General features: G+C 36.9%; 3 protein-coding genes across 5 annotated transcripts in view; 2 read left to right on the plus strand and 1 right to left on the minus strand.

Moving 5' to 3' along the window:
- Nucleotides 1-45,624: 45,624 nt before the first annotated feature.
- Nucleotides 45,625-85,616, plus strand: LOC105061568 (uncharacterized). The gene is made up of 20 exons (XM_010945661.4): nucleotides 45,625-46,093; nucleotides 54,118-54,174; nucleotides 66,666-66,693; nucleotides 66,782-66,904; nucleotides 68,550-68,661; nucleotides 68,828-68,865; nucleotides 68,981-69,034; nucleotides 72,980-73,048; nucleotides 73,140-73,256; nucleotides 73,394-73,462; nucleotides 77,852-77,931; nucleotides 78,041-78,250; nucleotides 78,356-78,602; nucleotides 78,685-78,777; nucleotides 78,880-79,047; nucleotides 79,157-79,284; nucleotides 79,399-79,537; nucleotides 84,984-85,108; nucleotides 85,207-85,368; nucleotides 85,461-85,616. Exons 1-20 carry the CDS (start codon nucleotides 45,996-45,998, stop codon nucleotides 85,498-85,500), a joined length of 2,157 nt encoding a protein of 718 aa, XP_010943963.1. The 5' UTR covers nucleotides 45,625-45,995; the 3' UTR covers nucleotides 85,501-85,616.
- A 3,608-nt stretch (nucleotides 85,617-89,224) lies between these two features.
- On the minus strand, nucleotides 89,225-113,588 carry LOC105061567 (uncharacterized). Of its 3 annotated transcripts, XM_010945658.4 has the most exons (7): nucleotides 113,239-113,588; nucleotides 112,131-112,214; nucleotides 111,072-111,212; nucleotides 109,302-109,367; nucleotides 95,908-96,075; nucleotides 90,153-90,482; nucleotides 89,225-89,620 (listed from the first exon to the last, which is right to left on the minus strand). In XM_010945658.4, exons 1-7 carry the CDS (start codon nucleotides 113,551-113,553, stop codon nucleotides 89,519-89,521), a joined length of 1,206 nt encoding a protein of 401 aa, XP_010943960.1. In that variant the 5' UTR covers nucleotides 113,554-113,588; the 3' UTR covers nucleotides 89,225-89,518. The 3 variants fall into 3 exon arrangements, with proteins under 3 accessions (XP_010943960.1, XP_073115596.1, XP_073115597.1); XM_073259495.1 differs by lacking the exon at nucleotides 111,072-111,212; XM_073259496.1 differs by lacking the exon at nucleotides 95,908-96,075.
- A 25,423-nt stretch (nucleotides 113,589-139,011) lies between these two features.
- The window catches only part of LOC105061566 (protein TPX2), a gene marked incomplete at its 3' end in the record, with an annotated part of 6,433 nt that continues 1,265 nt past the window's right edge, over nucleotides 139,012-144,179 (plus strand). The window contains 19 exon segments of the mRNA XM_019846120.3: nucleotides 139,012-139,391; nucleotides 139,715-139,797; nucleotides 139,913-139,980; nucleotides 140,109-140,196; nucleotides 140,291-140,343; nucleotides 140,442-140,560; nucleotides 140,664-140,925; nucleotides 141,032-141,134; nucleotides 141,228-141,344; nucleotides 141,457-141,552; nucleotides 142,632-142,808; nucleotides 142,891-142,953; nucleotides 143,037-143,120; nucleotides 143,211-143,287; nucleotides 143,406-143,484; nucleotides 143,567-143,698; nucleotides 143,779-143,862; nucleotides 143,954-144,073; nucleotides 144,172-144,179. The exon segment at nucleotides 144,172-144,179 is cut by the window's right edge and continues 159 nt beyond it. Of these exon segments, the coding sequence (XP_019701679.1) occupies nucleotides 139,220-139,391; nucleotides 139,715-139,797; nucleotides 139,913-139,980; nucleotides 140,109-140,196; nucleotides 140,291-140,343; nucleotides 140,442-140,560; nucleotides 140,664-140,925; nucleotides 141,032-141,134; nucleotides 141,228-141,344; nucleotides 141,457-141,552; nucleotides 142,632-142,808; nucleotides 142,891-142,953; nucleotides 143,037-143,120; nucleotides 143,211-143,287; nucleotides 143,406-143,484; nucleotides 143,567-143,698; nucleotides 143,779-143,862; nucleotides 143,954-144,073; nucleotides 144,172-144,179 (1,985 nt within the window). The 5' untranslated portion in view covers nucleotides 139,012-139,219.

A 144,179-nucleotide genomic window follows, 5' to 3' on the forward strand; every position in this document is an offset into this window, starting at 1 on the left:
ACAGGATCTCCAGACTCCTCCAGTGGACGAACCTCCCCAATGCCATCCGAAGTCCACCACCGACCGACCCTCTGCCAGATTCTTCATGAAACCGAACTTCTCTAACAGAAAGTCTCCGTCCGAGCTTCTACAGTAGATGGTTCCCACTTGCAGCATCAGTGCTCTAGGCACCCAACAACAGTAGACCCGTCACAACCTCGAAAACATCCGAGCTTCTCCTAGATCGATGAGATAAAGAGCCATTCTGCTCCATCAGACATCCCAGCCAAGCACCAACCGACAGATCCGAACTCTTTGGCATGTCACGACAATGGCCACTACCCTACTCCACTCTCTGCAATGGATTCCGCATGGCTCCACCACTCTCTGGAAAGTCACGACAACAGACACCACTCCACTCTCCGGACTCCACCACTCTCTGGCAAGTCGCGACAACGGACACCACTCCACTCTCCGTAACAAACTCCACGTGGTCCTGAACGGCCCCTGACGCCACTACTCTCCGTAACAAACTCCGTGTGGCTCTGAGCGGCCCACTACCAGGCAGTTACAGATGTCGCTGTCAATCAGTTGCGCTCTCCGTCTATAAAAAGAGACCCCCAGATATGTTCTTCTCTAAGCTCTAAACTCTATCTTGAAACTCTGCTAAAATTCTCACTCGAGCACTCCATTTCTGTTGAAGCAGAGTACTGACTTGAGCATCGGAGGGTCTTGCCGGAGCACCCCCAACTCCGATTTAGACTTTCCTTGCAGGTCCCGACGACGGCCGTGGTCATCTCAGCTCCAGCTTCTCCGACTTCGACAAAATTCTGCACCAACAAAAAGAAAAAAAAAAGAGACTCTCTCTCTCTTCCATCTTCTACTCATTCGATCGGATCGGTCTAGATCTTAAAGAAAAAAAATATATTTTTGAAACCAGTCCAAACCTTAAGGCAAAATGAAGAAAAAATATATAGTTTTATCAGATCAAACCGAATCTTAAAGCAAAAGAGAAAAAAAAAGATATTTTTGAAACCAGTCTAAATCTTAAAGCAGAACAAAAAAAATAGTTTTGAAACCTCCCATATGCTACATGTGTAGCCATATATTCTTTACCACAATGCCCAGTTTTGGTGCCATGGTGCAACCATAATTCTAGATATAGATAATTATAGTACAGGTGGGTCTCTCTTCCTTTCTCTCGAAAAATTTTAATATTCTATATCCTTGCAGATTGATTGGTTCTGAAACCTTAATTGTAGATCGACTGGTATTATAATTGCACTATTTTGTTATTTTTTCAATGTTGTTGGTTCTTAATAATACCATTATGTGTGTAGTATACTTATTTTATTATTTATTCAATGTTATTGGTTGTTGATTAGATGGAATGTCACTATTTCATATTGACACTATTAATTTTTTTAATAAAAAAATTAGTATTAATTTTCTTGCACATTATCAAAAACAACGGATATAGATTTATTTCGATGTGCAAGACTTAGAAGATGGCTAATATTGTTATAGAAAAAGAGTAAAAATCTTAATAATGTTGAGACATAATCGAAAACTTTTGATTTTATTTGTGATGCTAACTATACTTCGAGGTCGGAGCTATTTGCATCTTTCTCTGATATAGATAATACTTTATTGAGATATATTTTCTAAAATATCTGAGACTGACTAATTTTTCTAAACACTATCAAAAATATCTAACTTGATTTTTGGTGGTGGAAAAATTTTTTAATTATGAGTTTAGAAATTGTAAGTTCGATAATTTGGAGATGATAAGTACTTTTACTATTCCCATGGCAGCTATGGATTTATCTTGGTATGCAAGACTTAGAAAATACTTAATATTGTCAAAGAAAAGGAATATAGATCTTAATATTGTTAGAACACAATCAGAGATTGTTAGAGGTTAGTATTTATTTTCTCATATTATTTTCTATCATTATATTTGATCAACAAATATGGTTATTTTTTTAAGTCAAATCTCATATATATTATTTTTAGAAAGATTTACTCAATCTTGGGATTTTGATAAGCCTGACTATGTATATGAACAATGTGGTGCTATTATGTGGTATGAAGAGAGGACAATAAAATCTAGAAAATCTTCAAATATTAAATTCTCTCTATGTTGTTCAGATGGTAGAATGAAGTTATTACTTTTCAAAAATGTACGTCAGGTACTTGATGAACTACTTGCTTATGATGGTGGTTAGAGATCAGTAAAATTCTAAAAAAATATAAAAATATATAATTTAATTTTTTTTTACTTCAATGGGAGAAAATATTAATAACTCTATTGATTATGGTTCTGACTCTTATATCTTTCATTTGAATAGCCAAAACCATCATATGATTGAGTCATTATTATCTATTGAGAGTAACGAGCCTAAATTTGTTTAGTTATATATTTATGATGCTGATAATGAAGTTTTTAATAGAGTTAGTTGTTTGGAAATGAATTGTGGGTCAAATTCTCTAGATCCTAATATCGTGAGAGATTTAGTACAGATGTTAGACAATTACAATCTTTTGATCCGAGCTTTCCAAATGGCACGTGATAGATTTCAAGAATCTAATATCACTAAGGTCAGACTTCGACTTTTGAGTGATAAAAATATGAATACTAGATAGTATAATAGCCCTTCATGTTCTGAGGTTACTGCTTTAATAGTTGGTGATTTTGATATGCATTCTTCTGGCCATGATTTTATTATTGAATACCAAGCTAATGGTTTATATTATATTAGTGAACTACATCTCAGATTTATGGCAATGTGGTATTCATTACTTTTTTCATATGGTGAAGATGGTTTCCATATTGATATTATAAGAAGAAGTGTCACTGGAAAACAATAGCAAAAACATCAAAGTATAAGTATAAAAGAATTTTATGTTTATCGATTATAATATCGAGCATTTGAAGATCATATATTATTACGGAGAGATAGACTATTTTAGCAATATATTGTTGATTGCTATGTTGATATTAAAGAGAACCGTCTTTGTTAGTTTAGAAAGAACTAACCACAACTACTATTAGAATTATATTTGTTGGAATTTCTATATTGGGGTATGCATGTATGTTTTAATTTTTTTTTTCTAAATATGGTAGCGAAATAGAAGATTAAATTTTTTTTTAATTTATATCATGCATGTATAAAATATAAACCATAAGGATCTACTTTATATGCTGAAATTGAACATATGCTGAAATTGAATATGTGATCGAATCACATACCTGTTTTGCAAGTTCATTCTTCAAATTTAGATCTAAAAGATAAGAAGCTCTCTCTTAGCTGCGCAAGTACCCGACCTCTACGGATATCCACTCAAGATCAGCCTAAAACATCCCTCTTAAAATTGATTTTTCTTCTCCAAGAAAAATCAACCTACAAATTTGAATAAAACCTGGATCGCGATCAACTCTTTGATCTTCTTCTTCTTTTCTTCTCTTGCTTTTTCTTTTCTAGATTATGAAGCAACCAGGGAGAAGAAACTAGCAATCAAGTAGAATGCCCAAACCCCTTTTAGGTATGAAGATGGAGGACGTCCAAGGTGTGGGACATTGGACCTCCAAGGGAAAAGAGAGGGTAGAAGAAAAAAGGGGCGTGGGGCACTCCAAAGGGGGAATGAGGTGCTGGTTGAAGTGCCTAAGGACCTTAGGAGAGGCTCCTTTAAATAGGCATAAGATTTGAATTCTATTCAAAATCAAACAAGCACTTAATACAAGTCCTACTTGCATTATGTTTTCTTAGTCATTTAGTTATTTGAATGGATACACCCAACTTGATCAAATCAAGTGGCACCCAATCAAAACTATTAAAAAAATTAATTAAGGACTTGCACCCTTAATTCATTTGATCCAAAACCTTAGGCACCCAACAATTAAAGCCCAACGAATCTAATTTATTTAGGTTATTAGTAGATAATTAAGTTTAAATTAATCTTATCAAATAAGAAACTCCAACGTAAAGAGAAAATTGGGTCCAACCATGTGCTAGCAAGGTTACCCCGAACCTAATAGAGTTTCTCTAAACCCAATTGAGACTTCATAAGTCTAATTATTTATTTCAGATCTAATCTCTTTGTTGTGTGATCCCATAGGTTCAATCCTATCTGGTAGTGAGATATACAATGATCTTTATCATAGTATCATTGAAATTCTTTTCAATAGATCGAAATAATTTCACTCTAACTCATTAAGGATTATCGATCCTGAGCAATCCTAGAGAGTTTCCACAATCCATCAGTGACATCTAGCTGTAGTGGCAATCCAGTAGAATAGAAAAAAACCTTAAGGTGTAGTTCACGTGTAATTCATTTTCTCTATCGTGAGTCCCGACTAGATAGCAGGTCATGGATAAATCATCAAACCTCATCATCAGTCATATGATAGATTCGATCAGTTCAAGTTCAATTGTGATCATTATGAAAACTTTTTTCTATCAATCATACTGCTGTAGCCACAGACTCTCAGACTTAGTCTCTCAAATCACATAGGATTACTCCTTTCTATCAAGATCGATAGATTCTATCTTGATGTGCATCCTACTTTTATGGTGGATCAATTGTCACGAACATCCACTACAAGGACTCAGTGAGACCATGTTTATGTGTTAGTCAAGCTTCAACAGTCTCATTACGAGTAATCGTACCATCGCAGATCAAAGGATCATTCACACAACTATAGCATCGAGATAATCACTGATGATCGAGTAAAAATCTAAGTGATCTCTCGTATGATCATGCTCAGTACTAGTTATTTTCTAACAACTATCCACACTCATCGTTCAATGTCTCTACACTGTAAATCAGAGACTCATCTACTTCAAAAAAAATGATCTGTGCATCGATTCATCCGGATCTATCACCGTTCTCATGATGATACCATGATTGGAAGTATTTAGGAATTAAATATATATCTCTAATTCTCAACACTTTGAGAATATGTATCGAAATATTAATTTCATGGATGATTCAAGGACATATCACACTTGAATGAAAAATAAACTTACTCTTTTATTGATCAAATCAAGATATTAAGTATAAAATTATATCCTAGCTATATCTCAATGTGTCAGCCATATTGGCTTCTAGGACATACATCTAACAATCTTCCACTTAGACTAAAGCCAATTGGCCACTAATCTAAGTCTCATCTTCTCAAGATGGATTTTCATTTTTGGCTGGCTCAATTACTTTATTAGCGGATCTGCCACGTTGTCTGAGAAGTCTACTCTTTGCATCTCGACATATTTTTTTTAAGATAGTCGCGTATGATATGAACTGCCACTCAATGTGCTTTGATTTCTGATGAGACCTCGACTCCTTAGTAAGTACTATAGCTCCATTGTTGTCGCAATAAAGTGGTATGACATCTGATATCATAACCCCAAGTTTCACAATAAATTTCTTGAACCAGAAGTCTTCCTTTGCAGTATCTGAAGCAGTGACATATTCAATTTTTGTGGTCGAATCTGCTATAATGGGTTGCTTGAAACTTTTTCAGCTGACTGCGCCACCATTACATATGAACACATATCCTGACGTAGACTTTCTATCATCAGGATTAGACATAAAGTTTGAATCAATATACCGCTCGACTCGTAATTCAGAACCTTCTCCAAAGATCAAGAATAAATCCTTAGTTCTTCTCAAGTACTTAAGGATATTCTTTACAACTTTTCAGTACTCCTTATCCGAATTTGACTGATATCTGTTCGTGACACTCACAGCGAGGATAATATCAAGTCGAGTACATAGTATGGCATACATGAGGCTCTCTATGGCTGAGGCATAAGGAATCTTACTCATGCACTGAACTTTCTCAGATGTGATCGGACACATCATCTTGGAAAGATTAATACCATGCCTCAGAGGTAAAAGTTCTCTTTTAGAATTTTTTATGCTGAACCTTTTCAGAACTTTCTCTATGTACAACTTTTGTGACAGGCCTAGTATCCTTTTAGATCTATCTCTATAGACTTTTATTCCAAGAATATAGGATGCTTTCCCTAAGACTTTCATGAAGAATTCCTTGGACAACCATCTTTTGATCGTGGTCAACATAAAAATATTATTCTCAATGAGGAGAATATCATCCACGTACAATACGAGGAATGTTATTATGCTCCCACTGATCCTTTTGTATGTATAAGATTCTTTTTCATTCTTGATGAAATCAAATGATTTGATTGCATCATCAAAATGATGATTCCAACTCTGAGAAGCTTGCTTTAATTCATATGTAGACCTTTGCAGCTTGCAGGCTCTGTGATCACTATCACCAGATGTGAAACCCAAAGACTGCTCCATATAGATATCTTTCTCAAGATATCCATTCAGAAAGATAGTTTTTATATCCATCTATCAGATTTCGTAATCATAATAAGCTATAATAGCAAGCAGAGTATAGATGGATTTTAGTATGGCTACGGACGAAAAAATTTTTTGATAGTCAATGTCCTCGCACTGGCTATAATTTTTTACCACAAGCCTAGCTTTATAGGTCTCTACTTTACCATCAGCATCTATTTTTCTTTTGTAGATCCATTTACACCCAATGGATACTATACCCTCAGATGGATCCACTAAGATCCATACTTAGTTTGAAAGCATTGAATTAATTTCTGACTTCATTATATCTAACTATTTCTTGAAATCGATATCAGACATCATCTCTCAAAGGTATTAGAATCATCACCATGACTCTTATCTCCCATAAAGAATATTTTTTTTACTTTCTTCGTAAGCATACCCATATACCTTTCAGGAGATCGGGAGATCCTGTTAGATCTATAAGGTGGTAGAAGAATGTCAACTACTGACTCATGAATAATGGGTTCCTGAGGATCTATAGCTCTTTGCTTTTCAATGACCTTCTTTTCGAGCTCAACTAACCTCCTACTACCACCATCTTGGATAAACTATTTTTTTAGGAATATGACGTTTTGACTCAATCACATTGTGATTTTGTAGAAAGTAGAAGTAGGATCCCATTGATTTTTTTGGATACTCTATAAAACAAGCTATTACAGATCTATCCTCTAATTTATCAGCCATCTGTCTCTTGACATAGACAGAACATCCCTAAGTCTTAAGATAATCTAGACTCGACTTCTTACTATACTATATCTCATACGATGTGGTAGGAATAAATTTTGATGAAATCCTATTCAACAAGTGAATGGCAGTTAATAAGGCATGTCCCCAAAGATATAAGGATAGATCAGTGAAGCCTATCATGGACCTAACCATATCTAACAGGATCCTATTTCTCCTTTCGGATACCCCGTTGAGCTGAGATGTTCTGAAAGAAGTTCATTGAGAGACTATGTCATTGTCTTTTATATATTTTGAAAATTTTTGACTAAAGTATTCTCCTCGATCAGATCAAAGAATCTTAATGGGTTTGTTTGTTTATTTTTTTACTTCATTTCTGAATTTTTTGAACTTCTCAAAGACTTCAGATTTGTGTTTCATCAAATACACATACCCATACCTAGACTTATCATCTAATAAAGGTAATAAAGTAGCTATAACTACCCCTGATCTGCACATCAAATGGTCCACACACATCGGTATGTACCAGGATAAGTAAATCAGTGGCCTTTTCTCCATGTCCTACAAAGGATAATTTGATCATTTTTTCTCGAAGACAAGATTCACAAGTTAGATACGACTCTAGATGAAAAGAGCCAAGGATCCCATCTTTTTTTAGTTTGTTTATCCTGTCCTCTCCAATATGGCCTAGTCTATGATGCCATAAGTACCTCTGGTTAATTTAATCTCTGGATCTCTTTTGACCTACGGTACTCACTATTTACTCATTCAAATTTACATTCGCATCAACATGCAAGTGATATAGACTGTCAATTAAAAGATCTCATGCAATCAATTTATTTCATAAATAAATAGAATAAAAATTTTTATTGAAATTAAATTCAAAAGCTTTCTGTGCTAGCACAGAGACAGAAATCAAATTCCGACTAGCTACAAGAACAAAATAACAGTCTTTTAAATCTAATATAAATTCTGACGGTAATCGAAGAGAATAAGTGCCAATGACTTCTGCAGTAATTTTTGTTCTATTGCTAATCTGAAGGATAATATCACCTTCCCTCAACCTCCTACTTTCATTAGATCTTGCATTGAGGTATATATATGAGCACTTGAACCAGAGTCTAACATCCAACTAGAAGTAGAAGAAATCGTAAGGTTAGATTCAATTACAAGCATACCTGCTGAAGGTTTATCACCTTATTTGGTCTTTAGGATCTCCAAGTAGAGTGGACAGTTTCTTCTCTAGTGGCTTTCAACATCACAATGGAAATATTTTTCCTTTGCTTCAACCTTCTTTGGAATGTCCTTCTTTAGCTTGCTCTTTTTCTTCTGCTTCTTAGTGGATTTAGTCTTCTTCTTCCAACTAAACTTTTTCTTGGAAGAAGTCCGCTCCATAGCGAGAATAGTACCCCTTAAACTCTTCAAGGTTCCTTCCATAGAGATCAACATGTTGACCAGTTTGGATATAGTACAATCAAGTTTGTTCATATAAAAATTTATAATAAATTGACTATATAAACTCGTAAGAGATTGAAAGATCAAATCCATCTACAATTTCTTTTGCATATCAAGCCCGAGCTTCTCAAGCTCCTCAATATCCTTGATCACTATCATACAGTGCTCATGGACTGACTGTCCTTCATGTATTTTCAAATTGAAGAGTCTTTTGGATACTTCGAAGCACGCTGTATGGCTCCGCTCACCATACAACTCTTGTAGGTGAGTAATCATAGCTCTAACAGTGGACATATGCTCATGCTGGCTCTGCAATTCATTTGATATGGATGCTAGCACATAGCACTTGACACGACTGTCTTCATCCGTTCACTTTTTATAAGCAATTTTTTGCCCGACAGTAGGATAGTTTGGTAACACTAGGAGTTTCTGATCGAGTACATGACTTAATTTTTCAGAAGTCAGGATAATCCTAAGATTTCTTAGCCAGTCTTTATAGTCTATTCCGATCAAATTATTAGATTCAAGGATGCAGACTAGAGGATTAAAGACTGACATTGTTTAACTGCGAGAGTAGATATTTAAGTTAGACTTTTATATTTTAAAATTATATTTATCTCTAGAGACTTTAAGATGCAAACAATGATTCCCACTAATTTTTCAGATCCCTCCACTCTTCGAGTGAAAAATGAAAATCCTAACGTGACAATTAGATTCCTAGTGGGTGCTGCGATCCCACCGATGTCATGTACCTCACCTAACAGTTATTGATAATATGCATACCGATGCATGGACAACTCTTTATCCAAATGCTTCTCTAAGCATGTTGCAGCGACTTGATCTTTAAGTCATATAGACTCACCTAACAGTTATTGACCACACTCCTTAATTAAGTCCGACCCACCGTTCACAAGCAGATGCAAGGCCGTCATTGGATCCCTCATCTAATAGTTATTAAGCCCAATCCCATCCTCATCCTGGAGCAACTCTTTGCTAATAAAGTGGTTGCGTATTTCTGATGCAACTGAACTACTGTAACTAGCTAAGAACAATCAACACCAGTAGCACGTCCGCACATCTACAACGGTGAAAGACCTATGGACTTAATATTTGTGGAGAGGTTTAGGTTTAGGTCTCATCTAATCAGTCATCATAAGACTGATCTAATTAGCATGGGCTAAACCAAAACACCAAGCAAACTTATTCAGGACTCAATTTTTCAAATTAGCCAGGTAAGTCAAAATCGATAGGGATCCCCCCATTGCTTTTCTTAGACACCAATAAATTAGTTAGATCAGCAAATAAAAATAATTAAATAATCACATCTCAATTACTTAATTTAGATATCAATAGGTCAATTAGTCCAAATAGGTTAACTCAAGCGAATCAGGCTCAAGCTATTGAGCCGAATTAGGTCCCTATGTTAATCGATTCTACATATAGGATTCAATCGATTTGATCAATAACAATTGCATGATCATATAACTTAATTGATCTAACTGTAATCAATACTTGACTTGATTTAATTAATTATTTAATTAAATTAAATCTATAACATTGAAATCAAAAATCCTAGATGCAATCTAATTACATGATCTAATTTTTAATTTTTTATAACCAAAATTCTCATGCATAAATATAAATTTTAGATTTCAAAACTAAATTTCAGATCTAAATTCTTTGCATGAAAGATAAGTTTTAAATTATAAAAATAATTTTCAGATTTAACGTACAAATATATATCTCATATATGTATCTGAAATTCAGATCTAAGCAAAAATTTAGATCAATATATGATATCATATATCTCATATATAAATCATGAATTATATTGAAAATAAAATTTTGATCTAAATATGTAATCATATATCACAAATATGAATTAGATCAAATAAAATTTTAGATTTATGCATGCATCTACATATCACATAATTATGAACTAAAAATCGTTCTAGAACAAAATTCAGATCTATGCATGCTTTCATATATTAATTATATATTTTATAATTAAATTTAAAATTTAAAATATTTATCTAAATATATCTCATATATCAAGAAAAAATCAGATTTTAAATTTTTTTTCAAAACATGCATGTCAAATTCATGCATATGAAACCCGTGGCTTTGATACCACTGTTGAAATTTCTATGTTGGGGTATGTATGTATGTTTCAATTTTTTTTTCTAAATATCATAGTAGAATAGAAGATTAAAACTCTTTTTAATCTATATCATATATGTATAAAATATAAACCATAAGGATCTACTTCATATGCTGAAATTGAACATATGCTGAAATTGAATATGTGATCGAATCACATACCTGTTTCGTAATTTCTTTCTTCAAATCTAGATCTGAAAGAGAAGAGGCTCTCTCTTAGCCCTGCAAGTATCCGATCTCTATGGGGATCCACAGGATCAGTCTAGAACAGTCCTCTTAAAATTAATTTTTCTTCTTCAAGAAAAATCAGCCTGCGAATCTGAATGAAGTCTTGATCACGATCAACTCTTTGATCCTTTTCTTGATCTTCTTCTTCTCTTCTTCTCTTGCTTTTTCTTCTTTAGATTATAAAGCAACCAGGGAGAAGAAACCAGCAATCAAGTAGAATGCCCAAACCCCTTTTGGGCGTGAAGATGGAGGACGTCTAAGGTGTGGGACTTTGGACCTCCAAGAGAGAAGAGAGGGGAGAAGAAAAGAGGGGCATGGGGCTCTCCAAAGAGGGCGTGGGGCTACTGGTTGAAGTGTCTAGGGACCTTAAGGGAGGCTTCTTTAAATAGGCATAAGGTTTGAATCCTATTCAAAACCAAACAAGCACTTAATACAAGTCCTACTTGCATGATGTTTCTTTATTCATTTAGTTATTTGACTTCTTTTAGGAAACCAATTAGGCGCCAACTATTGGAGCTCTTGCACTCACAAAATTACACCCCACTTTGCACCTATGGGATGCCCCATAAAGGATCCACACATCCTCTAATGAATGGACATGCCCAACTTGATCAAATCAAGTGGCGCCCAATCAAAACTATCAAAGAAATTAATTAAGGACTTGCACCCTTAATTCATTTGACCCAAAATCTTAGGCATCCAACAATTGAAGCCCAATGAATCTAATTTATTTAGGTTATTAGCAGATAATTAAGTTTGAATTAATCTTATCAAATAAAAAATTTAAACATAAAAAAAAATTAGATCCAACTATGTACTAGCAAGGTTACCCTGAACCTAATAGGATTTCTGTAAATCCAATTGAGACTTCATAAGCCCAATTGCTTATTTCAGGTCTAATCTCTTTGTTGTGTAACCCCATAGGTTTAATTTTATATGGTAGTGAGATATACAATGATCTTTATCATAGTATTATTAAAACTCTTTTCAATGGATTGAAATAATTTCACTCTAACTTATAAAGGATTGTCGATCCTGAGCAATCCTAATGAGCTCTCACAATTCATCAGTGACACCTAGCAGTATGTAGCGACAATCTAGTAGAATCAAAAAAAATCTTAAGGTATAGTTCATGTGTGATTCAGTCCCTCTATCGTGAGTCCTGACTAGATGGCAAGTCATGGATAAATCATCAAACCTCATCATCAGTCATATGATAGATTTGATCAGCTCAAGTCCAATTATGATCGTTATAAAAATTTTTTTTATTAATCACACTGCTGTGGCCACAGACTCTTGGACTTAGCCTCTCAAATCTCATAGGACTACTTTTTTCTATCAAAATCGATAGATTCTATCTTGATGCGCACCCTACTCCTACAGTGGACCAACTATCACGAACATCTACTACAAAGGCTCAATGAGATCATGTTTATATATCAGTCAAACTTCAACAGTCTCACTGCGAGTCGTACCATCACAGATCAAAGAATCATTCACAAAACTACAGCATCGAGACAATCACTGACGATCGAGTAGAAATTCAAGTGATCTCTCGTATGGTCATGCTCAGTACTAGTTATTCTTTAACAACTATCCACACTCATCGCTCAGTGTCTCTACACTGTAGACTAGAGACTCATCTATCCTGAAAGAAGTGATCTGTATGTCGATCCATCCGAATCAATCACCGTCCTCATGATGATACTATGATCGAAAGTATTTAGAAATTAAAAATATGTCTCTAATTATCATCACTTTGAGAATATATATCAAAATATTAATTTTATCGATGATTCAAGGATACATCATACTTGAATAAAAAATAAACTTATCTTTTTATTGATCAAATCAATATATTAAGTATAAAATTATGTCTTAACTATATCTCAATATGTCAACCATATTGACTTCTAGGACATACATCTAACAATATATTATGGGTTAAAAGATGCTATTCTTAGAGGTGATACTAAAGCTTCATCAGTTGGTAAACATATTATGTTACCCTCTTTATTTATTGGTAGTCCTATATATTTTATACAGAATTATCAAGATGTTATGGTGATTTAACGATGAACAGGTTATCCTGATTTGTTTATCACATTTACGTATGGCCAAAAATTAGTTATTTTTAGAAAAGATGCCAAGTCAACAGCCTTTTAAATATCCTGATATCATTTCATAAGTCTTAAAAACAAAATTAGATGAGCTTTTTCATAATTTAAAATATGAAAAAATATTTAGGAGAGTTGTAGAGGGTTTGTATTATTCTCATTTTTTTATCAAATTTTTATTATTGATTTTCTAATTCTTCATATAGTTATATATTCTATTGAGTTTCAAAAGAGGAGACTTCTACATACTCATATTCATTTGTCCCTTTGTGATAATGATAAATATTTTTTTGCTATAGATATAGATCGTATTATCTGTACAGAAATTTTGATTATAAAATTGATCCAGTTACTTTTGAAGCTATCCAACAATTTATGACTCATGGATCTGATGGGGTTATCAATCCTTCTTCTCCTTACATAATCAATAATAAATGTACAAAATACTTTCTAAAAAAGCTTAATGAAACAACTATGATGGATAATGATGATTTTTTAGTATATCGATGAGGTAACAATGGTAGAGTAGTTGAGAAAAATAAATAGTACTTGATAATCATTATATAATTCCTTATAATATTGAATTAAAGTATCAAATTTATACTAATATTGAATGGTATAATCATTCTTGATCAATTAAATATCTATTCAAGTACATCAATAAGGCTCAGATTAAGAAATTATAATCTTAGAAAAAATTGGAGATGATTCTAATATGAACAATGTGGGCCATAGACCAGTTGTGTATGAGATGAAGCAAGTTTTAGATTGTTACTATATTTTAGCTTTAGAAGCATATTGTAGGACATTTGATTTTGATATTAATTATCAAGAGCTTGATGTTGAGAGACTTAGTTTCCATCTTCCTGATCAACAATCTATTATCTTTCATGACTCTGCTAACTTGCTTAACATACTAAATCAACTTTAATTGATGATACCATGTCTACAAAGTGGATGAAGATGAATCAAAGATATGAGGATACATGAGCATTAATTTATGTTAAATTTTTAATTTATTGAATATGACATAGTAATATAAAGTAATGAAAATAAAAATTATCTAGAAGATGTATTAGAAGAATATATTATGCACATCCTGCAAGTGGTGAGAGATTTTATATCATGCACTTGGTTTGTTAGATTCTGATAAAAAATTGAATGAACATTTGAGAGAAGCTGGTTATTGGGCAACAGGTCCATAAATGAGAGTGAAGCGAAAATTCAGTGCAGGGGCAAAATGGTAATTTTAAATTTTTTTCAAAATTACTATTTTACAGTGAAATTATTAATTAATCTCATTAATTAATACTAATTAACCCTACACTAAGATCTAAATATGATCCAACAGTATGCATTTAAATTTGAAATTCAAATTTGAAACAGTAAACTTTTTACTGTACTGTGTTCAGAACACATCACCTTTTGCGGATAGTCGATCAACGCAATCTGATCACCATCGGGAGACTTTGATCATCACGTCGTAGCCACACTAGTGTCTGGTCTCTACGGATCATCCACACGAAGCTTCCATCTGATCGGCTCCTCACGAATGCTAGTTCGTGATTTCACCCTTTTGATGGCTGATGTTGATCGAACTCCTTCGATCGATGTGTGCCGACTTCTCGGATGCTCTAGATCGTCTGCATGGTTGGTTGAGAGGCTGATGGATCTCTCCCTGAAATTTGGTAGACTCACGACACTCGTGGCACACCAAACTCACTTTTCGAACCCTAGGTAGAAACCCTAGGGTACACACCAAAAACCCTGCACCCACTTCTCTCTCCTTTTTCTCTCTTCTTGGTAAATTTTGAACACTTCACAATTTTTTCAGAACCTCCCCACGCCCCTTATCTCTTCTTTCTTTCATTGCCTATGCCCCCTCCATTTCTAATTTTATAAAATATCGCAAGAGATGTTGAAAGCATGTGAGTGGATAAGAAGAGGTGGTTGCTCACTTAAATTCAAATCAAATTTGAATTCAAGTGTCAACCAATCTTATCCTCATCCATTTGTGTGAGAAAGAAGAGATGGTGTGGCCTTTTTTTTTCTTTTTTGTGCATGGAGACTTTCATGAGAAACCATTTTTCGTGTGGAATATGGAGCGCACAAAAGAGGATAAGCTGGCGCATGGTTATTTGGTTATCCATTCAAATTCAAAACCCCTTTAAATTTGGATGGGTAACAAATTAAGTTAATCGAAATAATTGGCACACATAAATATGGGCATGAGAGAGCTTTGTGTGGGAGAAAATTTATGAAAATTTTTTTTCTCGTGAATTCAAATGGGCGCAAGGAAGTTGGGTGGCGCAGGGAATTTAAAACAAAGTGGTTTGATTCAAATTGAGCCAACCTAATAAAATAGGTTAAGCACAATTAGATCAGATTAAACCCAACATAATTAAGCTTAATTAGGCTCAATAAAATCTTAATCAAATCAGAAATTAACTAAGCCTAACCCCTGATCAAATCAGGGACTAAACTACCTTAGCGATTAGATCAACACTTAACCTAATCAGGTCAATCCAAACTGAATCCAATTCAATTGGACTTGATCTAAAACTAATTACTCAATCAAATTGAGTTAATTAGTGATCAAATCACTAATTAAACCTCTCATAAATATTGAGTCCAAATTCGATGAGCAATTAGGCATCAGAGACCATCGATATGAAACCCTGATCAAAGAGTTCAAATTTCAAATTCAAAATATGAAATTCAAAATTTTGACACTGGTACCCAAAATGTGTGGAACTCATGATCAGAGAATCCTAATTCTCAATCATAGAGTCCCAGATACATAAGACTCATAATCAACCATCAGATCAGAAAGGAACCTCTAATGTATGTGACCCCGCAGGTTCGAACCTAAGCCGGTAGCACAGGAACCAATTCCTGTACTAATCGAAGTGACCATCTAGCAATGGTACCCGATGACTGGATAGGTCGAATAGTCATAATCGCAACATTCAGAACCTACGTGAATATGGTTACCGTATAATTCATCCCTTTTGATCTCTGTGTTTAGGACGACTCAGAGTAAAACTGTCAACCCTGATGAGATCATCCGAATCGTGCTCAACTCAATTAGTCCTGTGACTCCTCACTAGGACTACCCTGGCCAAGGTTTTGTTAAATTAAAATACGACTGTACACAGCTCCTAAACTGGAGTGGCCAATCCCATCTTGACACACGCACCGACAAGTCAAGTACTTGACTATACCTAGCATCCTTCCATCACTGAATTAGAAATTCAGGTAATCCAGTGCCTAAGTGCAGTGAGTTGCTTGCAAGTCACCGTGGCGGTCTCAGGTCGGAGGGACATTTATACCCATATCCTATCGGAGCAAATCTTGACAACAGAAATAGCTCCGAAGTCGGTCACGTTCAGTGCAGATATACCATTACATCTCACCTGTATGCCAGACCAGTGTCTCCACACTCCTTGGTTATGAGGACAACCAACCCATATGGTACACAATGACCTATGCTCGATAAACATTGTCGTCCTTGATAACAACGTATCATTTGATCGCAAACAGGTTTAAGGACTAAGCGACAAATCCTTCTTTATCAAGTCTAAATAGTCCTAAAGACTTCACCACAACACAGGAGTTCATTAGAAGATGAGATATTTGTGATAAAAAAATACCAAAATAATTTTTATTTATTTATAATTCATGTACTAATACAAAAAGAGCACAACCATCAACAAGCTGACGATTGGCTTTGGGACAATATTTCCAACAATCTCCCACTTGGCCTAAAGCCAATCGGTGCAGTATCTAATACCCATCTTCGACTTGTAGTCGTTGAACTCCTTCACCGCAATGGCTTTAATGAATGGGTCGGTCAGATTCTAGTTTTCGTCGATCTTCTGAAGGTCGACGTCACCTCAATCCACGATCTCACGGATGAGATGGTAGCGGCACAGAATATGCTTCGTCCGCTGGTGTGCCTTTGGTTCCTTCGCCTGAGCAATGGCTCCAAAGCTGTCACAGTAGAGCAAAACTGGATCAACAAGGGAGGGTGCTACTCTGAGCTCGGTGATGAATTTCCTCAGCCACACCGCTTTTTTGGCAACATCTGATGCAGCAATATACTCCGCCTCGCATACTGAATCAGTCACAGTGTGCTGCTTGAAACTCTTCCAGCAGACAGCCCCACCATTAAGAGTAAAAATAAATCCTGACACACTCTTGCTGTCATCGCGATCAGACTGAAAATTAGAGTCTGTAAACCCTATAAGTCTCAAGTCCGATTCACCATATACAAGCCACTGGTCCTTAGTATTTCTTAAATACTTCAGGATGGTTTTAACAACCTTCCAGTGATTCTTTCCTGGATCAGATTGGTATCTACTCACTACCCCTAGTGAGTATGCCACATCTGGTCGTGTACATGTCATGACGTACATGATAGATCCCACTGTCGAAGCATATGAAATCCTACCCATATGCTCTCTCTCTTGAGGTGTTGTCAGACAATCCCTTTTCGAGAGAGAAATTCCATGGCCTATCGGTAGATAGCCTTTCTTGGAATTCTCCATGCTGAATCTTTTCAGCATAGTATCAATGTACGTGGACTGAGATAAGCCAAGCAACCTTTTGGATCTATCCCTATAGATCCTCATCCCTAGGATGTAGAAAGCTTCTCCCAGATCCTTCATGGAGAACTGTGACGATAGCCAAATCTTTATTCCCTGTAATGCAGGGACATCATTCTCGATTAAGAGAATGTCATCCACATACAATACAAGAAATACTACTACTGGACTATTAGCCCACTTATAAATGCAAGGCTCTTCTCCATTCTTAATGAAGCCATACGTTTTGATCATCCTATCAAAACGTATGTTCCAACTCCGAGATGCCTGCTTAAGTCCATAAATGGATCTTTGTAGCTTGCATACCTTAGACTCATTTGTGGATGTGAACCCTTCAGGTTGTATCATATACACCTCTTCGTCCAGCTCTCCGTTTAGGAAAGCTGTCTTCACATTCATCTGCCAGATTTCATAGTCTAGATGGGCAGCTATCGCAAGCATAATCCGAATGGATTTGAGCATTGTCACAGGGGAAAATGTCTCGTCATGGTCTATACCATAACGTTGACGATATCCTTTGACAACCAGACGGGCTTTATAGGTCTCCACCTTTCCGTCTGCGCCCCTCTTCCTCTTGAAGACCCACTTACACCCTATGGGTTTCACTCCTTCGGGTGAGTCAACCAATGTCCACACATCGTTGACCTTCATGGACTTCATTTCGGATTTCATGGTCTCTAGCCATTTCTCAGAGTCAGGTCTCTGCATTGCATCCATGTAGGTGATCGGATCCTCATTGTTTTCATCAAGTTCGACAGGATCGCCATCTCAGATCAAGAAATCATAGTATCTGTCCGGTTGATGTGGTACTCTACCAGACCGCCTTAAGGGTGCATAATCAATGGGCTCTGGATCTGATCTAATCAAATCCGGTTTAGGTTCAGTAACATGTGTCGGTTTTTCCACCTATCAAACTTCGTCAAGTTCGACCTTAGAGACAACAGTTCCTTCACTAAGAAACTCCTTTTCTGAAAAGATTGCCTTAAGGCTGACAAACACCTTTTGCTCATCAGCAAGGTAGAAATAATACCCTTTGGTCTCTTTTGGGTACCCTATAAAATTACACTTGTCAGATCTAGGTCCAAGCTTGTCTATAATTAAACGTTTAACATAAGCCGGACACCCCCAAACCCTAAGGTGCGAGAGTACTGACTTACGTCCTATCCATATCTCATATGGCGTTTTGGCTACAGACTTACTTGAAACTCTATTTAGAAGGTAACAAGTCGATTCGAGCGCATATCCCTAGAGAAAGATTGGCAGACTAGCAAACCCCATCATGGATCGAACCATGTCCAATAAGGTCCGATTCCTCCTTTCAGATACATCATTATGCTGTGGTGTTCCAGGAGGAGTCCACTGAGAGAGAATCCCATTCTCTCCTAGATACGTCAGAAACTCATTGAAAAGGTATTCACCTCCTTGATCAGATCGAAGAATTTTAATACACTTCCCAATTTATTTTTCTACCTCATTTCGGAATAGTTTGAACATTTCAAATGACTCCGACTTATGCTTCATTAAGCAGACATATCCATACCTCGATAGGTCGTCTGTGAAGGTTATGAAGTAGAAATATCCATTTCTTGCATTTGAGCTCATAGGTCTACATACATCAGAATGTACCAGACCCAAGAGTTCACTAGGTCGCTCACCTTTTTCAGTAAAAGGTGACTTGGTCATCTTTCCAAGAAGATAAGACTCACAGGTTGGAAGTGATTCACAATCACCAAGTTCAAGAATTCCTTCTTGAGCCAACCTATTTATCCTATTCTTATTGATATGACCTAGCCTACAGTGCCAAAAGTAGACTTCTGACACATTATCTATTCTAGGATGTTTACCGAAGTTTTGAACCACATTAACAGGCTGTGATAGTAAGTAAATTTCATTATTTAATTGTCCAACAAACATTGTAACACCATTCAAAATGATATTGTAAATATTTTTTTTTATTAAAAAATCATAACCGTACATGGCCAAAAGGCCTACAGAAATAATATTTAATAAAAAGCTTGGACAATAGTGACATTCACTCAGAATTATATTACGAGAATTGGTTACAAGACTCATGATTCCTAAAGCTAGAACTGGAACTCTGCTTCCATCTCCAACATTCAGGAACCTCTCGCCTTCATCAAATCTCCTACTGACCTGCAGACCCTGCATCGAATTATAAATATGATAAGGACTTCTGGTATCCAATACCCAGGCAGTAGTATCACAAATGAAAAAGTTGCAATGAGTTATCATATAATTACCTTGCTTCTTCTTCGGCCTGTTCGGATCCAGGGAGGCAATGTATTGAGGACAGTTCCTCTTTCAATGCCCCTGCTTCTTGCAAAAGAAGCACTCCACCTGGCTCTGGTCGAGCTTGCACTTCTTGATCTGATCATGTGCAACCGTCCCAGCATGAGGCTGCACCTTCTTGTTCTTCTTCTTCTTGTTCTTCTTCCCCTTCCCAAAGGGTCGACGATGAGAAGAAGACCCTCCCACTACATTCACCGACTCCTTATGGAGCTGGTGATCCTTCTCAAAGTTCTACAGCAACCCCAACAACCCGTGATAGTTTACTGCAGGCTTTGTCATTTGAAAATGAGTAAGAAATGGGAGGAAGGACTTGGGCAAGGAATTAAGGTTCGCATCCTTATCGAGCTGCTCGTGCAGAAGAAAACCCAATTTGCTTAGGCGCTCAATCATCTCGATCATGTACAGTACATGATCAGTGACTGAGGCCTCATCCCTCATCCGAGCATTGAAAATGGCACAACTAGTTTTGTGCCTTTCAACATCGTCAGGCGTGCCAAAGGAGTCGTTCAATATTTGAAGCATCTCCTGTGGTTGGGCATTCTCAAACCTGCAGCTGAACTCGTCATTCATTGCTGCCAGCATAATACATCAGACAGTGGTGCGGTCATTGAGCCACTTCTGGTAAGTGTCTCGGATCGCCTTACTAGCGTTCGGAGCTGGCTCCTCAAGTGCTGGATCCGTTACTACATAAAGGATCTGCTCATGCTCAAAGACGATTTTCAATTTTTGATATCAGCTATCGAAATTAGGTCCCATGAGCTTGTCATTATCTAATAATGATCGGAGCGACAGGGTAGTGGCCATAGCTGTATAAAGAAAAACCAGACCTCTATTAGTACATAAATTAATACTAAAGATTTGGACTTTAGTCTAAAGTTTTTTTCAATATTTTTACGAACTGGTAGCCTCAACCTCCAATTCGAGAAATTACTTTAATTCCTTAATGGGTATTAGAATCCACACAGACTGCACACGAGCCCAACTTTGGTTGGTCAACCCATGTGCATCTATGGGTAGGTTCTTAATCAGTTGTGTCTCTAAACAACTTTTAGTAATTGATTTTGCCCCAGAACCTAATCAGTAGGCTTTGGCTTCCATTGAAAAGATCTGGTTAGGTCCAACCATTAACATGACTTAATTTGGTGAATCAGACCAATAAATGATCAGGCCTGACTTTGGCCGGCCAACCTAACCACAATTAGAAAGACTCAACCAAATTATCATATTATGAATGATAATTCCATTAGCCAATGAGCACCAGGCCTTTGGGCCTCCAATGATCATTAAACTAATGGACTCATTATCACTCACTTAATGGGAGGCATTGACTTAGTTATCATTATAACTTAATCATTTTAGGGACCTAATAATTTTTGAGGATTTTATTAAAGGATAGTAGAGAAGAAATCATCCAGCCAATTTCAATCCTCCTACTAACATCACCAAGTCAGATTAAAAAGGATTTAATTAAAGCTGGCATTAGGAGCACCTAAATCAGTCACACTGATTTACCTAATGACATGGGTGAGCTCTAATCACCAAGTGATCTAATCAAAATCTAACTTACCAGATTGGCCAGGTAAGTGAGATCAGTGGTGGGGATTTGTCATTAACTCATCAATGATCGAATCAATGCGAGTAGCTTCCACTTAAGAACCACTGGTCAAAACTGTCGAACTTACTTTAGACACCAATCGGTTCATTAGTTTTAATTTTGATCAACTTAGTAAATAGGGCTCCACCGTGTAGCCATGAATTAAGTCCATCTTGGTCTAGTTAAAGACATGGACCCATTCAACTACAACTATTGAAGTTGAGTCTAGAGTATCCTTGACCTAATCTAATTCAACTTTTGATTAGATTTGATCAATTACTCTATTTAGTCTATTTTTAAGCTAACCTTAGGTCTAACCCAATTATGGATCTAATTCATCTAACCCATTGACCCATAAGTTTATGCAATTGTCTTAGGTCTTAATTCATAATTCTAGACCTACTAGACAATACTTAATTCTTTTAATTAAGTACTTGAGCTGATGGGTCAGGGTTTGGCATTTCGAAAATAATTTTTAAATTTTGAAAAATTTTATTTTCTGTTCACCAAATATGTTGACTCATTTCACAAACGGGTCAGCACATTTCATAAACAGCAATCCTATTGCTCATTTCATAACAGAAAATAATTCAAAATAAATCATGAATTTTTTTTAGATCTAATCTAACACATTCATGATAAATTTTATAATTAAGTCCTTTCGCTACTTCATCGGCATGGGATATAATTGCATCGGCACCCCTACCCCCATCGAATGGGAAGAGAGGGCCTTTAAACCCTACTTTTCTCCTATGATCGGACGGCTATGGCAACCAACCCAATTAGATTACTTGCTACTTGGATCAAGTATATCTAAATATATCAATTTCAAAATTTAAATTTTGAATTTCAAATTTTAAATTTCAAATTTCAAATTTGAGATTTCAACCAAATTTTAAATTTTGAATTTTCAATCTTTGAATTTTAAATTTTTAAATTTTGAATTTCAAATTTTAAATTTTGAATTTCAAATTTCAAATTTCAAATTTCAAAATTCAAAATTCAAATTTTAAATTTTAAATTTCAAATTTAAAACTTCTAACAAATTTCAAATTTTAAATTTTAAATTTTGAATTTTAAATTTGAAATTTTGAATTTCAAATTTAAACTTATAGATTTCACCTTAATCTATGCATGCATATGTATATCATATTCTAGAACCTTGCTCTGATACCATTTGAAGCAAAAATTCAGTGCAGGGACAAAATGATAATTTTAAAACTTTTTCAAAATTACTATTTTACAGCAAAATTATTAATTAATCTCATTAATTAATACTAATTAATCCTATACTAGGATCTAAATATGATACAATAGCATACATTTAAATTTAAAATTCAAATTTGAAACAGTAAACTTTTTACTGTACTGTGTTCAAAACACATCACCTTTTGCGGGTAGTCGATCACCGCAATCTGATCACCGTCAGGGGGCTCTGATCGTCACATCATAGCCACACTAGTGTCTGACCTCTGCGGATCATCCACACGAAGCTCCCATCTGATCGGCTCCTCACGAATGCTAGTTCGTGATTTCACCCTTTTGATGGCTGATGTTGATCGAACTCCTTCGATCGATGTGTACCGACTTCTTGGAGGCTCCGAATCGTCTGCACGGTTGGTTGAGAGGCTGATGGATCTCTCTCTAAAATTTGATGGACTCATTATACTCGTGGCACACCAAACTCACTTCTCGAACCCTAGGTAGAAACCCTAGGGTACACACCAAAAACCCTGCACCCACTTCTCTCTCCTTTTTCTCTCTTCTCAGTAAATTTTGAACACTTCAAAATTTTTTTAGAACCTCCCCACGCCCCTTATCTCTTCTTTCTTTCATTGCCCATGCCCCCTCCCTTTCTCATTTTATAAAACATCGCAAGAGATGTTGAAAGCGTGTGAGTGGATAAGAAGAGGTGGTTGCTCACTTAAATTCAAATCAAATTTGAATTCAAGTGTCAACCAATCTTATCCTCATCCATTTATGCGAGAAAGAAGAGATGGCGTGGCCTTTTTTTTTTTGTGCATGGAGACTTTCACGAGAAACCATTTCTCATGTGGAATATGGGGCGCACAAAAGAGGATAAGCTGGCGCATGATTATTTGGTTATCCATTCAAATTCAAAACCCCTTTGAATTTGGATGGGTAACAAACCAAGTTAAGTCCAAATAATTGGCGCACAAAAATATGGGCATGAGAGAGCTTTGCATAGGAGAAAATTCATGAGAAAATTTTTTCTCGTGAATTCAAATAGGCACAAGGAAGTTGGATGGCGCAGGGAATTTAAAATAAGGTGGTTTGATTCAAATTGAGCCAACCTAATAAAATAGGTTAAGCATAATTAGATCAGATTAAACCCAACATAATTAGGCTTAATTAGGCTCAATAAAATCTTAATCAAATCAGGAATTAACTAAGCCTAACCCCTAATCAAATCAGGGACTAAACCACCTTAGCGATTAGATCAACACTTAACCTAATCGGGTCAATCCAAACTGAATCCAATTCAATTGGACTTGATCTAAAAATAATTACTCAATCAAATTGAGTTAATTAGTGATCAAATCACTAATTAAACCTCTCATAAATATTGAGTCCAAATTCGATGGGCAATTAGGCATCAGAGACCATCGATATGAAACCCTGATCAAAGAGTTCAAATTTCAAATTCAAAATTTGAAATTCAAAATTTTGACTCCGGTACCCAAAATATGTGGAACTCATAATCAGAGAATCCTAATTCTCAATCATAGAGTCCCAGACACATAAGATTCATAATCAGCCATCAGATCAGAAAGGAACCTCTAATGTGTGTGACCCCGCAGGTTCGAACCTAAGCCGGTAGCACAGGAACCAATTTCTGTACTAATCGAAGTGACCATCTAGCAATGGTACCTGATGATCAGATAGGTCGAATAGTCGCAATCATAACATTCAGAACCTACGTGAATATGATTACCGTATAATTCATCCCTTTTGACCCCTATGTTTAGGACGACTCGGGGTTAAACTGTCAACCCTGATGAGATCATCCAAATCGTGCTCAACTCAATTAGTCCTGTGACTCCTCACTAGGACTACCCTGGCCAAGATTTTGCTAAATTGAAATACGACTGTACACAGCTCCTAAACTGGAGTGGTCAATCCCATCTTGACACACGCACCGACAAGTCAAGTACTTGACTACACCCAGCAGCCTTCCGTCACTGAATTAGAAATTCAGGTAGTCCAGTGCCTAAGTGCAGTGAGTTGCTTGCAAGTCACCATGGCAGTCTCAGGTCGGAGGGACATTTATACCCATATCTCATCGGAGCAAATCTTGACAGCAAAAATAGCTCCGGAGTCAGTCACGTTCAGTGCAGATGTACCATTACATCTCACCTGTATGCTATACCAGTGTCTCTACACTCCTTGATTATGAGGACAACCAATCCATATGGCACACAACGACCTATGCTCGATAAACATTGTCGTCCTTGGTAACAACGTATCATTTGATCACGAACAGGTTTAAGGACTAAGCGACAAATCCTCCTTTGTCGAGTCTAAATAGTCCTAAGGACTTCACCACAATACAGGAGTTCATTAGAAGATGAAACATTTGTGATAAAAAAATATCAAAATAACTTTTATTTATTTATAATTCACGTACTAATACAAAAGGAGCACAACCGTCAATAGGCTGACGATTGGCTTTGAGACACTATTCCCAACAGAGAGCTCTATTTGTTATAATACTTTTATTTTGTTAGGTATCGGATTCACTCCAACTTTAGGAGAATAATTGAAAATTAGTTTCTACAGATATTGTATATAAATAGAGATAAATTCTCTAATTTAACCAGTTGCAATTATCAAAATCATAATTAAAAAATTATGCTCTTTATAAAATTGAATAACTATTGATTAAAGGTGATAAATTTTTGAAAGATTTTTCCAAATTATCTTTGCCAGATGCAAGTTTTTTTGATAAAAAATAAAAGTACTTGATCTAAGAAGAATTATCTTATAATATCAAAGAAGTTATAAAGAAATGTTAGAAATTATTTGTTGGTCTTAATATTGAGCAATTGGTTATCTACGAAACTATTATGGGGGAAATTTCAGCTAATAAGAGTGGTTTGTTTTTTTATTTATAGATATGGTGGTACTTAAAAGACTTATGTTTATCAACTATTCTAGGTGCAGTTAAAGCTGAAGAAAAATTATATTAGTTGTTGCATCTTCTAGCATTACTGCTTTACTTTTATCTAGTGGGAGAACTACACCTTTAAAATTTTATATTTCGATATCTATCAATGAGAATACAATGTGTGAGATTAAACTTGATAGTCATATTACAGAGTTGATGGTAAGTATAAATATTATTATTTAGGATGAAGTTCCAACGGCTCATAGATATTATTTTGAAGCTGTGGATAAAAGTTTAAGAGATATTTTACACCACGTAAATTTTAAAAATATATATAAATATTTTGGAGGAAAGGTGATATTTTTTAGTGGAGATTTTAGGTAGATTTTATCTTTTATTTCTAAAGATCGAAAAGAAGATATTATTCAAGCTTCCATTAATGGATCATATTTATGGATCTATTATCATGTATTTAAGCTACAAACTAATATAAAATTAATGAATGATGAAGCTTCTACCATGAATACTCTAGATATTTCTCAATTCAGTAATTGGATACTAAAAATTGACAATGACGATATTGGTGAGGAGGATGGAGACTATCTGATTGAATTTTCATCTGATTTAGTTATCATACCATAGAATGATACCCATAATAATATAATCCAAAGTATTTATTCTAATTCAAGTTCAAAATTATTTGATTGAGAATATTTAAATAAGAAAGCTGTTCAGACATCTACAAATGAAATTATTGATATAATAAATGAGAGAATATTTTTTTTAATATCTATAAAGAAAGTTGTTTACTTAAGTATATATTCAATTTATAAAATATCATATAACTATGTAGAAGAAGATCTTTTATATCTTATTGAGTTTCTTAATTCTTTAAAATTTTTTAGATTTTCAAATCATGAGTTAAAACTAAAGGTAGGAATACTAGTGATATTACTAAGAAATTTGAATCAAAATATTAGTCTTTGTAATGGTACTAGATTGATGGTTACAAAATTATTTCTAAAATTATAGAAGTTAAAATTATCCACGAAAATAACATTGATGATCATATGTTTATTTTTTAAGAGTAGTCTTATCTCCAACTGAATCTAAATGATCTTTCATATTAAAACAAAGATACTTCCCTCTTTTTGTGTATTTTGCTATAACTATTAATAAGAGTCAAGATTAATCACCAAAGCAAATTAGAATATATTCATCAAGACCTATATTTTATCATGGATAGCTATATGTTGCACTATCTAGAATGATTAGCAAAAATGGTTTAAAAGTGTTGATAAATAATGATGTGTATTCTAAAGATTATTATTCGACAAAGAATATTGTTTATAAGGAGATTTTTTCAAATCTACCTACTACCCTTAATATATAAGATTTGTAATTACATACCAATATTTTTATCTCAATTTTATAGTTATTTTAATTTTTTCTATACATATTAATGCATATTTATTATAGATTCTTAATCAACTAAAAAATACAGTGCAATTTATTGAATGAGTTAACAAATGAGAGAAATAATTGAAAGATAAAGGTTAGAATTGATAGATTATAGGATTTAGTTAATATAAAGAACAACAATGAACTTATAAATTTAGACATACTCATTATTGATGAATAGGTACCTTTCTTTATATTTTTTGAATATTTTTTATTCTTATATTTGCTAAATTTTTTTTGCAATAATTGTTATTACTATATTTTTTGATTTATTGGCTTGTTAGGGTAACTATATGCATGCTATAATTAGAAAAAATATTATACAAAAATTTCATATGCTTATTAAAAAAAGCATATATATCTTATTACTAATTTGAAAGTTGTACATAGTGATGGAATGTATCATTCAATAAAAAATGATAAGAAAATATTGGAACATGAGAAATGTCTACATCTGTATAAATTCTATTTCATAAATTATGATGAAATAGTGAATCTAGTTAATAATCATATCAATTATATAGATAAAACTGAAATTTTATAAAGTTCTACTTATCCAATTCTAATTGTGACATCAATAATTGTTAAAGTATTTTGAGATTTTCAAAAATTATTTTTAATTTTTTTCTTGATATTAGAATTTTTATTCTTAAAAAAATTATATTATAGGTGAGTATTATCTTTTTTCTATGAGTGCAATAGAAATTTATGTTAATTTGGATACATGAGAAGTGGAGAGTTTTAATCATAGGTATAGCTTACTTATTCATTATCTCATTATGAAATTACATAAGAAACCTACTAACTAAATTTTGTAACTTTTTTCAATAAAGATTTATCATGTGTGAATGATGTTCAAAAGATTATATATCAAAGCCAATTACAAACTACTTCTACTAATCCATTATCTATTAGAAGGATGATAATTCAAGAGATAAAATCAATTGAGTGAGATGGTCATGGACAAGTGATTAATCTTATATAATACTAAAATTTTATTCATATATCATGTAAATTTTTTAAACTTGATATTTATATTTGAAGATATATAATTATAATTAATATTAAATTATTTAATTTATAAAAAACTATCTTTAATTATGAGGCTTTAATTAGTAATATCGAAATAAAATTTAAATGGTGCTACACAGTTTGTCAAGTTTGTCAGAAAAAAATGAGATACAATATTGATATTGGATTCTGATTTGATCGATGCAATATAGAGCTTAAACATCCGATGTCAAGATTTATTTCATATTTAATATCGCATCTCTTACTCATGTTCATTATAATTTTTTATTTGTTAGTTATAATAAATTTTGATTTGATTATGTTCTTTTCTTTTTTTTAGACACTGATTACAATTTCATGTTGAAGATTATATCGAATTTGCATCATTTATTCTTTTCAATAAAGTTGCTCAATGATTAATAGGCAAATCAGCTAAAGAGTTATACATGGATAAGGTATATGTAGCATATATTTCATATTTTATACATCCAATCAATCAGTTGATAATATAAAGTTATATATTTCTCTTTGTATAAAAAGATGATGATTCTATTATTCCTTTAGAAATCAAAAAAGCTATAAAAAAAAGATATATCTTTCAAATTAAAATTGATGAATATAATTTCAAAGAAGGATAAAGCTATACTATTCTTAAAATAATTTCAAATGATGTATATAATGAATTAAAAGATAAGAAAAATCAAGAAAAATCTATTATGAGTGATGTATTTTTATTTTCTATATATGGATGATTATATTTATCTATTTTATTCTAATAATTAATAACTAAACTCTTTTTTGTAAATTGAAATACATGAAACTGAAAGTCCTGTTATTGATAAGACTATGAAGAAAAGAGATGTGCATGGAAAGTAAATAAGTAGTCATACTCTGCTTAATGATGAGCATTCTAAAGCAACTAATACTGAAGATATTATTTCAATAAATAATTTTTATATTAGTAAAAGATAAAAATAATTATATTATTTTTTACTACCATACTATTTAAACAACTTGACTTTATGTCTCTATTTAGAACACTTGATATCACCTATGATGTCTTTTATATTATGTTGACTTTTTAATCTATAAAGTTTTTAATATTAGATACATAAAATATATTTTTTTAAGAAAAAATTATATCTTGTATATTACACGGATTACAAGCTAGTAAAAGATAAAAATAATAAAAATAAAGATAATACTGAAACTGATTGTGATAAAAGTTCTAAAAAAAAATCTTAAGTATGGAATCACTTTATTGAGAAGAAAAAATTTGATGATCAATAGTCACATGAAAATATTGTAAAAAAAATTAAGTGATAGTAAAAAAGGAGGAATGAGTCATCTAAAATATCATCTTAAAAATATGTATAAAATATATCAAAAAAATTTGATTAATTAAATGTTAATAGTAATATAATTATAAGATCCAGTGAAGTCTTTTAAATTCAACTAAGAAGGGAATAAAAATATTTTTGCAAAATTTATTATATGTGCCCAACTTCCATTTTGTATTATTAAGCATTCTATTTTTCTTGATCTTATGAGATCTCTTTAGCCATTGTTCAATATTATTGGTTGTTAGATTGTAAATAATGATTATATAGCTTTGTATCAAGAAGAGAAAAAAAAATTGCGTGATGTATTTAAGATATTAAGTTCTTGGGTTAGATTTACTAGTGATATTTAGACATCAAATCAGAAGATCTATTATAATTTTTTTACGACATATTATATAAATTATTATTTTATTTTACATAAGAAGATTATTAATTTTAAAAAATTGCTATGCTCTCATACAAGCTTTATAATTAAAGATGCTATTAAAAAGTATCTTTTTTGAATAGAAACTAAATTATAAAATATGCACCATTACTTTGGATAGTTGCACCATAAATGATGCTTTAATTAAAAGGGTATAAGATCACTTTTATTATGGAATATTATTTGGTGAGGAGTACAATTATATTGAATATTATGCATACATATTAAATATTATGGTTCAAGATAGAATGAAAGTAATTTATAAAACTATTAAATATATAAGAGATTATTAAATATGTGTCTGTAATTCCATCTCGAATCCAAGTATTTAATGAAATTGCACGGTATATGAGATTTTCTGTTAAAAAATGACTCATTTTGGATATTACTATAAGATGAAATTTTACTTATAAAATATTGCATGATGCACTTAGCTATGAAGATATTTTATTAGATATACGATCGAATATTTATGTGTATGTCCCACCAATGATAAACGAAAAAATCAGATGTTATCAATCAATTCTTAAAAGGCTTTCTTAATGCCACTAAAATATTTTTTAGTTATAAATATCCTACATCTAATTTGTATCTAAAAGAAGTTTGGAGAATCAGGACTTCATTTATAGATAAGAGTGTTAATATTAATGAAACATGAAAGCAATTTATAAATAAGATGCAAAAGAAGTTTAATAAATATTAGCTTTAGTGTAATAATTTGTTAGTAATTACTTCTATTTTAGATTTCAGATCATATTTACAGTATTTTGTTATAAAAAGAGCATTTGATATAGGGGAGAGCAAGAAAAAGATTGATAATATTCGTGCTTATCTTTATAAATTTTATAATAAATAAGTAGATGCAATAAGAGTATAATCCCCTACAGATTCAAGTGAGTTAACATCTGATTTTAGTGAATTAGATGATACAAGTTTAGTTTCTTCTTTAAATTTATCTAAAAGAAAATCAAATGTGGATTTTACTTAATTTAGAAGTCAACGTTCTTCAAAACACTCCAAGAGATTAAAGTTGCACAATTATTTTGGATGATGATGTGCTCTCTAATTTGAGGGATAATGAGTTTGATATCTTGACATGATGTGAGAGCTATATAATAGTCTATCTTATCCTATTAAGAGTGACTCGAGATAGTCAAGCTATTTCAGTCTTTACTACTTCATCAAAATCGATACTAAACATTAATGGTAGAGTTATGGATCAATATTGGAGTTCTTTTCGTCTATTTATTATAGAGACCTTGGTTTGTACCCAAAAATAATTTCATGAAGAATATAATTAAGATATATAAATTTGTTAAATTTATATAATATTTTTTATTTACTTATTTTAAATATTTATGATTGATATATGTATTAATAGTTACAAATTGCTTGAGTTTTATAAAGTTGAATATTATGATGGCGGCCTGAGGTGGGTCAAGCATTGAATATGGAATATGGATAATTTGTAAACATCTTTTTATATATTTTTTAATCCATATCAAGTTACAAGTTTCCATATTCAATTTTTTCCATGCTCTAATTATTTACTTTACTCAAAATATAGGTTTTCACATTCATAGATAACTGAAGATGGAGCAAAAATATTTGTTGAAAAATATTTTGTTTAGTTGTTATATTTAACTAATTTAGATATATTGTCAGTTGTACGGAGGGTTGATAAAAGTCTAATATAATTATTTTGTTACTTGAAAGATATTTCATGGTTCATATAAGTTTGGCCATCATACTTTATACTTATTTAGTTATCTGTTGGATGGTTTACTAGATTATTTTTGAATTTCTTTTATTTTTTTGCTTGTTAATTCTATCATGAAATTGAAGTTAAAAGTGTATGGTACATATTTTCTCTTTAATAACATGTCAGCATCTTGATGAACTTTGATGATATTTTATTTAGCTATCAATTGGGAATACGATGATATTCTTTAGAGTTTTTTTGAATTTTATATGAAGTCTTCTTGACAACTCAAAGAAAAGTGGTGGAAGCTTATAAGTATATTATTTTCCTACTTTCCCAATTGATATAATATGAGATTTCTTATTTGGCATTGGGTGTAATTAAGGTGCTTGCTTTATTCCTCAGTATACTATATGGATATCCATATATTGATATCATCGTCAAAATTTGTTGTGTTTTGCTTCTGCCATCCAGAATTTTATAGATATCATGTGCTTTTAGATTTGAATGTCAGAAACTGGTTATATGAATAGGACATATGGATTTATTTTCTAGGTTGTAAACCACCATTTAGATCGACGTAAGATATTCAAGACTGTAGTATAGTATAAGAGATTGTTTCTATTTCTAGCTGGTAATTAGTTTATTTTCCTTTTTTAAGCATGGCCACTTTTTTACCTTTTCTGAAGCCATAAAAATATCTTTTGAACTCTCCAACTATAGGTTCTTTAGAAATAAGACATTCATGGCATCCAGTCTTAAAAATAGTATATGTTATATTGGTACATCTGTTTGTTGTGCTTGTGGTATGTTAACTTTCAAAAAATGAATATTGCATATTATTACTCGAGCTGACAAAATAGAAGACATAGAAGAAAGATATATGTGCAAATAATACAGAATATTGATGTAAAAGTTATTTATCCAGTTCGGCAAGCCCAAGTTTTGGCCCAAATAAGAAATTCGGGCTGGGCTCAACCTTAGGCTTAGGTTTTTCAAAAATTTTTCGGCCTAGGATAGAGGTGTAGACCAATCTAGCCTAGTCCATGTCCTACCCTAGCTCATGGTGGTTGTTCCACGTATAAGCTTATAGAGACTATCCTATGCATAAGTTCATAGAAGTTATCTAATGCATAAGCTTGTAGAGGTTATCTCATGTATAGGGTTATGACAGTTGTCCACGTGATAAGGTTAGTTTAACTATTTTTAGTCATCCATCTAATTAATCAATTTTATTCTTACCAAATAAAATATAATTTTCATATATTTCTTTTCAAATTTCAAAACAACCAGTATTATAGTTTATATAACCAAATTTATCGAAATATGTTACATAACTAAATGTACACACATACAGGTGATTTGGCAACTTGTAACAACAACAACAATTATTGAAAGAAAGGAGGAAAGAGGGGAAAAATATAGATAGAGCAAGGGAGATGATGTTGGGCTTAGTTCCCATGATTTCTCACAAGAAACTAGGCCAACGATGGTCTTAAGTTAATGAGGGTGAGAAAAAGAGAGATGGAGATCTATTACCTCAACTCCATGAGGTATCAAGGCTAGCTTGGTGAGGAGATTGATGGTGAAACCAAGGAAATTGGTAGTGAAATTGATAGTGAAACAATGATGGCTCGGCGGTAGAGTGCTTAGATGAGGAGGGGAGCATCCTTAAAGAGGTACATAGGGTTTCGTCCAAATTCGGTGGCCTTACATATTTGACTTCCAGTAAAAGTTAAAGAGGCAAGAGGACTCCCATTGGGAATCCCATGCTATGCTCCCATATTTGAGGAAAAATACCTAGCATGTAGGCAAGTTTGTCATTAATCAGGCTGATCTAGATAGACTGAGCCTCACAATTCTTGTTGGATTTCATGCAATTAATCTTTCTTCTTCCGGTAATTAAGGCATGGTGGAGGAAGCATCATACCATATTTGAACAATAGCATACTTTGTATAGCTTTGGGACCTATCTTCAAGCTTTGAGGTGGTTTTCACACTATTTGCAGTTAAATGTTCTATATGTTTATTGTGACTCTACACCTTGAAAGTAATTTGTTTCATTTATATTTGTCTTTACATCTCTATCAGAGAAACAGGATTTGTCATTATTACAAGTTCTAGACAACCCAAATGAACTCATGTCCTCTATCTGGGCATTGGTTTTTGCACATCTCCAAGGTTAGATTTACCGTTAGAAAAGAATAACATGGGAGGAAAGGATCTCCATTTTTCAAATTTCTTACTGATACGGATCCAAAAGCACTTGAGGTTTGTTCGGATGAACAGGCTGAAAATCCCATTAGGGCCAATTAAATCAGTTAGATAATAGGCTTATAAATTAGGTTAGATCTATATCCATAAGTAAGTAGGAATGGTTTCAGAGTGGGCCGGCCCAAATTCCATAGGAAGAACAAGCAACTTATTGAGGTCTCTTTTTCTTCCTAGGGATTTGGCTAGCCCACTCCAAAACTAATAATCCTAAGCACTTATGGGTATAGGTCTAATCTGGTTTGTAATCCTAATATCTAACTACTTGTCTTGACTTAACCCGTGAATCCAATTGAATTTTCAGTCTATTCATCCAAACAAGTCCTTGATAAAGAGAAGCTCCATAACAAGATATGATTAAAAAATAGTTTTGGAATTAGAGAAAGAGATATAATCATTTTGTAATTTAGAACAAGGAACACATGTTGTTGTTTCAAAAATAGTAATGATTAACCAAACAAATAATAATGATTAACCATGCCTTGATTTCAGAGAGCCTGGAATTTTGTTTGCTTAATTATTATTTGCGGCTGTGTATTTGTTGAGTGAAGGTGGTAGTGTTAAGCATGAGAAAGTTTGTTCCATATCAAGGCACATATATAAGAAACATTAGATATAATCATTTTGTGATTTAGAACAAGGAACACATGTTGTTGTTTCAAAAAATAATAATGATTAACCAAAATAATAATAATCATTCACCATGCCATGATGTCAGAGAGCCTGGAATCTTATTTGCTTAATTATTATTTTTGGCTGTTTTTGTTTGAGTGAAGGTGGTGGTGTTAAGCATGAGATAGTTCATTCCATATCAAGGCTCAAACATAGGATTAGATTCTATGTCCGTGATAGTCGATATAAAAATTCTGTTGTGTTCTCTTTTAGAAGATCTATTTGAAAAAAATTTCTATAGTTGGACTGACCATGAAAAAAATTATGATCGGGCTGTCATCATCTGCCACGTGCATATATTGGGACATCCATCAAAAAAGGGACAGTTATGTGATGTTTATCTAAGCTGTTTAAATATCTCTAGAATTTATCCATTCTTCTTTTCTTAGTATTTTATGTGAATGCGGTCACCCATCTTTTAATGAATGTTTTCGAAGCATGTCCGATCATAATTCTTTCCATGATTGGTCCAACTATAGAAGTTTTATCCGATCACTCTGTTTGTCCTCACATTTTCATAGAGCATGATAAGGAGATCATAATTATAAATACTTTTGCCTTTCTACAAGTCAAATGAACTTGTACAGTATGGTTACATCATGGCTTCCTCTCCATTTCAGCAACTCAAAACAAGAGCTAAGTTCTTTCCCTTTTCTCTGTTTCCTTCCATGTGAAGAGGTGTTGAAGAAGGAAGAAGTAAGGAACTCAAAGGCTTTGGATTGCTAACTTGCTATGTTAAAAGGCATATATTTACCGAGCCAATATAGTCGATTACTAAAGAAATAGAAATGAGATTTTAGGGGATAATAAATTGTCAATGCTTATCCACCTGAACCATTATAGGACCATCACATCCCTACCAAAGTTCATGTTTTGTTTTGAAGGCCATAGTAACATAATTTGGAGGTTCAACCATCTCTTTTACTGTCTTTATACAAGTCTAATGCTCAATATCGTTGGTTGTTCTATACGCCAAAAAAAGGTTGATGTTTTCCTTCGAGCCATCTCTTTTCAAAGTATGCTTTTCTTTTTCGTCAATACACCCTCACATGCTTTAACGAACAGCTAGTAAGGGAGAAAAGTGGATAAGTTAAAACTGGAAATATATTCATTACACCTACTTCAATTAAAACATGATTAATATCATAGTCAGGTCGCAAATATTTGGACCATTCAGTAGAAATGTTCAGTAGAAGTTCTTAGAGAATCTGGATCACCAAAAACTAAAAAAATAATAAAAGTAAAGAGCGTAAGATAAATTATTGGGATAAACTGACCGACCCCCGATTCAAGCCAACCGACTCCCGACTCCGACTCGGCAATAGCCGACTGACCGAACATGCGATTCCGACTCTTCATCAACCGATTGAACAAACTTCACCGACTTATAGCCGGTGATCGATTAGTATTCGGCCACTATTGATAAATAGCAGATGACTTGAGCTGACGGTATGACAGAATTATCAATCGACAGCCATGCCTACTACTGACGTATGGTCGGTTGATCTACTCAACATGCCATAACCGTCATGAACGGTTATCTGCCGCATATCACGATGCAATTAGTAAAAATTAATGACCCACTACGTGATTATGGTCCGATAATTTAGCATCATAAAATATGAAATCACATCCGACGGTTACAAGAACCTCATCTATAAAAAAGGGGATAAGTGAACAGCACTGATAAGCCACTTCTGGTGAGAGCTCTGCTATTCTAAACATTCAAAATACTGTTCATCAACTTTTCTCTTTGACTTCGACATAGAAGGATCCCCGTCGGACATTGATCCGGTCCGTGTGGATGCAGTCTTACAGATGCTCGTTCCCAGTGATAGGCGATGGAGAGTTGGCTACAACAGATTGACGTGCCAAGAAGGAGAAACAGAGGTTTATATTCGTCATGACAAAAATCAAAGCCTAACACTCGACTGCAACTGGATTGGCGAGGCACTCTTCCTGTCGGAAAGAGGTTCCTCCCCCTCCTCCAGTAGCAGAGCCTAACTCCTCACGTCCTGTGATCACCACGGATGTCCAGATCGCTGCACTTATGCAGCAAATGAATGTTCTCGCGAAGGCAGTCAAAAGCCTCTAGCAACAGCAAACCCAGCAACAACAGCCACCGACGGGCCAATCGATGGCACTGTCGGTGCCTTCTAGGCACAGCCACCGTCATCCATGGCGATCACTGTCTCCTTCTCCGAAGCAACCTTCTCAGCTTCCTTGTCGAGACGAGCAAGGACATTCTCGGCACTCTCAATGTGCCCCTCATCGTTCATGGCGTTCCTTCTCTCCTACCCATCTCAACAGTATTGGGAATGAAAAACGACGGCGAACACCCACCGCTTCTCCTTCAAGCTCGTCGGGTGGTTCTACCTCCAAAGTTTTCCAACGGCAATTTGATGATTATGAATGCAAATTTCAGAAGATCAATCGCCGACTTGCTTAGCTCCAAGTTGAAAGTCGGAAGTCCTCCAACGACCACGACTTTCATACTGCACAGTCCCTTTCTCACCATATCTTGGACCAACCGATCTCATCTCGAATCAAGATGCCTCAAGTGGAGCCATATGACGGCTACACCGACCCGATCGATCACTTTGAGAGCTATAAAGCTCTCATGATGATTCAGAGGGCGATCGATGTCCTCCTGTGCATCGGCTTTCCAACCACTCTTCGACAAGCCGCTCCCGCCTGGTACTCCGGGCTTCAGTCGGAAAGCGTATACTCTTTTGGACTGCTAGAACATTCTTTCGTAGCTCACTTCAGCACCAGTCGAAAGCCGCCACGAACCTCTGACGGTCTCTTCTCGATCAAGCAAGAAGAATCTGAGACACTTTGGGATTTCATGGCTCATTTTAATGCAGCCACGCTTAAGGTCAAGAATCTCAACGAAGACATGGCTATATCGGCCATGAAAAGAGGTCTGAGAGGGTCACGATTTTCATATTCTCTGGATAAAATTCTTCCTTGGATTTATGCTGAACTTTTGGAGCATGCATACAAGTATATGCGTGCAGACGAAGGAGCTTCTGACCGTCATCAAATAGAGGGCAAGGGTCAAAAGAAAAAGAAACAAAAGAAGGATAGAGCTTCGGTCGAATCAACTTGGCCACCTTCCAATAAGCAAGCTTTGCCCTAACGACGGAGTCCAAGGCCGAGTTATGGCAGGTATAACTCCTATACTTCCCTTTTTGCTCTCCGTGTATAGATTCTCATGGAGATCGAAGGAGCAGAATATTTGCGACACCCTCCACCAATAAAAGTATCATCGAGGAGCCACGATCGGAAGAAGTATTGTCAGTTTCATCGTGATCACAGTCACGATACCGACTAATGCATTCAACTCAGAGATGAGATAGAAGTCTTGATTCAATGAGGCTACCTCAAAAAATATCAGAGAGACCCACCGACCTAACCTCCTGCCAATCGATGACCTCAGCTCCAAGCAGAAGCTGTAATAATCAACCGACTGTAGAGGTGATCAACATGATCTTCGGACGACCGAGCCGGGAGGCAACCTCTGAAGAAGAGTCAGCAAAACGAAGATGACTCAACAGTGTAATAACTTTTTCGAAAGAAGATGTTCAGATAATTCAGACTCTCCATGATGATGCTGTTGTTGTCTCGACAAAAATAGCAAATTATGATATAAAAAGAATCTTTGTAGATAATGAAAGTTCGACTGATATTTTATTTTATTCGATTTTCTTTCGAATGCGACTACCGACTGGTCGACTCAGAAGAGTCTCGACATCATTGGTCGGTTTCACAGGAGATGCTATCATAGTGGAAGGAAAAATCTCTCTCCCCTTAACCACTGGGATCGAACCACAACAGAGCACCGTTTTCATAACATTCATGGTAGTTTGAGTACCTTCAGCTTATAATGCCATACTTGAACGACCTGAACTTAATACTCTAAGAGCAGTGGTTTTGATATATCATTTATTAGTCCGATTTTCGATGAGAAATGAGATCGAAAAAATACGTGAAGATCAACAACTTATCCGACATTGCTTCTTTGTTTCCACTCAAAATAATAAATTTGAAGACTCTCTGTCTGTCGACAAATTGGATCAAAGAGAGAATCAGGAGAGGGGTGAACTAGTTGAACAACTGGTTCCTATTCCGTTAAGAGAAGAAGATCCTGAGAAAATGAACCAAATTGGATCGTAACTATCCGACTCAGAATGGCAATAATTAATAAAAATACTCAGAGCCAATATCGATATTTTTGCTTGATCGGCCACTGACATGCCCGGGATCCCTTCAGAAGTAATAACTCACCGACTTAACATTAACCTGAATGTTAAGCCGGTAAGACAGAAGAAGCGATCTTTCGCCCCTAAAAGATAAAAGATCATTAATGAAAAAGTCGATAAACTCCTCGCAGCAAGCTTCATCAGAGAGGCTACATATCCCAATTGACTCGCCAATGTGGTGATGGTGAAAAAAACCAATGAAAAGTGAAGAATTTACATCGACTATACTGATTTGAACGAAGCTTGTCCGAAAGATAGCTTTCCATTGTCAAAAATTGATCAATTGGTTGATGCGACTTCTGTCCATCGACTTCTGAGTTTCATAGATGCTTTCATTGGGTATAATCAGATCTAAATACCAAAAGACGAAGAGCATACAGCTTTTGTCACCGACAAAGGCATATACTGCTACAGAGTAATATCTTTTGGTCTGAAAAATATCAGAACTACCTATCAACGGCTCGTCAATAAGATCTTCAAGGCACAGATCAGACGGAACATGGAAGTATACATGGATGACATGCTGGTGATGAGTCTCTAAACTTCATATCATATTCAAGACCTGGAGGAAGCCTTTGGCATGCTTCGACGATATCAGATGAAGTTAAACCTGACCAAGTGTGCATTCGGAGTAACCTCTAAAAAAAATTTAGATTTCTTATTTCATAACAAGAAATCGAGGTTAATTCTGAAAAGATAAAGACCATCATCGACATGAAATATTCGAGCTCAAAGAAAGAGATACAGCAACTCAATGGAAGGATCGCCGCACTCAGCCAATTCATTTCTAGGTCGATCGAGAGATGCTTGTTATTTTTCAAGACTCTACGGTAGACAAACTTCTCATAGTCGGATGAATACCGACAGTCCTTCGAAGATCTAAAAAAATACTTGGCTTCTCCAACTTTGCTTACAAAATCGAAGGTCGGAGAGACACTGTATCTCTGCTTGGCAACTTCAACAGAGATGGTTAGTTCGGTGCTCGTTCAGGAGGATGAAAATTGAATCCATCAATCGATCTACTATACCAGTAAAGTACTCCACAATGTCGAAGTCCGATATTCAAAAGCAGAGAAAATAATTTATGCTTTAATTATATCGGCACAACGACTTTGTCCGTACTTTCAAACACATCCGATTGTGTTTCTGACAGATCAGTCGTTGAAGGTGATCTTGCATCAACCTGATACGTTGGGTCGGATGGCGAAGTGGGCTGTAAAGCTTAGTAAATTTGACATACAATATCGCCCACGATCATTCATGAAAGCATAAGTTCTAGCCGACTTCATCATAGAATGTACAATATCTGACAATAAGCTAGAAGATACAGATGATAATGTAATAAAGCAGGTTATGACTCCAGAACCCGACCTAGGGTCGACTTGGGTGCTACACATCGATAGAGCATCTAACGCACAAGGTAGTGGAGCCGACCTTATACTCATAAATTTCGAAGGGGTAGTAACTGAATACGCCCTTCGATTCAACTTTAAAGCTTCGAATAATCAGACCAAATGTGAAGCACTCCTAGCCGGCTTGAAGATAGCCAAAGAGCTTAAGATCGATAGTCTGAAGATGTTCACCAACTCACAACTGATTGCTGGACAAATCAAGGGTGAATTTGAAGTCTGAGCCCTCATTATGATGAAGTACCTTCAGAAGGTGAAAGATCTTACCGTGAGCTTAAAATATTTTGAGATCTTGCACATATCCAGAACTAAAAATGTTCGGACCGACATACTTTCATGATTGGCAACTATTGCTTTCAACTCGCTGGATCGGACATTCATTGAATGCCTCGAACAACCAAGCATCGACAAGGTCGAGGAAGTATTGTAGCTCACTACCGAACCAATGTGGATGGATCCGATCGTCCGATACTTAACCGACGGGGTCCTTCCTGCAGACCCCTCGAAAGCTAAGTGACTTCGATGGACGGCCTCTCAATATGTGATGATGGATGGTCATCTCTACAAAAGGTCGTTCTCTCTTTCCTTGCTAAAGTGTTTGAGACTTATAGATGCCAACTATGCGCTTAGAGAAGTACACGAAGGGATTTGTAAAAATCACTTGGGGGACAAATCTCTAGCATATAAAGTCCTGCGATAAAGATTTTATTGGTCCACGATGAAAAAGATGCAGCTGAACTCGTCCCAAGATGTGAATCATGTCAAAAGTATGTAAATATACAACATCAATCGGCTAGTCAGCTGACATCGATTGTAGCACCATGGCCCTTCGCACAATGGAGGATCGACATACTTGATCCTTTTCTCCTGACATCTGGTCAGAGAAAATTCGTAGTGATTGCCATCGACTATTTTATCAAATAGGTAGAAGCTGAACCTCTGGTATAAATCACAGAAAGCAAGATGAATGACTTCATTCAGAAATCCATCATCTATAGATTTGGTTTACCACACACCATCATTACCGACAATGGTCGACAATTTGACAATCAAAATTTTAGAAAATTCTGTGCAAAATTTTATATCACACACAAACTCACATCAGTCGGTCATCCATAGTGGAATGGAGAGGTGGAGATAACTAACCGAATAATTTTACATGGGCTTAAGACCCGATTGAATGAAGCTAAAGACCTCTGAGTAGAAGAACTATATCCGATTCTATGGACGTATCAAATGACTCTCCACATACCGACTAGAGAATCCTCCTTCAATTTAGCTTATGGGACAGAAGCAATGATCTCGCTCGAGATTGGACTACCATCGATCAGGATGGAATAATACAGTGAGCCGAGCAATTATGAATGTCAAAGAGCCGATCTAGATCTCCTTCTAGAACTCCGACATCAGGCCTAAGTCTGCATGGCTACATATCGGCAAAGAATAGCCTGATACTATAATGCCAGGGTTAAGCCGAAGGTCTTTCGGCCAAGAGATTTAGTCTTGAGAAAAGCAAAAATCTCAAAACCTTTAGATCAAGGAAAGCTATCTTCAAATTGGAAAGGATCTTACAAAATATCCGAGACACTCAGACCGGATACCTATCGGCTAGAAACTCTTGACGGATTAGCAATTTCTCAAACATGGAATGCCGATAATTTGAAGATGTATTACTAGTAAAGTCATTTATGTACACACTACTTGGAATGCAATACAAAATTTCAAAATCATGAGTCTTAGTCAATTCCTATCAACTTCTGGCTATATGTCGGTTTTCACTGAAAAAACCGAACAATCAATGAAAACCGACATCTCGACTATGATCTTAGACCGACATCAAATATAAAGGCTTTCCATTGTAAAAGCCAACCATAGTCGAAAGACCAATACGCCGACTCTATCGAAAGAGGAACAAAATACCAAAACGATCAAGATCGGATTAGAATTATATCGACATAGCTATGGCCAGTCGAAGGATATTCGGCTTGCCATCGATTATCGAATAACCCGACGTACAAATCCGATCAAGTATCGGATATTGGATATTCGACTTATCATCGTTATCCAAATTATTAAGTACGTCAAAGACTACGCGACTAACAGATACTCTACAAGTCCTATTGAATGATCGGATCATCAATTAATGTTCGGTAGCTACTTTACACTACAGACATTGCAGACTTAACATTCCACACAAACAGTTTAAACGTGGAAGAAAAGTATCTTTCATTCATTGTCAAAAAGAAGTTACAAAATTGGACCGAAGTCGGTTACAAGTATCTGACTAGAAAAAAGGAAAAAGAAAAAAGCAAAACACATCGACTAATCTTCGTCACCATCGTCGTCCCTGTTCCTTTATTTTGGTGCAGACTCGACGGCTTGATCAACAGGCACAGTCGGTGTCCCATTCTGAGCCGATGTGGCTTCTTCTTCTGCATCTCCCTCTTCTGACCCAGGAGGAACGATGCTGCTCAAATCCAAATTTGGATATAATTTTTCGACCACGTCCCGACCATCTTCATACTCGACACAGTCGAAGTGAAGCCATTTTCGAGGATCTCCTCCTTGTATTCTTTCGAACCTCGAAAGCTCTCGATCGCTCGACTCAATGCCTCCCTCAATGACTCCGCTTCTTCTTTCGCCAAGTCAGCATCGACTCGTGTGGAGGTCGACTCCTCTTCGGCCAGTGCCAGCCTTTTCAAGCTGGCTCGATGACAACCATGCTCGGCTTCGAGTTCTTTGATGCACCCATCTCGTTCCCATTGAAGTCGGTGAATAGAATGTTTCTTGCTTTTGACTTGTGACTCAAGAGCCAAGATAGCCTCACGAGCCGAATTAAGTTCAGCCCCCGAGGATGCTAAGTCATCAGCTAGGTGGAAAATCTCGTCTTGAAGCTTGGCTTCACGCTCCGCTGCCGACATTAGTTGTTCAAGTGCAGCCGCTTTCTCGGCTTGGACGGTTGCCACCTTATCCATCCACGACTTGCGGATGTCGTCGAACTTCGAATAGCCAGTTTCCAAGTCAATCATGTCGTGGATTAACTGCAGACAGAAGATAGGTTGGTTAAAAAAAAAAGAGAAAGAAAAAAAGAAAGAGAAGAGAATTACCCCGGTCACCGTCGGATAGAAGGATGAGAGCATCTCGGCTACTGACCGCTTCTTCCGACGCTCCCGATCAGCTGGAAGAAGGATGACTCGGCACAGTCGCCTAGCCAACGTCAGATTGGCCAGGGCCGATTTGTCACCTGGCACTTGAAAGTTGAAGTAAATTGTGTGGCCCTCCAACACTGCATCTTCCACCGAAGTCATCGGGGCCTTTTTCCAGTCCCCTGTCTATGGCCTCATGTTTGAAAGTGAGGGGAAGCTTGGGCTCGACTACATCCCGACCGAAGGAGCGACTGGAGTAGTAGCAGATTGTTCGAGTTCTCTTGCCTCGATCTGAACCTCTTCAATAGAGGGAACTATCGATGGTGCTTCGATAGTTTTCCTAGCCGTCCTATCTTCGGACGGTGTGGTAGGGAGTGCTGTCGGAGCTGATAGTGCCAGAACCGGCTCAGGAGCCGATGTAGCCAGAGCATCGGGCCCCTCAGTCAACTTCTCTCTCTGACTTAGGTATCAGAGAGTCCCCATCGGACACCGATTCGGTCCATGTAGATGCTGTCTTGCAGGTGCTCGTTTTCGACGACAGGCGATGAGGAGTTGGCCACAATATAAATATTTATATATTTAATTCATAAAAAAATGAGCAAGAAGAGGTAAAAATGAATGAACAATAAAGCATAAAAAATTGGTAATTCATACATATCTATACTTTCCCAGTCTGGTTGTTAAAATTCTATACATAAATTGGAGGATGATGTATGAATATTCGAATCATAAAAAATTTTGAGGATTCATTAGCGAATGGCAAAATAAAAATTTATAATAATAAAAATATTGTTTCTATTGTTGATGAAGTAACGATCAATGCTAATGCTCTTTCCACTTGAATAACTCATATGCAAAATATGCATCCAGCATCTAATTTGGTGGAGTGGTCTTGATACGGACCTTGCGCTAATCATTTAGAGCATTTTTCAAAATAACTCTGATCTTTAAATGCTAACCCTACAATTTTAATTATTGTACTTGTTGGTTTAGCCTATATTGTTGACATAAACTCAGCAAATCAAGTTCAACCTGGGAAATTGGAGTCATAAGGAGACATTAACAAACAAACAGGCAAATTGTCATCCGTATCATATCGTTTTTTTATTATCTGCGTATCGAGAAAAGGTAAATATCTACATCAAAGCCCATATTCTCGGTACTAAATATCATATTGATACTTTATTATTATAATATGATTGATATGAGGCAGTATGCATCGTGTACTAAAATAATACTTTAACAATTTTTTTTAATTTTTATCTTAATATATCTCAATACAAATTTGTATGCTTTAATAAAAGACAGTACATAATTTGATACATCTCAATATATCTCCGTACAAATCAGTATGTCTCGATATGAAGTTTGTACTGACTCAAATTTGGGTTTCATATCAATTTTTTTTCAATATAATATTGTACAATCCATATTGAACGATACAAAATGATGTAAAAGACAATGATCCGTATGGTGACTTCATAATTAGAAATGCAAAGTTGTGCGCTGTCGTAGCATTGCTCAAAAAATAACCTAGCAAACACTTATTTCCATCCTAGGAGTTGAGCTTCGCATCGCTTAGATTGATATTGTTTGTGTCCAACAGAAACCGCAGACAAAGAGAATTATCATCGAGGATTCGAAGCGATATGACACAGTTGGAAGCCTATCCATTCCTTCGGGACATTCGAACCTGCCTTCATGACTTCATTACAGTTTCTGCTCAATATGTCTTCTAAGAGGTAAACAGCATCATTGATTGGATCATCTTCTATATGGCTGAGCATATTGATCATTGGACCTAGCATTATATTCGGATTTGTCTCCGAGCTTTACAGTATATTTTATTTTTTTAATTTTTTGAGGTGTGCTCATCCTGGATGAGCATTCGTTTGTGTCAAAAAAAAAAAAAAAAAAAAAAAAAACACTTATTTCCAACCAAAATGAGAGTAGACATTGCTTAACCCAATGCGCTGGTACACTGCACATGGTTTTGCCCCCTTGACCAGGAACCGGACCAAACTCAACTAGTATTTGAGTCATGCTCAACCTAGACTTAGGCTGGCTTGACCCATTTGCGCCTCATTAGTGATTAGCCTCTGAGCCAACGTAGTCCGACGCTTTTGGCTTTAGCACCTCAATCACCCATCAAACATTCGAGTGACGAGTAAACGAGTAACATGATAACATCCTCACCTCCCCTCGATCCACTATTCTTTTCGGCGAAGCCCGAAAAAAAAAGAGAGTAGCGAGACAGCCGGACAGGCAGCATTGTCGCCTTCCGGACGAGAGCGACGGCCGCTGGGCTTCTCCTGTGAAACCCTTGCCCATTTCCCTTTCGATCCACTTCCATCCTCCATCTCCCCCGCCTCCACTCCCTTCTCCTATCGGTCGCCTCCCGCTACCCACCAACAGCTGGAATCAAGAGCCTTTTCTTGATCTCTATCGAGATCCCGGATCACACCCTTCCCTTCGAGTCGAAGCCACGTCGCCGTCGCTTTCTCGTTCCATCCTGCTAGCGGGGCTTTTCGGCAATCGCTGGATGGGACTTGGGGGGCTCGCGGTGCCGTAAATTTGGGTCTTCGAGCAGCGCGAGTGGAAATATTTATTCTCGGGGGATCTTCTGGTTTCCAACATGTCCGATTCGGAGGCAGCCATGGTTGCGGCCATTGAAGCCCGATTCAGCAATCTAGAGCTCATCGGGAGAGGATCGTTCGGTGATGTCTTCAAAGGGTAATCTCTCAGTTTCAGTGTAATCGTTCTTTCTTCTTATTCTTCGTGGTAGATTACCTTTTATCGGGCTGTTTCCCAACATTGGATTTTCTTAAAGTACATGGATTCCGGGGATTTGGAGGACCAAACAGAATGGTGGTATGTAGGTGTGGGGTAGGAATGGAATTTGCTCGTGGTTAATGTACAATTAACAATTACTCAAAAGAAACACAATTAGTAAATGATGGACCTTATTCTGGGAATGTGAAGATGGTAACTTTGTGTCTATTGATGTTGAATTGCGGTTTTGGGATGGTGCTGCATTCTAATTAGGAAAATTTTGATCGGTAGTTTACGGTGCTTCATTGATTATTTGAATTCATCAATTTTTGTCTCATCAGTTGCTGTCTGTGTTTGACAAGGTTTTGCAGTCTTGCTTGTCCTTTCCTAAGCAGTGTGCATGGGGATGGATGCAAGAACCAGATTCAGATATTTATCCAATCATCTGATTGGTGAAGAGAGAAAACAAAGGGAATAATGAGTCACGTAAGGCAAAAGAAGGATAAACTTTGCCAAATTATACTAAAGAAAAATAAAGATATTACTTGCTAAGATCTTTAAATGTACGTGTTTCTGATCCAAATTTCGAAGTTAGCTTACGGACATAAAAACCATGACGTTACATAAAGTTATATTATACCCATTTCCTAGGCATTCTGTAGAAAGTTTATAAGCTTAATCTTGGCATGACTATAGTCAAACTCATTATCAAAAGGGTCAAAACTCTCTACTGATCTTTAAAAGCTATAACAGGAGATTCGGTAAATATCTTTCTGTTTAATCGTTGGCCAACTTGCCAATACATATTCAACATGGATTCTTCAAGCTGGACAAGTGTCTAGCTAACACAATTCCCCAGGCTTCCTCATACATTTAGAGTCATCCAATAAATGGTCGACTTCTTTTATGCATACAATGCATTATTGGGAAATAAAGGTGTTGTTTGGCATCATTTTTATTTTTTTTTCTAGAAATAGGAAATAAAATCTTTGCTTCCATTTTTTTTGAAATTTTTAGAGCCATAAATATGTTTGATATAGTTATTTTTTTTAAAAAATATAACTATGGTGGTGGCGGTGGTGGTGATGGTGTTGGTGGTAGGGTTGCGGTGGTGGTGTGGCAAGGGTAGGAGTGATAATGGTGGTGAAGGTGGCGGTAGTGGTGGCGGTGGTGATGTGGGTGGCAAAGGTTGTGGTAGTGTGGCGAAGGTGGCGGTTATGGTGTGGCGAAGGCAATGACAATGGTGGTGGTGGTGTGGCAGAGGCAATGAGAGTGGTGATGTTGATGGCTATGATGGAGGTTGTGGTAGTAGTGGCAGTGGCATTGTGGCATGGGCGACAATGCCAATAATGGTGGTGACGCCATGGTGGTGGAGGCGATGATGACAAAGGTGGCAAAGATGATGGTAGTGATAGTGGTGACAATATCTCGGTGGTAGTAAAAAATGTAAATTTCTTATTTTTGACAATATTGAAATTAAAGATTTCTTGCTCTCATTTTTCTATAAATAGGCTTTCACACTTTAATAGATGCTGTGGGTGAAGAAGTTAGTCTAGAAAAGAAGGATATATTTAGCAAACTAAAGGTTTTTGATAGAATATTAATATAGTAGGAGATAAAATAATCTTGATAAAATCAGTGCTAGGAGAGGAGTCTATTGATATTATTAGCATTTATATTCCTTAGGTAAGATTGGATAATGCTACCAAGCAAAGCTTTTAGGAGGATATGGATGGACTAATTCCAGAGATTCTAGTAAAGAAGATATTCATGGACAAGATTTAAATGGGCAAAGGGAAATACAATGTGGGTTTTGAAAGGATACATGAAGGTTATAGTTTTAGAGAAGAAATGAGGAAGCAAATGCCATTTTGGAGTTTGCAATGGCATTTAATTTACTATTAGCTAACATTTACATTAAAAGAAGGAATCTGACTTCATAACTTTAAAAAGTGCATAATACTAGTCAAATAGGTTTTTTCCTTATTAGAAAGATTGATCAAGTTTTGCCTTAAGATTATAAAGTTATACCAGGTGAGAGTTTAACAAGCCAACGTGGATTGGTAGTTTTAGATGTGCATATTAGGAAATCGAAGAGAAGGATTAATGAAAATAAGACCATGAGGACTAGGTGGTGGAATTTGCAAGGAGAGAAACAAATGGCTTTTAAGGATAGAATGCTGAAGGAAAATAGGGCCTAGATGGGAAAAATAATACTATGTTGGAAGAGATGGCTGATAGTATTAAGAAACTGGCTTTAGAGATATTTGAAGGAACTAAAAGAAAATGGGCCATCTAGTAAGGGAACTTCGTGGTGGGATGAGAAAGTTCAGTTGGCAGTTAAGGCTAAAAGAGAGTGCTAGAGAAGACCATCTAAATGTGGGAATACAGAAGTGTATGAAAGCTATAAGATGTTTAATAAGCAAGTTAAGAAGATGACGTGAGAGGCTAGATTTAAAGCATATGGAGAGCTAAGTTAGAACTAAGGATCAAGGAATATGGAACCTATCTGAACCATCTGATCTAGGGTGTACCAAGCCATATTGGTGGTGTATTGGGGTGGCTCTGGCATTCAAAATTAGAAACTGATGAATCTGGGTGAAGGAAAGAGAGGAAATTTGAAAGAGAGAGAGGGAGAGGGAGAGAGAGAGATGGAGGCTGCCAAAGGGTTGGGGAGTGGTGTGGAGGGGCAGAGGGGCTCGGCTCTCTGGATCCCTATTTCATTTGAAATAGGAGTCCATCAATGCCTCTTTTTTTTATTTTGAAAATTTTAAGTGAAGTCCGCAAGGGGGTTGTCGACTTCACTTAAAAGTTGTAAAATAAAAATGGGGCCCCGACGGACCCCTGTTTCTAATGAAACATGGGTTTGGAGGGCGGAGCCCCTCCTCCGCTCCTTTGCACCACTCTTTGGCCCACCACGGGCCTTCAACGGCCTCCATCTCTCTCCCTTTTCCTCTCCTACATTTCGTCCTCTCTTTCTCTCCCCCACCCTCTCTATCGTATTAGGCCATGCTCCACTAGCCTTCACTGTCCCTTTCTCTCTCCTTCCCTCACCCTCTATCTTTTTTCTTCTCCTATTCTCTCTCCCCCGCTCTTTTTGCTATGTCAGTATGGGCCCAGCATGGAACAGTATAAGGGTTACTGAATGTGCCATCGGTCGATTGGTACGATCTCTGGTACCAGCACAACGATCCTTGCTAAGGATGAAGAGAAAGATATCCGTAAGATTGCATGGCTAATAAAAAGAACAACTAGAGACTTAGGTTAAATGTATCCAAGATGAAATTAAGAAGGATGAGATCAAAGAAAGATGAGGGAGTTATTTTGGTAAGTTATTCAATGAAGGTCATGTAGAGGATTTAGGATGCCTTACTTGTTTCATTGAGGATAGAAATGCCAAGTATATACGTAGAATTAAAATATTTGAGGTAAGGATTCAGGTCTTAGTGGGATATTATTGTGGAATATCGGGATGGGGTAACATCCCATGTGTCAGGACAAGGCTGTCTCGTTAGCATCCCAGCATCCCAATCGGGATGTGTTGGGACATCCCTTATCCCAAGTGTCGGGATGGGACGGGATGGTGGCACATCCCGTTCCATGAGAAGACCGGGACAGTTCTATCCCATGGGATTTAAAACCTTGACTTGAGGTAAAAAAGGTGGTGAAAGATGAAAATAGGAAAAATGGTTAGATATGATAGAATCCCTATTGAGATTTGGAAGTGGTTAGTTGATGTGGAGGTAACTTGGTTAACTAATTTGTTTAATAAAATCTTAAAGACCAAGAAGATGCCGATGGATGGTAGAGAAGCACTATGGTACAGATTTATAATAATAAAAGCAATATTCAAAATTGTTTTAACTATCGTGGTGTTGAACTCATGAGTCATACTATAAACTTTGGTAGAGAGTGATTGAGCAAAGATCAATATATGATATAAAAATATATGAGAACCGATATGGTTATAAGTTAGGAAGGTCGACCATGGAAGTTATTTTTCTCCTTTTGAGGTTAATGAAGAATAATAGAGTGAAGGGACAAGATTTTCATATGACCTTTGGTGATTTAGAGAAAGCATATGATAGAGTCTTTAAAGAAATCGTAGAGTGAGTATTAGAAAAGAAAAAGTTTACTATTAGTTATATTAATGTGATTAAGGATATGTACAATGGAGCGATTACTAATGTGAAAATTACTAGTATAATACTAGTGAATTTTCAATCACAATAGGTTTATGTCAAGGATTTACTATGAGTTCTTATCTTTTTGCATTAGTTATGGACGAGCTTACTAAGCATATTCAGGACAATATTTTTGTGCATGCTGTTTGTGATAATATAGTCCTAGTGAATGAACTTAAAGTTAGAGTTAATTGTAAGTTGGAATCACGGAGGAGTACATTGAAATGTGAAGTTTTTAGATTAAGTAGGATCAAGATAGAATACACAGAATGTAGTTTTAGTAAAATTAGCAATAAAGATAGTGGAGTGAAAATTAAGGATCATGGAGTTTTGAATAGTGATCATTTTCAATTTTTAGGATGATTGTTCATAAGAAAGGGGAGATTTGAAGAGGATGTTATCTATAGGATTAAAGCATGATGCTTAAAATGGAGAAATATAACTAGAATATTATGGGATCATATGATACCTACCAAGTTGAAGAAGAAATTTTATACAACTGCCATACAACCAGCTATACTTTATGTTACAACATGTTGAGTAGTTAGAAAACAGCATATGCACAAGATAAGTATAGTTGAAATAAGAAATGTTGAGATGGATGCATAGTAATACTCGAAAAGATAGAATAAGAAATGAAATCTTTTGTAAAAAGGTAGAGGGAGCACCAAGGAATGTGGAACTATCTTGAAACGCCCCATTCTGGGCGTATTGAGTCGTGTCAGCAATGGACCGAGATGGTTCCAGTATTCAAAACTTGAAGTTGATGGAGGGGGAGAGGGAGAAGGAAAGAGAGGAAAGGAGAGAGGGGGAAGAAAGGAGAGGGTGAGAAATGGAGACTGGTAGAGGTCCGTCGAAGGGCCAGGGAGTGGTGCAGATAAGGGGCTCTACCCTCCAGATTCGAAACAGGAGTCTGTCGAGGCTCCTTTTTTTTGAAAATTTTAAGTGAAGTCGGCAACCTTCTTGCCTACTTCATCTAATATTTTAAAATAATAATTTTTTTAGTTTCATAAATATTAAGTAAAGTTAGAAAGGGGGTTACTGACTTCATCTTATTTTCAAAAATAAAAAAAAAGACTTCAACAGACTTCTGTTTTGAATGAAATAGGTGTCCGAAGTGTGGAGCCCCTTCACCCCACTCCCCAACCCTCTTCGGGCCTTTAGCAGCCTCCAGCAGCCTTTCAGCGGCTTCCCTCCCCCTCTCCCTCCTTGTCCCTGTCCCTCTCTCCTCTCTGACATTCTTCCTATCCCCTGCTCGTTGTGCCATGTCGGGCATGCCATGATGGCCTTCATCATCTCTCGCCCTCCCTTCTTCCCTCTCCCTCTCCCTCCCTCCCTCCTCTCTCTTTTCTTCTATCCTGTTCTCCCTCTCCCTCGACCTTTTTACTATGTCGGTATAGGCCTAGCACAGATTGACATTGGGGCATATTGAATTGTGTCGTTGGTTGATTGGTATGGGCCTTGGTATCGGCACAACGATCCTTGGATTGTACAAATTAGGGAAAACTTAAGAGAAAAATGCCTTAGATGGTTTGGGCATATACAACATAGATCTAGAGGTGCACTGGGTTATGGAGGAGTGATTTGATATATGTAGAAAGAAAGAGAGGTAGTGGTAGTCTAAAAATCACATGTGATGATGTAATAAGAAAGGGCTTGCTCTAAATAGAGCGAAAGGGAGGAAATGATTCATATAGCTGACTCCCACTAGTTTGGGATGAAGGCATAGTTGAGTTGACTTTATTTTTCGATAAACAATGAAAATGATTTTTGAAAATAGAAAATAGAAACAATAGTGCCAAACATGGTTTGCTGTACCATCCTATATCATCCTATATGGGACATACCGTACGCTATGGGAATCTTTAGGAACCTCAAGTTCATGTAAGTATAGATCCCGTACAGTCAAGGTATATCGACGTGTGTACCAACTTGTACTGAGGCATACCAAGATAAAAATGTAAGAAAAATGGGTAGAGAGTTATTTCAATATGGGTGTATATTGTACTGTATCGACCATACCGTATCGAACTGGTAAGGTATCGGTATGGTACTTATTATCGAGATTACAGATCTTGATGCCAAACATGTTTTTTGCCTTGATTTTTGTGTTTTTATTTTTATAGTAGAAAACAAGGATAAAAGCTATGCCAGATAGGCCTGAAGAGAACCAACTTGATGTTCCTTTGATGCCTTTTTTTTTTTTTTCTCAAAATAGGGATGGAGCTGGAATCCGACCCTTATTTGTTTTTTGAAAAATTATCGTTTGACCCTTTCAAGTTTGTGTGATTCTCAAACACTCTCATCTTAAAAATTTTCAAAGACCTTTAATTCTCTAAATTGTTCCAAAGTGGTGCTGCCATTCATTTTTGTTAATAGAGTGGTGTCATATTACCATCATATAATATCATAAACCTATTATTTGACCAAAATATCCTTGTTATCATTTTTTTTTTGGTCCAATCTTGGTTTAAGGAACAGGTGGAAAGCGGGTTGTATCTTTTGCATGAAAGAACGATTCAACTTTTTTTGCATGAGTCTACCATTGGATCACCCACTGCATGGATCTCAAAGTACTCCAAACTCCATTTATTCACATGCACATATCTCAAAGCAGCCATTGATTCATTCATTTGCTTGCACAGATTTTAAAGTGACCACTGGTTTGTTCATCCACTAGTACAGATCTCAAAGCAGCGTGTGTTCAGTCATCTGCTTGCACAAATCTCAAAGGGACAAGTGGATCTCTCTCGCAAATGCTTTTTGACCCTTGCTCTCCATTGCCGCTCTCCCTCCCTCCCACCACTATCACTTCTACCACCCTCAACCATCTCACCGCTGATGCCAATCTCCACCACATCAACGCCCTCCTCAAACCCCAGCACATCGCCTCAGGTGGCCCAGGAGACCTCATGTCACAGGGGGTGCCAGCCCTATATGACTCCTCGAATCCTCTGCCTTTGATAGTGAGCCCAGGCCAAGGCCATGGCGGCAATTGCCTAGTTTGCTGCTGTCGAGAGCTATGCTAGTTGAGAGGGGGGAAGGACCTCCTTTGTTTTCTTTAAAAATGGATGAATTAGTCTCCTATTTCCTAATCCACCTCTGCCTCTCATTGTATTGGCTGGCGGCAAGTTAAGGCCATAGACTGGATCGGAGTCTCGGCCCTAGGAAGCCACCTTCCCTCCCTCCTTCCCTCTCTTTGCCTCTCTCTCACAAAGCCTTAGGAATACACCTTCCCTTCTTTCTTTCTCTCTCTCTTTGCTGCTTCGTTGTAGCCCCTCACTGCTGCCCGTGGTTGAGCCTTCTCCTCTCCTTCAATGGTCTTACTCTGCTCTGGGTGTAGCTACTCCCTCAGTGGGAGGATGGGGGCGGGAGTGGTGGCGGGGTCATTCTCCAAGCGGAGCCTAGTGATGTCCAATCACCTTTGGCATATGGAGTCCATGACCCAGCCACTGTTTGACACCGGCAAGATCTTGCATCTCAATGTGATCATCCTCGGGGAGTCTCCTTCAGCATGTTGAGTCCATGGACTAGCCCTCTTTTAAAAGGAGAGGATTCGTCCCTTTCAATTAGATGAGCAAATTATTTAGTTCAAATGATAATACTAATATTCATTAAAAATATTGTATTTTTATCATTTTTTTGTACAATACTAATAGTCTACAGTAGATGCTGTGCTTAAATTTCACTATAGTTCCATCCAATAATTCAATTTCTTAAAACTCAAGTTCCTTAAAGAAGATGCATGCTTGGCTTATGATAGAATCTGCAATGTTCTCTTACAAAGTTCTTGCTTTGCAGGTTCGACAAGGAGCTAAACAAAGAGGTTGCTATTAAAGTGATTGATCTAGAAGAAGCGTGAGTTCCTAGTTTTGATACCTATATCATTACTCTTTTAATTTATGGCTTCATAAAAATATCGTACTTATTATTATAACCTTTAACATGGCAATGTGGCTTCCTTTTATCAAAGTTTTTGTGCTATCTTGATAGTGAAAGATATTGGATTAGTAAAGAAGCAGAAATTTTAGATTTGCATTTCTAAAATAATCATTATGGCAGGTTGTGTGCTAGGTAGAAATGCGTACAATGTACCTTTATATAGTGATGCTGATCCGTATTGCTATATATTGGCCTGTACTAGTGTGTGTCAATTTGCTATGTATATTGAAGGCTAATATGTAGCGATACAAGCTAGTTTTGCTACCAGTATGCGGTTTGATGCCTTCCCTTTGTTCTTGTCTTACTTTTCTTGAGGATTTGAAGTCCTGATCTGCAAATTGGATACATAACATAGAGTTGTTGCTCCACATCAAATGAAAGCTAGAATTCAAGGAGTGAAATAGTATATTATGCTTTCCACCCTACCATGAGGGCATGAGCTTTCCAGAGCATCAACCATATATGTAAAACACCTACAATATGTTATAATGTATATGAATGAGTAAGCATGGTAATGTGTCTCGTCATATTCTTTATTTTGAACTTAAGCTTACCTGTGTGGTTGATGTTTAAATGTAAATGTGTAATATTATTTTGTAGTATAATTTACTCAGTGCACTTGTTGAACAACAACTAGCATGAAGATTTAGGTTGCTTTAGGATGCTGAATTTAAAGTTAAACACTGGTTTAAAGTAATTAATGTGATAGATATTCAGAAATTAATTAAATTAATATATGCTAGTGTACCTGTTGCAAAACTTTTTTTGGGATTGCCTATAAATTTTTGCCAGTTTGTGCCATGAATCAGCATGTAGTGCATGATTGTGTTACCACACTAGCTAGAGGACTAATGTGTCATGATATCTGATACCATCATCCTTGTTTCTGGTTAACTCAGCTTGACTCAACTAAGCCTTAATGAACAGGAATCCTTGTTTCCGATTATTGAAATTATATACCAAAGATGTCTTGACTAATTGTTCATTACCATATGAGATTTATAAATGAGTTACCATTCCCTCTCAAGTTCATGGTGGATCAAACCCTAAATTGTACAATACGAAGAAAAAAAACTGCTACAGGCTGTGGAACCTTGATGGAAAGAAGATATAGTCATGCCTTCACTCGTACAAAAGAATCTAACTTGTTATCCATATTTTGTAGTAGAGATGTCACACTCCAACCCACCTACATATGTCGGGCATGTGACAGATGGCCGCAAATCCCATAGGGTTTGGCTTATAGGACATTCAAGGCCTGCTTGAATTTCTCAATTTACAAACAAATTGGGTAGGTTGCATGTATGAATTTCAAAATGATTTTTGATCTCAGCGGAAAATAGATCTAGGTTAAATTCCTTTAAGCTCACATGCAACAGATCTAAGCTATACTACCCGAGTTCCTGGATCTATGATGTGCACATAATTTAAAAAATAAAAGAAAAAATAGTGAGATTGAATCTCAATACTTTTGCGCGGATCGATTTACACCGCATCCGATGATCGTGGATTTGAACGGATTCCTTTAACCGCGCACACACCCGACCTCCACAGGTATCCACATGAGGACTCATTCCGACCAGAGATAGGTGTCTTCACCGGAGTGCTAGTTCTCTTGCAGAAGACTCTTTGATGGCTGAGGTTGTTCTCTCACAGATCTCACAGACTTTCTTGAGAACTAAGGAGAACGGTGAGGAAGAGAAGGAGGAAGAGGACTCGAATTTTCAGAATATTTTTCTTTGAATTTTTTTGATTTTTCTCATTCTCTTTAGGGTCTAAAAATTAGTTCCTATTTATGAGAGGGAGGATTAGGATTTCTTAGGAGAGGGGGCGCCACCTACGTCACATGCTAAACAATTTTGGTGTTAAGGAATTTGCGGCGAGCATTGGCATGAGAAATCAGATCTGATTTCTCACGCCCATATTTCTCCATGCCCAAGAGAGGAATTGGTTGTTGGCGCCACTCAATTGCCATAAAAATCATATTAGTTTCTCTTCTTATCTCTATCTTTGATTTGAATCAAATTCAAACTAGAAAAGAGATCAAAAGATAAGGTGGATGAGTCATCAGCCAACTACCTGCCATAACAACCTCTTTCTCCCATATCTGCGTCTAGAACTCTCACGTAAATTATTTCTCACGCCAAAATATTTTTGTTGTGGAATATGGGGCGTGAAAACCAAAGGGGGGGCGGTGGAGAGAGAGTCCCAGCTCCAATAGACTCTAGGGTTTCCAAATTTGAATTAAACCGAATCCGATTCGATTTGATCCAAATAAGAAGAAGGAACCTAATCAAATTAGGAAGCCAATGTCCTCAATTAAATCCTAATCTTGTTAGGAATTAACTAAACCCAAGTCTTGATCAAATTAAGAATTAATCTCCTTCGCAATTAGGCTTGATCTAATCAAACCCAACCCTAGTCAAATTGAATCCAATTCAATTAGACTTGATCCGAATTTCAATTGCTTAATCAAATTGAACCAATTAGCAATCTAATTGCTAATTAATCCTCCTATGATTTATTAACACTTAGTGAATTACCTAATTGCAATTTTTGCACAAGATTAATCATCAATCAAATTGATGATTTTACCCTTCAATGATTCATAATCATCGACCAGCCATCTGATCGGACAAGAACCTCTTTTGTGTGTGATCTCATAGGTTTCATTCTGTTTGGTAGTGAGATTTATTGTGATCTTCATTACAATATCATCGAAACTTCTTTCGATGGATTGAAAAATTTCAACTTTGCCCTTCGAGGGTCATTGATTATTAAGACGATACTAGATGAGTTTCACAATCCACCAGTGATACCTAGCAGTATGTAGTGACAATCTAGCAGAATGAAAGTATAAACTCTTAGGTGCAATTACCATTGTGATTCAGTCCTTCTATCGTGAGTTTCGACTTGGCGGAGGTCATGAAAAATTCATCAAACTCTATTGTCAGTCATATGCAAGATTGGCTCGACTTGTGTTCACTTGTGAATTTTGTGAAAACTTTTTTCCACTATTCACACTTGCTTTGGCCAAAGATTTTCTGAACTCAGTCTTGTGAATCGCATAGGACTTCTCCTTTTCTACCAAAGTAATAGATTCCATCTAGGTGCATCCTACTCTAAATAGCGAACGTGAACTTACTGTAGCCAACATACACAGCATAGATCCGAATGGCTAGGGATCAAGGGAATGTGCAGTCAAACTCAATAGCCTCACTGTGAATAGTCGATGACATCGCTGGTCAAAGGACCATTCACACCACTGCAGCATCGAGAAGATCACTGATGAGTGAGTAAACATTCAAGTGGTTTCTCGTGTTGGCCACGCTCAGTGCAAGTTGTTCTCTAACAACCACCTGCACTCTCACCTCAATATCTTCACACCGCAGGCTCGAGACTCATCTATCCAAAAGGAAGGTGATCCATGCACCGATCTCAAATGGATTGATCACTGTCTCCGTGGCGGTCCTTCAATCGGGAGCATTTAGAAACTAATCACTAATAATGTATGTCTCAAATTTTCAACACCTTGAGAATATACAAAATCATCTTTGTTAATTTTTAGGATAAATCATGGACACATAAACATGATTGGAATAAAATTATTCTTTATTAATAATAAAAATTTAAAAGTGTAAAGTTTTGTCCTGAAATTACAAAATGTGTCAGCCAACAATTGATTTCTAAGGCACACATCTAACAAACTCCCACTTGACTTAAAGCCAATTGGCCATGTATCTAAGATCCATCTTCTCAAGGTGAGCTTCGATCTTCTGCTGATTGAGAGGTTTGGTCAGTGGGTCCGTCACATTCTATGTGGAGTCGACTCTCTACATCTCAACGAACTTTTCGAGGTATTCGCGTATGATGTAGAATCATCACTCTATATGTTTAGACTTTTGGTGAGACCTGGGCTCCTTAGTGAGGGTTATGGTGCCGTTGTTGTCGCAGTGCAGTGCAATAGCATCCGATGGCATCACACTTAGCTCCATAATAAACTTTTTGAACCAGAATGCTTTTTTAGCAGCTTCAGAGGTGGCGATATTCTTGACTTCCATGGTTGAATCTGCAATGACCGATTGTTTAGAACTCTTCCAGCTAACCGATCTCCATTGCACAGAAAAATACACTCTAATGTAGACTTTCTATTATCGATATCAGACATGAAGTCCGAATCGGTGTATCCTTCCACTTTCAGCTCTGATGTCCTGTCAAAGATCAAGAACAAATTCTTAGTCTTTCTCAAGTACTTAAGGATGTTCTTCACAGCAATCCAGTATTCTTCATCTGGATTCACCTGATATCTGCTCGTGACACTCACGGCAAGGGCTATATTAGGCCGTGTACGCAACATGACATACATGAGACTCCTTATTGCTGAGGCATAAGAGATCTTGCTCATGTGCTTGATCTCCTCAGGTGTGTCAGGACACATCTTGGAGAAATGAATGCCATGCCTAAGGGGTAAGAGATCCCTCTTAGAGTTTTTCATGCTGAACTTTTTCAGCACCTCCTCTATGTACATATGCTGTGAGAGTCCTATCGTTCTCTTAGATCTATCCCTATATATTTTTATACCAAGAATGTAGGAAACTTCTTCTATGTCTTTTATGGCGAACTCTTTTGACAACCATACTTTGATCGATGTCAGCATCAAAATATCATTCCCAATCAGGAGGATGTCATCCACGCACAATACGAGAAATGTGACAGCGCTCTCATTGACCTTTTTGTACACACGGCTCATTTTTGATGAAATCAAATATTTTGATCACATCATTAAAGCAAGTATTCCAACTCTGAGATGCTTGTTTGAGTCCATATATGGATCTTTGCAGCTTGCAGACTTTGTGATCACTATCATTGGACGTGAAATCCAAAGGCTGCTCCATATACATATCTTTCTCAAGATATCCATTTAGGAAGGCAGTTTTCACATTCATCTGCTAGATTTTTATAATCATAAAGAGCTGCAACCGCAAGCAGAGTCCGGATGGATTTCAGCATGGCCACAGGCGAAAAAATTTTTTGATAGTCAATGCCTTCGCATTGACTATAATCTTTTGCTACCAACCGTGCCTTATAGGTCTCTACCTGACCATCCGATCCAATTTTTCTCTTATAGATCCATTTACATCCAATAGGTACAATACCTTCAGGTGGATCAACTAAGGTTCAAACCTGGTTGGAATGCATGGAGTCAATTTCTGACTTCACTGCTTCCATCCATTTCTCGGAGTCTACATCTGACATCGCCTCATCGTAGGTCTTGGGATCATTTCTAATGTCCCTATCTCTCACAAGGAACGCTTCCTCTAGATCCTCGGTAAAAATACCTAAGTATCTTTCAGGAGGACGGAAGACCCTACTTGATCTACGAGGTGGAAGTGGTACCACATCTACTGGCTTATTATTGGGTTCAGATTCTTGGACTCGATACTCTTCAGAGACTTTCTTCTCGAGCTCAATCTTCCTCCCACTGCCTCCATCCTGGATAAACTCATTTTTCAAGAAAATGGTATGACAGCTCATAATCACATTGTGATTCTCAGGAAGATAGTAGTATCCCATGGATTCTTTAGGATATCCTATAAAATAAGTCTTAAAAGATCTAGCATCTAACTTGTCCGTCTGCTGTCGCTTGACATAGACCGGACATCTCCAAATCTTGACATAATCAAGAGTTGGCTTCTTACCATGCCATAACTTGTATGGTGTGATAGGAACAGATTTAGAAGAAATCCTATTTAATAGATGAATTGCTGAATGTAACGCATGTCTCTACAAAAAGACGAAAAGATCTGTGAAGCTCATCATGGATTGAACCATATCTATTAAGGTCCGATTCTTCCTTTCGGATACCCCATTGAACTAAGGCATCCTTAGAGGTGTCCATTGTGAGACTATATCGTTATCTTTGAGATAGGTCCGAAATTCTCCACTAAAGTATTCTCGTCGATTTGATCGAAGAACCTTTATGAATTTTTCGATTTGATTTTCTACTTCATGTCTAAACTCTTTAAACTTTTCAAAAGCTTCAGATTTATGGTACATCAAATACATAAACCCATACCATGAATAATCATCGGTAAAAGTTATGAAGTAGACATAGCCACCCCTAGCTTGTACGTCGAATGGACCACACACGTTAGTATGTATCAGGGTTAATATCTCGTTGGCCCTTTCTTCTTATCCCACAAAGGGCAGCTTAGCCATTTTTTCTTGAAGACAGGACTCACAAACTGGATAAGACTCGAAAGTCAATGGTCCGAGAAGATCATCTTTCTTCAGTTTGTTAAGTTTGTCCTCTCCAATATGGCCTAGCCTAAAGTGCCACAGATACTTTTGGCTAATCCTATCTCTAAGTCTCTTAGATCCTATGGCATTCACAGTTTGCTTGTTAATGTTGACACTCGCATCTATATGCAAATAATAAAGATCATTAATCAAGAAAGCACGTATAACAATTTTATTTTCAAAATAAATTGAACATATATCTTTATTGAAATGAAAATTATAGTTATCCTGTACCAGCACAGATATGAAAATCAAATTCTTACTGGCATAGATACATAATAGCAGTCTTTCAAAATTAAACTAATCCCTAATGGTAATCGTAGAGGATAGGTCTCGATGGTTACAGTAGCAATCCTTGCTCTATTGTCGACCCAGAGAATGATCTCACCTTCCCTCAATCCTTTAATTTCTTAAAGACCTTGCATAGAAGTGCACAAATGAGCACTTGAACTAGAATTAAGAATCCAACTAGAAGAAGAGAAAACTGTTAGATTAGTTTCAATTACGAGCATATCAGATGTACCTTCAGAAGACTCATCTTTCTTCCTGTTCTTGACAGGCGTCAGGTAGGCCGGACAGTTTCTTCTCCAGTGGCCTTCGATATTGTAATGGAAACACTTTTTCTTGTCGTCAGCCTTCTTTGGAACCTGCTTCTTGGGCTTGGCCTTGTTCTTTTGCTTCTTCACTGGTTTCTTCTTCTTCTTGAAAGAAGACTTTCTCTTAGAGGAAGTCCGCTTCATAATCAGAATTATACCTTTTAAACTTTTCAAGATGCCTTCAACTGTTATCAGCATGTTCAGTAATTCGGACAAAATGCTATCAATCTTATTCATATGGTAGTTCATGATGAACTGCCCATACGAATCAGGAAGAGACTGAAGGATCAAATCCACCTGCAATTCTTTATCCATGTCGAGCTTCTGAAGCTCCTCGATATCCTTGATCATTGTTAAACAATGATCATTGATGGACTGTCCATCATGCATTTTCACTCTGAATAGTTTTCGAGGGACCTCAAAGCGAGCTGTGCGACTCTGCTCACACAGTACAACTTTTGCAGGTGAGTCAGTATCTCTTGGGCAGTCCTCATGTCTTCATGCTATCGCTGAAGATCATTGGATATGGACGCTAGAATGTAACACTTCGCCTTGTTATCCTCATCCATCCATTTTTCAAGTGCGGCTCGTTGATCAGGAGATGGACGAGTTGGTAACACAGGCGCATCTTGATCAAGAACATGAGTTAGTTTCTCAGAACTAAGAACAATTTTCAAATTTCGGAGCCAGTCTTTGTAGTTTGTTTTGGTCAACCTATTGGTATCAAGGATACGAGCTAAGGGGTTGGCACTCGACATGGTTATCTGCAGAGAGAATAGTTTCTAGTTAGATATTTATACTTATAAAATGTTTGTTTTAGGAACTTCAAAAACAAACAAAAAGCTTCCACTATTTTCTCAAATCTCCACACTCGGATGGAGAAACAGAAATCTATACGCGATCGGTTTCAAGTGGGTACTGCGGTCCCACTAATCTATACACACCTCACCTAACAGTTATTGGTGAGTATGCTCAATAAGTGGACAATACCTTGTCCATTGCTTCACTAAGCAAGATGCAGCGGATTTGATCTCTAAGTCCTGTGGCCTCACCTAACAGTTATTGACATATTTCTTAGTTAAGTCAAATCCATCGTTCACCAGCGGATGCAAAGCCGTCATTGAGACCATCACCTAACAGTTATTGGATCCAACCCCATCTCTACCCCGGGGCATCAAATGCCAATAGAGTGATTGTACCTTCCTGATGCAACCGAACCACTGTAACCAGTCGAGAACGATCAACACCAAGAAGGCATCCATATCTCTACAACGATGGAAGACCTCTAGACTTAATATTGAGGAGATTTAGGTTTAGGTCTCTTTTAAATAAGCAGATATGACATCCGACTGATCAAATTCAGGTCAGCACATCCACATATCTGACCAACCTAGTCGGCATTGGTGAACTCGAGTCAACAAGCGATCCTGTGCAAAACTGAATCTCCCAAAATGGCCAGATAAGTTAAGATGAGTGGGGGTCCCTCCGTTGCTTTCCTTAGACATCAACGAATTGGTGAGATCAAACAATGAAATCAATTAAATAACCACCATCTAGATACTTGCCTTAGACATCAAATTGATCGATTAGAATCGATTAGGTTAGCTTATTGAAACAGGCCCGAACTACTGAGTCAAATTTGATATTGAGTTAATCAATTTACATCAAAATATGAATCGATGCGACCAACTACAACTAAACTCGATTTTGAGCTTTTAGTTACAAAGAGACATTGCCTCTAAATTACACAATATTTTTTGTACAATTTTTTTCAAATGTGGGTAAACTAGCTAAATCGTGATCCTTCAGTGCCTAGTCCACAACCCGGCCTGAGCTGCTCTTTGGCATACTGTAAAAAGAAGAGTGACCTGATAGCTTAGTAAGTTAGCTCAACACTTTTGGTTGGATCAAGCATATGTATGTATAAATAAAAATATGCTTGAAAAATTACTAGATATCATTATATGGCAAATTTTCAGGAAGGAAATCTGCAACCGAGATGCAGATGATAAACAATTTAAAAATTTACATTTCAAAATACTAGTATAAAAAATAGTTTTAAATGTGTTTCATGGAGAAAACTCTTTTTATAAAAAATTCACTAGAAGCAAATTACAATTTTTGTCCTCCATTTCTTAGCAACTATGGATATGATCAGCCTCATGACAAGGTCAGGCAAAGACTAGCTTCTAAAAACATGATTTGCCAATAATCAGCCTGGATTAGGTACGCTTAAAAAGAACTTCATTTGAATTACACAAACATGCTAGTGATTAGCCTTGACTAAATAGGCCCAAAAGAAACTAGTTCCGAACCCGTGTGGCCAATGATCAGTCCTATTGGCTAGGCCTGAATTATAGTCAATTAGAGAGTAAACATTTAATCCAAACCAAAACTAGTTTCTTAATCTTATATTGACCATAATGCTTTCAAATGGAGTTTGGCATCTTAGTACACATTTCCATCATGCAAAATGAACAATATTGTATGATCATGTTGGAAAAAGGGACATGCTTGACCCATATTTTTTAAAATAAATTCTTATGCAGGGTAAGTCAAGCATAATAATATTTATTTTCACACATTTTATTATTAACTATATAAGTTAAATTTTTCAAGAGCTGCTGTCATTTCAAAATACTAAGGTCTTTATACTAAGGAGTAAAATGGTTTGTTGTATTGCCTGGGGCATACTATACCCTGCCATACCAAAAGAAAATTGGTATGACACTCAACTTTGAGGCGGTACAAGTCCTATACCATGCTGTACCATTCGGTACTGTGGCGTACAAACTTGTATTGAGATGTACCAAGATATGAACTATTCGGTACTGAAGCATATCAAGCTATATCAAGGTGTACCAAGAAAAAAATTAAGAAAAATAGTTAGAGAGCTATTTTGGTACATAATGCATATGATACCATAATGAATTGGTAAGATATCGATATGGTATCCCGTATCAAGATTGCTGTTTTGAGTAAATATGTTGAATTGTTAATCAAGATACAAGTTTCAAAAATAATTTTTCTAAAATTTTACATAAAAACACTTGGATGATGGAGGCACTTATGGGTCTAGATTTTCAAGTTCCTTCATCAAGGCTCCAAACATAGTTACAGTTATTTTTTTTGGGTAGAAGAAAGGTCCCATTAGGTTGTGAGGATTTTTCAAGACTACACAGTATACGATCTTTCAAGACTCCACAGTATAGGATCCTTCTAGACTATGGGTGGTGACCCTAGATCTGCACATCAATATCAATGGTTCCATTTTGGATGGTAGATTATAGATCTAGGCCCACACTATAGAACCCAATTCATCATCTAGGAATCCTTTCTGTCCCCTATGTTAAGCTATTCATCAAAATTAATTGGTAAGAAGATTAGGGTTTACCTTAATTAAATGAGTAGAGTGTGAAATCCCCATGCTAATCTTCTTGTTGTTCAAATGATTGAGCCCTTATGCAAAATCAAGATCAATAACTAGAGGAGAATAAAGAGTGGACGAAGGACAATGGTGTGAAAAAATGAGGAAGACAATGAGGGGCAAGGCCGGTCGAGTGGTGGTGCTCGGCAGCCCAAAACCAACGAGATCCATGACCATCGATTGGATCAAGGGGTGAGGGCCTAATTTGGGCAAAGGGAGCAGGGCAAGGACTGTCTGTGGTAGGATCTAGCAAGACAGGCAAAGGATGAGATGGAGGTTGATAGGATAGGGCGATTGCATGACCATACAAAATCTATTTTCCCCCCAATATCAGGGAAAGAGAGAGAGTGAGAGAGAGAGAGAAAGGGGACCTGCATTTATATTAATTTTTTCAATGGAGAGATGGGAAGAGAGAGAGACCATATGCCAAGTTAGGAGATAAAGAGATGTCCGAGGAGTGGCAACAAGGTTTGCTGAATTGATATTGGAGAAGGTATTGTGACCAATGACCGGTTTGGCACAGTATGGATCCATACTACGTGGGTCTAGAGCACATTGACATAGGGAGAGTTGGAGAGAGAGGGGGAGAGGGAGGTGAGATGAAAAGAGTTAGAGAGGAAGGAAGATAGAGGGAGGGAGGTAGAGAGAGGAAGAGGGAGGAGGAGAGGCCAAGAGAAAGTGCTTGAAAGTTCTCATCATTGTGGAGGGAATGGAACCCTAGGCTATAGGGTTAGGACAGAGAGAGGGGGGGATGCTTACTAGTGACACCAAGGGAGGGGGAGAGGGCGAGCATTGAGTCTTGATAGGGCATGCTCCCAGGGTCGTGAGCATTAGGGGGGAGGGGTGTCTTGAAACACCACGAGTTGGAGGGGATGGGGAAGGCTTTTTAGCAAGCCAGGAAGGGGGTTTACTTGAACCGAGCCGGTTTGGCTTATTTACTGAGCTGATAGGGTGAATCATCTTAGTTTTCCCATCAATTTGGTCCACACTGAACCAAGTGGTTTAGGGCAGTACGACGGACCATGCCAAGCTATGCATCGACTAAGGGGTCCGATGAGGATACGAAAGTTCAACTAGTATTGGTGACAAAGCTTATAGTGCCAGTAGCAAGCAAAGATAGTGCCAGTGCAGAAGCCTATGTCGGGTTAACAAAAATGGAGAAGGGAGAAAAGAGATAGGGATTGGTCTGGGATTAGTCGAGCAACCACTGACAAGATCGACCTGAACAAGGGGGATAGTGAGGTGATCGAAGAGGAAAAAGAGAAGGGATCTATGATGACGATGGCGAGTTAGAGGAAGAGAAAAGGGGAGCCGAATAGGGATTGGGGCTTTGGCATTGGCAAGTAGCTTCTATTGGTGAATCTGACTCAGTGTGGCAGCAAGAGAAGCTAAAGAGAACCTGAGAGGGATGTGAGTAGAGGAGATGGGAGGTGGTGGTGGAACACGGGAGGGAAAGAAGGAGAAAATAAGGGAGTGGGAGAGATGATCTCTTGGTGGTTGACCAGTGGAAGTTGGTGAGGAAAGTGGTAGTAGGGAGGGAATCAAGGCTGGAAATAGCTTTGGTGATCGCGAAACAAGGAAGGAGGGGAAAAAAGCGATGTGGTTTCTGGTGACCTCATGCATGCCTTCATGGTTTTGGGTAGTTTTGCACATGCTTAGGGAGCAAGACAAGGCTCTCAGCGATGGCTCCGGACCCACCCACCCCATATCAGGTGGACATTTTGCATCGATCCCTCTTTTCCAGTTAGGGAATCCATGGTCTTTTCTCCCCCTATGATGGTGCCACCCTGCTCACCAGTTGTAATCGGGCTACATGGTTCAACAAAGCCAATCCACGGGACTATGTCTCATTCTCAGCCAGTCCAAAGGGTTGGTCCTCACAAGAGGTGAATAGAGTAGGGTGCTAGTCATCAACCAAACTTGTATACTTTATATTTCTTTTTAAGTTGCTATTTGCATTTTATGTGCTGTAGTTTGATGTAAAACTTGTGTAGTGCTTAATATTCAATACCACCTATCTTTTCTTATGTGAATTTTTTCGATATACTAATACATGCTTGTTTTTTTATTATTATCCACCATAGCGAGGATGACATTGAAGATATTCAAAAGGTTAGTTTTGGAAATAACAACATCGCTATGAACTCCACCATAAATCACCAGAATTTTACTAAATGATAATTCTGTTGTCTCTTTGCAGGAAATTTCAGTATTGTCCCAATGTCGGTCTCCATATATTACTGACTACTATGGTTCCTATTTGCATCAAACCAAACTCTGGATAGAAATGGAATACATGGCTGGGGGTTCTGTTGCTGACCTAGTAGGTTTATATTTACCTTCTGCTTTTTGTTGTTTGTTCACTCATCAAATTTATGCATAGTTCTTAGTTCAGCTTGTTCTATTATCTTTATTTTATTTTATTTCCTTTTTTGAGAATAAATTACAGTATTTTATCGTACCTATAGAATAATAAAGAAATACAACTATCAAGTATTCACGATGGCCTCCTATCTTTAAGACCAATTTCTATTCAGAGAATCCTTATCTTCTCTCTGTTATTCTTTTGATTTGGTGAAATGTGGGATTTCTTAGTGCAATGACCATCAACAAATCAATGTTTGGATCTTATTAGCAGGTGTACTCTTTTGGGAATATAGAGCAGAAACCATAGGTCATATTCTCATCCAATGCCCTTTGTCAATAAATCATTGAACAAGTTTTTTTCAACTTGTCAGTTCTTCTTTGGTATTGCTTTCTATAAGCTCCACATCGAGGCTTTCTGATATACCTTATCTTAATCATGTGGTGCCCCTTTGATGCATTGCCATCTAGGTTATTGAGGGAATCTAGATGGAGAATAATCTATGATTTTTTTTCATGGGAATATGAATTCCACTTTGGGTGGTGTTCTGGAGGGCGAACATCCATCTATAGGCTGGTACCTGGTGACGCATGAATATTACTGTGTCATGTGATGATCTTGAAGGAAGTTCATTTTCTACTAGAAAAAAGAAGTTTTTGCAGGTCTCTGGAAGGATAAAATACTACCTCTGATGGGCGGTTGATGAATTATACAAACTTGGGAAATTCTTTGTCTAACTGCTCCATTGTTGTGGGAAGTTGTTTTTCCAGACTTTCTGCAGAAGATTACATTATTAATATATCATTTATCTTTCTTGGTTGTGGAATTGACACTGTGAATCGGATCCTTGTTGAAGGGTCTAAAGTGTTTTTAAGATCTTGAGTCATGTGGACCACAGTGAGGAGGATCTACCGGATAGTCAGTGTGGGTCATATTTGGTAAATACCTGTAGGGGCATGTGGATTATCATCTTGCATCAGTCCTTATCATCATATTTTTGCATTGCGCTTACTCTGCTGGTTTTGTGCTGATTATTGTCATGCTTTTTTAACAGGATTTTCTTCTTAAATCTCTTACTGTACCTGCTTTCAGTTTACTAAATAAAAGATTGTTCCTGTGATACATTAGTGACGGTAGAAGATTTTCAAGTTTGATTGGCTTAAGCTGTTCCAATGAATTTCTCTACAGATTACTGGCATCTTTTCCAGATTTTTTGCTTAAATACACGTCAAAAATTCTGCTAGCTATATGAAAGAATTACCTATAGATTTCACCTCCAATTTGCATGAGCCTCCAAGGGAGTTCTAGGTGAGATCGGTGATGGAACTCAACCGGAATCAGTTTTTGAGAGTGATAGACGTACATATGCTACTGAGTCCTAATTTGTTGCTGAAGTGTAGCTTTAATCCGTAGTAAGGGTTATTCATTAGTGGTTGAAGCCAGAATAATAGGATGTTATTTTCTCTGCTAACAAAAGAAAAACTGTTAATCTCTCTATAACTGCTGCTCAATATGAGAAAGTTGTTTAAAGAAAAATCTGAGTAGGGTGTTTTTTTTCTAATAATATAGCAATTTATATATAATTCCTTCTTTTCTCCTGTAGCTTCAAACTGGTCCTCCACTGGATGAAATGTCTATTGCATGCATTCTACGGGACTTACTGCATGCACTTGATTATCTTCACAATGAAGGCAAAATTCATAGAGATATAAAAGGTCTACCCTTACTCTATTTCCCTGTTTGATGCATGTCAGTCCATTTTCAAGATTGTTTGAAACATATAATACTTGCCTTTTGGAACTTTATGCTGACCAGCTTGTCTTGTCTGTATCCAAGTAATATAACAAATACCAACACAATCTGTTATCTGATCTTTTGCAGCGGCAAACATTCTGCTTACTCAAAATGGAGAGGTCAAGGTTCGAAAATTATACTGCCTAAAGACTACTTGATCTATATGAAAGATAGGAAGTGCCATAAAACTTTACAGTCAATGGTTGCATTTACTTCTATATGCTGCTTTTTATATTGTAGGTTGCAGACTTTGGTGTTTCTGCACAACTGACGAAAACAATATCAAGAAGAAAGGTACTGTCGTCTTTTTGTTACGTATTTTACTCCTATGAAGCCTACATAGTTCTAATCAAAAACAAGAACTAGAAACATATGATAGAAACCATACAATCTCAACAACTTGAAAAATCAGAAACAGAAAAAGAAACCATTTGGCTAATGCAATATCATATCGGAATATTTTCATGGTAGAACTTGTTTGAGAGTGTCTTATCATATGAAATTCCTTAAGATGCTTATAACATAAGATACACTACTAGCGGCTAACAAAGCAAATGCTAACTTGCATAAATATGATTGGACAAACAAAGACACTAAGACACATGTCAAAAGAATGGTTCTTGAGTATAAAATTTCACCAAGATCAAAGATTTTTAACCTTGGAAGGTTCTAGTCTTGTGCAGGGGAGTCTTTGTATGATTAGTATCTGTTATTTTCTGGTGGCAAGGTGGAACCTATTTAATGAATTTTCCACTGGTTTGAGTGCCATTTGGTGATACACTTATCATGAAACAATGCCAAAAATTGCAAGCTAAAATCTCTTGATAAGTGATTTTGAAAGATATAGTTTGTGCAAGTCATTATCAAGGAAAAACATGGCAAAGAGTTTGATGAGTAGAGATATAGACCATTGAAGAAGCAATCACTCCTCATACTGAAAGATATCTTCAAGATGGAAGATAAAATTTGTAAGGGACATAGATTAAAAGTCAGCAATGGGCTATAGACTTGGAAGTTAGAAATATTACTGACCAGTAGTTAGGTAGACATTCTTGGACTTTGGAGTGCAACACAATACTACTTTAAAGGGTCTAACATACTGTTGTTTGGAATTAAGTCCAAAGAATCTTTCTATTGGGGCACGAGGAGGGTGTAGATATATCTTGATCAGTCTTTTGAGTTGCATTCCTTAGGCAGCTTTCATTAGCATTTAAGAAGTAGCCTCATTTTATGCATGGAGTGATGAAACCTCACTATAGGAGAAGTAATAATAGCCTCAAAGAAATTGACTGTTTCCCCTCTACACCACTAATATGTCAAGTTCTAGGTAAAATTTCCCAATATGTGTGGATGATATTCCCTCTCACCTCTTTCTCTTCATGCATGAATGCACATGTACAAGTGTTGAATACTACGTCGATGCTCATATATAACTATCATCAATGTTCATCATCATTCAAGCCTTTTCCCCACCAAAATTTGTTTGGCTTTGAGCACTGGTCTAAGTTGAGAATACTCCATGGAAAAATTTAAGTGACATTTTCTGATTGGTTGTCAATCTGGCACCAACCATTGATGAATTAGTGCTGGATTTTTTGTCAAGCCAACATTAGGCAAGAGAGAGGTCTGCCATAAAGTCTAGAAGGCTAGTTAATGAGTAAGAAAACTAGCTTATTGGTCACAATTTAAGTCAATGCATAGTTTATATATGCATGTGTTTTGGAAGGCACATTCCCTGACACAATTAGATGTATTTATTCATTTATGAATGATGCATGTGTGCATGCATGCACATTTGGATGCATGCTCAGGATTCGTTATTGGTACATATACAGGCATGCATGCATATCTTTTTTCCGGGTCAATATACATAGTGGTCATTACTAGATCACTCGATGGTTCCTAGAAATCTTTCATCTCTTCCAGGCAAGTTTACTATATTCATTTATTTTGTTATGATCTTGGAGGCCTTTTTCTGCATCATCATGTAAAATCTGCCACAAAGTGTAAACTGGAGCGGTGGAACCTATCTTGCTTGGTATAGTGAGTCTTCCATCTAATCTTTATATCATCCTTTAAAGCTTATTGACTTACATTTCCTTATTTGGAAGATAATTTGCTTGTTATACGTATTTAAGCTTCTTTTTGAAGAACATAATATATAAAAAATTTGGATACATTATATAAATTTGGTTTTAGCAGTTTATGATAAAGAGTTTAAAGAGGATTTCAAGAACTTCAAATTTACTATACTTAAAGAGAATCTTTCTTAGCACTATTCTAAAGGCATTAAAACTGGCAAATGCCCATTGGTGCATTTGAAAAATCCTGGAGCATATGAAAATGTTTTAAAATTTTGGATTCTTTAAATGCTAATTTTTCCTAGAAGCAACATGAAATATTTGGCTATCCTCACAAATGAGCGATGATTGAGACAGGCCTTCAGGCTGACTGACTTCAACTTTCTAGATCACTGGAAGAGTTACTAAGGGTTTTCCAAAGGCTTAGGGTTTGGTGATTAGACTTCAGTTCAGGCAAGGCATAAGCCTTGAGGTGTGAGAAGTCAGTCTTTTATGGTTTAGCTTTTTATTGAAAATGAAAGATGCAAGAAGGAAGAAATATGGATGTACTTGTTTTATACTGAAAAATGAGGATCTAGCACCTTTGACAAATGGACACATCATGCGCAAACACAATAAAAAGGTTTGTGTTGTATTCATTCACTCTAAGGACAATGAACAGGTCAGAACTATGCATTCTCAAACTGGATATCTTGAATAAATATCGAGATCTTGCATATTGCAGCTCCAAAGCTATTGCCTAAACCCTGAAATGTTGAACCTAGGTCCATATAATTTAAGCAAGTTTGGAAGGGCATGGATCATCTCACCAGATCATTAAATTAAATATATACAATGATAAAAGGTGCCATGACTGATTATTATGAATACAGAATGAAAAGGCAAATTTGTTGTAACAATGTCTAAATGCTATAATGCACAATCTGCATACCAGATATGCGTATGTTCTTATTGACAACATAGCATGTACATGCTATCTTGAATAGCATATATGTTAGGCTTCTATATTTACTCCAACAGTTTGGCATATTGCTAGTCCTCCCAATATATAGGGAATGTGGGTGGTGAGGCATGGTAGTCTACCAAGGAGAACTGAAAAATAAAGGGATGTAATTTGTTTTAAACTTTAACTTTTCGGGCAACATGTGGGCCATGACTCCTACGATTTAATTATCCTCTGTCGCTTGTTTGTGGAATAAGACTTAAATCATGAACCTAGATCTCCTCCTATATTTGATGCTTGAGTCTCTTTGTTGTACCTTTTTTGTTTTTTCAGGGTGAAAAGGAAAACCCAGAATGACCAAGGGAAGGAAAACAGAGAAGGTCAAATTACAAAACACTGTCAGTTGGGACCCTGTTACTGGTCTCTAGCTAACTTGTGGATTCTGCCGAATTTGGCTACCTAATTTGCAGTATTGCAGCATTATCTTGAAATAAATCTCAAACCTGTTATAGTGTTTCAAGAGTAAACGCAATTATCTTAAAAAGGATGCTGTAATGCCATTATATCCTAATATTGGAATTGTAAAAATACTGCAATATATAAAGATAAGGCTATAAAATAGTATGTGGTTATTCAGGAGTTATACAAGGATAATGAAATTTGAGGGTCGCTTTTTTTTAATGGTCTTGAGGAAGAAAAATTCACAAGTGCAACTTTGCAATGTTGGTTGGATAGGCTCACTGCTGTAGCTTGGGAATGATGGTTGGATAGGTTCTTGCTCTAAGGATCAGCCTTTGCCTGGGTTATGTCTTTTTCTAACCAGCTAGACCATGAACCATCCTTTCAGTTGTTCTTGATTCTATCTCAGTTGGGGAAGAGGGGTGCTTGAGTGTCTTTTTCTCCTTTTTACTCCAAGGTTAGGGTAAGGCTTCAAATTTAGTCTTCTTCTAGGAGTACCTTTATTAACTGGTAGTTCTCTAATTGTACCATGTACTTTCTCCTAAAAGGAAGGGCATTCTAATTTTTGGATGAAGGAGATTGTGCTGGTTTCTGTTTTTGTATATGTAAGATCTGTTTGTGTGATACTTTATGATGCATTTTCATGACTTGAGCACGCAATGATGCATCTATATTCTATATTGAATGGTAGAGTATATTAGCTTAATAAATTCTACTATCCATGCATCTTGTACTTATAAGTTGAAGCCTACTCAGACATTTGTTGGAACCCCATTTTGGATGGCTCCTGAGGTTATTCAGAATTCAGATGGATACAATGAAAAGGTACCTGACAAAAATCTTATAGTTAGTCATTATATTCATTTTCAGTCTCCTAATGATTTTCTTTCTTACACAAATCTTATTTCTGATGCAGGCAGATATATGGTCTTTAGGTATAACTGCTATAGAAATGGCAAAAGGTGAACCTCCTTTAGCGGATATCCATCCTATGAGGGTTCTTTTCATGATACCACGTGAAAATCCTCCCCAGGTTTACTTGGACAATATCTATAATTTCCAAATTTTGTTAGCTATGAAGTTAAACCATCTTGACATTTTTTCTACTAATTGAAAAGTCAACAAGGTTTTGGCATTTAGAAACATAAGTGTTCTATTGATTTGGCGCAGCTTGATGAGCACTTCTCTCGGCCAATGAAGGAATTTGTATCGTTTTGTTTAAAGAAAACTCCTGCTGAGGTAATCTTTTCTTCTTATTACTTAATCATTATCTTCTATCTATTTTTGGTTTGAAGGTTACATAACAACCTTAAATGATTTCTAGAGAAGGGAAAACTTTTTTGCAGAAAATCAGCTGTTCTAGTTAAGGACTTAGCAGATAATATCAATAGTTACATATTTGTTTTAATTGCTAATACTCATCGAGTTCATACTATCAGTCAATTAATTGATTGACGATTCTTCCAAACCAGTAGCTAGAAACTATGGGAGGGAGTAAACCAACGATCCTCGGAACCATTTAGGGGGTGTTTGATTCGCAATTGGAATGGGAATCGGAATGGATTGGAATCGGAATCAGAATGGCCAAATCTCTCGAAGCATTTGGTTCACGACTGGAATCAGAATTGAAATAAAAATTTGAATCCTTAGAGAAGAGCAGGGATTGAGTTTTAAGTAGATTGGGCTATTCCCATTCCGTCTGAAAGCAAAATCGGAATGGGACTCCTTCCAACTAAACAGTTGGCATGGGAGTCATCCATTTTCATTTCGATTCCAGACCCCAACTTTCCCCAACCAAACATCCCCTTAGTTCATTCCCAATTGGAATGGTTCAGTACCCTGTTTCGGTTTGGTTATAAAAACCCTCCCTCCATATGGTTCGATGATTTGCTTCGAGAGCCTTTGAGGCTCTCCTTCTCCCCCCCGGACCAACAACTCAAGAAAGTTGGTGATTGAAGTGAGCGAGAGAAAGAGTGATCAAAATCCTAAACCTCCATCTCTTCTTGCCAGGACCTTGGGCTATAGAAACCCTAAACCTAATGGCAATTAATGCTTCCACTGAGTTGGTAGCGGTCAATTGCCGGGTCTGGCACACCTGCACTAGCCCCACCACCAAACACTTCATAGCTAGATCCCTCATCTGCTACTTCCCCAAGGCTGTGTCAAGTAGGCCTCCTCGTTTGATTCCGTCCTTCCTCCTGTCTTCGCCGCTTTGACGCTGGCACCCTCTCCCCCCTTCTTCCTTCCTGTCTCCCTCTTGCCCTCCTCTCTTCTTCTCCCTTCCCCTTCTCCCCTATTTTGATACGCCTCGGGATGGTACGATACAGGTCACTTTCAAGGTTTTAAATCCCGTGGGATAGAGGCGTCCCGATTTTCTCCCAGAACAGGACGTCCCACATCCCGCTCCTTCCCGATGGCCGTCCTGGTCGGGCATCCCGGTACACACTTGGGACACATGAATATGATTTATTTGAATTTATGTTGAAATTTTATTGATCTATTTATTATTTAAATATATTTGAACTTCTAAGATAAAGCACGGATGAATGTGATTTGTCCGATTTAAAAAAATATATAGGATAGAAATCCTAGCCTAAGCAGCATCTAATCACACATGAATAGATGAGTATTTAGTGGAGTCATGGATATCGATCGGAGCAGCTGTGTGAGGCCTGTGGGCCTGATGCTCGGGCCGAGAGAAATCACAAACTCAAAATATTTTGACTTTTGAGAGCTGTCCTGTGGACGCGATCGAATGGACGAGATCGAATGGATCGCATCATGCAATACACGGAAGAAATCCATATCATGATTGTATGTACTAGGTGTAATTAGACCGCTTTCAATCCCACACCACACTACCTCTTATATTTCACCAATTCCTGATTGCGTGCTGTCCACCATGCATATGCTCCAAGATTTGCCCGACGTCACTTGGACCTGGTGCATGTGCAATTGGACCGTGTCAAAGCCCATGGCAGATAACACGCCATGTTGCCCTTTATATTTCACCAATTCCCGATTGTCCATTATCCATCGTGCATAGGCTCCGAGATTTGCCTTTGTTCACGTAGACATTAGGAGTCTTAGGACTGCATCAAATCCCATGCTATGCTACCCCTTGTATTTCACCAATTCCCATTTGCACGCTGTCCCCTGTGCATCAGCCCGAAAGAGGCGAAAACCGCCTCAAGGGTTTCAACAGACCCTCCCTTCTCCCTGTTTCCTCGTCGGAGATCCGAACACCTTCCTCCCTCCTCTCTCTCCTCCCATCCGTGCTCCTCCCTGAGCGGCTCTACCCTCTCGTCCATGCTCCTCCCTTCCTCTCTCTCCTCCCATTTGTGCTCCCCCTTGAGCGGCTCCTCCCTCCCGTTTGTGCTCCTCCCTCCCGGTGATGATGACGATGGCAGCGGAAAGAAAGGTAAGTACGGCTCCCTCCCTTTCATGCTCCTCCCTCTTGGTGACGAATCAAAAAGGAAAAAATAGTGCAAGTCCCGACCGGGATGGCTGTACCGGTGCGTGATCCGGTCGGGAAGAAGGCGGGACGATCGGGATAGAGGCCGGATGCTTGTTTCGGGGTCCTACACCCGTCCCAGATGCCGGAATCTCAGAGGAACAGGACTAGATGGCCGGGACGGCCCTCGTCCTGTTGGGACTTAAATTCTTGGTCACTTCCTCTCTCTCCTCACTCTGCTCCTCCATCCCTATTTTGGTACAGACCCATACCATATCAATTTGATTGCTAGTCTATACGAGCCCCAATACCAGGTTGGCCGACCTTACAAGAAACTTTATGTGAGGGAATAAACTTGTAGCTGGAGCATTAATGCAATTTTTTAATCAGAATCATTTGGATGCTGATGATGCAAGAGCAATGCAGTGCTGAAAATGGTAGAAGATAAATGAGGAAATAAATATAAAGATTGGCAAATGAAATGTTAGGGTATAAATGAAAAGATAGATACTTTACCAATTCAAAGATAAATAGAACATATAAGATTGCTAATATGGATAAATCACTTATAGTGTGAGCAGCATATGGAATAATAGAAGATACAAGTTCCACAGGGCTAATGTTATCTGATTTAGTTTTTAAAAAAAGAAAGAATTTGCAATACACACTAGTGTGCTCCACTCTGGAGTGACTACTTGATATAGTGAAAATTGAGATAAATTCTCACCATTATTTCTTTTGTTAAAACATTTTTTTTTAGAAAAACCTAGTTTTAATTCCCGTTATAAGTTTGTTGAGGTCAAAGGAAGGGCCTCTTTAAAGTGCATTCCTTTGTTAAGGTGCAGTTTAACAGGTTCCATCCTCAAAACAGGCAAGAGTGGAACAATTTTTTTTTTTTTAAATTGGAAGTATGTTGATTAACTAAAAGTCCAAGAAAAATGGCCAGTTTGAAAAATTTTTGTGGTAAAGTTGCATAGATTGAACCTCTGGAAAGGTTGGAAGTTGCATCTTGTTAAGCCTGATGTACATTGTTAACTCATTCTTTAGCAAGTTAAGCTTTTGGGATCAAGTAGTTAGTTAATATTGTATGAGAGCTAAGGTTGATCCCCTCTAAATCAATCACTCATTAAATTAATCCAGTCATCCTCTTGACATTTCTCATGTTAATGCCTCCATGTATATGGTCCAGGCCATATCTCGTCTTGGCAGGGGGATGTTAAGCTTGACATACATGTTGGGCCATTCCTACTCAAGCATATGACAAAGAATTGAAACAAATGCAGATTGCAACTACTAACATGACAATAAATGCAACATAGAAAGGCTTTAGGTGCCAATCCATACCGTTATATTGCAGCTCACCAGCAAAATACTTTTTGCATATATTTCTATGATATTTAGTAATGGAGCGTTGTACTGTAACTACCATTGAAATTTCATAGACAACGACACTGATATATATGAAACCCTGATTTGTTGGAAGAATTGTTTCTTTGTCAACACTACGTTTTTGTTTTTCGAGGAAAGTAGACTCTATTTTCTTGATATTGTGATTTTGATATAATCCTAGTTACCCCTGCTTTTGTAGTATATATCTACAGCACTTCCACCTCAGATTTAGAATTTGTGTGAAGCTATGTTGGTTGGGCTTCTAAAAATGTTGATGAGCCAAAGAGTTCATATTTAAGCAGCCCCTGTATGTGCTTTTTGCTGCGCTTCTTAAAATGATCGTGAAATTTATTCATTGGATATTGTGGAAGGTGCACTTTTTAGAGTGGGGCCTTCATCAAAGGATGAATTTCATAGGGTAGTTTTATCATGTTATTCAAACTAGGTTCATTGGAGCAATTGGATTAGTACAGTTGTTACGATTTTACAAGCTTATTTTGCTCGGAGTATATGAAAAAGAAAAGTAAAAATGGAACTCATAATCATTTAAGTATGAGATATCAATCTTGATTGTGTAATGAAGACACTCTTTAGTCCTTTTTTATTATAACAGGCTAGTTACCTCATTCCTCTTTGTGGTTGCAAGTGTAGTGCTTCAACTTTGTAATTATATCAAAGTTATATCTACACATATAGGCTAGAGAAATATGATCACTTTTAAATTTTTTTGTTTATTTAATCATTATTTCCTTGTCTAAATATGGTTTTAAACATCTTAACTTCAGAGACCTAGTGCCAAGGAGCTTCTCAAGCATCGTTTTATCCGAAATGCTCGAAAAAGTCCAAGGCTCTTGGAGAGAATAAGGTTCACACTAGTCTTAATTTCTGTAACCATCTGATTTTATTTGGCCTCGTCTGCATGCTTTATCTACTTGTTTTGCATCTATTATCTTTTCATGCTGCTTTGCTGACAGAGAGCGCCCAAAGCTTAATCTAAAGGATGGCATGGACACCCAGAGAAATGGTCAACAGGTTTATGAGAACGCAACAAGCACTGTCAGAGTGGTCAGGGATATGAGAGATGAAGGAACTGGCACCATCAGAGTTGTTAGGGATGCAAGAGATGAAGGAACAGGCACCATGAGGGTGATGAAGGATGCAAGAGACGAAAATGCTCATTCCAGGTATTATATTTTATGATTTACCTAAATTCCTTCTCTTCTTTTCACTTGCTCCTCCTACTTCACTCGAGTCTTGGAGGTCCTAAGAAATGCTAGTTGGTATGTTAGCATGGATGGATCACAGGGTACAGGGACTGTCCGCAGTGTTGTAAAGCCACCACAAGTTGCTATGGCAAGAGAGAAAAGATCTGATGTTTCATACAGTCCTAATGTGATAAGAAAGACAGCAGAGAGAGAAAATCCTTGGATGCCTGCATCAGGAAATGCGTTTGATGAATCAAATTCTGGAACCATATTGCCGAAAGAAGCCGAAAGTGAACAGGAATCTAAAAGACTGGAAAGTTCTTTAGAAGATGTACACTTCCTACCCATGAAAATTAAGATTTGTACTTTGGCATAATGAGCTAATGTTAACTATTGTTGTGCTTAATATCTAGGGTCACCTATCAGTAAGTGGATCAGGAACCGTTGTTATACGTTCTTCAAGAGAAAGTCAGATTTATGCAGCATCAAGCAGTCAAAGTACCAAGGTAAAAGTCTTTATTGTGAATTGATGGTGCTTTATGGAGCACACGTCTGTTTTTGTGATCAAGATTGCATATGACCTCAATCTTTTGTCCCTTTCTTATTAGCCCATAGGCAAATACCCTTCAGTTGAAGATATGTCTACCAGTGGCACTGTTGTTCTGCATGACCGACATGATGAATCCGAGACTCCTCGAGGTTCAAAGTCTAGGTTTGGAATCCAAGAAAAAGCATCAAGTGTTTCACATGAAGATAGTGCAACCAACCTTGCAGAGGTGATTGCAGTTACACATATACTGCCACGATTCACACCCATGCATATAAATGTCATTTCATTGCTAGCAATTGCTTCATGCATGAGATTCTCCCTTGGATTAATTTCAGGCAAAAGCTGCATTGCAAGGGGGACTAAGAAGAGGAAATGCTCGGGAAAGACCCATATCGAGCAAACATAACAAGGATGCACTTGAAACTAAGATGGCGGAACGGTCAAGTAACTCTGAATCCTCTAGGTACATTGCAGATTGTGTTGCAAATTAATGACTAAAAAACTTTTAATCATTCAAAGACAGAATGTTCAATTTATCTGTTGACTTTTATCTCTGGTATTAATGTGTTTTTCTTAGAGATCCTAATGAGAACATTGATGTACAAAAACTACATACTAAATCACGTCAATCAAGTGATGTGCAAGCCAATGCCCGGGCTTCTGCAGCAGCAGCTTCTCCTGCGTTGTCATTGTTAATCATTCCTTCACTGAAAGAGGTCGGAGTAACAAGCTATATATACATATTATTTCTATATTGTTATTTTAATCATTATGATTCTATTGTCATGCTTGTGGAAAACCTTGATTGGAAGACTGATAAATTGCTGGGGCAACTAGAATCTAAGCAAAATACTGATTCCAACTTGTTAGAACTGAATATATAATTGTTGCATCAGAACTTGTAAATATCATGTTATGAATAGAAGTAAAGTGCCAATCAGCAAACATGGTACAGCATGGTACATATCATGATAGTGCCTTATCAGAAAGTAGCACTGGCACTGGCATGTAGCCGTGCTAGCGCATGCCAAGAACTAGTATGGTACAACATGTACATGCTAGTGCTAGATGTACTGTGCTTGATCCAGGCCATCATGTCACTGGCATTCAATACCTCGACCCATTGAGTTCTGATATATTACAAAGAGACATTTTATCTTCTATCATAAAAAGGAAAATTATATGCAATATTTTCACTCAACTATTTATTTTGGGAAATTTTTCCTTGTCATAATGTTGTTCCAAAAGATAAGCTCGTTTCTATCACTTGGAAACATGCTAGAGAACTTGTATTTGTGTTTTGATTAAATGATAGATTCATAGTACTTTTGTCATGCTGTAGAAATACATTCTTAATTTTATATTGACTCTCATGTCTACATGAAAGTTGCATTAGGTGCTTAGTTACTCCAAATATAATCTCTGTTACATTACTTTTCTATAGCATAAAACATTTAGATGGTGGATTTAGAACTCAACAAGTGAAGACATTATTGGGCAAGGAGAAAAAGCAACAGCAGCCATTAAATAATTGTTGTACAAGAGGGATTCTAATAGTTTTCCATTAGAATCTGACTTTGCAATTCATCAATTAAAACAACAGAATGTAGAAGGAAAAATGGAGAGCAAGACATGAAGATCTCTAGATAGGTGAACAAGATTACATGAGAACTTATCTGGAATTGTGTAAACATGGTTCACTTTAAGCTAATATCTTACAAGTGGCCTTTTTTAAAAAAAAAAAAAAAAAGAATGGATATAGTGGATAATTTTTTCTATGCAAGGAAATTTCCATTGACTTGAACAATGACTCAATAAGGACAAAGGGGTGGAAAAGAGCTTCCAGAGTGGGGTGTAGTGGTCCTTATAGGAGTCGGTTATCATTGATACCATACTTTAATGCTCCAAAGTGCATTTCTAGCTTCCCAGCAGAGTAAATGCCCAAATTCCACACCCCCCAACCCCACCCCAGAAGGGGGAAAATCTTACCTTGTCTTTACAGGCATATGGGAACCTTTACTCGGGTAAGAGACCCACTTGCCTTGCTGATCGCTTGCTTGCTGGCACCAAAGAACACCTTGCCCATAAGCCATAGCAACTAAGCAGCGAGGTTCACAAGAATTTTAATAGTAGCTGCTTAATAATTTCTCTACTTTGGTCCAGTTGACCCACTTCTCCATTAAACATTCTTGTAGAGACCTAATGGTTCGCATATAGTCAAAAGAAGCTCAAAGCTAGGTGACTTGTACAAAGTCCACCCTAACAAATACCTCATTTTTCACTCGAGGAACCAAGTTTCTAATCAAGCAAGTTGGGAATTTAGTGTTGGGGAAGTATACTTGCCTGTCAAGTCTTCTGTTGGATGAGCTCACACTGCTACTAAGATGATAGACAGTCTCATCCTGCAACTGGACTTCTAAGTTTATGGCAAGCCTATCTTGTTAGAAATTCCTCAGTTAGATATTCAACACTTGTTTTTGAGGGTTAACATATAGTTGAGAGGCATACTTCCTCCTTGGAGTCTTTAATTTTCCTTCATATTTTTATTGGGTTCTTTGCCTTACCCATCAATACCTATATTGACATGATATATAAATGGGGTGGGGTTGTGGTCTGTGGATATTAGTTGAAAACAAGAAACTTCTAAGGTCTATGGATAGCACGGAATAAATTGGAATAAACCTCCATTCCACTTTATCCCATGAAAAAGCCATTTTTGCTCTAAAATAAAGGACGTTGGTGGATGGGCAATAGGTGGGTTTCCCAAAAATTTTTTACCCACTTATTCCTCCTCACCTAGATAGAACTATTTGAATGAAAAGGAAGAACAGATCCATTTCAGTTTATCCCTCCATTTTTGCCCCATGTTATTCCCGTAACTTTGGTAGAACCATTTCTGGACCAAAAAGGGTGTTGAAAATTAGAAGGATATGAGACTTAAAACACACATACACCACCTGACACTTGTACTAGAGTCCACGTGATGTAGGTTGAGAGCGGGTCAAAAAACAATAGGAAATTTTGATGGTCATGCCTTGATCCTAGCTATCATTCATGGATAGGATCAAAGAATATAGACTTGTCTCGAACCACCTGGTTTGAGGCGTATCGAGCTGTACCGGCTGTGGATTGGGATAGTTCCAGCAATAAAATCGTGAAACTGCTGGAGGGGGAGAGGGAGAAGGAAAGACAAGAAGAGAGAATGAGAGAGGGAGGGGGAGAGAGAGAGGAAGGGAGGGAGAGGGCGGTGGTGAGTGGCGGCCATTGGAACAAGTCCGAGGGAGGGGGGGAGCTCTTCTACATGCGCTGGGACAGGAGTAGAGCCCCTATTTCTTTTTTGTCCCTTTTTTTGTATATATTTTTTGATTTGTTTTAAGTGAAGTCGGCAGCTACCGTCAATTTCACTTAAAAAATTCAAGAAAAAAGTTAGCAGTAGCTACAGACTTCACTTAAAAAAAATCAAAAAAATATATAAAAGGGACTGAAGTCGGTATTTCTTTTCGAAATAGGGGCTTCATCCTTGTTCCAATGCATGGAGGAGAGAGGGCTTCAAAAGCCCTTTACCCCCCTCCTTCAGCCTTGTTTTGGTGACTGCTGCTCACTGCTGCCCTCTCCCTCTCCCTCTCCCCCTTTGTTTCTCTCTTTTCTTCTCCCTCTCTCCCTCCCCTTTCTTTCATCTCTCTCTCAACCACGCTCTCCCTCTCCCTCTGTCTTCCTCTCCCTCCCCACCTCTCTATTCTCTTTTTTTCCTCTCCCTCTCCCTTGCTAGTTTCCTTGTCAGTTCATGCTGGAATGGCACGGCACGGGGGCGTACCTAGAGGTGCAATTTAGCCAAGTCGAGTTGAGTAGCTGGAAGTTTGAGCTTCACTCAATTCAAAATATTTGAGCTCGAAACTCGGTTCAAGATCGAGCAAGTCTTAATATCTCAAGCTCGAGCTTGGCTCGATGAAAGTTAGGCAAAACGAGATCGACTCGACTTACTCAAATATCAACCAAACCATATTGGAGCTCGAGTTCGAGCTCGTAATCGAGCCTCGACCTACTAATAATATATGTATTAATATCTATTATAAGTACAAATAATATTATTAAAAAAATATATAAAGTCGAGTAAGTTTGCGAGCTTTCGAGCTAAGTATCTTACTGTTCGAGCTTGACTCAAGCTTGATAATAATCAAGTTGAGTTGAGCTCGAGTAACTCGTGAGCAGGTTGACTCGTTTACACCTCTAGGCATATCGTATTGTACCATCGACCTACGGACATGGGGCCTAGTTTCGATACGACGGGCCTTGGATAGGATAAAGCGGTTTCAAGTTTTCAAATGGATTGAATGGTTGTACATTTAACAAATTTATAGTAAAAGGCTTGCATTCTTCATCTTGTCGATTATTGACCGAAAAGGATCTACTTCTTAATGCTCCGCAACATGTGCACATTCATATTTTCCCAACCATTAACTGGATATAGCTTTTTAAATTATGTTTGAATCCTCCAAGTCTTCTTCTCTACTTGCGTCTTGATGCTATATTTGTGCCTAGACCTCATCATCTTTGGACTTCAAGGATTAGTGGTACAAATGAGCTGAGCAGCTGGTGAGCTGCTTGAGCTCGACTTAAATCTAAGCTTCACTTGACTATTACCATGCTCAGGTCAAGCTCTAGTAGCTCGAATAATTTTTTGAGTCGAGCTTGAGTAGCAAAATACTTGGCTTGAAGTCTCACAAGCCTAGTTGAATATATATTTTTGATAATATTATATTTTATTTATAATATATATTATTAATTTAATATTTTAAAAATATAATATTGTGTTTTATTTTATTTTAACCATATTTTTTAATTATGACTAAGGCTCAAGTTCGAGCTCGAGTATGACTCGGTTGATTCGAATTGTGTTAAGTCGATCTTGAGTATTGCTGCTTTTTTTGAAAAAAAAAAAATCGAGTCGAGTTCGAGTTGGGATATAAGGCTGGATCAATCTTGTATCAAATTTTGAGCCCAATTATTTTGAATCGAGTCGAGCTTGAGTCTCTAGCTACTCAACATGGCTCGGCTCGATTGCACCCCTATCTAGGATTACAACCATCGAGCATAATTGCCTTGTTACTTTGTCTCTCTAGCGCTCTCCATTTAAAGCCAGGCCATTGATATGTCTATCCAGCCCTCTCCATTCAAAGCCAGACCATTGAAAGCCTTTTTTACTATGTCTCTCCATTCAAAGCCAGAACATCGTGATCTTGATTCCTAAACTAGGGTCTTAATTTCTTTGACACCTTATAAGTTATCCACAGCAAATTTGTTCATATTGGTCACCTCCATCAGAACTGGCCATATGTTTCAGAATCGTCTTCCAGAATCTATAATTTTCTCAAAAGGTCCAAAGTACATACATTATCTGACCTTTTGAGCAACAGTATAGAACATCTTATGAGAATTGAACATTTTTGGATAGATGTAAAACAGATATTAGACACCACCAACAACCTTATAAACCTTTAATGTTCCATTATAAGGGGAAGCAAATGTTAGCGTTTATTGCCTTTATAATTGGGTCATGTTACTTCAAGGTGATGAGTAATTCAAGAGTAATTCATGACCAAAAAATGCCTCTTGAAAGATGTTTAGTTCATCCACTTGTGTGCTTAGCTCCATAGGTCCAAAGAGATGTTTCACCATTGTCAATCATCTATAGTCTGTTTGGAAGTGATGGTGCCATAAGACAGTGTTGCAAGTGTCATTGTGTTACATATCATCTTGACTACAGCATCACTGCATCATTTCTGTTAATAATTTAGATTGTCATATCAATTCTCTGTCCATTACTGTTCATTTTCTTGGCAATCACTTGTGCCATCAGTAATCTATATCAACCCTCTTTTCTTCAGTCAAATATACATCTGTCTTCAGTTTTCAGCAGCAATTGAATAACTACTTGACTATTTCTGGCCACTGGGAACTACGCACAAATCCACATGTGGATATGGCACTACTACCCTGTAGTGAAGAGAATGGAACTTGTCACTCTGTTCTGTATATTAAATTTATGCTGTTGAGAATGGACAGCTGAAAGATTACAGCTGCAACGTTTCTTAATGTCCTTTGGCTATAGTTCTGAATCTACATGTGTCTAGGTTGTTTAGCTTGATCTCTTATATCTTACAGGCCACTGGTGATAAGTCAGAAGGTTCAACTGTCCACGCTGTGCTTGAATCGCTCATGGATCTGGAGTTCCAGATACCTGGCTCTTGTGAAGTTCTTGTCACCAACTTGCTGCAACGATTGGGAAGGTCCTAATTTTTCCGTCTTCTTTCTCATGTTTTTAATTTCCATCCTTTCTGCATTATAGTTCTGAAGCTATATAAAAGATGGGCATTCGCTTGTGTAGCTCTAAGGAGTCTTCCTTTAGGGGACTCCATGATTTGGCAGCGAGCATTTTCACAAAGAAAATGGCAGCACCCGGTGACTTGGCAGATGGCAAGAAGCAACCAAATGCACAATCACTGGAGACTCCAAGCCTCAGCCCACTTGCGAGGTTCCTTCTCAGTAGGTCAGTGTGCTTAAGTGCTATTCATTTCTCCTGTAAAGTTCTTTTAAGTTCGGCATGAAGGGAAAGCTAAATAAACGGATCAACTGGTGCAGATGGCAGAGCCAAGTTTCCCAGGATCTTAACTCAGTTTGAAGGGGCCATAAATGCTGATGATATCTATGCTCCAATTTGTGGTTTTAAATGTATAATTAATTTTGACAGTGTACATATAAATTGAAAAGAGAAATCCTGTTTTATTTTTTCATACATTTCCTTTTTGCAGCAGCTTTATTGGTTACTGATCATTTCTTTTTCACCTGTGTTATTGTATTTCTAAAATTCATCTTTTGCAATTTCTCAGCTGTTTAAAGAAACTAGCAATGAAAATTGAATCATCTGCTTGTAGTTTTTACCTTCTCCTGTCCACTGTTTTGTTCAAGTTGCATTTTGTTGCTTTGGCAAAACTGCTAGTTTGCGTCTGTTTAAAGAGATTTGAGGAGGTGAAGGATTGGAGATTATGTAAGTGTTCAGAATATTATGGAAAGTAGAGAGAAGAGATTCTAGAGAATAAAAATGAAGATACTGGTAATTAAGAATAATAAGCATCAGAGAGACAAGGGCAAACAATGGCAAGAATTGCCCAAATACAAATAAAGAATGTGGCCAGTGAGTATTACAGGAAACTGTTGTGAGAGGCAAGTTGAAATCCAGAGAAGAAATTTGATATTTCACATGGGATATCGGGGGAAATATTTTAAGCTGTGGAGGGTTGGGGAGATTTTTTATCTGATTCATTTATGAAATTGAGTTTGACAAATGTTGCCTGGTGAGAGACGAGCCAAAGGTTGAATTCGTAAGGCTAAAGTAGATCCCTTATTTATTTTTAATTTCCTTTTTCCTCTGTGAATGGTATAAACTTGTTGGATATACTGATGCTCTAAGCTGCAAACGGCTTGGATATACTGATGCTTTAAGCTGCAAACGGCCAGGCCGTAGGACGTGCTTGACTTTAATCCGACCAGATATCGTATTTGCGTTGAATCCGGACACAACCCATTAGCTAATAAGGCTGGACCCATAGAAAGGATTTAGACCCAAGGGGTCATTCAAGTTGAGTTGGGTCGGATAGGATTGGGATCAAGTATGATCTGGACTAAACCCAAAATCAGGTGCAGCTTGAGTCTAACATATAGGTATTCTTTTATACTTAAAAAACAATTATTTATAATTAAATATAAAATTACTAAAAATTTAAATAAACGCTAAAAATTTACTTGCATTTTGTATCAAATTGCAAAAATCTTCATGCATTTCAAATTGCTGTAATGTTAACCCAGTATTTTGCATATTGCTCAAATAGGTCCACAATCCATCTAATTCTAATCATGGATGGATCTCTACTCAGGTAAGATCAGGTCTAGGTCTATATTGGATGATAGGAGTCGTACATTGATAATCCAGACTGTTTGATATGGTACACTAGCTCTAAATTTTTATATATCAAAAATTATGTGATTTTGAGATCCTAGCCTTGATATCATGTCAAAAAATTGAACAATCCAAATAACATGAAATTATTTATAGTATTTAATAATTTGATGTATAGACTAAAGGTCTTAAAATTATATATTTTTTTATATATAAATAGTTTAAAGATAGTATCCAACAATTTGAATTATCTGTGTGTCACGTCTGTCATCCAATATAGAATTGATCTTATCTTACCCAACATCTTGAATCATTGATGTAGAACTTTTATTATCTAATATAAACTTGATTAGAGTTGATTAGAGATCTATTTGAATGTAGCCAAGTCCACTTTCTTTCTCTCCCTATATATGTGTGCGCCCACATGTGCACACGTGTGTGTGTGTATATATATATATATGTATATGTCTGCGTGTGTGTATGTTTATGTACACATATATAGTTCAAGTTATAAATAGTGTAATTTTTATAGAGAGCGACATTTTTTTTGAATTGGATGATGGAGGTCCAACATCTACTACCTCTAAATTAGTTATATATCTTAAAATCATATGGTTTGGTGTCCCTCAGCCATGCATCAAGTGGTTAAGATTTGGTTCATATTATACATAGGGTAACTTTTATAGAGTTCTAACTTTTTTGAATTGGATAACTCTAATATCGATGATCTAAATCATTAGATATGATTTACTGCTTCTAAATAGGTTATATGCCAAAAATATATGATTAGATGATAACCTTAGCATATGTATCAAATGATCAAAAATTGAACAGTTTAAATAATATGAAAAAATTAGCCACTTATCTTGGGACTTTCACATCATATTATTTTTGATATGTAAATAATATAAAGATCGTCGATCATATCGATTGCCTTGAATCATCGATATAGGTGCCTCATCATCCAATTCAAAAAAATTGTAACTCTCTAAAAAGTCACGTTGGTTATAACTTGAACATGACATTACATACATACATACATGCATACATACACACATCCATTTATCCAAACATACAGGTAAGTAGTAAGAACCATTGAAATTTGACATTGCTACCTTTTGCAGTTTAAAATACTAATTGCACATCTTGTTTGGTAATAAATAATAATTTTAAATGTAAAATTGCTATTGTCATCTTATTGTGATAAAGAATGTTGTAAAACAACAATTCTGATGTAATTGTTAAAAATTATCTTAATATTTTTTTTAATAAGATAGAAGAATTCATATAAAATGGATATAAACATAATCCACAAAATTAGAAAGAAAAATGTCGGAAAAACGCCAACAAAAGAGATATATCAATCCACCTACCTTCTTCAGAATGATCAGCTACAAAACTCGTGACCCAATTGGCAGCAGAATTTATCTTTCGATAGATATATCTAATATCTACAAAGGCACACCCTGCTAATAGATTCCAAATGTTCTAGACCAATGGATTGGAGGCAGCAAAAGAGATATATCAATTCACCTACCTTCTTCAGAATGATCAGTTACAAAACTCGTGACCCAATTGGCAGCAGAATTTATCTTTCGATAGATATATCTAATATCTACAAAGGCACACCCTGCTAATAGATTCCAAATGTTCTAGACCAATGGATTGGAGGCAGCAGCAACCCCCCCTCCTCCCAATCCTTGGATCTAGATGACCACTATTGCTGAATCATCCTCCACCACCGGCCGACCAGCTCTGAGCACTAAACGTGCGAAGTAGATGCCCTCCCAGATGGCTTGAAATGTCCTTAAAATATTTCTGGTTCATATTCGCCACTTGCAAAATCACAAGTTACAGAAGTCATCTATTGTTTCATTAAAACATTAAAAAAAAAAAAATCCCTGTACATTATTTTGCGGAACGATTAATGAGATGGAAAAGAAGAGATCCCCATTTGGAACGCTTTAGTGTTCATAGGGTACAACCAAATTAGATGACTGTAGTTTATACATGATGGGTTATCTAAATAAATGATCCATACCATTCACAATGATCTATAATATAATAAATGTTTAAAAATAAAATTTCCAGTTCTTAATCCATTTTCAAAACTGTCCAAATCTCTTGACTTTTAGGCTCATATATATAGTTACATTTATAAGGGGGGAAAACGAGGATCATGGCCTTTGATCACCAAGTTATGCTCTCTGAACTCAATCCCTGGAAAAGAGCAGCAGAACGGTACCTCTTGGGTTCCTAAATATGTGATTGCATGAGGTTTGAAAGCAAGAATTGCTCTTCGAAGGAAACTCTAATAATAATCACTCAAGCAAACAAAAGCAGCAGTATCTCAGTAGCACACAACCAGACAAAATGCACAAAGGATAGTCAAACAAGAAACATATTGCCAGCCGTCAGTCCATCACAGTGGAATACTGTCCTCCAAATCTTTGATGAGAACCAATGCTTGAAAATGGAAGAATTGTGGAGTCTACAGTGTTCACCTTTTGTTTCTCATGGACCACATTGATCACACTAACCACCTTGATGCTGTATAATTTATCTTGTACAACAGTGAAATCCTGGTAACTACAATTAAATACACAGCAATACAGAACTCAAGGATCTTTCAACTTTCATCTTGTAAAATCTGTAGAAACAGGAAATGCAATATTCTGTGGATAACATTCCACAATCTTCTGCTTGGTTAAAATGCTGATTTGTTTTGAGTATGGTCAAAGCATCACATTTTTCTTTTCGTGCCATAGAGACAGGCCCAGCCTTCCATCTCGAATACTGATATATTATCTAGGTACAAGGAGTAGATCTCTTTGATTTGCTGTACCTGCATTAGGATAAAGGAAGAGAAATAAGATATTTATTTCTGAAGGCATGTGAAAGCAAAATAAAGCAACTGCCAGTGCGAATGTCCTTTCCAATATCAAGAACAAGAAGGGACTGGAAATGAATGAGAAATGGCATGTCTTTGTTGACAGCAAGAAGGAAATTACTAGATAATTTTAGAGCATTCTATTGTCATGTGAGATAAGCTTCTTGTTCATCGATTTCAGTTAGATTATTGGCAAATTTCTCTTGTTAGCCTCCAATGATTATGCTGATCATTTTGAACTACTGAACCCTGAAAATACACAAGATAGACACAAGCTAAATCTCAAGCTAGATCACAATAACAGCAGCAGTGCATGGGGATGCGAGTTCAAGATAATTAAGATCTCCCCTGAAAGAATGAACAGATGCACAGACACTATAAAATGCCATTCATACAAACTACAAAAACATTATTGGCACAAGCAAATAGAGGATGTATGAGGATATGGAAAACAAAGTTTCGCCATGAGGTAATTTAAGGAGGAAACCTGCTCAGATAAAACTCCTGAGAGACCAATTATTGCGTCAGGTTTCCCATAAGTAACAATATCTTCTGCCAATTCCATTAAAGGATTCAGAAGTATGTTTGCTATGACAATGTCAAAATTTTCCTTTGCAGCTCCCAATTCAAGGTCATACAAGGTTTTCTCTTCTGGATTTTCCTGGGTTCGAGAGTTGAAGTATGGCAAGCTGGCCTTGCTAGGAACCAAGTAAACCAACATTCTGTTGGAATCTATGTCATTCAAGGCAATATTTTGACGAGCAGAAGCCACTGCCTGGGGGTCTATGTCTATTCCAACAGATAAGGTAACTCCCATCTGCATTTAAAACCATAATTTTTAGTTGATATTGCACCTGAGATAAATAATGCTAGCTGGTATGAATGCAAAACCTTGCAATCGCAGCAGAAAAGTTGCTGAGATGGTAAGCAAAATGCTAGATCAGTGGAGGTGCTTGCATATAAAAGTATTTCAAATTTGGTACTGCAGTGACAACGTGAATACAGATGAGCGCCAAGTAGCATGGAGGCCATGCTAAGGTACATAAACAAAGTATGCCATCAATGATGCATTCCTTGCATTCATTCATCTATGCAAGTCTCTGCATCTGCACCTGTATGTTTACCTTTTAAGCCCACATAAGTTGTAAACATCTACATTTATGCCCTTTTGGATACTGTTCTTTTCCCCCAAGGCATGCTCCTCTAGTTTTATGGTATTAGAACTCACATTTAAATCTTAGAACTTTACAAAAGGGGTTTGGGTCATATCTTTAGTGCGAAAGAATGATTGATCTTTTTTCGCAACATCAACCATTGGATCGTGCTTTGCAGAGATCTCAAAACACTTTCCATCTGCTTGAACAGATCTCGAAGTGGCCATTGCCGGATCCAACATTTGACATTGTGAAAGAAGGTGAATCATTCTTTCGTGTGAAAGATACAAACCGAACCCTTGCAAAAAACTACATGTATGATAAAAAATATAGATAAATATTAAGAATTCCCCACTAGATTGGAACCTGACAATGCAATTACTGTCGGGGCATCCTTGCCAGCCAGTTAAGGTGGATTTTTTTAGAACAAGGTGGCTTGATCTCTTTTACAAAATAAAGAAAATGCCAGAATGTTATAAACACAAGGGTTTTAAGGTTCATGCTGTTCTGGTTCCAAAAATGTAGTTAAATCATTGAATAGTTACTATAAAAAATTAATTTCAATTCATTTTCCAGCAGTGAATAATTACACAGGCGACTATATTTGGTTGTCCTTTCTTGACCTTAATTCACCTACTTCAACTACCACAAAAGGTCTATCTAGACCTGCCCCACAATCCTCGAGCTGTCCTCTAGGCTTTTCGAGTTCCTTTTCTAGTAGTTTTTATTCTTATTTTGTTTTTATTTTTGGTTATTTGGGTGGGGTGGGGGGGGGGAGGGGAGGGATGTGGCTGACCTGTTTTTGATGTGATAATTCAGGATCAATATTCAAGTATTCATAGCATGGTAAGGCATCTCTGAAGCTTTCCCTCTCCTATATCCGATTTGAGACATGTTTAAGCTCCAATTCATTATGGCTGATTTTATTGTTAAACAAGAGACACTTTTCATGGACAGGAAAAACCTCTTGAAACTATATATTCCCTCTCTGTAAGCTCTAATTGACCTTCTTTAGACTTAATTTCCACACCCAAATTTCAGTCCCTTTTTTGCTGCATGGCTTACACTTTTTCAGTGTTTGGAAGCTTAATCCAGACCCACTATCTTCCAACTTTTTCCATGCTTTTTTTCCTAATTATCACCGAAATCTGCCCAATTCATTAGCCTCTTTTTGTGGCTTCTAACATTGACCTACATGTTAGAATCCATGTGCAGGATGGTACATTGCTAATATCTAGATCACAATTAAGGGACCATTGTTGGCTCATACTGCCACTAGAACCCTCTTATTTTATTGGTTTCCCCAAATTCAATGGGATCTCTACTTGCTATAGTTATTTATGCTCATGGATCTCAGAGATATCTCAACTCTCAAGGACCAACCATCATTTCACTAATCCTGAGGCCAACCATTCTTGTGAGCTTGCATCATTCGACTTGCCAATCAATTGGTCTTTGCTCCAGTAAGCCCTCACCACTTCTTGATCGTCAATTTGAACCCCCCCACAAATATCCACCTTGCTTGTATCTTATCAACAGAAAGTATGTATGTTATTTCATGTTGTTTTCCTTATCTTGGTTTACTTCTTGGCAGCGAAGTTGGTACAAGTAGTACTGTTCTGCTCCATGTTGGTACAACTCCATGGAAATCTTCAGTCCACACATCACTGATTATATCAACATTTTTAAAGATAATGCTTCATCTTGATTTAAAAAAAAAAGCACCAAGCTTGTCAAATTAAAAAGATAAAATTTATAACATCCTCTCTACAAATTAAAAATTGATGACAAATCTCCTCTCCAGTTCGTCATGCTTGGTCTTTCATTATCACAAATATGTATCTAGGAAGAGATTGATATGTTTTGATCTCAATAGCTTCTACCTAGGGTAGCGCATCTTCTTTGTAATCTTCCTAGAATCCCAAACCTGTACATGCTTTCCAAGTGCTTCCCATTTAAATTGTTTATAAAATACTTGCTTCCTTGCACCTACTCCTGCATCTATTCCAAATTTGGAAACTAAAGTTTTAATCCCTCCATACAGAAGTATCATGAACCATAACCATAAGTTTTGTTCCAACAATTTAGGTTTCCCTCTATGAATCATTGTTTACTAAGCATTCATATTATTTATTTATTTATTTACTGGGAGTGCAGGGAACATAGGTAACTAATCCTAGTTGCCTAAACAAAAGATATTTGCTTCAATCTACTAAGACCAACTCGAAACAATTCAACAAGCCTAAGATGAAGAAGAGTTCTAATTTGTCTTGATTTTCTAACCTAGTTTTTTAATTTAGGCCAAAATCTGATCAGCTATCGTCTTTCTTAGTTATTGATAGCAATAATTTGGGGGAACAAAAAGTGATAATGGAGCCTCCTCCATGTTGCCTTCTATTGAATTACCAAGATTTGCAAGTAAAGTTTTATCCAATCTCATAAACTATTTAATCATGTAAATTTTAGTATTCTATCTTTGTCCTCAACCACCAGATTACAAACATCCACCATGTTCCTTGACGAAACCAAAAAATGCGAAGTGAAATCATCATTGATTTGAACTAGATTTGACCCTTACCCTTAACTATTTAACCACATGGTCGACATTTGGAATAAGAAAGAATTTTCTCATGTTCTTGAGACAATATTTTCTCATAGTTATCTACTATATAGGAAAATGTAAAATGTTGTTAATTGTTTCTCATTTTGCAAAGAAAGGAAGGTAGTACCATCCCGAGCTACTAGTTTAGGGCATATTAAATCATATCTGGGGTGGACTTGCATGGTTCCATCCCTCGGTTTAAGAAATCCAACCAGGGAGTGGGAGAGGGAGAAGGAGAGAGAGAGAGAGAGAGAGGAAGAGAGTGGGAGAGGGATGGAGGTAGAGGAAGAGCCCTTGGCTCCATTGTTTCAAATGAAAAAAGGGCTTGGGGCCTTTCTTTTATTTTGCTATTTCGGAATGAAGTTGCCAAGTTTCAAAATAGGGAAGCGAGGGCCTCCAGCCCTCCCTTCGACTCTCTTCGACTCCCCCTCCCTCCCCCCCTCTTCGTCCCCCCTCCCCCCTGGTCTCTCTCCTTCCCTCCTCCCTCTCTGGCTCCTGCCTTTGTCAGTATATGCAGAACAGCACGACGTAGTACCATACCATTAGACAACCGGTATGAGTCCTAGTACTAGTACCACCATCCTTGTTCCAAACCCTTCTCTTCTAATAGCTCATTGTCTCCTTTTAGCACATGAAGTAAAAGAACAAGCATGTGTTGAAACTTAAGAGGGTTCTCTCTAGCAATCTCTATCCCTTCCATTGAAGCCAATGGCCGCTTTGATTAAAATCCAGCTTTAACCTTGGATAATTATTGTCCAGCTTCTTCAGATCTGTCTTATATTGGATTCCTCCATCTGACCACCAACAGCTGGCCTTGAAATACCTCATCCCCATTCTCCTTAGCAGCATCCTCACATCCAACAACTCAAGATCAGGCTTCTTCACAAGGAATAGCAGCACCTTTTCCACCTTCATCACCATCTACTATCAAAACCATATTCGCAGCATCAAATCTACAACCCTCCATCCTTCCTAACCTTAATAATTACTGGCCTTCACCAACTTCTACCCCAAGTTCATAGGCTTAAAAAGACCCAATTTGACACACAAAAGCAAAAGACACCTCACTGCCATAGTGATATCTTCATGGCCAAGTGAATGGCCAAGGGTCTCTTGATATACGTTGCCACCTCGAGCAAGGTGTATCTCATGGCCAAGTGAATGGCCAACAGTCTCCCAATATATGTTGCCACCTCAAGCAAGATGTATCTCTTCTTGAACACTATAGGAAAAAAAATGACCAAAACAAAAGCAGTGTCAAATATACTTTAGTTTGAATCTAAAATTATTCTTCATTTTTCACAGAAAGCATCTTACCCTCTTACCATTCGGTTCCCATGATTAAAATGCTTGCATGTTCATTTCTAGTCTTCATCATAAAAAGCCCTTAAAACCTCCCATATCCTCACATAGCATCTCTTCTTTTGAATTTATAGAGTTTTGGGAAACAAAAAATGAAGCTCTTCAAGATACTTTCAAGTTTGAACTTTCAAACATATCACTTATCTTTGCAATTTTGGTACTAGATCTCATATTGTTACCATATTGGTTCAATGTTGGTATGCTGGGTATAGGGGTCGGTTTGGTGTATTAACACTTGGTACATCTCTTGTATCATGTATCGATTCAGCATCACTATGGTATGGGACGATATACACTAGTATTGCAAACCTCACATGTTAGCAGGGTCTTTTGCTTCTAGCTTGACCCTCTGATAAAACAATAGCAACTCTCCTCCTCACCTTTGACGTTCTCCTAAGCCACATCGCACATGCCCAATAGCTCAATCTCCTTTCTCCTCAATGGAGCAACTCCTACGACTCCTTCAATGTATTGATTCTTTACTGTATCCTCCTTATTTCTACAATATATCCATCTCAATATTTATCTCTACCACATTATCAACTGATCTAGGTGAAGGGTTTTAGAATATTTGACACATAATGATTCTATGATTTGTCAATTTCACAAGATAGTATCTTGAGCATAAAGAAAATAACAAATACAATGCCAATTCGCCCATGTATAAGAAAAGCTAAACCATGCATAAACATCAAACAAGTCCATCAGAGTATTTATCCAGATTCAGAAGAAAGACATTTTCAATCAGTAAACCTCACAAGGGGATAGCATGCAGTAAGCCATATTCTTAAATTAATAATGACATTCGTCGCATGTTTCAAGTGCCAGGCTAGCCAAATACCAGCCCCCGACATGGGTTGACACCTATTTACCTTGTTAAATATTATAATTGAATGATTCTTTATAACCTTTTTTTGGTGCAATTTAACATATTTGCTAGCATGGCATGGCACAACACGTACATTGCCAGCAGGTCACCAGCAAGCCCACCAGTTACAAAATGAAAGGAGACAATCCACTGAAAAACAAATGCTTGTTTTATAAGAAATATAATTAGACAAGAGTAAGCAAGATTAGTGAGTAAAACCTCCACTTGCAAAATATAGAGATACTGAAAACAAAACCTTCACTGCTGCAATTCCTAGTATTCCAGAACCTGTTCCGTAGTCCAAGAAGTGCTCTCCTCCTTTTATCAGCCTATGCAGCAACAACAAACACAACTTAGTTGTTGGGTGCTCCCCTGTCCCAAAAGCCATACCTGGATCGAGGATTATATTTGTTGCCTGTAAATCCTGGTAGGTATCATACAGAACCTTTAATCAAAATCGATTCAAGATTCTCAAAGTCCCAGATATATATCCTTACATCCTCATTCGTCATCAGGATCTAAATCAGCCAAACCAACTTAGTATGTCTAAAATTATAATGAGATAATGGTGCAACAAAAAGTAGGCATTAAGTGACGCAGGAAAAGAAGTGAGACACTCCAAAATAAAGCTCAGAAAAAGCTAGGCTCTATAATGATTGGTGATTTGATGCACTAAGGGCACGATATCCAGACTGCAACAACAATCAACATGACCTCCCCAAATGTGTATGACATGCCAAGACTGCAAAATCTTGAACATTCAGCTATTTCTCAAAACAACATCACAAAACTGAAGCACCTAATATGAAATTAGCTCAAATAGTGGACCTGTAAATGTCATGCAGTAGAGCCACTCCAATCCAGGTTAACTACAGAAATGTTAATGAATATTATAAATAATTAAATATCTAATCTAGAGCTGCATAAAGTTATCCAGCATTGAGCAAAATACTATGGCAGAACTAGAAATTTGTTAGAGACTAAATATGTTCATAGTGAGGCCAATCAAGCCAACACATATTTGAACTGCTGATGCTGCACAGCACATCTCAAGCCTTTGACAAGCAGAGACATTTAATGGTACAAGATGGGAATGCTTTCGTTGCAAATGTATCCAGGAAATGGAACACTACAATTAGAAGTTGGAAAATGATATTGCATGCCATTCATGCATGAGAACTGTCAAAGATATATGGCAACTTTCCATGTAAAAATAAGCATACCTTTAAAAAGAAAAACTATCTTTAGGTTTTGTATTGCTAAAGGTCTGGATTTTTTTTCTCCTAATATAGTTTTAGATGTATAATGATTTATAAAGTCCACGGTGAGCAGTATTGTCAAAAGGACTGCCTAGCCACCTAGGTAATCCACCTAGTATTGCTCTCACTCCCAAAAAAGTGCCGATCTTCTTTCTAGTATAGTTTTAGATGTATAAAGATTAAGTCCATTGTGAGAAGTGTTGTCAAAAGTGTTTCCTAGATGCCTAGGTAGTCCGCCTAGGTGCTCAAAGAACCTAGACTACCTCAGCAATAACTTATGAGATGCTTTAAATTTGCCCATTCCTTCCCTTATTTATCCCAGCCCAGTTCCTCCCTCATCTGTTGACACTAGGGGTAAGCCATTTGTTGTCTACTATTTGCCTATGCACTGCCAACTCTCATAGAGCCCTTCATTAGTTGTTCTACCACCAGCAGCCCTCCAGCAATCTGTCAATACTCAAATAGTCATTTGGCTGACTAAAGGCTCCCCAAAGTTTTTTTTTTTCAACTTTTTAATACTTACTACTTTCCTTTTTTATTCCTTCTCTATTCTCATGTTACTCCTTTTCTCCCCTTTATCATTTGAAAGGTCCTTTTTCTTCACATTTTCTTCCTTTATCTTTCTCCTTTTCATCCCTATTTTCGCCTATTTTCTATTTCCTCTCACCACTCTGTTTTCCTCCCTGGTGTAATTTTTTCTTGGGAATGCAAATATTGGATTTCAATTATGACTTATGATCTTTTGATTCTGTTATAGAATAGAGAATATCTATTTATAATTTTCAGATTTAACTTTTAACATTTTGCTTTTGTTATCACTTTAACATTCTTATATTTGACTTCATAGATTCATATGTTACAGAATATTAGAATCAAATAATGGTTTTGTTTAACCTTGAAACCTATTATGCTATGATAGTGTATTTGGTTATTTATATGTATGACTTTGAAACAAATCAGATTAACTACAATTTTTAGAGTTTTTATATATCTGTTTGCACATTTTAATGATGGACCGCCTATGTCACTAGGCAGTCCGCCTAGGCAGTTTAGTTCCCTACCAACTAAGGACTCCCTAGCCATCTTGACAACCTTGTCAAGAGTGACATGTATAGGAAGCTATATTTTGGAGTGAGACCTAATTAATGATTTCTATGCAAGACGAAGACACCATTCCTTGAGCTTGCTCACGAGACCCCTTTCCTTTCTGAGCTGCAATTTTGTATGTTAAAAGAAACATCATTTTAATGGAGACTATGCTTTACAGTCTTACAGCTCTTGTCCACAGAGGATTGTGAAACATGCTTCCCTACATTCACTGTTGTTATAATTAACTTGCGAATGCTACCATGCCAAAACACTCAGCAAGAAATCAAGCCTCTGAATAAGTAAAGAGAAGGCAGTGTATTGAAAAGCATAGTAGTAGGCACGTAGAGAGCAGGTGCTATAGTGGGCGTACCCAAAACAGATTGCTAAAATATATTAATACTTGTCTTACTAAGTATCAAAAATTTATACATCGTATAATGTTATGCAAAAAAAAGAAAGAAAGAAAGAAAGAAAAAACTATAAAGCATTATCCACTTGATGTCATAATATCATGTCAACATCCATAGAATGTAAAGGCCCACAATATAGTGAGAAATACCATTATCTACCAAACACAGTAAACTCACTTACATGATAAAAAAGTCCATAATTACATAGCATCAACCATAAAATAAAGATGTCCATAATCACATAATATCAACTGTAGAAGAAAGATGTCCACAATCATGCAACATAATTCACTTCTCTTTCTCCTCTTCTTTCCCACACACTACTTGATTAGGGTTGAACAAGCTGCTGGACCAGCTGATTGCTGGACTGGTCCAACTGGAAACTAGTCTGCTCGCTATGGAATAAATGACCCACTTTGAATTCATAGCATAGTGGCTGCTATAGCAGGATTTCTCCTGATATATCTGCCACTTCATACCACAGCACCATATAGACCCATTATGATAATTAGCTTGGTGGTTTCAGACCAAAGCCACTCTAGCAGCTGTAGCGTCCACCTTTTAAAGCAATGAGAAGAGGTTACACAAATCCTGGGCCCTGGAATATGTTGAAACTCAACCATTCAAGGACCCAATTATGCAAAGCAGATTTCATATGATACAATCCAGCTTTTACTACTACAGATTATCAGCTTGTACTGCTACTTCAGATGATATATCTGTCTGTCTGTCTGTCTGTATGTATGGTTATTTTAAGGTGATCATATATCGCTTCCTCAAAATGGCATGCAGGGGAAAGGTTGCAAATAGAAGAGCAGAATGCCATTCTTAAATTCGGCCGATGAAATAAACCTTCTGTACAAAATAAAATAGAATAATATATGTTCTCTATAGAGGATATCTGCTTCAAACCATTCTCTAAATTGAATTACTGATCAAATTTATCCTTATATTTTTTTTCTTAACTTTTCTCTATATGTTGCATAACTCTACAATAATTTATAATTGTATTGCATTCATGGACTCAAAAAAAAAAATGCCAGAATGGGATTGTACCATCAATATATTACCCAAGGTTTTCTGTACCGGTACCGGTACCGGTGGCCGGATCAGCCGGCCAGCGGTACGATACGGCATGCCTCCGTTCCGTTTCGAACCGAGGCGAACTGACGAAGGAAACCGGGAAAGAAAGAGAGAGAAATAGAGAGAGAGAGGCAAGGAGAAAGAAAAAGAGGGAGGAAAATCCGCCGGAGGGCCTCCGGCGGACAGCCGTGGCCGTCGGGCGGCGGAACGGCCTCCTATGACTCCGCACGGGAAACAGGGGCGATCCGCTCCTGTTTCTCGATTTTTTTTTAAAAAGCTTTTTCAAAATGAAGTCGGCAAGTGGTTTGCCAACTTAATTAAGTAAAGTCGGCAAACCACTTGCCGACTTCGTTTTGAAAAAGCTTTTTAAAAAAAAAATCCGAGAAACAGGGACGATCCGCCCCTGTTCCCCGCACGGAGCCGCGGGAGGCCGTTCCGCCGTCCGACGGCCACGGCTGCCAGCCGGAGGGCCTCCGGCGGCCCTTCCGGCGAATCCCCTTCCTTCTTTTTCTTCCTTCCTCTCTCTTTCTATTTCTCTCTCTTCCTCTCTTTTTCTTTCCGACAACGGCATGTACCGTTTTGCATGCCGGAACCGTCTCGATTCTCTGCCGGGACGGTTTGGCACGCCCCGTACCGGATGGTTCGGCCCGGTATGGCAAACCCTGATATTACCATTCTGATGCAAAACTGACACTGGTACAAGTGTTGGGGCATTAAATTGGTACATACTCATCCATACTGACAGCACCAAGGTCTAGTGCACCACCTTGAACCCCCTTGTTCAGGGTGTGGCAAATTGTATTATCACTAAACTGACACAATACATGGCCTCAACGTGAAACAAAATAAGCAGTGTAGCCCTAAACCGAGGCGAACCGACCGGTTCATCTCGATTTAAGATTGTTCAGCTGCATTCCACTTTTAATAATTGAGAGGAAGGCTGAGAAAGCCTCGTGTGCCTTCTCAACCTCTGTTTTTCTATTTTTTTCCAACTACAAAAAATTGAATAAAGGAGCCACATTTTATGAATTTCAGCCCAGATCGAAGTCAAAAACAGGTAATGGCCTACTCCCCCTTCATCTTCTCAACATTTTTTTTCTTTTTTATGCAAAAATCGGCAAAAAGTGGAGCAAGTAAGAGGATCTCCCAATAGGTTGTAGATCCTTGGATAATCTACTCAATACAGCCAAAATTTAATATTCCTTTAAGTCTTTGATTTTTTTTGATTAAATATATATATATATTAAAAATTAATAAAAATAAAAAAATTATAGAAACATCCTCTCAACTTTAGTCCAATTTCATTTACATCCTATATACTTTTAAAAGTGTCAAACTGGTCCTTCTAGTTATCGCTATGTTCAATATGATGCAGTTCTTCACTTACCAACAAACGGTATCAGCTTTCCCTCCCTCTCAATGGATAGAAATGCCCCTTGCTCATGGATGGATTTGGAGGAGCAAGAGGATGAGGAGGAGAAATGAATGAGGAGAAAGGGGAGGAGGGGAGAGGGGCTGCCAACGAGGAATGGGTTGGAGGAGGACAAGGAAGAGAAGAGGGTAGGGAAGAAGGGGAGGGGGAAGGATGGATTGCCGGCAAAAAAGAATGAAGATGGAGGGGGCCGCCGTGGAGGGGGATGGCTTATAGGCGGCTTGGAGGAGGATGAGGAGAAATGGATGAGGAAGAAGGGGAGAAAGTAGAAGAATGGGTGGAGATGGAGGAAGCTACCATAAAGGAGGAGAAATGGATGATCAGGAAGGAAGGAGGAAGGATAGATTGCCGATAAGAAGGGGTGGATGTGAAGGGGGCCATCATAGAGGAATAGGACTCATGGATGGGTTTGGAAGAGGAAGAGGATAAGGAGAAGTGGATGAGAAAAGGGAGGGAAGAGGGACCGCCGACAAGGAATGGACTGAAGGAGGATAAGAAGAAGAAGAGGATGAGGAGGAATGGGAGGGGCAGAGGGAGAGATGGGTTGTCGGCAAAAAAGGATGAAGATGAGGAGGCCACTGTGGAGGGGGATGGCTTATGGATGGCTTGGAGAATGAGGAAGAGAAATGGATAAGGAAAGGAAGGAGATGGAGAAATGGGTGGAGGTGGAGGGAGCCGCTACAGAGGAGAAATATGTGAGGAAGGGGAGGAGGAAAGATGAAAAAAGAGAGATGCTGACGATGGAGGAGGAGATTAATCATAGAGGAGAAGGAGATGGAGATAAAGGATATTTTTATCATTTTATAAAATAATAGTATTATGTGATGGTCACATAATATCATTCTATTAACGAAGATAGATGGCTGAACTATATTGGAATATATTGATAACTAAAAGGATCAATTTGACACTTTTTAAAGTATAGAAGGTGTAAGTAAAATTGGACTAAAATTGAAAGATGTTCCTATAATTTTCTCAAAATAAAATAATATTCGAAAAAAATTTGTATCAAAATTTAGTATCAATTTATTTAAGTTTGAGTGTAGTCATACGTGTAGAGACCTAGACCCAAAGTTAAACAAAATTGAAAAATAAATAGCTATTTATACAAATTAATTAGTTGGAAAACAATATCCAGTATCCTTGTTATGGTGCTACATAGATCTGAACCGAAATTAAGTTTTTGAATATTTTATATTTAGATAATATTTTTATTTAAAAATAATTTATAAATAATACAAAAATTATGAAAAATTAGTATAATGTATGGATAATTTAGAAGTATTTTCTGAAGTAGAAAACTAATATTTGGATTACAATAAAATTTCACTATTTTTAAATAATTAATCAACAATTTAATTGACATATTAATCAACTATTTTTAAATAATTAATCAACAATTAAAATTCACTATTTTTAAATAAACGAGAATTTCAGGTAGAGTTCTATATTTTCTGAAATAAAATAAATTTTTATGCATTTTTAATTAAACATAAATTTATTATATAAAAATTAATTAAAAATATTTAATGAAATCTAAAAGTTATTAAAATTTGTAATGTATATAGATAATGTAGTAGTTATTCGACTAATTTGGTGATTTTTAAATTATAATATAATTTTACTAATTTTTAAATAATTAGTTAGGTAATTATCAATTGATGTTAAAATATTTGATATATGTTTGATAAATTTTTAGTATTAGATTGGAGGAGCCACAGCAGAAAATTGGTCGTGATCATAGGGCCGGCACCACTATAGTTGCAAGTTGTGCATAGTTCAAGAGAGAAGTGACAAGGTTGAAACAACATCCAGCTAATGGGTACCCGTCGTATCTACTTGCCAAAAAAATCCTTGTCAATTTCAAGACGGCCAAGCAAAGAACTGTTGAGAATAGGGTAGAGATTGAAAGATAGGCAGCAAAGCCATCGTCATACCACTCGAAGGAACCAGATCGCTATGAGGTGTTTGTTCTGCATTACAAGGTGCGGACTCAAGCTGTGATCTAAGAAAGCCTAAATGACTAGTGATAAAGGGAGTAGATTATCAGGCACAGTGTTTAGTTTGGGTCATATAATTAGGCTTTGGTTCTAGATCCACTAAGCATATCTTGGCTACAGGAAAATCTTAGTCCGAGAGATTATCAACTAATCTATATTATGGTTTGCTAAACCATGCTGAACTGGCTAGTTCAGAGGGCACCGAATTGGACTGATTGATTACTAGCATGTTCATTCCCTTGGTTTGAAACATAAGCCCCATCGGAGAGGGAACGATGGAGAGAGAGACAAGAGGAAAAAAAGAGGGAGGAAGAGAGACAGAGGGATTAAAAGTCCTTAGGGATCCCCCAAAAGAGGGGGGGGAGATAAAGCTCAAAAACCACGGGATCTCTATTTCAGTGAAGGCTTTCGAGCATTCTTTCTCCCTCCCTCCCTCTTTCTTTTTCTCTCTCTTCCTCTCAGACTCTCCATGTCGGTACGCCTTAGAATGGCACAGTACAGATCCATACCGTGTTGAATTGGTTGCTAGCCAGTACCCCCCTCGGATACTGGTTCAGCGAACCTTACCCTTTCTATTAGCGGCTTTTGGCGGTAAAAAAAAGGAAGAAGTCCAGAGATACCGATAAAGACCATCGTTCATGATATAGATCTATATGCTTTTTCCAGCAAAAATTTCAAGCAATGGAGGATTGGCACCATGCTGGTCAATGATAGGAAAAAAGGCATGTGGTGAGCTATTGCATAAAGGTGTCAAAATGGGCCGGCCTAGCCCAGCCCGACCCGGCCCAGCCCACAAGGGCCTAAAATTTGATGGGATGGGCCGGGCTAGGCCCAGCCAAAAAATGGGACAGCATATAGCTGGCCCAGCCCAGCCCAGCCCTTTAAGGACCGTGGGCATGATCGGGCTGGGCCAGCCCACCAAAATCTAAAAAAAAAAAACCTAATAAAGAATCAATATATACTATATTCTAACAAATCTGCATATCCTCAATTGAGACATCATCAATTCAAATATCTAAAATTCAAAAATTCAACCCGAACATCAATAAAGTTTCAAACATCTGAGTAGTCTGTGACTGTGAGAGAAAGAAAGAGATCGAGAGGGAGGAACCAAAGGCTGGAAGGGGAAAAAAGTTTTGCCCTACTTTAAATAATCAGATAACTATTTTTTTTAGTATTTTTTTTAAATTTTTTATTGGCCCAACCGGGCTAGCCTAGCCCAACCCACCTCAACGCTTGATAGGACAGGCCAAAAAGCCCAATTGTTATTTGGGCTAGTAATATGGCAGCCCAGCCCACCCCATTTTCAGGGTTGGGCCGGGCTGGCCCTATAGGCCACGTCCATTTTGACACCTATTGCATCATGATTCCACTTTGGCCATATTCTTGTAAATATGGTAGACAACATATATTATTGATTTGCCATCACCTCCATGTAAAGAGTCGGTCGGGGTGTAGATCCTTCTAGCCGAAGGATATATAGGGAGATGCTAGACAATAATGAGTTTGAAAAATGGATTGTCTCCTGGCAGAGCAAGTGAGACACCTATGGTTTGACTTTGATGTGTGATGTTTAACCAACAAGTGGAGCATCATCAATTTCTTAATATATTGTGACATGAAGATATTTTTTCACAAGTTAGTTGATGCTTTATATCATGTGTGCAACATCCATTACATTCTCAAATTGATGGAAAAGGTTATAGATCGGGCAGGGGAGCAAAATGTCATGCAAGTGCTCATGGATAATGGGCCAGAGTTTAAGGTTGTCGAGTAGATTCCAATGGATGGGTGGCAATATATTTTCTAGACCCCATGTGCTACATTGCATTGATATGATGTAGATGGACATGGAAAGATTCTCAAAGTGAAGTAGGTTGTCGAGATAGCTTAGTCCATTATTAGATTTATATATAACCACACATGGGTGCTATCTTTGATGATAAAGTACACGAGGTGAGATATTGAACCTAGTGGTCATCTAATTTTCTATCAAGTATACCACACTCGATAGCCCCATCAAGAAGCAGACATGCATTAGATATTCATTAGTGCCAAGTGGTAGGAGAGCAGACATGTCCGAACTAACATTGAAGAGCCATGTTGAGGGTTTGGTCATGAATTAGCAGTTATGGCAGCGAGTTGAGGAAATTGTGAAGGCTATCAAACCATTGTATGGGGTGCTGAGGGTTATGGACAACAAAAGATACTTATAAATGGATTTCTTTTGCCACATGATGATGGTTGCCAATGCCTAGATCATGCAGGTAGATCTAAAGCTGCCTAAGAGCGTATTGACATCATTGAGCAGAGGTGGGGTTATCATCTAGCAGGTAATGTTCATTCATATACTTAAGTATTATAGTACATCAATTGCAAAATGTATTGATAGCCTATTACTTGAACCCAAAGTTCCAATACAACATCTTTGGAATAGGTATGGTGATAATGTCAAATTGACATCATATTCCAGATATCTTTTCCAATAGACAAAAATGTTTAGAAAGGGCTCCCACAGATTTAGCACTAGGCTAGCTGTGGTAAGCAATGGAAGCATGAATTTAGATATTTTGAGACATCGACCATAACTACTTCTTGGATGCTTAATAATTAACAGTGTTTTATATGTAACTTTCTTGAATACGTTTGCAGTTGAATGGTGGTTCCACTTTGGGAAGTCACTCAGAAGCCTTAACCGGCTGGCAATTTGGATCCTCTCGGAGATGGTCTCCTCCAATAGCTATGAGTATAGCTAGTCTACCTTTCTCCCTCATCCATCACAAACAGTGGATCCATCTCATGGAAACGTGCTTGAATGATCATGTATATGTCCATTACAGTCTAAGTCTAAGATTGAAGTGCATTGAATAGGAAGTGGAGCTGAAGAGATGTTAAAAAAAGACCACCATGGTATCCAATCTAATTAGGGTGGAGGGCGCAGTTGATCCTCCCAACAGAACTAGGGGGAGAGATCAAGAAGGTAGCTGCTCAAGCCAAGAAAAGGGGATAAGGAAAGGCATCTACAAATCCATTGGAAAGTTTAGGAGATTGTTCACTCATATTCGAAGAACGGTGAGCTCTCAAACGACCGATTGCTTAGATCATTCTACAATACCAATGATGATGACAATTGGAACAATGATGCACCTGGTAGTCAGAGAGGTGGTGGTTGATATGGCACGATAGTTTATAACTCAACTCAACATGGTCTTCGATTCACCAATGAGTCCCAGTTCAGTTATGCCACAAATGATAGGGACCAGGGTGCATGACCTAGTAGAGCCATGAGGATACCATTGGATATAAGAAATGAGCCTCTCATGATCATTTGGGAAATGACACTACTATTGTAGATGACCTGACACATGGAGTAGGATCCCTAGATATATCTGCATTCAAATCGTACACTAGATCCTGTTCCACACAACCAGACTACAATCCACATGAATAACCTTCTTCTAAGGTGTTGTATTCGAGTGAGTACTATCCTTTACAACCTCAGGCAGTTTATAACTCCTATTTTATTGTAACGATCTTCAAATAGCTAGTCCAGTGTTAGATAGCGGATCAATATCAAGGAGGCTATCCAGTGGGTATGCATTATAGGGTGAAGGAATATGCAATAGCCCTTTTGGAATCTCAAAGTGCTATCCCAAGCCCAGATTATGATCGCAATCCCAACATTTTCGAGGGACATCAACACTCCAAAAAATTTTGACGTTGGTATATATTTTGTACTTTAAATACACAAATTTGACTCTATTTGTTGCATTATATGTATATTCACTTATAAATACTTTAATTATCCTTCCATTCCATTTCATAATCAAAAAGCATCAAAACAACATCCAAATTACAAAGTAAACAACCAAAATCATCAAAATCATAGGTAAACATAAAAAAATTAAAAACAAAAAAATTTGAAAAAAAATAAAGAAAACAGCATGCCAATTAGGTAATTGATATGTCAACCTATACCGTGCATTGCTATGGTGCCAACCAGTACTGTATGGTACCAGTAGCCGATTGGTACGAGCCATGGTACCAGTTCGATAAACATTGGACATATCATATCGATTGTATCAATTGGTACCAATAGTTTTTCATTTTGTTTCAGTATATACATCAGTATGAGAACCATATTGATACCAGACCATTCCACTAGTACAAAAGTACATTATTTGGTACCATATTTAAAATCTCAATTATAATGATTGTTTATAATTATATTGAACTTTTATTATTAATCATAAATAACATGACATGAATAATTTTATTTAAAAGGGAGTGTCTAAACAACCATTGCCGATAGTGTTCAAGTTGATCAATAAATTCCAAAACCACAATAATAGCTGATATCAATTAGGCTTTAGAGGATGAAATTAAGCTAAGAGATGATGAGAAATTTTTAAGATTGTTGGATCTTGACCCATGAATAAAGCATTCTCATGATTATCTACATTGATTGTAAACGCAAAATTGGTTTAGCTAGAAGTTGTTGTTTCCTATTCAAGTTTCAACCATATAGAACTCAAAATGTCCAGAGGAAACTGCATTTAACTAATAATAAGGTTTCATTTTTCACCCAAGAAAAATCAAGAAAATAAGACACTTATTTCATGTTCAATTAGTATAAAACCAAGACTATGGCATGTTGGCATTAGGTTAAGGCCCATTTATAAAATGCTCGCAAATTTTAGTGGATCATACCGCTTCACCACAAGACCCATAAATGGGAAAAATTTAGTTTGTTGCTTCATTAGTCTAGAAAATGGACAAATTGTGAACACTAAAGGACAAAATTCATCCAATATTTCCTAGTTAAGTTAGCAACCTAGAGTTCTTAGAGATGCAACTCCTACAATTCAAAAATTATATTTAAACAAGACAACATTGATAGCTTAATGAATAACCTAACAAACTTATTGTAGATAACTTTTTTAAATGAAAATAATATTGTTTCTACAACATGTTATTATTTCTAGGTAGGGATCACGACGGGCATTATGTACACCATTACCGATATCTGCCCTCCTATTGGGAACCACTTATCCATACTAGCCCCATACTAGCCTCGGAGTGGGGCAAGATGGGTAGAGTTAGATGGGGCTGGTTGGAATAGATCTGGATGGGTAAAGCTACAAAAAAAAAAAATTATTTTTGCACACAAATCAAATAAATAAAGAAAATAAAAGATATATCAATACTTGATATAACATTAAATAAAGTAAAAGTTGAAGACAGAATATAATGAACCAAATTTCCAACAATAATGAAAACAATAAACTGAAATATTGTTCTTTAAAAAGTCAAATATCTCTTAAACTAAGAAAAGCAATCAACTAACAACTAAGCATGTATCATGTAGCCTTTCATATGATTAATCTTTCTCATAATCGATCACAATTCTTTTTTCCCCACTGTTATCATAATCATCAAGGATAGTTTGAATTTTGCTACCTTATGGTGGTGTAGATGAACCTCAAAAAATACGAAGAAAAATAAACTCTATGAGTCAATAATGTATAGAATATAATTTAGATCTGAAAGGAATGGTGGAGAGGGTCCAATTGGTGAAGGCTTATATATAACGAGGTCGGGATAGAGGTGTTATCGCCGTAGGTGTTATCGCCATTTCCCATACCCATCCAGGATCCACTATGAGTTTTCGAATGAAGACCTGTCCCCACCACTGACTCTAATCAGGTCAAGTAAAACCCCTATTTCTACCCAATCCAAAACCCAAACCTAGCATGCCTCAATTTAGGTCAAGTTTGGGAGGGGATTTCGTTTCTGTGCAGATTATGGTAGGTTAAGGATCAATAAGGTTGGGCCTTGCTAGGTAATGGGAGTCAATGCATGGATAAGTACAATGGTGCTGACTTGATGTCCGGTCAGGTACTAGTCAAGGTTGCACATTTGAGTTGCTGGAAGCAGGAGAGAATGTAGGAATTGATTCAGGTGCAAGCATGGGGAAGCATGCACCCACAATTATTTCATGATCACTTATTTAAAAAAGAAGTGATCCAACGACTGGAAATACAGATGATACATCATCAACAGAACAAAGCACACAACCTATTGAAAAGTGATTAATAAATTTTGATTGTAGGATTCATAAGACCTGTAAAGCAAATATTATTGGAGGGGGAGGCCATGAAAAGTGGACCAATCTTGTCAAAACAGATAGAATCAACATTATCTTTTCTTTTCAGTATGTTTGCATAATGGTCTACTGCTGGTTTTCAGGCTACCCCATAGTTCAGTTGGATGTGACATGCAAATTATATGAATTCCATGATTATTCCCAATCCACACAATAAGGAACAATTCTAGCATTAAAAAACACCAAGAGAATGGTCTGCATCAAGTCATACCGGGGGATTTCTCCATCTTGGAACAATCCAAAGACCATCAGTAACTTCAGTAGGATGAAAAACTTCCTGTGATAGACATATAACAGTAGACCATTAGTTAACTCAAAGCTTTAAGACTAAAATCAATCAAGACAGCAAAAACTATAACCAACAAGACTCGGCTCATTAAGTAGGATTAGAATTCAGTAAGATCATATATGCCTTGTAATAATTATTTCTGCGAAAAAGGCACATGTTTATTAAAATGATTGTTTGCATAGGTTGTAAAAATTTAAATAGTATATCTCTCAAATTATGATCAGACATAAAATCAAACAGGTATTTGATTTTAAATAGTATAGCTCTCAAATAGACCTAATCTTAGTGATCTTCAAAGAAAAGTAATCTTATAACACTAGATGTTTTTGGTGTTTGAAGGATACAAGTGAGATTGATGTCAGCTGAAAAACCAAGCAAAATGTATATGAAACCGACAGGATGAAGGTCTTCAAAGACCTTGAAAGCATTAAATTTCTCTATACTACTTGAAAAAACAAACTGTTGAAGACTGAAATCCTGTCACATGTAGAAGCATGAAGCTTTGATTTGGGCATTGAGATTGATTCAGTCTCCTATGGAGGGGATATGAAGTCTTTCAATCCATCATGCCAGTTTGTTTTTGAGGGAAGGAGAACAATCAAATAACCCAGTGAGAAGAAAATATGTTGAGAGCAAAGGGTAGAGAAGAGATGGTTCAGTTGGATGAAAGGGTACCATGCCCACTAGTCACCAATGAGCCCGACAGTCTCCCATCATATCTACTCTTCATCAACTCAAAAGAAATGGAATGGCTTGGGCAGACCTAGGATCAGATTGAGTCAGGCATTACTCAGAACCTGGTAGCCCTGGTCGCTTTAGCGACCCAATGCTCAAACCAACTTTTCTTAAAAATTGAAAAGCGCCTAGTGGAGATTGGGTCTTGAACCCTCAATCCTCTGCTAACTAATAGCAAGCACCCACCATAAATCCAAATTCTGCTTTAGTGAAGAAATTAAAAAAAAAAAATCAAAACATAACTGTTTTGAAATCTAAACAGCAACAGCTACTAATGTAGAACTCATATAGTATAAATTGTGAATGGGCATTCCCCTTATTTCTGTCATTGGTTCAGCATATAGTCTAGCGTGGACTACACAATTGAGGGGCAGGGGGAGACCTCCCCAAGCAACAGCCTACATGAGCCAGATACAATATGGAAAAGAGGCCTTGCTTTGCATAACATCAACTTAAAGAGAGGCATATCTAAATCAGATTACACTAAGTCATAACTTCCGTTTCATGCAGCAGCAATATAACATCAAATCATTATTTCAGATTCACTAAGGCAAAGAAACAATACTTGTATATATAATAAAATTCATAATATTTTCTAATAGCAATATATTAAATAAATTATCATGTTGATGGTAACATGAAATCTGATATGTCAAACTGAAGCATAGAATATATTGAACCAATACACCCAATACACAAGAACAACACCCCTCCTGAGATATAAGAATCCAGATAAGAATAGAACCATATGACTGCCAACAGATAAAGCATGTACTTATTACTCACTAGTTACTCATATGATAATCTAATGATCAGAGTCACTATCACCAGATAAAATAGAAATGTCTATTGTGAAAAAGAAAGACAGGAAGAAATGATAATTGAGTGAAAAGGAAATACAGGAAGAAATGGTAATTGAGTGAAAAGGAAATTAAATTCCAAGATGGAGATATTAACTTGGACATTTGTAACCCAGTCACATTGCTCACCCACTGAGATCTCATAATTTGGTTTATAGTTTAAACCAATGGAACCTGTAGCAGCTGAGACACATGCATCCACATCTTGGCCATCTGGAAATATGGATGTAATCCAGATCTGTAGACAAATTATACATATAAAAGAAATCTAAGAAAATGAGTACCAACTCAGAAACTTCACAAGCTAGCATTGTGAAAATATAGAAAAGTGTACAAGCAACTGGGGATGTAAATGAATCTGGGGATATCCAATCTGATTCAATGTAACATTAGTTTCACCTGTGTTCAGGAACTGTGTTCAGGTATGGCTCACATATCTGATTTAAAATCAGATAAAGAACCAAGTGTATGGCTTTGTTTAACTAGATCTGAAAGTGGATTAGTTATGCATGATGCACAATAAAAACAAATTCACGTACTTGGATTGGATGAAAAATTAAAATTTCGTGCATACTCGCCACATACCGGAGAGTGTGCTATACTGGCCATAAAACAGTATGAGAGGGACTGGTGTGCACAGGTATTGAGCAAACCAGGCCCATATCACGCTGCATCAATGTGTATAGACTCCACAATAACCTGTAAGAGGGCCATGCTTTGGTATATAACCTTCTCAGCTTAATTCATCTTTCGTCAACCTTCATTTTTTTTTTCTCACACTAGCATCACCCCCCTAAACATGGAGTTGAAGACTGTTTACAAATGATGACACTGCTTCTATTGGCCCCATTTCACTAGTGTACCAGCAAAGTTGAGACTTGTGCATGACCTCTTGACGCTCCACCCACATTGTTGACCTCCATCATTAACTCTAATGTTCATTCCCTGAGTATATTGCAATTTCAAGGCCAACTAACTTCACAGGTATAGTCATTAAAGAATGAAAAATACATCAGTTCATTGCACGCTAAATATGAAAATGCTGAAAAGTCAAAACAATTCAAGAAGTGATATTATAGTATTGAATCACAGAGAGAGAGAGAGAAAGAGAGAGAGAGAGAGAGAGAGAGGACAGGGGAGGTTTTCAAATGCTCACTTCATCAAGCTCTTCACAATTGCTTAATTCATCGACACTAGCAGAACTAGCACCAAAGCACAGAAGAGCTTCAGAAAGTGTATCCTACACCACGAGATAGTATCAGTCAATACATGATATGATATTAAAGAGAAAATGAATCATTATATATTCATATTGTTCTTCTTTAAATGTGAAAGTCATTAATAAATGCCAATGATTTTTCTTATGAAGACAGAAATATAACTATGTGCATCACTGAACAATTAACAAACCGAATAGACATGTGAAACTCCATAAATTAGTATGTAAATGGAATGTATGCAGGCAGCTATCTTTGGTGCAAATAGTGCAAGATGCAGGTTGATGAGATCCTAATGATTTGAAAAGTCACATGCTAAAAAAAAGGAACCAAAGTATTATATCATTTAAGACATAAAGGTAAAACAATCACTAATTCATGTTTACAATCTCACCTAGGTGGGAATGCGGTTTCCCACATGTTCACTATTGGTTATTTAGAATTTTATTTTATGAGCATCTCGTAAGGAGTATGGTCAAACATGTGCTGATGTCAATGTTTGCATGGATTTTACAAGAACATTCGGTGCCAAAATATTAAGGATCATATATACAATGTGAGTCACATGGGGCCCAACCTGCTGAGCATTAAGTATCACGAACCCTAACAAAGAGGCCCCTTTCACTAACATCATTAAAGAAAGCTACTACCTGATCATTAGAGGTTAACGAATCCTATCATCAAAGGTATTTGCTTCTTTTCTTATCCAAGATTTAGTATTAGGGCAACTCAACAGAGTATGAAATAAGTTAAAAAATTCTTCAGGCCAAAGATCTTCACTAGAATCTTTTCCAGCAAACAGCTAAGAAAGCTCAAAAGACAATAAACCATGACTGGAACCTTGTCACTTCCGCAATGGATGACATTGGTCCGTAATTCCACCTCAACATAGTGATAACAAGTAATTTCTTGGTTTTAAGTTTATTAAATCCTCCTACTGGAAACAAATCGCTAAAAATCTAGCAACCAACTAATGCGACTACAAAAGGGTTGGATCCACCCAACAAGAGAGTTATTAGAGCCAGAAGGGAAGAAGATTCTACTCACAACGTCGCGTTTCATGCAGCGAATGCGGACGGATAGGTAGGAGGAGAAGAGGGACGCATTGGAACTGGTGGCGTCGTCCATTTCCATGGTCCGAGCGCAGAAGAAGCGCCGTTCCCTCCGCCTCTGCGCGTGGCCGAGGAGGGGAGGGAGTCTGCTTCCTTTGGCGAAGCTTCTTTGTGGGGATGGAGCGAAGAGAGACGAAAGATTTTTGACGGCGGTAAGCCTAGTAGTGATGACGAGGGGCAAAGAAGGGCGAGGGATTTGGAGGGAGAGGGAGCGTTTGAGGAGGCGGAGGCGGAGGCGGCACGGCAACATTCTGTACGGCTTGGTTAGAACGGCGGGTCATTTCTGGTCATGTTTTTTTGAAGTTGTTTTTTGGTTACATATATGGGAAAAATGGTCGGTCGGCGGACTTGATGGTAATTTGTGCAATCCCGTGGGATCTGTTTGCATTTCATATTCTTATTATGGCCCTCTTAGACTTAGGCAGTGTTAGATTCGGGGAAGAAATCCCAAGGTTGCATTTCATGGAGTGATACCTTGCCAACCACCCAAAAATCTTCTGAAACAGAGATACCTGACAGGTGCAAAAAGTAAAAGAAGGGAAGGATAGTTCTACTAAACTTATTTCCTTCGATTACTATTTTGCTGCTATCTATATTTTAAACAGGATAAAAGGTAAGAGATAATTTTGTTATCAAGATAAAATTCAAACTATTACAAAAATCAATGCACTCATTCACGTACTATGCTTATCTATCCAATACAAAAAAAATAAATTAATTAATTTAAAAAAAAAGTTTAACCCATGGATTAGCCTATCCAATCTACAGTATACGAAGCATCCTCCAAAACTTATCATTTTGATCCAGAAGGATCATCTTTCTCTCTGATCCTCATCCTTCTATCAAATACTACATAAATAAATGTTGAATAAAAGATTTACTTAGCTGAATATCAAATTTGCGATCCAAATTTTTTACGACTGATTATTAAAAAAAATTAATATAGCAATCAAAAAATATCGATTGCAAAATTGATTGTAAAATTAAAATTTTACAATTGATTTTATGATCGATAATAAAAGAATTAATATAGCAATCAAAAAAATTAGTTGCAAAATTGATTGCAAAATTAAAATTTTATGATCGATTTTACAATCAAAAAACTGAATATAAAAATAAAGTTTATAAAATATTACTTATTTTTTTAATTTTAATATATTTGTGATTGATTTTTTGATCATAAATTTTTTTAAATATTTTGTAATCAAAAAATTGATCATAAAATATTTTAATTATTTTTTTAATTTAAAAATATTTGTAATTATTTTTTTATCACAAAATATTAAAAAAATTTATGATCAAAAAATCGATCACAAAATACTTGAATAATTTTTTTAATCTATGAATAATTTTGTGATCGATTTTTTATTGCAAATTTTTTAATATTTTATAGCCAAAAAATTAATCACAAAATATTTTAATTATTTTTTAATTTATATTTATTTGTAATTAATTTTTTAGTGGTAAAATATTAAAAAAATTTACAATCAATAAATCGATTACAAAATACTTGAATTATTTTTTTTATCTATGAATAATTTTATAATCAATTTTTTAATCATAAAATTAATATTTTGGGATTAAAAAATTGATCATAAACTTATTTATAGATAAAAAAATAATTCAAAAATTTTGTGATTGATTTTTTAATCATAAAATTTTTTAATATTTTGTAATCAAAAAATTGATCATAAATATATTTTACAATTGAATATAATTTTTTTTTATTTTTTTTGAATATAGTATAATTTTAAAATTTAAAGTTTATCTTCATTATTTATTATCTACATAATTATCGTTAGAGTATCATCATAAAAAACTATCTCGATCCGATACCTCTAGCTATGTTGATTCATAAAATTTGATTTCGACGACGATGAATGATCGTATGATGATCTAATAAATAAAGATCATCAATGGATTTCAAAATTTATAACGATAATTTTGATGATATTTGTAGTATACTATCAAAATTTTACTTCAATCAGACATCATTATTATGATCAATTTAACACAGGATGATTTAGATCGTTAAATAAAAAATAAGTGATCAAAAGATCAAATGACGTCTGATTATAAGATAATTTTTTAAATAAATGATCTTTGCTATTACTTTAATTATATATATAATGGTGAATATAAAATTTAAACCATGCATATATGAACCATCTACGTTAAGTAGATCTTAAAAAAGTACAAATATAATTACTTAAGGATTTTAAAAATGAGTATTAAGAGACATATAGTTTTGCATAGTTTATATATTCATGATTTAAATTTTATGATTATTATCATATAAATGATCAAAATAATAGTAAAGATCGTTTATCTAAAAAATCATCTTACAATCGGATGTCGTTTGACCTTTTAATTACTCATATTTTATTTAATGATCTAAATTATTTCATACTAAATTGATCATGATAATGATGTTCTATTGATGTAAAATTTTGATAGTGTGCTATAAATATCATCAAGATTATCGTTGTAAGTTTTTGGACCCATAGGTGATCTCTATCTATCAGAACATCATACAATCGTTCGTGACCATCGAAATTAAATTTTATTGATCGACCTAGCTAAGGCTACTAGATTGAGATAATTTTTTATAAAACTATCCTAATGATAATTATTTAGATAATGAATAATGAAAATAAATTTTAAATTTTAAAATTATATCATATTTAGAGAAAAATAGAAAAAAATTATATTCGGTTGTAAAATAAATTTATAATCAATTTTTTGATTGTAAAATATAAAAAAAAAAATTATGATCAAAAAATCAATCGTAAAATTATTCATAGATTAAAAAATAGCTCAAATATTTTACGACCAATTTTTTGATCATAAAATTTATTATTTGTTGATTATTAAAAAAATTTGTGATCGAAAAATTGATCATAAAATTCTTGAATTACTTTTTTAATCTATAAATAATTTTGTAATCAATTTTTTGATAGCAAAATTTTTTAAAATTTTACAACCAAAAAATTGATCACAAAATATTTTAATTATTTTTTTAATTTAAATATATTTATGATCAATTTTTTGATTATAAAATATTAAAAAAATTTATGATTGAAATATCGATGGCAAAATACTTGAATTATTTTTTTAATCTATAAATAATTTTGTGATTGATTTTTTAATCATAAAATATTAATTTTACAATCAAAAAATCTATCAAAAATTATTTATAGATTAAAAAAATAATTTAAGTATTTTGCCATCTATTTTTTGGTCGTAAATTTTTTTAACATTTTATAATCAAAAAATTGATCACAAATTTGAATTTTTTAAAAAAATAAAAGTTGATGCTACCAATTTCTTCTTTATAACCCGCCTTCTTCCCCTCCACTCCTCGACCTTTTCCCTTCTTCCCATCCTTGATGCCTGAAGACCCTCTTCTCCTCTTCGACAACCGCCTGCGATGGCACCCCCTCCCCTCCCCAGCAACCGCCCGCGACGGCCTCCCCTCGTCAGCCCGCTCGCAATGGCCTCTCTCCATCGGCCTACCCACGACGGCCCCCTCTTCCCTCCCCGACGACTACCCACGATGACCTCCCCTCACCAGCCCGCTCACGATGGCCTCCCTCATCGGCTCACCTGCGAGGGCACCCCCTCCCCTCCTCGGTGCCCAAACCCCCTCTTCCCCTCCTTAGCCCGCCCGCGACGGCCCGCCCTCCCCTCCTCGGTGATTGTCCGCGACGGCCTCCCCTCGTCGGCCCGCCCGTGATGGCCTCCCCTGCCCTTCGATCTCTCCACGTCGGCCCCCCTTCCCTCCCCAGTGACTGCTCGCAATGGCTTTCCATCATCGGCCCACCCACGATGACCCCTCTTCCCTCCCCGATGATCGTCCGCAACGGCCTTCCCTTATCGGCCCACCCACGACGACTTCCCCTCACTATGAGCTGTGAGAAATGGGCGGGAAACACCCTCGATCCACAGTGGACCACGAGAAACAAATGAAAAATACCTCGGGTCCATGCCTTGCTCCATGGACCGCGCCAGCCAAATTTTATTTTAAATAATAATATAAAAATAAAAAATAAAAAAAATAAAAATAATATAATAAAAAATAATATAAAAATATAAAATAAAAAATAAAAATTTAAGACTGATTTTGCATTTGATTTTAAAAATTAAAATATTTTAAAAAATAAATTATGACTGATTTTGCAATAGATTTTTTAATTAAAAAATTTAAAAATAATTAGCGATTGATTTTGCAACTGATTTTATTAATTAAAAAATATTTCAATAAAATTAGCAACTGATATTGCAATTGATAAATTAATTAAAAAAATAAAAATAATTAGTGAACAATTTTATGATTGATTTTATTAATAAAAAAATTTAAAAATAATCAGTGACTATTTTTGTGATTGATTTATTAATAAAAAATATTTTAATAAATTTAGCAATCGATTTTGTGATCGATTTTAGCAATTGATTTAGCGACAGATTTTGCAATCGATTTTTAAAAAATAAAATATTATAAAATTTAAATTATTTTTTATTTTTCAATCACTAAATCAGTCATAAAATTTTATGATTGAAAAAATCAATCATAAAAAATTTACAACCAGAGTTTTTGCAACCAATTAAAATCGATCGCAAAATAAATTAGTAATCGATTTTTATTATTTTGCAATTGATTTTTTGATCACTAAATCTCTATTTTCTTGTAGTGTTTGGAGCCACTGGATGATTAAATCTTGCCAAATAATCCACAGAAGGAGACAAACAAGGGACTATTTGGTGGGGCAAAAGCTTTGGAAAAGGGATGATTAAGAGAAATAGAAAGAAAACAATGAATAGGGCCCTTAAGGCTTTTCGTTTAAAAACAAGATCCAACATTCGAGTTGACTTAGATCATTGGTGAGTCGGCTCAGTCAAGGGTCGACTAAGTTTTCTGGATTAGTTGGATAATAATTGGGCCAAAGAGATCTCAAAAAAATAAGCTCTAAAAGAGAGAAACCCCTGTAGATTAAAGATCTCATAGTGAGAGGCTCTCAGGCCCTCTACCATTATTCTGCTCCTTTCTTGTAGGTCTGTAGATCTTTGAGATGATACCCAAGGCCCAAGTGAAGGGCAAAACCAAGATGAGGAGCTCAAGGCCAAACTCTTAAGGCAAACCGGTGAAGGTTCAAGTAAAACAACCGACTTGAGAATGTCAAGGTGAAAGCAGACCAGAACTAAGCCAATCAGAACAAGATAATATTCTACTTTAATCTTCTTTTATGTTTTTCTCTTTACTGATATTATTCCAAAGTCCCTCCTAACCTAGGTATCGAAAGACTCAGGGTCGAAGCTAATTCAATAAGTTTTTCTCTTCTTTTTGTATGCAAATCTACGATTCTCGAAGATAGATCGATGCTCCATCTTCCACCACTATGGATCGAGCAGATTGATCAACACCATCCATAACTCCAGATCTTCAGCAAAATCCACCATCGTCAGGCTAGATTTTGGTAGCAACAAATTGATGCTATCTATAGGAAATGAGAATGTATCCCATCATTTTTCCTTGTTGAATCTAAGCATCTTTGGTAACGATCTCACTATCCATGAATCCTCGGGAGCCTTAGTGGCCAACCCCTCTTCCACAGCCATACTAGAGTGCTACTGCATCTTTGCATGAGATACACATCTTGGGAGATCGAGATGCAAGTCTCCAGACGCCATCCATCCATATCATTAGAGATGCAAGTCTCATGTGCAAGGAATAGGTAACTATGCATCACTCTAGCCAGATGCCCTTGTCATCGTGGCTACTATGGTGCCCACCACCATAGGTCGCTTCATCTTTCACTGGTGTGCCATGGTCGACAAAAGCATTTGCTAAGGCCCCCCTTCCTCATCTTCATGAGCACTGCCCTTGCCATCATTGCCATCTTGGCCACTAGTGGCCCTCCTCTAGTTCATTCATTTTTTAATGAGTTTCTGACAAGTTTAGATAGATTTGTCATAATTTCAAATGTACTCTTTCACTATTACTTGCCATAAGCCCATTTTTATAGCTAGTTTTTACATATATTTCTCTAGTGCGACATTGCATACTCATGATTATTGATAAATTTAATGCCTCTCATCTATGTTTTACTATTTTGGATGGATTCGATGCATCAACTTACTTTATTGGCATGCAAAACTACAAAACCTCTTGGGCTTGATGACTCAAGATTGAAATCCAAGTGAGAACAATAGAGCAATGGCAGCCAGATCATGCTACAGAGTATCTCACAGGCCTCAATGGTTATGCGCGCCTACACTATGTATAAATTAATTATTTATGATCTAGCCATTTTGAATGGTTTCAAATGCAAAACATCTAGCTTCTACAACTCATAGCCTCTCCAGAATCTAAGCCTTGGATCTATCTTGGCATGAAAGCGGCTCTAGCCACACAAAAAAGTCCTAGCTTTAGCTACACCGAGGCAACAACCATGGGCCAACCGCAAAAGGGATGAATCAAGTGAGTTCACCATAGACCCCTAATCAAGATTCTCATGAGCCTTGCTAAAAAGCCAAAGAGCCAAAGCATGGATGAAATGTCAAACAAGTTTCCCAAAAGACCATCAATGATGCCACACTCAAGTGTTGTAGATCCAAATGAGCTTCCTAAGAAGCCATCAGCCTGTTACCGATCAAGAGCCAATGAAAGACCTAGTCGAGGCTAGGCTTGACGGAAGAAAGCATTCTCGGACTGATCAACCAGATGCTACCTATAAAAAAAAATCCTACCAATGGAAAACCTGATGAGCCAAATGGTCTATTTTTTCAGGCAAGTGAAACTAGGCATCGGCATGAAGAGCTAAAGACTCAGCAAGCCAAACAACCCATCTTTTCAAATGAGAGGAACTAGGTACCGAGATAAAAAACTGAAGACTCGATGAACAAATGACTCACATTTTCAGACAAGGAGAACCAAGTATTGGGATGTAGAGCTAAAAACCCAATGAGCCAAACGATCTATCTTTTTAAGTGAGGGAAAGTAGGCATCGGGATAAAAAGCTAAGGACTCGATGAGCCAAACGACTTATCTTTTCAAGTGAGAGGAACTATAAATCGGAATAAAGAGCTGAAGACTTAGAGGGCCAAATGACCCATCGTTTTGAGAAGGAGAACAAGGGATCGAGATGAGGAGCCAACCTTAATATCAACAAGACAACAAACCTATATAAGCAAAACCAACAAGTCCAACCTTAATAGTTGCAAGCAAAACTAGCAGGCGAATGGGGAGCAAGCACCTCGCAGCTTGTCTTAGGCCATACTAGCTCTTAAGTCGATCTCAGAGGATAACAATCTTAATAAGCTAATCTTTGACACCTCCTTTCATAACTGTAAGTGTTTAACTTTTGATTAAATTTTTATACATCGAGAGGATCTAGATCCATCCAGGCAAGATGAGCTCACCTCTTGCATAAAGAAAGGCCAACCTATAATAGATTAATGAGCTGATTTTGCACAAGTCAATGAGCTAACCTCATACAAGTTGTAGAGCCAACCTAAAATAGGTCTTGGCATAAAAAGTTGACCCCAACAACTCTCAGACTAGCAGAGTTTGCATATTTAATCACCTAAATTTGGCTAATCTACTTCCTTCATCCAAGCTAGAGAAAATAACTCGAGCTCATAGAGGGCATATGATATGGCATGAAATCAACCTATCTGTCATGGATGGACATGTGGCAAGAAATTTCAAATGAAGGATTAAGATAAGAAAGGAGGTTATAGTAGATTCAAATTCCTAGATAAGAAGGTTATAGCAATCTCTTGATTTCTATCTTCAAATCATAATGGATCAATACTCTTGCACCTATAGAAATAAGGGCAAAGGGACCCTAGAAAAATAGGCTCTGCAAATGAGAAATCCCTATAGCTCAAAGATCTCATGGTGAAAGGCTCTCAAGCTCTCATCTATTATTCTACTCCTTTCTTGTATATCAGTAGGTCTATTAGGTAATGCTCGAGGCCTAAGGCTGAAACTGAGGTGAGGAGCCCAAAATTGAGCTCTTAAAGATTGGACTCCTAAGACAAACCAGAGAAGGTCAAGGTGAATGACCAATCTGAGAACAACGAGATAATGGCAAATCAGAATCAAGCCAATCAGAATAGAACAATATTCTACTTTAATCTTTTTTTTATTGTTGTTATTCCAAAGCCTCTCTTGATTTAGGCATTGGAGGGCTTGGCCAAAGCTAATTCGATGAGCTTTTATCTTCTTTTTGTATGCAGATTATGGCTCTCCAAGATAGATCAGTCTCCATCTTCCACCACCATGAATCGAGCAAATCGACCAGCATCCTCTGTGTCTTCAGATTTTGAACGAGATCTACCATGGTCAGGCTTGATTTTGGCAGCATAAACCTTTTTTTTTTGGAATTTGGCAATATCCCTTACTTTGTTGGAGATATTCCCTCCTTATTCCACAACTAAATGCATCATAAAACTATGTTTGGTTAGCAAATAAGAAAAATCTAAATAAATTATTATGTTTCTCTATATTTGTTCATATTTAGCTTTATTCTATTTTATAGTTCTATTTGGTTGGAAACTTTGAATAAATTGAAATAGTTGCAACTGATGTTTAGTTAGATAACATAAAATAAATAAATAATTATTGACTTTTAAGAATTAAAGGTTGATTAGAGCCATCTCAAGAGTTAAATAAAATTATTGGACCACCTATAAAGAATTCAAGATGAATTAAAGCAATCTCAAGAGTTAAAGAAATTTATTGAATCATCCATCAAGAAATAGATTATGTTGGTCAACATGGCTATGTGTCTGCGGAACAAAATAATGGTATGCTGGTTAGAGTAGTATAAAATCGATTGCAAATTTCAATCGTAAAATTCGATCGTAAAATTATTATTTTCTTGTAGTGAAAGAAGCAACCTGCTTATAGAATGAAGAGGCCTTATCAACTTCCACCTTCAAGAAGAGGATCTCATGGACATCAAGGAGAAGATAGGAAAATCAAATTTTGAATAGATCCAATAGTAGAGTGAATCGTCAGGAAGGATGTGCATCAAGCTTCATGGCTGAAAGTTCCATCTCAGCCAAATCTTCAACTATGGGCACCTACTCTACCTTAGTCAATAACTCAACATTCATCTACTCCACCATTAGATCAAGTTATTCCACTCTCATCTAGATCGGTTTGCATCGAAAGAAATATCGATTTTGAATTTCTAGAAAAAGAGGGTTTTGAAATTGAAAGAAAGATAAAGAATCAAGGTTGGGAGTTTTTGTATACTTTAAATCTACCTACATGCCCCAACCTAGTTAGAGAGTTATATGGAAATAGTAAAGTGGAAGTTAGCACTATTGGATCCAAAGTAAAAGGGATTAAAATTATTTTGAATGCTACTTCCCTGGTCATCTTCTTTGAGCACCCACAACTGAAATAGATACGATAGTGGGCAAATGTACTGGACTGAAGACCATTCTTGAAAGAGAAGATGTTGTTGATTTTGAAGAGATCCTAGTGAGTTGTCTATCAGTTGAATTCAGGCCATTGCATTATGTGATGGTTGGGATATTCATCCCTAAAGTTGGACATTTTGATTTTGTGATGGAAAGGGATATGACCATCATGCATTATATCATCAAGAAAATTCCTTTTAACCTACCGGCTACTATGATTAGAGTAATCCAAGATGCAACTTCTCATCCAAAACCAGCTCTGCCATACAGCATATTCCTCATAGTGATATTCAAAGAATTTAGAATCAACTTGGATAGGAAACCTTCAAGGAAGTTGCAGCACTTCGATACTTACAATGATCGATAACTAAGAAGAATGGGATATATAAAGATTAATGGTCATTAGAGCAGGAAAGGAGAAGAAAGAGAAGAGATAGATAGAGAAAGAGAAAGAGCTGATACTGAGTCAGAAATACAACGAGAGCAAGTCCCTTGCATAGCTGCTCAGTTAGAGGATTCAGCTCATCAAACAATCAGATTGGATGAAAATCAGATGAAAGAGTTAGAGGAGCGGATTCACAATAGACTTTTAAGCTTGATGAAGATTATGATGCATAAGATTCTTGCTGAGCATGGACTGATCAGATCTACTTCTAGGCCATTGGAATCCCAAAACCCTCCATCCTCATCTGACCCTACACCATCTCTAGATTGAAACCTTAGGATCAATCACATCTTGCATGTTTTCATATAATCTCTGTTTGGTTATCTGATCCTTTTTTTAGTGTTTCATTTTGTATTCTTATGTTTATATAAACTTATTGCTTATAAATGATATTCTCTTTTATAAAATGAATGAGCACTTTCTTGATCTCATGGATATTTGATTGAATGAAAACTTGATTGATATTCCATAGATTACTTATACTTTATATTGAATATTTGATTAAATAATAATTTAAAAAAATTATAAGAATATTCTTTTAACTTTAGCTTAATTTTACTTACACCCTCTATACTTTAAAAAATATCAAATTGATCCTTCTAGTTATCGATATATTTCAATATGGTCCAATCATTCACTTACCAATAAATAGTGTTATCTTTTTCTCTCAATGAATAAAAATACCCCTCAATCATGGTTGGATTTGGAGGAGGAAGAAGAAGAAGAGGAGGAGGGAGCCATCATGAAGGGGGATGGCTTATGGGTGGCATAGAGGGGAAAGAGGAAGAGGTGATTAATCTGAGATTAATTGAAAAGGAGGAAGGAGGGAGAAGGGAGGAAGGAGGGAGAAGGGGGAGGAGGGAGGAAGAGGATGAGAAGGGGGAGGAGGAGGAGGGGGCCGCATGGAGGGAGATGGCTTATGGATGGCTTGGAGGAGGAGGAAGGGAGGAGAAGGAGATCAATCGGAGAGGAGGAGGAAGGAAGGAGGGAGGAGGATGAAAAGGGGGAGGAAGGAGAGGCGATGGAGAAATAGGCGGCGGTGGAGGGAGCTCCCATAGAGGAGGAGAATGGGTGAGGAGGAAAGGGAGGAGGAAGAAAGAGGGATGTCACAATGAAGGAGAAGGAGATCAATCGGAGAGGAGGGAGGAGGGTGGTGAGGAAAATATCTTGAGATTCGATGTACAATAAGCCTAGAACGAGATTCAGGATGATAAATAGAGTCCAACGAGCCTAAGAATAATCTAAACGGAATCCAAACAGAGGAGATACGCATGATAGAAGGCCAGCACGAAGGTTGGTATGGCCCATAGACTGTCAGAGGGGGTCCACGGGTGGCACAGACCAGCGACGGAGCGGCTAGACCCGATCGATGGAGCAGGTGCACAGCCCAGCATGCGGACGGGCCAAGCACAGACATGCACAGTGCACGCAAGCCAGTCCAGCAAATGTGCGGGCGTGCGGCTCGTGAGAAATTTTCACACGATCTATGCCCCATGCATGGATCGGTCGGTGCATGGGAGGCTGCGTGGACCAGGGAGGTGTTTCTCCTGGGTTTTGTGCGGTCCACAATGGACCGACACCATTTTTCCAAGTGTTTCTTATGGTTCATGAGAGTGTTTATGGATCGAGAGATGTAGATGCACGATCCGACGGCTCGTATGATTTTCGATTTTTGATTTGTGGCTCTAGGATGCTGTTTGACATGATCAAGAGTCTGTTTCTGATACTGTTTGGATTTCGGGGCCTATAAGAAGGCCTATGGACAACCAAGGAGAAGTATCCAGTGGTGGTTCGGTAGAGAGTTGGTGCAGTCGAGAGATCTCAGGAGGAGTAGACAGCGATAGATCTTAAGGCGTCGATCCTTGAAGAGGCACCGATAGAGAGCAGAAGCAGGGACTTCGGGCAAACTGTCAGATAGAGTCTCCTTGGGTTCTACTGAGAGCTTTGTAAAGATAGCTTCTAGTTGAGAGAGATTGTATATAAGGGTTGAGAGTGTGAGTATCTCCTCTTATACTTGATCTTTTTCATAGTGAAGCTTTACATGCCCCGTGGAGGTAAGCCTTGGACTGATCTGTTGAAATTTCAGGTGCTAGTGCATGTGGATTTCAATTTTTTTTTTAAATCCAAAATGCAACAAAAAATTAGATTAAAATAATTTTAATGTAAGCATGAATTCATCATATGAAAGTATCTACGAATCTAGTTCATATGCTAAAATTAATATAAACTAATTTTAGGATGAATAAAAAAATATCTGGATCAATTCACGTATTTGAATCATTTTTCTTTTGCTTCAAACCTATAATAGGGGCTGAATTCAATTTAATCCCTAAATCTGAGGTTGAGCAGGTTCTGAATTAGCAGTACAATTGTCCTACCTCTACGGATATCCACAGGATCGATCTGGACAGGTTCCTCTTGATACAATTCACTTGAACTCAAAGCCTGAATAGGTTTGAACCAAGTTTGGATAGGGATCAACCCTTGAATCCTTTTTGATCTTTTTTTCTTGATTCTTAAAGAAGCCAAGAATCTTTCTTGATCCCTCAACTAATTAAGAAGAACTACTAACAAGAAGTGATTGTAACTAACTCCCAATAAACTTGAGAGGAAGAAGAAGAAATCAACAACCTAGGCGCCAACAATTGACACCAAGCAATAGGTTGTCGTACACTTCTCTTTAAGATCCAAAGGGAGGATGCCCAGAGAGAGAGAGGGCATGGGGTAGAGAGAGGAAGAGGAGGGGAGGTATTAGGTACAATAAGGGTGGCGGTAAGGATGAGGGGATGTGTCATATGAAGAGAGGTAGGGCTAGGATCCTTTAAATAGACATCATAAGGGTGTCCTAATCAAATTAGGATCTTTCCTTCTAATCATATTAGAAGTCTTAACTTAAAACCTTTTGGACCAAGTAAAAAGGAGTACCACCTATCCTTGACCCATGCCCACACCCAATGCTAGGCATCCCATCATATGAGATCTAATTAAAATACTCTCAAATCAGCCAACATGATTTCATAAATTCACTTCAAGGGTTTTTGATCAAATTAAGATGAATAAAATCAAAAAACTCTTTTTTGATTTAATCTAAGCCATAAATTAAGCATCCAACTATTAGTGGCTAGTGAATCAAATTCAATTAGATTCAGATCAAGTATAAGAATTAGCTAATGCTTATCATATAAGCAAACCAACTATAAGAGAAATTGGATTTATCCAGATGCTAGTAAGATTAATATGAACCCAATAGAATTTTTCTAAATCCATATTAATTGATACTTCATAAGCCCAATTTTAACTAATATAGATCTTTTTCCTTTATGTGTGACCTAATAGGTTCAATTCTATCTGATAATGAGACATACTATGATCTCTATCATAGGTATCACTGAAATTTCTTTCAGTGGATTGGAACAGTTTCACTGTAACTTGATAAGGATCATTGATGTAGAACGATCCTATTGAGCTCTCACAATCCATCAGTGACATTTAGCAATATGTAGTGGTAATCCAGCATAACCAAAATAGAACCTTTAAGTGTAGTTAATGTATGATACAGTCCTTCGATTGTGAGTTCCGACTAGATGGCAAGTCATGGATAAATCATCAAACGTCATTATCATTTATATGATAGATCCGATCAGTTCAAGTCTAATAATGATTTCAAATAAATTTTTTTTTTTATTAATCATACTGCTATGGTCATAGACTTATGGACTCAGCTTCTCAAATCTCATAGGACTACTCTCTATTAAGGTTCATAGATCCTATCTAAATATACATCTTGCTCCCATAGCTCAATCAACTGAAGTCAATATCCATTATAAAAACTCATAATTGAGTCAATGCTTATGTGTATTCAAACTACAGTAGTTTTATTATGAGCAATTGTGACACCGCGATCAAAAGACTAATCACACAACTACAGTATCGAGATGATCATTGACAATTGGATAGAAATCCATATGATCTCTCGTATGGTTATGCTCAATACTAGTTATTCTCTAACAACTATCCATACTTACTGCTCAGTATCTCTATATTGTAGACTACAAACTCATCTATTCCGAAGGAAGCGAACTATGTGCTGGTCTATCGGAATCGATCACCATCCCCATGACTATCCTATGACTGGAGCAATTTAAGAATCGATCATATATATCTCTAATTCTTAACAGTTGAGAATATGTATCGTAACATCAATTTTAAGGATGATTTAAGGACACATAACACTTGAATAGAAAAAAAAAATTTATCTTTTATTGATTAAATCAGTAATTTAAGTATAAATTTGTGTCATAGAATGAACAATGTGTTAGTCAATAATTGGTTTCTAAGACATACATCTAACAATCTTTCACTTAGACTAAAGCCAATTGGCCATTAATCTAAGTCCCATCTTCTTAAGGTGAGCTTTCATTTTCGGTTGGCTCAACTACTTTGTCACTGAATTTGCCACATTATCTGCAGAGTCTACTTTTCACACCTCGACATATTGCTTTTGAAGATAGTCGCATATGATAAGGAACCACCTCTCAATGTGCTTGAATTTCTGATGAGATTGGGACTCCTTAGCAAGTGCTATGACTCTATTGTTGTTGTTGTACAGTAGTATGGCATTCGATGTCATTGCACCAAGTTCTGCGGCAAATTTTTTGAATCAGAAGCCTTCTTTTGCAGCTTCCGAAGCGATGATATACTCGACCTCTGTGATCGAATCTACGATGATACTTTGTTTGGAATACTTCCAACTGACTGCACTAGCATTGCAAATGAACACATATCCCGATGTAGACTTTCTATCATCGAGATTCGATATGAAGTCTGAATTTGTACAATCCTCAATCCACAATTCAGATGCTCCTGAAAGATCAAGAATAAATCTTTAGTCCTTCATAAGTACTTAAGGATGCTCTTCATGGCTATCCAGTGCTGATCATCTGGATTTGACTGATACCTATTTGTGATACTCATAGTAAGGATAATATCAGGTCAAGTACATAGCATGACGTACATGAAGCTCCCTATCGTCGAAGCATAAGGCATCCTATTCATGCACTTAATCTCCTCAGAAGTGGCAGGACACATCATCTTGGAGAGTTGAATACTATACTTGAAGGGTAGCAAACTCCTTTTGAAGTTTTCTATGCTGAACTGCTTCAGCACGTACTTTCTTTATGTACAGCTTTTATGATAGGTCAAGCATCTTTTTAAATCTATCTCTATAAATTTTTATCTCAAAGATATAAGACGCTTCTCCTAGATCTTTCACGAAGAATTTCTTAGACAATTAAATTTTGATTGAGGTCAGCATGGGAATATTATTCCCTATAAGGAGGATATCATCCATAAATAGTACGAGAAAGACAAGCGCACTCCTACTGATCTTTTTATAAATACAAGATTTTCTTCATTTTTGATGAAACTAAACGATTTGATCACATCATCGAAATGAAGATTTCAGCTCCGAGAAGCCTACTTTAATTCATAGATGGATCTTTGTATCTTGCAGACTCGGTGATCACTATCATCGGACATGAAACTCAGAGGCTGCTCCATATAAATATCTTTCTCTAGATATTCATTTAGAAAAGTAATTTTCACATCTATCTGTCAGATTTGATAATCATAAAAAACTGCAACAGTAAGCAATGTGTGGATGGATTTCAGCATGACTATAGGTGAAAAAATATCATAATAGTCAATGTCTTCGCATTGATTATAATCTTTCACCACCAGTCTTACCTTATAGGTCTCTATCTTACCATCGATATTTATTTTTCTTTTATATATCCATTTACACCTAGTGGGAATAATTTTCTTAGGTGGATCCACTAAGGTCCATACTTGGTTCCAGTGCATTGAGTCAATTTCTAACTTCATTGTATCTAACCATTTCTCAGAATTAATGTCAGATATTATCTTATCAAAAGTACTAGGATCATCACTATTATCCTCATCTCCCATAAGGAACACTTCCTCTATATCCTCTTTTAGTATATCCATGTATCTTTTAGGAGGATAGGAGATTCTACCTGATCTATGAGGTGAAAGTGAAATATTAACTACTGGCTCACCATGAACGGATTTCTGAGGATCCATAGCTCGTTGCTCTTTAGAGATATTCTCATCGAGCTCAACTAACCTCTCATTGTCGTCATTCTGGATAAACTATTTTTCTAGAAATATGACATTATGACTCATAATCACATTATTTTTTTAAGAACAGGCCCAGCACAGATGCATGCAGACGTGTACAGGCCAGCCTAGCGGACACGTGGGGAGGCCCGTGAGAAGTTTTCATGCAGTCCATGCCCCATGCATGGATCGGGCGGTGCATGGGAGGCTACATGGACCAAGAAGGTATTTCTCCTGGGTTTTGCATGATCCACAGTAGACCGATGCCATTTTTTCAAGGATTTCTTACGATTCATGGGAGTGTTTGTGGATCGGGCAGTATGGATGTGCGATCCGATGGCTCGTATGGTTTTCAATTTTTGATCTGAGACTCTGGGATGCTGTTTGATGTGATTAAGAGCTTGTTTTCAATACTGTTTGGATTTTGGGGCCTATAAGAAGGTCTGTGAACAACCGAAGAGAAGTATCCAATAGTAGTTCGACAGAGAGTTGGTGTAGCCGAGAGATCTCAAGAGGAGTAGATAGTGGCAGACCCTAAGATGAAGATCCTTGAAGAGGCACCGACAGAGAGCAGAAGCAGGGGCCTTCGATAGACTGTCAGATAGGGTCTCCTTGGGCTCTAGTGAGAGCTTTATAAGAATAGCTTCTAGTTGAGAGAGATTATGTATAAGGGTTGAGAGTGTGAGGATCTTCTCTTGTACTTATTTTTTTTTATAGTGAAACTTTGCATGCCCCATGGAGATAAGTTTTAGACTGATTTGCATATTTAATTATTTTTTCTTATCTTATATTATTTTTTCTTCTCTTACGGTATCTACACGTGATCGAGTACAATACGAGTGGTACTGAAAAGGTCCTGTGATGGTGATATCATGGCCAGACATCTCCAATAGAGGGAAGAGGGAGGAGGAAGGAGGAGGAGAAGAAGAGAAGGTGGTGGAGGAATGGATGAAGGTGGAGGGAGCTAGCATAGAAAACAAAAAATGGATGAGGAAGAAGAGGAGAAGGAAGGAGGGAGAAGAGGGACACCGATAATAGAGGAGGAGGAGATCAATCAAAAAAGAGGGAGGAGGAGGAGGAGGAAGGGGAGGCACTGGAGGAATGGACGAAGGTGAAGAGAGCCGCCATGGAGGAGGAAAAATAGGTGAGAATGAAGGAGGGAGAAAAAGGATAGCCGACGAGGGAAGACGAGAAGATCAATCGAAGAGGAGGAAAGAGGGAGGAGGGGATCAATCAAAGTGGAGGGAGGGAGGAGATAGAGATAAGGATATTTTTATCATTTTATAAAATAATGGTATTATGTGATGGTCATGTGATACCATTTTATTAATAGAGATAGATAGTTAGACTATATTGAAATATTTTGATAATTAGAAGGGTCAGTTTAATACTCTTTAAAGTATAGAGGTGTAAGTGAAATTAGATTAAATTTGAGGGGATATTTTTATAAATTTTTCATAATTTAATTGATTGTTCCCCCTTGTTAATCTTTTTGATTATGACAAAAGGGGGGAGAAAAAGAAGAAAATGGAATACAATGTAACAACTAAAGAATAAAAGAAGAAATAAAATGGACCACTGAAAGAAGAGAAACAATGGATTAAAGTGAAGAATAAAATTTTGAAAATCTTGAAATGTTACTCATCTATATAACAAAGGGGGAGCTTTGTTTAAAAAATTTTTTAGTACTTAATGTGATCTCAATAGTGAACTTAATCAAAATTATATTAAGAACTCTACATTCTCTATATAAGATAGGGGAGCGTCATTGAAAATCTGATAAATATTCAGTTAAATGTTCAAAATTTTTTAGTGCTTCAAAGGTAGTACTCAAAGGGTTTCATCGTCATTAAAAAGAAAGAAATTGTTAGTTCTAGAATTGATTTTGATGATATCAAATATATTTAAGTACAAATCATATTTACTGATGATATTTTTGGGAGTGATTGTAAGATTTTTCAATGTGCTTAGTTGGTTTATTCGAAAAGAAGTCCTTTCAAAAAAATTTATGTTCCTAAGTTAAAGGACTTTGATTGAAAGCAAAGAAACTAAGTGTCACGCCCCCGACCCGAGATTGTGAATCGAGGGTCGTGGCAACCACCGCATACTCATGCAGAACTCACTCCATAAGCATGCAAGGCATCTCATCACGATATCAATGCATCACAGCGGAATAAATTCAAATAATTATTATTCAACTTTAATTCAAGTATTTAAATCAAATGTCTTACATCCAATAAAATTTTTGCTAACAATAAAACAATAGATCTAAATTCAATGAAGTTGACAATGCTAATCTCGCTTCTAAAAGCTCTGTCCCAATATTTCTTCCCACGCTTGAAATTAATTATCTGAATCTGAAAAATAGAAAGAAAGGTAATGAGCTAGACAGCCCAGTAAGTAACAAATATCTCTATCAGATATTTCAGATATTATCTAATTTTCAAGAATAATGCTGCAAATAAACATAAGAGTATATTTCATGCTGATCAAATATTTTCAAATATTCACATATAATATAATCATAAATCCGATTCGATTCAAAACACTCGTAACTCAACAGCCTTGAATATGACCAACGTTTAACCCCCATTGGCGGGGTCCACAGAATACCAGCGCACAACCCCCACTGGCAGGGTCCACAAATACCAGCGCACAACCCCCACTGACAGGATTCACAAACACCAGCGCACAACCCCCACTGGCAGGGTCCACAAATACCAACGTATAATCCCCATTGGTGGGGCCCACTGAAACATAGTTAGACCGAGAGCATAAATCTGATCTATATCAAAACACTTTGTACCACAATATATATCATAATCTTTCACTAAATATGTGCATAAATTGATATACCATAACATTTCAAAAGCACTTTTCTTTAAAAACATAATTTCATAAATCATGCATAATTTCAGAGAATAATTATTTATTTTCAGAATAAATATGGAATATCTCGAGAAGATGATTCATTACTTACCTTTCACGGAGCGCTGAATGAATAGATCGACTAACTTCTAGAAGATTCTTCCGCGCCTTGACCTCCGGTGGCCTCGTCGGAGAGCAGTCACGGCGAGAACAAGGCAAGGGATCACGGCTCTTCTTCGGGAAAATCGGAGAGAAAAAGAGGGGAAAAGAGTCGATGGATCGATTCTAAAGAGTGGGGGTCTTCTTATAGAGAGTCCTAGGACTCCGAGGGATCCTAGGATTCCTGATTCGCTTGGGTTTCGTCGGAGAAGAAGACTCCTACCGGGAGTCTTCTTCCCAGTTTTTGATCCCCTGTTTTTTTTTTTTCGTTTTGGGCTTGGGTCTAGATTTTGGGCTATCACATTCTTCACCCCTAAAAAGAAATTTCGTCCTCAAAATTTTTCATACCTGTCATCATTGTATTGGAAGCCTGTGGATTCTGTTGAGTAAGCGCATAAACTCTTCCCTGGGTTTTAGAAATCTGTCCGCCACCCTTATGTTGTCCTTCATGAGTTCTTTTGCCAGCTTGATTTTCGGTATTTAGCGGGCAGCTAGCGATTTTATGATCCATCTGACCACATTTGAAACAAGCACCTGTATTCCAATAGCAATCCTTGTCTGCATGATTTTTGCCACATCTGGAGCACGGCTCACCATCAATCTGTTGAGTCTTATTGTCTACTATTTTCTTAGCTGATCTTTTGATGTTTTTATTATTCTGCCCTTGTGTATCATTTGATTTTGCTCTCTTTCTTTGCCTTCTTTTCCTTTCCATGCGTTCTTCATTGACTTCTCTTTCAATTATCAGTGCTTTGTTTACCACATCTGCATAAGTTGTCAATTCATATGGAACCACTTATTTTCGAATTTCAGTTCTCAGTCCCATCTCAAACTTGTGAACACGTTCTTGCTCACAATCCACTAATCTCGGAGCAAATTTGGCTAACTCTGTAAATTTTACTTCATATTCAGTCACACTCATACCCTTTTGCTTCAAATAAATAAACTCTTACTCTTTCTGGATCCTTATACTTCGAGGAAAATACTGATCATAGAATGCAACCCGAAATCTTTCTCAGGTAAGTATTTCGCCGTCTTGTTCATGCTTGCGCTGTAGTCGTTGACACCAGTTGTATGCTTCTCCTTGTAGTAAATAAGCTGCATATCGAATCTTTTCTTCATCAAGACACTCTTGGACAGCGAAAGCCTTCTCCATCTCCATTATCCAGTTATCAGCCTCCAAAGGTTCGGTAGTCCCCTTGAAAGCTGGAGGAGCAAGCTTTTTAAATTCTGAAATGTTGTTCCATTGTACTGGTTGCTCTCCATGTTGTGATGGTGGATGCTGATGTTGTTGTGTATCCCGTTGTATCTGCTGTTGTTCAAACATTTGCTGCTGTATTTGCTGTTGCGCTTGTACCATCCTGATTAGGGTCTGCATTAACTGAGCCATATCTGATTCTTGACGTGCTCTCGAAGCACTTCCATTAGGATCTACGACTCCCTCCTCCTGAGGGGTGCCACTGGTCAGATGGGGAGTGCTACCATCCCGTGGTTGTGATGTCTCTCTTGCAATTCCTTGAGTAGTTCTTGTCATTCTACGGAGAGGCATGGTAACCTTATAGTAGTAAAACTTTATTAGATTCATTTATCTATTTGTTTGGATAGATTTATTATGATGCTCATACTTTAACGTCCCAATATTCCTAATGTTTACCCACCTACACTCATACTATGTCAAATTCTATGTGTCATAATTTATCCACTTATGCTCTGATATCATATTAATTGTCACGCCCCCGATCCGAGATTGTGAATCGAGGGTCGTGGCAACCGCCGCATACTCATGAAGAACTCTCTCCATAAGCATGCAAGGCATCTCATCACGATATCAATACATCACAGCGAAATAAATTTAAATAATTATTATTCAACTTTAATTCAAGTAATTAAATCAAATGTCTTACATCCAATAAAATTTTTGCTAACAATAAAATAATAGATCTAAATTCAATGAAGTTGACAATGCTAATCTCGCTTCTAAAAGCTCTGTCCCAATATTTCTTTCCACGCTTGAAATTAATTATCTGAATTTGAAAAATAGAAAGAAAGGTAATGAGCTAGACAGCCCAGTAAGTAACAAATATCTCTATCAGATATTTCAGATATTATCTAATTTTCAAGAATAATGCTGCAAATAAACATAAGAGTATATTTCATGCTGATCAAATATTTTCAAATATTCACATATAATATAATCATAAATCCGATTCGATTCAAAACACTCGTAACTCAACAGCTTTGACTATGACCAACGTTTAACCCTCATTGACGGGGTCCACAGAATACCAGCGCACAACCCCCACTGGCAGGGTCCACAAATACCAGCGCACAACCCCCACTGGCAGGATTCACAAACACCAACGCACAACCCCCACTGGCAGGGTCCACAAATACCAACGTATAATCCCCATTAGCGGGGCCCACTGAAATATAGTTAGGCCGAGAGCATAAATTCGATCTACATCAAAATACTTTGTACCACAATATATATCATAATCTTTCACTAAATATGTGCATAAATCGATATACCATAACATTTCAAAAGCACTGTTCTTTAAAAACATAATTTCATAAATCATGCATAATTTCAGAGAATAATTATTTATTTTCAGAATAAATATGGAATATCTCGAGAAGATGATTCATTACTTACCTTTCACGGAGCACTGAATGAACAGATCGACTAACTTCTAGGAGATTCTTCCACGTCTTGACCTCCGGTGGCCTCGTCGGAGAGCAGTCACGGCGAGAACAAGGCAAGGGATCGCGGCTCTTCTTCGGGAAAATCGGAGAGGAAAAGAGGGGAAAAGAGTCGATGGATCGATTCTAAAGAGAGGGGGTCTTCTTATAGAGAGTCCTAGGACTCCGAGGGGTCCTAGGATTCCTGATTCGCTTGGGTTTCGCCGGAGAAGAAGACTCCTACCGGGAGTCTTCTTCCCGATTTTTGATCCCCTGTTTTTTTTTTTTTTCATTTTGGGCTTGGGTCTAGGTTTTGGGCTATCACACTAAGTTTACAAAAGAAAGTCGAATTTAGAAGTATCTCTTATCGAGCCTGTATATACACAAATTAAGTTTGAGAAGGCAAGTCTAGACTAGAACCAGTTTGATTAAGAAAAGCTATCTAAAACACTCTTTGGAACTTTTGGCATGTACAAAATCGATCAAGTGAGAAGCTTAGTTGATCCAAACTTAAGATGAAGATAGAAAGATGAAGATTTAAGATATTTTCTTGAGCTGATCTTATGATCAACTTAGCCGATCAAGATTGGAGCTTAGCTGATTCAGAAAAAAAGAAAGCTGACTCAGTTTTAGAGATAGAAGAATATAGAAAGTAATATAAATCAATAAGTCTTATGAGCCGATTTAGAAAATCAGTTAGTCAATCAAGTCATTAAGTTAGCCGACTAAGAAGAGATCTAAGCCGACCTAGTTTTAGGTAGTCAAAACAGATAAAAAGATAGATTTTTGGCATCTACTGCTGAGCCGTCTTAGAGATTTTACTTAGCCAACTCAATATTGAAGATTAGCCGACTAAAAACTTAGATGAGCCAACTCATAATTTTTTACAAAATAATAACTAATTTTTTAAAATTTTTAAAACATACTTAAATTGTTTCTAACGACTATTTTTAGGCTTCTAACCACTAGAGTAGATATTTTTGAGACCATAAATGTGAAGGATTCAATGAGGAAACATGCTTTTGGAGTTTGAATTATTTTCTTCATGTTAGTGAGTGGAACTCAAAAAAAAAGGAAGAAATTCAAGAGTGCATTAAATGATCAGTCATTCTCAAATTCATTCAACTTGAAAGAGAAGAAAAGTACATTAATCTGAGCCAACTATTCTTGTCTAAAAGCATTGAAGGCTATCTCAATCCTCTCAAGCATTTAAAGAAGAAGTCTAAGCAATCAACAGCTCATCTACCTTGACTTCTTGAGAGCTAAAAGAAGAGTTTTATTGTTTCTCAACTTTATTTTTTGTATATCTTTATTTATTTTATTGTGATAAGTTTTTTCAGTATAAAAATTTGGGGTTGGTCCAAATCTAAAGTTGGACGGTGTAAGGTTTTGATTGATATCCCTATAAAAACCAATCAAAATTGATTATGAGCCTAGGATAAAATAATCGATTGTAAGGTTATGGTTAGTGATCCAATTAAAATTAATTGGGTGGGATTGTAAATCTAAGAAAATAATCGGACTATAATCTTAAAGAGGTTATAGTTGAAATTTCGAACTAGGTTTACTTAAGAAGTGGACGAACGTAGGTGCTGAGTTTAGCACCAAACCACTATAAAATTTTGTATATTTATAATTATATTATCTTATTTATATTTTAGTTTTTGCTATATTACTATTTCTTATTAAGCACTCCACAAATAATACTAAAAATCATTTTTGGGTATAAGTAGCTTAAAGTTATTTTTTTTTATGAAACCCAATTCATCCCTCTCTTGGGTTACCTCCTTTGGGAAACAGGGTGGCGTTGTGAGCGATTGGGGTAAAATATTTTATTTAGGCCCCAAAATGAATCAGTCAACTCAAAATTTTTTTTTTTCGGATAAGACTTTGATCAAGGATAGCTTTCATCTGAGAAGAATCCGATGGAACGACAGAAGGCAGAGTAGATGTAAAAATTGAGATCTATCTCCTGAAGAGTTTTAACTATTTTCAAATTACTTTTATTAGACACGTCCATTTTAGGTAAAAGAGTTCTATTAGAACTATAAGAGAAATCTGATCCAATTTGTATTAGGATGGGCTTCGTTATTATAAATAAAGAATATATACCTCATTTTAATCAAGAAAAAAAATAAAAGTGAAAGAAAAAGGACTTGATTCCCGCTTTTAAAAATTTTTCTCTTCTTCTACCTTTTTCTTTGAGAGATTTGAGTTGAGTGGATTGAAGAAAATCTTCTTTCTCCCTAATCGGATCAAATTCATTAATCAAAGAAAAATTAGATTAATTAGGCTCAATCTGATCAATCATAAAAATGAAAGAGGAACTCTATTTGGGTTCTATCAAGGCTTGATGTATTTGGTCCGACTTGACAAACATGGAAAGGAGAGAGATACTTAGTCTAGGTTAATCGAATTTTTTGGATCGAATCTACTTGATTTAGGTCTAATCAAAGGTCTGGTCCATTCAGACTAGGTTGACCAACAGGGATCTCAATTTGAGCTTAATTCGGATTATGGATCTGATCTAAGGAGGTGAGACCACAATCGGAAATGAATTTTCCTCTTCATTTATTTTTCTCTCTCTCTCGCCCTCCCTCTCCCTCTCCCTCTCCCATGCCACAATAGGGGTTCTCCCTATAGCATAGAGAAACCAAGAGGAGAGGGTGGCCTGATATAGCATGACTGAGGTGGCTGGGTAGTGGTGGTGTGGTTGGAGTGGCTGGACGATGGTGGTGCCATCGGCGTGGTCAGTGACTTGTTGAGAGAGGAGGAAAGGGGCATTGCCTCATGCTGCTTTGGTGGCGGCATCCAAGGCCAAAAGAAAAAAAAAAAAAAAAAACAAGGGAGACTCATTGGAGATGGTGGTGGCAGGGGTCATAGGCGGCAGTGCTGACTTCCAATGGTAAAAAGGCCCGAAAGCTCTCGAAAAAAAAAAAAAGAGAAATTAAATAAGAAGGGGGGTTTGGGGTGATGATGCTCAGCCGTGGCGGCGTGGCAGTGATCAGAGGTGAGAAAGGAGGGAGAGGGAGGTGGTAGGGGCTTCGGTGGTGGATCAATCAAAAAAGGAGTGTGATTTAAATAAAAAAGATTTTGGAAGGGATAAGATTGGCCTAACACCGGTGGTCCATCGGTTGCAGCGGCCCCAACGATCACCGGCTTTATCGAGTTCATTTCAAAATAGATCGAATTGGGATAGGCTTCACAAAAGGGCTCATTATTGGTGGGCCTAATAGGAGGCCACAACTAATTATGTTAATAATAATCTTTGATAAGATGAATACAGTAGTTTTCTACTCCAAATGTCTCTACCTCACCATCAAGTATTTGCGCCAACATAAGCATTGCATCGTCAAGGCAATATTGCATCAGTTTAGTTTCATATTTAACTTGATATCCTAAGCCACATCTAGAAATACAAGAAAAGTAGGATTAGAAGTCATGAATGCTTGCTGCTACATGGTTTTTGCAGTGTCCTTCATCACAGGAACAAAGAAATGCTTTAATTAGAAAGCAGACATTTTTTACCTTGGTATTTTGCAATCATCATGACTTCTGATCATTCATAATCCTCTTGGACGGTGGTGGTTTGCAAAGACAACACCATTTAAGACCATTCCCAGCATCTAACCTACTTTTTGCATGAAAAGGTACTCTTAATTAACCCAGTCACTTTAAATTCGTCTGCTAATATGATTCAACAATTTAAGTACTTCCTTTAGATCTATTATATGATTTAACCACATCTAAAATGTGATCACATCAGCGTTGATAGGTGCCACGAGATCCAAAGCTAAATCCGTTCCCTGAATCAAGCATCATCTGAATGGTTCTAGCCGAGGAGCACAATGGATGGGAGATGGATGCCTCCGGCACGTGCGCGAAAGAAAGTGGAAACGGGCCCCACACGAACATAGCCGTTAACCCGACCCTCTCCGCCCCTTCATCCCCCGGCCGTAGCCCATTTCATCTGGCCCCCTCCATCCTTTTCAAAATTTTCCGACCGTTGGGAATTTTAACGTTCACCGTCTCTGGTCCTCCTTCCAAATATCAGCACCCGAGAAAGAAAACCGAGAAAGCGCCTCGATTCCTCTCCCTCACTCTTCACCAAAACCGTTGCTAAATTTCCGCGCATTAACCCTAAAGCCCCTTCTTGTTCCCCTGGGATATAGGAGAAACAAGGAAATATCCCATGGCAAACTATATGAAGGAAGGAGCAGGAGGCGGGGCGGGTGTCCTCCAGATAGACGAGGCCTATGAGTTCTGTGCGCCCCGGTTCTTTGATTTCATAAACGAGGAGACCGACGAGGAGATCCGAAAGGCCGAACGATGGTTTGAGACCTCGCTCAGCTACGCCCCATCTCGTATGATTCTCGCCTAATTTCTCCTCTTTTTCTTTGGTTTATGTCTCTAATGGTGAGTCCCGACAACCCCCGTTCCGTCGGGAAGAATCCGTAATTCTTGATGGGGGACATGGTGGGTTTAGGGTTTTGGATCGGCGAGGAAGGTGTCTTCTTTATGGTATGATATCTTGGGGGGCGTACAGATTTCTGTTGTTTAATAGGTTTTCTTTATTTTTAAATTCAGGAAGAGGGAGTCCGTTCTTCAGATTCTTGTCACTTGTTTTTCTAGTTCCTGCTTTGAATTGGAATCTATGTTTTAGTAATGTTTCTTTGTATTGGTTTAGCCTTCATGCCAAAAATCAAAGAGGGCAGATCCATTAAAATCGAGACGCTCTGCGACTTTGGAAATGTTGATCAAGTCCAGAAGGTGATTTTGATCTAGTCCATCATTTTCCCTCTCGTTAATTAAGTGAATTAAGTTGAATGTCTTATTTAAGATTCTTCTCGGAATCAAGTTCCCTCCTTGTTTTACTTGATGGCAGGAACAAGAACCAGCAGAAGTTAGTAATCAAAGAGAAGATCCAATGTTACCAGCAGCTAACACAATCAGGTGGGACAGTTTATCTTTTGTCTTTAGGGTGCTATTATTGAATGTTGGTAGACAAGCTCTGTGTGTGTGTGTTACTATTGATATGTTTCTATCTTAAACTGCAATTCCTCTTCTTTTCGTCCGTCCAGACATGAACAGGAGCTAGATATTGCTACAGAAGTTAAATCAAGGCAACAACATGAAGAAAAGAATGGGAAGAAGAATTCCTTTGGGTTTGTAAGTTGGAAATTTGATTTTAAAGCGGTTAATTTGGTAACTAGGATTATTTACTCTCTGATTTTGGATTCTAAATGACTATAATGGCTTTCAGCTTTCTGAGGTTGAGCCTTGCGAAGATAGCAGTCTTCCTCAACAAGAGAAAAGGTTCTTATTTCTATTGCCTTTCCAATCTAATTACTAGCTCCCAACTCATAATTCCAAACAATTCTGACTTAATTTCACTATTTTATTATTGGTTACAGTCCACCTATTGGTGATGATAGTACCGCCTCCTTAGCTCCTGCGGGAAATTTGAGCAGGGAAGAAATCCATTCTTTTGAGTTCCCTGTTCCTCCTTCATCAAATGGGGCAAGAGTCAGAGGTTGAAATAACCATACTTATCAATTTTCTTTTTTCCCCTTTCTCCACAAACACTTGTGTTATTGTCATATTAGTTATTCTTCTTTGCTTAATTTTGCATACAGCTATTGAAGATTCAACGCCAAAAGCACAAGAGGTTCCCATGAAAATAACAGCACCAACTAGTGTAAAGAGCCAACTAACTATAAAAGCATGCACTCCCAAAGTACAGAGGGTTTCTGTGAAGGGAGGAGCACCCACCAGTACAAAGAATTTGACAGATGACAAAATAGCAAGTCTGGTTAAAAAGCCATCTGCTGGAAAGCCTAAAACCAAGTCGCCTTCAGTCCAATCTTCAAAATGCACCAAACCAAAGAGTGTGACTAAGTGAGTGTTTAAGCTAGCACACATATCGTACAAAAGAATTTTGGTTGTGAGGCTCTACAATTTGGTTTCTGTATTTTTTTTTTAATTATTTTTTTTTTGTGGGTAGGTGTCCTGGTAGTGTTAACATGAAGAATGCCATGTCTATTGATATTGCTCAAGAAAATCAAGCCATAAAGAGGCAAAAGCTGGATTATGGAAGATGTAGACAGGTGGTTATTTGACCACCTTTTCTATTCAGTTTTGGAACTCTCAGTTTTTAATTGCTGTTGATGAAAAATTTGTTTTGATACTGTTATCCTCAGATACTCAATGTCAAAACCAGAGTGTTGCCCCACAAATCGAGACCAGGTTTAACTGGTGGAACTGACATATTTTCATCTGGTGCTAGAGGTTGTCATGATGACTCATCACTGCGGAAGGTATGTTAATGTAACTTATTTTTGTCACATTTAACACCAGTCAATAGGCATAGCCTGATATTTCTGTACTGTTTTGAACTTTAAACTCACAGATATGTATGTTATGAAACAGGAAGTAACACCATTCATATCTACAGCAGAGTTGGTTAAAAAGTTCCAGTCAAGGACAAGAGACTTAGATCTCTCTAAGAATGGATCACTTTCACATGTTAGTTACAGACTTCGCTTTATCCTTTTTAATTGAGTTATTTTATGTACAATAAGCTTTTAAGGTATCTTCACTGCCTGCAACCTAACTTGATTGATTTTGCTCTCTCCTTGCTATCTATCTTGATCAGCTTTTGACAATTTGATTGCATAGTTTGAAGTGCATAGCTTATTTCTTTCAAGATTTCCAACATTGCAGACCTCAGTTGATTTTTTTTTTTTTTTTTCTGTCTTCTTGCAGGCATATCATTCTAGCATTTTTTTTTGTCATTTGAAATAAATACAATCTATGCACACAAGAGATAACTGCATACTTCATCTCTATTTTTTATTTAGTAGCCACTTCTGTCTTGTAACTTTTTTTGATTGAAGAATGATTAGTTTACTCTAATATTATGTCCTCTTGTTGCTTCATATCTTCAAAATGTATTGGATATGTTTTGGAAGTAGTCGTATTCACACAAGGATGATTTACTATCACTTAGGAATTACTCTAGCTCCAATGACTGAACCATTCGTCAAACAAATAGATTGTCGACATCTTGTGCGGGTCGAGAGATTTTCTCTATTCATGATGATTCTCTAAGAATCAATAATTGTGGATGAAAATGAACAGCTTTTTTACTACTGCCATTTGAATATAATATTTACTGCTGAGAAATCAAAGTGTCTCTGGCTGATGATGGACCTTAAAAGATCTTGCAGGCACCATCCCTCGGTGTTTCATTCATTCTTTGTCCTTAAGAACTATTACCGAGTGAAAGTATATGCAGACAACTTTCATCGCCCCTATTATTTTCGTTTTTGGTTACTATTTTAATTATATTTCGTGGTTGCCAAAGTACGCACTAATCCGAGTGGGTTTGGAATGATCAATATTGGCAGTGGACCTCACAGAAGACATACGCTTGATGCTATAAATCTGTAACTAAAATTTAGTTCCATTTAGAATATCAAGTTAGATGCCATTTGTTCGTACTTCGTAGTTCCCGCTGAATACTTGACCGTTACGTAATGTAGCAGCTAATATCGCAGTGGAAGCTTAACAATTGATATGCTTGGACTGTGTTCACTGTTCAGGATGATGCAGCTTCAATGACACGAAGGAGACTTAGACTTACCTTGACAAGGCCAAAGGAGCCAACATTTGAAACAGCTCACCGAGTTCGTGCAGTGAGGGTGAAAAGCTCTGCAGAGCTAGAGGAAGACATGCTGGCAAAGATTCCTAAGTTCAAAGCTCGACCTGTAAACAAGAAGGTTGACTTTTTCATTATTTCCAATTCATTTGTTTATGCTATTAGAGCCTCCGAAGATTAATTTTATGATTTTCTTATTACAGATTCTAGAATCACCTTCACTCCCTGCATTGCCCAGAACTGTTCCACAACCACCTGAGTTTCAGGTGACCATCTTGTTTGATGGCCCATTGGTTGCTAAGAAGCCAGTTCTTAGCATACTAATTGCTTCTCTTTTTGTTTTGCATAGGAGTTCCATTTGAAGACAATGGAGAGGGCAAATCAACATGCTGAAACATCGTCGACAATCTCCTCAACAGATGCTTCCTCCCAGGTAGAACTATAACTTTTCATGTTTTGATTTACCAATGATTATTTAGCCATTATTCCTAGATGATGGAAATCTATTGTTTCTATGTGACAGAATCAGAGCAAACCCTTGAAACTTACCGAACCGAGGCCACCCCTTCTTGAAACATCACTACGAGCACGACCTCCAAAGTATGCATTACTTTCCTTTTGACACAATTTGTTATTGAATTTAGATTTTGTGTTAACTGGAAACTTTAATCATGTTATATCTCATTCATATGTTCTTTCAACATTAACTTTATTGCAGAGTCAAAAGTTCTCAGGAACTGGAACTAGAGGAACTTCAAAAGATTCCAAAGTTCAAGGCCCGGCCACTTAATAAAAAGGTTTTAATTGCTGCTGTCCTACATTTATTCATGTGTTTATCAACAAGCTGCTACTAACTATTATCTGAAAAAATTCATGCAGATACTTGAGAGCAAAGGAGATATTGGTTTGTTTTCTAATCCAAAGCCCCAACTAACAACCCCTCAAGAATTCCATTTTGCAACAAATGATAGGTTGGGTCCTCCAGCAGCTGTGATGGAGCTCTTTGACAAGGTAGACCTCAGAGAGTTTCCTAGTTACTATTCCTATAGTTAAAAGGAAATGAAAGAATTAATTTCAACTCTTTCTTTCAGCTCTCACTGCACTCCGAACCTTCTCCACATGATAAACAAGTTCCCAGAATCACAGCACCATATCCTTTTCATCTAAAAACAGAGGTGCATGGAGCATGCAGTATTTTCAGTGTTTGCATTGTCATTTTGAATTCAGCAAACAACTGACCTTGTTGCTGTGTTGAATTTCTTTCAGGAGCGAGGTTCTGAAAAAGAGAGGCAGTTTGCACTGCAGATTTTACAGAGACAGTTGGAGGAGGAGACGGCTAGAATTCCAAAGGCTAGCCCATACCCGTACACTACAGATTATCCAGTGGTAAAGAACTGCATCAAATCCTGATGACTTGCAAGCAATATTTAGAGAGCACCTTTTCTTTTCTTTCATGTATTTATTTATCTTCATTTTATATTTAGATACCTTC

Source organism: Elaeis guineensis, chromosome 6 (assembly GCF_000442705.2).
Source record: "Elaeis guineensis isolate ETL-2024a chromosome 6, EG11, whole genome shotgun sequence".
NCBI lineage: Eukaryota > Viridiplantae > Streptophyta > Magnoliopsida > Arecales > Arecaceae > Elaeis > Elaeis guineensis.

Bases quoted from the DNA above. Each gene is read 5' to 3' on its own strand.
- LOC105061568 (XM_010945661.4), top strand. From the start codon at position 45,996: ATGTCCGATTCGGAGGCAGCCATGGTTGCGGCCATTGAAGCCCGATTC. The intron at 68,866-68,980 runs GTTCGAAAATTA...TTTATATTGTAG, and splicing joins CTCAAAATGGAGAGGTCAAG to GTTGCAGACTTTGGTGTTTC. The intron at 77,932-78,040 runs GTTCACACTAGT...CTTTGCTGACAG, and splicing joins AGGCTCTTGGAGAGAATAAG to AGAGCGCCCAAAGCTTAATC.
- LOC105061567 (XM_010945658.4), bottom strand. From the start codon at position 113,553: ATGTTGCCGTGCCGCCTCCGCCTCCGCCTCCTCAAACGCTCCCTCTCC. The intron at 109,368-111,071 runs GTTAATATCTCC...TGTCTATCACAG, and splicing joins ACTGGGTTACAAATGTCCAA to GAAGTTTTTCATCCTACTGA. The intron at 90,483-95,907 runs GTTTTGTTTTCA...TTTTAAATGCAG, and splicing joins TAGGAATTGCAGCAGTGAAG to ATGGGAGTTACCTTATCTGT.